At 36.9% G+C, this 121,312-nt stretch overlaps 5 protein-coding genes across 5 annotated transcripts; 3 read left to right on the forward strand and 2 right to left on the reverse strand.

Moving 5' to 3' along the window:
• Positions 1 to 12,427: 12,427 nt before the first annotated feature.
• Positions 12,428 to 38,072, reverse strand: LOC140147799 (protein mono-ADP-ribosyltransferase PARP14-like). Its single transcript, XM_072169546.1, has 13 exons — positions 37,335 to 38,072; positions 35,822 to 36,307; positions 34,937 to 35,097; positions 33,610 to 33,849; positions 32,721 to 32,942; positions 30,388 to 30,508; positions 21,442 to 21,594; positions 19,707 to 19,781; positions 18,740 to 18,901; positions 17,929 to 18,135; positions 13,624 to 13,838; positions 12,838 to 12,921; positions 12,428 to 12,697 (listed from the first exon to the last, which is right to left on the reverse strand). The coding sequence occupies exons 2-13, from the start codon at positions 35,856 to 35,858 to the stop codon at positions 12,428 to 12,430; spliced, it is 1,947 nt and encodes a 648-aa protein (XP_072025647.1). The 5' UTR covers positions 35,859 to 36,307; positions 37,335 to 38,072.
• Positions 38,073 to 39,319: 1,247 nt separating this feature from the next.
• On the reverse strand, positions 39,320 to 48,216 carry LOC140147987 (uncharacterized). Its single transcript, XM_072169807.1, has 6 exons — positions 48,053 to 48,216; positions 43,350 to 43,438; positions 41,762 to 42,695; positions 41,093 to 41,350; positions 40,527 to 40,763; positions 39,320 to 40,119 (listed from the first exon to the last, which is right to left on the reverse strand). The coding sequence occupies exons 2-6, from the start codon at positions 43,371 to 43,373 to the stop codon at positions 39,632 to 39,634; spliced, it is 1,941 nt and encodes a 646-aa protein (XP_072025908.1). The 5' UTR covers positions 43,374 to 43,438; positions 48,053 to 48,216; the 3' UTR covers positions 39,320 to 39,631.
• Positions 48,217 to 52,572: 4,356 nt separating this feature from the next.
• LOC140147988 (uncharacterized) lies at positions 52,573 to 60,533 on the forward strand. Its single transcript, XM_072169808.1, has 5 exons — positions 52,573 to 52,738; positions 53,428 to 53,559; positions 54,785 to 55,150; positions 56,850 to 56,977; positions 57,908 to 60,533. Exons 1-5 carry the CDS (start codon positions 52,633 to 52,635, stop codon positions 58,913 to 58,915), a joined length of 1,740 nt encoding a protein of 579 aa, XP_072025909.1. The 5' UTR covers positions 52,573 to 52,632; the 3' UTR covers positions 58,916 to 60,533.
• Positions 60,534 to 63,309: 2,776 nt separating this feature from the next.
• On the forward strand, positions 63,310 to 84,870 carry LOC140147984 (ATP-dependent RNA helicase DHX58-like). Its single transcript, XM_072169803.1, is given in 17 exon segments — positions 63,310 to 63,934; positions 66,613 to 66,744; positions 67,720 to 68,085; positions 68,528 to 68,689; positions 68,841 to 69,151; positions 69,976 to 70,200; positions 71,326 to 71,400; positions 71,883 to 72,051; positions 74,087 to 74,182; positions 74,456 to 74,631; positions 75,107 to 75,293; positions 76,871 to 77,110; positions 77,557 to 77,724; positions 78,265 to 78,440; positions 78,702 to 78,964; positions 78,966 to 79,192; positions 80,044 to 84,870. Coding segments are annotated over 17 exon segments (3,528 nt in total). The 5' UTR covers positions 63,310 to 63,828; the 3' UTR covers positions 80,493 to 84,870.
• A 702-nt stretch (positions 84,871 to 85,572) lies between these two features.
• LOC140147800 (ATP-dependent RNA helicase DHX58-like) lies at positions 85,573 to 117,322 on the forward strand. Its single transcript, XM_072169547.1, has 17 exons — positions 85,573 to 86,279; positions 86,856 to 87,014; positions 88,130 to 88,415; positions 100,561 to 100,692; positions 101,451 to 101,813; positions 102,336 to 102,506; positions 102,669 to 102,979; positions 103,720 to 103,947; positions 104,464 to 104,538; positions 105,325 to 105,490; positions 106,679 to 106,774; positions 109,209 to 109,384; positions 110,528 to 110,714; positions 111,383 to 111,622; positions 112,636 to 112,803; positions 113,888 to 114,051; positions 114,641 to 117,322. Exons 2-17 carry the CDS (start codon positions 86,901 to 86,903, stop codon positions 115,154 to 115,156), a joined length of 3,393 nt encoding a protein of 1,130 aa, XP_072025648.1. The 5' UTR covers positions 85,573 to 86,279; positions 86,856 to 86,900; the 3' UTR covers positions 115,157 to 117,322.
• The last annotated feature ends 3,990 nt before the right edge of the window (positions 117,323 to 121,312 follow it).

Here is a 121,312-nt window from a genome sequence, read left to right on the forward strand (position 1 = left end):
AAGGCATCCAATTCCTAAACATGTGTAGAGGAAAATATCAATAGGCTCTATTTGACATAGCATGAAACTGTAAGTAACTAGTGTTTAAAGGGGCTTCAAAGGGGCCCCGTTGATTCTAAAGGGGAAATTCATCTGCCCAGGGAATAGTGGTATTGGAGGTTAATATCGTGGGTCACGTTGGCAAAATTGGCAGACATTCAAAGGGTACGCAACGGGTCCCCTTTAAATTTAAAGGGGGATCTATAGCTGCCCAGGGAATAACGGTATTAGGAGGTTAGCTAAGGTGACTGGTTAATTGCAAATCCATTCCCCCGCAAACAATATCGCCCTGTTGAACAATTAAGACTCAATCTATGTTCCCCGATGAAATTTTATAGAGTCCCCTTTGCCTCCCCTTTAAAATTATATCATGCACCCTTTAAAATGCTCAAAGGGGACTCAAAGGGGCCATGGATTTCAAAGGGACAATTTGGAGAGGGCCCCTGAGGACAATCATGTGATAGGCTTGGACGAAGCTAAAATAATAGACATTGACAACAGGAAAAGGAGACACATAAAGGCATATCTATGATCAGTTATTGACAGCGCCATCTACGTCACCTACCAATAGGCAGCAGCCGACGTCAAAGGTCAAAGCTGGTCATTCAATTTGAGAAAGTGCTCTGACACAGCACGAAACGTCATTGAGGTATTTAAACTAATTCCTACCTCGGAATTTTCAGATGGTACTCCATCTTTCATCAGCGAGTGAGTGACTGTATCAAGTCGCGATATTCTTCACCTTTGACCTGATAACAGACTCGTAAACTCCTATTATTTCTTTGTATTTGGATCAAAATTTTAAATCAAAATTATGATTTATACCAACACAGATGAACTTTCGTGAACGTCATTGAGGTATTTAAAAATTTATTTGGATTTGTTTAAGAACATTTTCATATAATTCCAATGGACAACATGATGAATCTATTGGCGGATTGTCATTTCCCCCATTGAATTCTGGGTAAAACCGCAAGAAGTGGAAAAACACACAGTGCATGACGGGTAAAATCTCTAGAATTAGGGATCCTCCAGAAAAAGAAATCATACCGAACTGTGCATGCTGTACAATTATTGCGTCTCCGGGAGTTGATTGCACAACCCCTCTTTTCACTGTGTTCCTGTGGGCCGGGGGGCACATAAAAATAAAGCACTGTTGTGGCCACTTTCAAAACATGAGAGAATGGGAATCGGATCATGGTTTATTTACACCTGGGAATGTTGAAAGTTACTCATAATAGCCTGGCAATTACCCGATGTAAATAAGAGTGGCGATACCGTATTGCTAGTAGGAGTGGCGATATCGTGACGTAAATGGTTGGACTCAGCTGTGCTGATAAAGGGAATTCCCCGATATCATTAATTTAAAGGCGTAAATGAATCAATGACTCGTCAAAAGTATAACAAATCATATATTTCACGTAGGACAGCCACTTTGAACGAACCATTTATAGAACTGTCCTTTACATTTGAATCTGCTTGTGTTCATATTTATACAAACATTCTGAAGCACGAGTTTCAGATCTATCGGCGTGTTAAAAACGCTTTACTAATTTTTAAAATTATTGTAAAATCATAAAAAGTGACACTCCACTTCACACTTTACATTCACCTATTTATAAAACAACATTTGTTTATTATATCAAAGTTAATTGGAATAATATAAAAAACCGACAATCCTCCATTAATATCCATTGTAATTGAGCTCTTTATTTTGATTGGCCACTAAAATTAACACTGTTTCTACATGCTGGATATTGCGCAAACTGAACTGGAAAAACCCAGATAATTATGATTGCACAGTCATGTATACAATTTAAATTATGATCAAAGACCAAGGTATTTATCATGATGATTAAACAATAATTATTGTGAATCTACCACGAACCAAGTATAAAGTCCCTAGTGCAGAGATATGGACCAGTAAATACTATTTTGTATGGGCGTTAGCCATAGGCTAGAGCCATACTTTAATTTTGTTCTGCAATATTTGTTCGCACGTTTAACGGGTTATCTAGCCACTGTGTAGATTGAAAGTTGCAAGGTATATAGTATATATGTATGCGAATGAAGAAGTAGATAGATTTTCTATAATAATATGTCTTCAGGAGAGGAGAAATGTAACAAAAACAAAAACACCTAAGTCCGTCAAATGCACGAATAAAAATACGTGGATAGTATAGGCCTATGCACCATTGGGGAATTGCCGCAGCTGACTAGAGTAGTTCATTTCGTGCGGTACATGATTAGAGTCGTTCATTTCGTGCGGTAAATAGCGGGCAATGGGTGTATTTTTTGTTTGCTTTTGTGTTGCTTTTTGGAAACGCTCGCGCTCGCTATAAAGTCGTTCATTTGTTTGCACCTACACAGCCAATTTGTGTCGGGCGATCCGAACAAACATCGTGATAGCCACATACAGTCTGGCCCGAGGCACAGACTATCAAGTGTTTGTTTACCAGTGACCTTCAATAAAATCAATACTGTAGTACAAACATGCTATATACAGGGTGTCCCTGAACTGTATCGTCGGAAACTTAATTGTTTGGGTATTTTAACGCCACAACTAAACAGAACTAAATACTTGGTGCGGTTGAGCAATAAATCAGCTATCACATAGCTTGACAAAAAGACGAAATATTAAGATTAGAAATTTAATAACATGGCATAATTGACTCATTATGACACCAGATTTTTGTTCTTCTTTGAGAAACAAAAATCCTTCCAAACTTTACATAGAGCCAAAAATTTACAAGATTAAATTTTTTATTTTGGCATATAACAATTCAGGGGAATTTGTTAACGTTTGTTAACGTTTGTAAAGAGATTCATTTGGTAGGATTGTTGAAATCATAAACTGGTATTTTTGTTAGCCAAATCCAAATAGAAATTACTCACGAATCTGAGCTTTCGCCATCTTGGCTGATGGCTTGATCACAGATGAACTGGTCCACTGCTTTTCCCGCGAAACTTGGTTGCTAAGGACGCATCCTCCCCAGCAAACACAAAAACGTTTTAAAAACGTTTTAAATAAGTTATATTTTGGCTTTTGGTTAAGGTAAAAATGTTTTAATAACATTAAAATGTCGGGTTATATAAAGGTCATGATAACGTTTTAAAACGTTTTGTATGAAAACACACTACAACAATATTTTTAAATGTTTTCAAAAAATGTTATTGTAAACTATTTTTGCAAACATTTTTGCCAAATATTGTGTCAATACTTAAATAACATTATGTTAAAATATTTGAACCCAGCAAACACAGAAATGTTCTTAAAATGTTTTTTCAAAACCTTTTAATAACATTTAAATGTCGGGTTATATAAAGGTCATGAAAACGTTTTTAAAACGTTATTGAAAATATTTTGGGCAAACATTTTTGTCAAAATATTTTTTTAACCCCAAAATAACATTCTGTTTAGAATGTTTTGTATCAAGTTTTCAAGAATGTTTTTGGAATGTTATTAAAACGTTTTTATACCTTTTTTTATACCCGACATTTAAACGTTTTCTGTAAAACATTTTTGTTTGCTGAGCAGTAGATTATCAAAAAATGTTTTTTAAGGTTATGAAAACGTTTTATACTCTTAATATACCCTTTATATAACCCGACATTTTAGCAGTGGGTCATATACATGATCTAGAAAGTGTGCAGGAAAGGAAGGAAATCCCATCAGGCCCATTGTGGATTATACGGGGTCGTTGGGCTACCAAACCTCTAAAGCTCTCGCTGAAATTCTGGGCCCCTTAGTCGGTAACACTGAGCATCATGTTGTTAATTCTAAGCAGCTGGCTGAAGAGATGACAGGTGTACTGATTGAAGATAATGACATCTTCAATTCCCATGATGTGGTGTCATTATTTACGAACACGCCCATTGAAAAGTCGCTCAACGTTATCAAAGACAGGCTAGAAAAAGACACTACGCTCAATTCAAGAACAAATATCACTCCCGACGACATCATACAGCTTCTCCAATTTGTTTTAACTACGACATACTTCAGCTTCCGTGGATCTATATATCGCCAGGTTTTCGGGGCAGCGATGGGCAATCCCGTCAGTCCAATTGTAGCAAACATCTTCATGGAATGGTTGGAGCAGGAGGCTATAACAACAGCGCCCCTAGACTGCAAGCCTAAGCTATGGAGAAGATATGTCGATGACATTTTGGAAATTATCAATAAAGACTCTACACAAAAGCTCACTGACCACCTCAACACCACCGATCAATCAGGAAATATAAAGTTTACCTACGAAGAGGAGAAGGAGGGCCAAATACCATTCCTGGACACTTTGCTCATTCGTAAACAAGATGGTACGGTCAAACTGCTGGTGTATCGCAAAAAAAACCACACCGACCAATATTTAAGCTTCAAATCTCAGCACCCACTTCACCAGAAACTGGGTGTAATCAGGATGTTGATGGATAGAAAAGACAAGATTGTGACAGAGGAAGAAGACAAAAAAGAGGAGGAGCAAAGAATCATTAAGGCGCTGGCGGTCTGTGAATACCCCCGATGGGCAGTAGACAGGGTGAAACAACAGATGAAGGACAAAGCAACAGCATCAAAACCACAGAAAAAGACAAACGAGAACCCAATTAAAGGCATGGTTGTAATACCCTATGTGGAGGGTACATCTGAGAACCTCCAAAGAGTCTTTCGTAAACATGAGTTTACAACGGCCATGAAACCAACCAACACGCTCAAAAGTATTCTTGTCCACCCCAAGGACAAAAAGGACATTGACCAAACCAGCGAAGTCGTGTACGACATCCCATGCAAAGGTTGCAACAAATCCTATATAGGAGAGACTGGAAGGCCATTTGGGGTAAGAAAGAAAGAACATCAGAAAGACGCCGACAAGATTGCGACTAAGAACTTTACAAGAGCCAACAAAAAGCTATCCACCACAGAGCAGCACAAATCGGCAATAACAGACCACATAGCGCAAGATAACCATGTCATCGACTGGGAGGGGCCAAATTACTCGACAGAGACTCTAATGCGTTCACGAGGAGAGTCAGGAGGCCATCCAAATCAGAAGGAGGGGCAAAAACCTCACTCAATCGTGACGAAGGTGCACACTTTCTAGATCGCGGGAAAAGCAGTGGACCAGTTCATCTGTGATCAAGCCATCAGCCAAGATGGCGAAAGCTCAGATTCGTGAGTAGTTTCTATATAGATTTGGCTAACAAAAATACCAGTTTATTTGTTAACGTTTGTTTTAATACGCAATCACTCGGGCACACCCTTTCCAACGAAAAATGAAAACTTTAATCTCAACATTTAATTTTGAGCATGGAGAAAGGAAATTATAACTTCCCTCCCGTTCCTCCCCATTTCCCCCTTCTGTTTTTCTTCTCTTTTTTTCATTTGGCTTTTCACCTTTCCACATTTTTTTCTTCTCAGACAACCCTTGTTTACCAAAAGTAATAAATTTTATTTAATTTATGACAGGAGTATCAGCTCCATGCAACCAGATTTCAAACGTATCGATGTTTGTCAAGTTTTACATCAGTGACGTCCCCGTGCCTAATGCGGCCCTTGTACAAGACTACAAAAACCGGCAGCTAATAGCAATGTACAGAGACCCTAGAGTAGTCTGCCAAGAAGGACCATGCAATCGTTAGCACAATAATCGACGCCGTGGTCTTTATTGACGGACTATCCCAGAGTGCAGTGGTTTCTAATACCATATTTGTTAGATTCACCAGTAATTAGACATCTGAAACACATGCTCCCTATCCTCCTTTTCAGCAACACTATACCATTGTCACCTTGACGTGGCAGTGACGTCAGTGCAAATTTCATTGGCGCTCAAAGTGCTGTCATACACATGCACGCGCTTAAAGACGCCGCATATATTCTCGCACGAAACAGCTCAACGTTGACGTCACTGCCACATCAAGACGAAAAATTGCATAGATAGAAATAAAACCGCTCTATAGAGGCACATTTTTGCTTGTCTTATATATTTAAAAGTCCCCTTATTTTCCTTAATTGACGCTTGAATATGACAGTTTTAATAGCATTAATTAGTAGTGATTTCTGACTTAATTTTAATATCGTTTTTGGTGAGACTGTTTCTAAAGAATACCAATTTTGTCTTTTATCTCTTCTTTTTAAAGAGCAGGCAAAATAAGCATCTGATCATTTCATGCTAACCATGAAATACAGTTTACTGTACTCTTTGCATATCGAAATAGCTATGTTTTGAAACTATGACAATATACATGTACTTGATGTTAATGATGTTTGTAATTGGTGTACCTTATCAGATACTATAGCTGAAATAATAATTTCTCGATCATGAGAGTATGAATGTACTGCGTGCACTGCGTAATGTCGCAAGTTTAGTGGAATGACACGATAGCGCGATCGATTGTGCACGCACAGGAAATGCAGCGCTACCCAAAGCGTGTGTGGTAGGCGTTGTACGCCGACGCAATTGTCATTGCGTGCCTATTGAGCTCTCATGATCAAGAAACTATTATTTTAGCTATATCAACTGCCTTAAAACAATGATCAAAGTATTTACATCAAATCATCACAATTGGTCAAATTGTATGTCCCATACTTCCTTTTGCGGTGTTGTTTCCTCAGATGCCTTATATTTTGTGTGTTCAAAATCTAAGGAAGTAAGTATCTTCAAGCAATTTACTTACATATTTAAGCGGAACTTTTATTAAACAAGAAGATTTGGAATAAACAGTTAATTTAAGGAAAAAAGGCATTTTGAAAAAAATGTCCCATACGTCCCTTTGTCGTGGTGGGGAAGTATAGCAAACATGTATATCCACCTAAGATACCTTTGTCATATATTTTAATTAATAAATAAATGTATTCGCAGGTAACTATGCTACCGAGCTATGCTAATGTAAAATTATACAATCTGACAGAAAATCACATCAACCATCAGCAAATTTGTCTGGGTATAAAATAATATATAGAAAACGATGTCAAGTTACTATATGAAATTATTGTTAAGTATATATCACACTTTTGTAAAGGGGTTTATACTCAAAAACTATTTTGATTCTTCGTTTAAAATGGCTCAAAATAGCAGTTTTCACTTATTTTATATTTTACAATGCAAATCAAAGTTAGAATTAAAGATTAATTTAAAACGGCTGGATCTGAACAAATGCCGTGTATCTTATAATGTGATCTGTCCCACAAAGAATTAATTTTGAGATAAATGCCTTCAAAGATAACAACTGTAAAATTGGTAAAATTCTTCATGGTTGTAACATCCTTAACATTTATCAAAGAACATAAGTACTACATGTAATATTAATGAGGAAGAGAAAATATGCCGTATCCCGTTAATACAGTTATTCCAATTTTTTCCCCGTGACTTAAACTTCATAAGAAATTGATGGTGCAACCCACAGCATAACACAATTTATCAGTGGAATACCGCTGCACAATCAGCAGGAGCCAAAATGGCAAAAGACACATCTACGGTTTAGAGCCAATACTCGTGCCACATATAGTTTTAGAGCTACCCTTGATACTCTGGTACCCCTTATTTTAACATTTGGGGTCCTTATTTATTATACTTTACAGCTATATAAATGTGCCTTGTTTTACTCATGGTTATAACACCCTTAACACTTATCAAAGAACATGAGTACTACACGTAATATTGATAAGAAAGATAAAACATGCCGAAGTATCCCGTTAATACAGAGCTTCCAATTTTTTTTCCCCGTGACTTAAATCTAATAAGAAATTTATGGTGCAACCCACAGCATAACACAATTTATCAGTGGAATACCGGTCAACATTTCCAAAAGGGTGCATAATTTTTTTATAAATTTTTTATAAGATGCTAGAGTGAACAATAGCCCATGAGGAGTGACACAAGTCAAGAACTTATATAGGCACCTAGGCACTATAAAAGACAACCACATGGGCCAATCAGTGGTTCACAGCAGCTTATGAACAACAAGAGTGAAGGGGTACATCAACATAAGCAACAGACACATGAAATGAGATGCTTATGCACTCTGCTCTTGAAGGATGGTGCGCCGTTGTCAGTTACGTCTCCGACTACTCCATATGGTAGGCTCTTCCAAACGTGCACTGCAGTGTGGCTCAAGGTCCTGCCAGTAGACATGGTTCTAGAAGTTGGTACTGTGAGATCATGGCAAGGCATGGACAAGCTGCTAGCTGGTGCGGGTAGCTCTTCTGACTACAAATGGCTTTGGTAGCAGTGCCTTCAGATCTGGTGGGCACAAGCTGGTGTGCATTTTGTAGAGGACTGTTGCTGCAGCAAATTGACGTCTTTGATAGAGAGATGTGATGTTCAGCTCTGTAATTGCTTCCTCTTCGCTCACACCTATGATTCGAAGGGCCTTCCTCTGGATAGAGTCTAAAAATCCTAGAGTGGTGGCACTGGCACTCATCCAAGACAGTGAGGCGTATTCCATCACACTGCGAACTTAGCCCTTGTAAACGGCTGCTCTGTCTCTCACATCAAGTTTGTTTGCAACTCTCCTCAGAGCGCCCAACTCCTGTCCTGCTCTGGATGAGACGTTGAAGATGTGCTTTGTCCAGGTCAGCTTGCTATCAACTGTGACTCACAGGATCTCCAGCTCCTCCTTCTCAGCCAGTTTGATGGTACCAAACAAAAATATAGCTTGGTTGGATTCCCCTTTCTTGATATTGTCACTGCCTTACATTTTGATGGTTCGAAGGTCACCTTCTATCTGTCCGCAGGAGCCAAAATGGGCAAAAGGCACATATACGGTGTAGAACCAATACTCGTGCCACATATGAGCCATATCGCTGATGCAGTTTTAGAGCTACCTTTGATACTCTGGTACCCCTTATTTTAACATTTGGGGCCCTTATTTGTTATTCTTTACAGCTATATAAATGTGCCTTGTTCTGTGGGAACGGATCTTATAATTATATTATTATGATGAGATTACTGAAAAATGATAAGGTATTCTGGATATGCCTGACTGTCATGAAAGATGACAAATACACTTGGATTCTGAACTTGATTTACCACACAATCATACAGGTCCGTTGGGTTGTTGGGTTTAGCTGGAGGAGCAATCATTGTGCCATTACCCGCCGTATAGTCTCCACTAAGAATTTTACAGTAGAACATGTGCTGATATCCGGTTGTGGGAGATGGTTTAGCGTATCCGTTCGAGTAGCTGGCGTCGCGTGCAAAGTATGTCCCTTTTCCCAATGCAGTTCCTACAAAGGAGAGAATTTCAGAATAATAGAAAAATATAATATAAATATACTGTATTAAAGGAGGATTTCGTGATCTAAACAGCCTCTTTTTATGACATTTTTCAGTAGATATCCACGAAAAAAGCTCATTCCCAAAATTTCAGTTGATTCCGATTTTGCGTTTGCGAGTTATGCATGATTAACACGGTTGTTTGATGAGATCATTTTACAAACAAAACATCATGTACAACCAAATTTTAGGCTTAAACAGCCAAACGTGATATTATGCTAATGTATACAAATGCTTTTGAGTCATTCTCAACTTTAATTTCTACCCTATTACAAAATTATTCACTTTTTAAAGCTTTTTCGGATATAAAATGTATCTATTAATGACAAAATTGGTGGCGCTATTTAGTTACTGGAAATTACTCTTTCAAGCTTTTAATACAAATAATTCCTTTTATTTTTTGATAAAATATGTTTATACAATTTCCTTGTTGCTTGTTTCACCCATTCCAGCTGTTTTAATGGCACTATCAATCACCTATCCCTTTTTTGGCAGTTAAAAATAGAAACATTAAATATTTTGCTTTGTCTTCGTAAGGTGCCCCTGGAAATATTTTTGTGTAAAGTGTTACCGTTAACTCCATGAAAACTGCGATTGAACCCATTCGTGCTTATTGCAGCACAACTTGTTTCGGCTGTTCCGTGGTAAGCATTTCGTTCAACTGGATTCCCGGCTGTAGCCGACGCAACCATTTTCTCCTTTTTGGCTGTATACATCTTGTATAAGTCTTCAATTTGGATACGTTGGATCTATATTGGGTGAAATAAATGACAAAGTATGGTCGTACAGGGTGTTCCAAAAAGATATTTACATTAGGATGGCGAATAGAAAAACGTTTGAAACCAATGGGGTATTTTAAAACTTTTTCGTAGATAGGAAATGTTTGATATAAACTTGATTCCAGTCGAATATGTTGTTTAGCACAAAGTATGCTTACTCCAAAGCTCTCCAAAAGGGGTCCAATATCGGACAGGGGTGATTAAGCCAAAAAATGATATCTTTAGCCTGATTTGTTCCATTATTCAAAGAATTTGATATTCCTTTCTTTTGGCAAATGTTTGCATTTTTTTTGTGTATGAAATTCTGAAATATCGTTGTTTTACCACAAGTCTCTGTTTATATTTAGATTCGTTGATTTATTTCCTTTCCAAAATGTATACTCTTTCTCAATTCTAGTAGTGCACAATTCCCATGCATGGTGAATGCGAAATCTCGAATTTTGAGGCATATCTTTGTTCTAAACCACCGACTGAAAGTGAAAAATAGTTTATATTAACATACACCATAATAGGTTTCTAAAAATATTTACAATCCGAGCGTTATGATCTTTTTGGGACAACCTGTATGGTGGGTCCGTTTATGTTTTCAGTTCACTTGAACTTAATGTATCTCTATAACTATACATCTCAGGCCAACGAAACAATACATTTTCTGAAAGATTATCTTTGAAGATATTCATCTGTGTGCTAAACAAGTTGGTATACAGGGAGAATAAGAAACTATATAATGTACGAAAATGTTCAAACTTTCCTGTGACGCATGACAGTAAATTGATAATTTAATATACTGACGAAGACTTAGATTGTATGTCTAGTAAGTCAACAAGATTAAAGTTACGCTTCATACCTTTATGATTCTAACTTGACGTCCAATTGACGCTGTGAAGGTCCTCTCGATATCAGCATATTCCTTTGTTGTCTGCAGTAACGGTACAACCTGTGCGTTCTGGCCTAGATTCATTGGTGTCCAATTTGGTGGTAAAGTGATTCCTGACTTAACAACACGATCATCTGAAATAATATCATAACTCCTTTTAACTTCCGTTAAACAATAATACTCACATATATCACATGTATACAGTTGGCATTTGTTTGTTTAGATCATTCATGCCAAAAAATGGATATTTATATAATTGGGAACGATACATTACTTAAGGGGTATAATCCATGCGTGCAGTACGCACTCGTTTCTAACCGGAATTAATGGAACTGACTTTATAACTTAATAATAAAACAAGAACCCAGTTACATGCCTAAAATGTGATATTTGATTAATATTATTCTAAACATGATAACGGGATCCGCTAACTATTCAGTGATCTCATAAATTTCTTAAGAGAGAAGGAAAAGTCATTACAATTGTCAAAGGTACAAAGGTAAGCCTACAAGTATTTTTGCTATGCAAAACAATGAGAAAAACGGCAGTATCGTCAAATTTCAAATTCAATTCAATTTGAAATTACAGATTCCTGTAAAATGTCTCATTTTGTTTGTTGGCTTAACCACTTATAGGTTTCCGATTTTTGAAGAACATCATATTTAATTATAGCCTAATGGATACTTTGGAATCAAGAGGGTTAAAAAAACCGAAGAAAATCACCTCCACGGTCATGTTGCAGGTGCTTGCGATATCACCTGCATACGCGGACAATTTAGCGCGTATGAGCTGCGACAAGTTTTCGCGAGTGACGCGATATGATATCGCACTGGTATTTTGAACCAAACAATATGCCATTTTTGCTCAAATTGTGAAAAAAGTAACTCGGTGACCGCCATTTTTTATTAGCTTAAATGAAGCATCCTATCAGTGCGCATTATATCAAAAAATCAGCAAAATTGTTGGAGTAGATTTTTTGCTATAATCGAAAATATGTCTAAAATTTCCATTTCCCCATAGACGCCTTGTATTAATTTTTCCCAAAAACAGACTTTTTAAAATGGTTATTTCTCAAAAACGAGCTCGGTGACCCCTCTTTTTTATTTTAGATATTCGAAGTATATCGATGAAAGTTAATTGGTACGAAGTTTAAGTAAAATTGTTGGACGGGATCTTGTGTGGACTATACCCCTTAAACTGGAATCTTAAAAAATTTCAACAGATTTGACCTTGAAAAGTTCTTTATTCTTTGGTCATGTTTATTCTGTCTAATATCAACATAATATTTTCATCATTTTTCATTCATTTACTGATGATTTCTACCTTCCAATCTAATATACATACTAATATGAATCATACCTTTTGTTAGATCAACGCGTTCAACATCTGTCTTAAGTCCAGCCCCGTTGTCTTCTTTCATGGTCTTGAAATCAATGCGAATTGTTCCATCTTCCAGTTCTAACTTTTTATAATCTTTGCCCTCTTGGTATGCGTGCTCTATGAGAGGGTTGATGAGAGGGTTGATTCCCGTACTTTGTGTATTGGCCAGTACCAGCGTCTATAAAACGCCATTCAACTTCTTTATTTATCAGACGGTCTTCGAGTTCCCTCTTTTTCCCCATTTGTATTTCAGTGAAGTACTTATGCATATCAGCTTTCGTTTTGTTGACATCAACTTTTCTCCCCTCTATCGTAATTCGCTTAGCCTTTCCATCTAAGATAGGTTCCATTTTGACCTGTTGAAGAGAAGTAGCAATACAGACTTTATTGAAGTTACTACAATCAGTTGAAAGTAATTGTCATAAATTAATATTATCAATGTTTTGAATCTAAATTTAATTCTATAATTTTGTTAATAACTTTTAATAACTCTTACCGAGTTTTTTCTTGCAATACCAGATATCTTTTGAATTTTCCTCTCGTCTAGCTCTCCCCACACTTCATTCTCGTACGTTATTTCCTTATAAAGTAAAAAGAACAACAACAATGATAATCATAACGAATAAAACAATGATAATCATAACGAATAAAATGATAGATGACGAAAACAATAACAATACTGGATGTCACTTCAGTGTGCTATGTATACTTTGCGATAAATTTTTTGTTATTGTTTATTTATAAGGAGGATGTCATTTTCTTCGCGGGGTGGGGTGGGTCATGAATATGTCGGTCGGTAACTGAAGTTTTGATAATTTTTGACCCCCCCCCCCCCTTAGACAAAAAAAAAGTGCGAAGAAAGTGCGCGGAGCGAATTAAAATTTTGATCGTAAGTGTAAAGAAGGCGCAAAAAATTAGCGTTTTATAATTTAAGATTGCGAGCACATTTTGATTGCAAGTTAAAAGAATGCGCGGGCAACGCAAAGTTTTGAGTCACCTACTCTTAGTCTATTGGTGTAAAAAATTATATCCCCCAGTTTTGATCTAAAAATTCTATGACAACCCCCTCAAGACTGGAAATGATGCCTACGTGGGCTGTGACCCTAATTCCTTTAACATTCCATATGGAATAACATAGCAAGACGAAGACTATACGTGTGGATATTTTTGTCATATTGACCCAAAACAAACCGCCAGCGGTACTTGGACTTGACGTGTTAGACTAAGATAAAACTGGTCAAGTAACATGTGATATCACTTTTTGTCACTGAATGATACGTACATCTCTGGCAAACTCCTCATCTATATATTCGTCAATTTTCGTTTTAGCATCCTGTAAGTCACGTTTTTGTCCAGCATATATGTGTAGAATCAGTGTATCACTTGATGTATTGACATCTGTCCCGTCCCTGGATCCTATGGACAATCTTTCGAAGTTTGAGGCTAATTGTTGCTCATCTTGGAATGATGCTTTTGAAACTACCCACTTGACAAGGTCTAAAACGGCAAAATAAATCGAAATCAAACATTATTTCCCAATAGTTGATCAAACGAAAACGTAACAACTTTTAAGCATATAAGGGTCGGTCTGTATGTAATGGAAGTTGACCACATATTATGGAGTATTTTGATGAAATTTCTTTATGATCACATAAAGACTGTACCTTTGTCTTTCAAAACATACATGTACATGTATAAAATGATACCACATACTTTTAATTAAAATTACATAACACCATTACACCATATACACTGCAAAAGTACAGCACGCAAACATGCATCTGAGAACAGAACAGAGAAACTAAATATAAATATATGCATAGTTTTTAGCATTAAGAAATAATTTCTGGCTTTGACAGAATCAGAAAAATTTACTCTCAAGCTTAATGGGATGTCAATGAACTTCAACAACTTTAGGACTTGAAGGGAGGCAACATAATTCTAAAAAATTTGGAAAATGAAAAGAAAATCTACAAAGGAAAATATAATGATTGGTCAAGTATAATATCTGACAATCAGGACAGTGATAATTCACTCAGCACGCCACTCACCAGCTTCTATTGTTATGCACAGTCGCGCTAAATGTCGATCGATACATGTTGAAATTCATTTTCTCGGTCAAATATAAAGCAATAATTTTTTTCTTCAGTAATGTCAGTTAAAAATATAGTGTTTGGATATACTTTTTGAAATTGTGTCTGTCAATGTAAGATTTTGATTTTTACACGAGCTTTTTTCGGAATTAATTAACAGAATATCCGTTTTGATTTCAACTTTTTTCACTTGCAACTGCAAAATTGTCCAACCAGTATTTCATTTCAAATATAACAGCAGAAATAATCGATATTTCTATTGTGGCTTGCAAAATCATTCATCTATGGGTACATTCGCGAGTTGATTTTGACAAAATTGGTAATCGGTATTAAAAAATGGTGCAATCAAAACCGAAATTCTGACAAAAGTATGATATATAGCCCTATTCGATGTGCTTTTAAAGATGGGAAACATCTTTCGTTAGCGAATTATGATACTTTGAAAAGCAAAAACGTTGACCAAAAAAGCTCACGGGGGAGGTTGTAGCCTGTGAAAATCTTACACTAGAAGCCTAAATTTCACACCTTAGTTTAACACCAGGGTTTGCAAAAAAATAAACAGTACCAAGCATTATTAATTATGAAGTGAAAGGTGTAACTAAATTTGTTTGATAATTTCAACACCGAATTCGATCGTTTACAGTGCCTAATTAAGTGACTGAGTGGGTCTTCTAATAGCTATCGACTGACTAACGTTCTGCGTGAATTGCAAATGATGGAAAATGAAAATGAAACACCAATTTGCGTATGCGTAGGTAAGACGCTTGATAAAAAATGCTGGAAATATCTGAAAATCATACGATCATTAAAATAGGTAGCAACAACAAATCCTCACTGCAATTATATCCGCCGAAGACCCGGTGACAGGGCCCCGGTGAGTCTACCAAATGTGGGTAGCGTAGAAGTTTAATTACAAGCCGACGACAAAGTCGGCTTGTTCTGTTTTGCACTAATTCTTTCTTTCTTTCTTTCTTTCTGGCAATCTGCCTCTTCTTCTACAAACAAAATGCGCCGAAGCTCTAATTAATACATGTTGGTCACTAGTGGCATGGGTATTCAGGGTGTTCACAGCTTGACCATTGCTTGACCTTTGACCCCGTATGCAATACAAACTAAATTTGAACAACAAGATATGTCAAGTTATAGTGCTGCATATGATAGACCTTAGTGAGACAAAACAAAAAGTCAATGGTGACCTCCTTGTACAATGTTTACTTTGGGGTCAAAAGGTCAAAATGTGTAAAATTTCAAACAACGAGGTATAGCAAATCTGAGTGCTGTATATGATAGACCTTAGTGAGACAAAATAAAAAGTCAATGGTGACATCTTTGTACAATGTTTACTTTGGGGTAAAAAGGTCAAAATGTGTATAATTTGAAACAACAAGGTATGGCAAATCTGAGTGCTGCATATGATAGACCTTAAGCTGAATTTATACTCAATCGCTTTTGCAGAAAAGCGATTTTCACGCATGCTCAATGTTTACTTACATTTCCAGAGCGTCAAGCCGATCAATCGATTCAAATCGCGGAGGCAAAAACGACGTCGCTTTTGCAAGTTGAAGAAATCTCAACTTCCCAGCGATATCGCTTGACACGTGAATGCATCAACCAATCATATACAACCAACTGGATCTATTATTTTGCTAATTAATTTACCTTTCTCGATTTTAAACTTTTGGTGATAAATTAATTCAAAGCAATAATTATTGACAGCAACTCTTGTTTTAAAAATGTATTTTGTGGCATTTAGAATATTTTAATTGTCGTCTGCAATCGCTATCGCCGTGATAAGTATAAATGCAAAAGCGACGGGCGATGCATCGCAAAATTCGGCGATTGCAAATTGCTTTTTCAAAAGCGATTAATCGCATCGCTCGGCGATCGAGTATAAATTCAGCTTTAGTGAGACAAAACAAAAAGTCAATGGTGACCTCTTTGTACAATGCTTACTTTGGGGTCAAAAGGTCAAAATGTGTAAAATTTGAAACAACGAGGTATGGCAAGTCTGAGTGCTGCATATGATAGACCTTAGTGAGACAAAACAAAAGTCAATGGTGACCTCTTTGTACTTGGGGTCAAAAGGTCAAAATATGTAAAATTTCAAACAGCGAGGTATGGCAAATCTGAATGCTGCATATGATAGACCTTAGTGAGACAAAACAAAAAGTCAATGGTGACCTCTTTGTACAATGCTTACTTTGGGGTCAAAAGGTCAAAATGTGTAAAATTTGAAACAACGAGGTATGGCAAATCTGAGTGCTGCATAGACCTTAGTGAGACAAAACAAAAAGTCAATGGTGACCTCTTTGTACTTGGGGTCAAAAGGTCAAAATGTGTAAAATTTCAAACAGCGAGGTATGGCAAATCTGAATGCTGCATATGATAGACCTTAGTGAGACAAAACAAAAAGTCAATGGTGACGGTCAAAGTTTAGGGGTCGAAGGTCAAATTTTGAAATTGATCAAAATTGACCCATTAATGTTATATTTACTGCCGGCGGCTTGTACTCAGAATCTATTGACTCTAGTTTTGCTTTCTATTTTACGTTAATCGCTACGTATAAATATACATCATTACATTAAAATAGGGTTTAAAATATTAAAAATGCTATGTAAATATAATTTAATCATCTATGTAAGTTGCTATATGATAATTTCAATCCTAAATGAACGGAAAATAAATAAAATACTTTTTCGAAAAACATGTAACATATCCTAGAATATCGGTCATATTCTAATCACGGTCTTAAATAGTTTCTACTGATACCTTTTGATTTGGGTGGGGGGGGGGTTAGTCGACATAAATAGCATAAAGATATCAAGATTCCACTTGTGTTTTTTTGTCAATTTCATAGCAGAGAAAAAAAGCCTTGTTTTCTTGATAAATACACAATAATATGAGAAATGACCAACACCGCGATTTCTTAAGACAGAGTAATGCAATCACTGTGTGGTGTTAGCTAACTCTTCGGTGAAGTCCATGAAATCACACATCACATTTCAAATGGAAAGGTCTTCTTGTTTACTCCTGGGAAGCTCAACATCTCCATAACGAAGGAAAATAAAAAATTTTGTTCTGCTGTTATGTAATATATAAGTATTAATTCTTTCATGATGCGTCAATAATGGATAACATTATGGTTCTGTTTGAAAAAAGAGTGGGACGAAATATTTGTACTACATTGGGGTAATGACGAGCGGTCACCGTTTCCATGGTTATCTTCTATTAAGCATGTTGAGCTCGTCATTATATTCCATACTATTACGTAACACATATTCCAATTTTCTGTGTGGTATATGGATGCCATTTGGGATAGGACGAACGGTCACCATTTGGCCAGTCGATGTTCGCCCACGGTCGCCATAATTATATATTTTTGGCTATTACGTTACACCGAGTGCTGTTGTGCTTAACAAATATTGTTAGGTCGCTTGAGAAAGTTCCATTACGATAATATAGAATGAAATTAAATTTCTTTGTCGGCACTATACCTGCACCACGTTGAAGTAATGACTTCTGTGCAGTGTATGAATCTCCTTCTTTAGATCGCATTTGATCTTGAAACACTTTCATCAATGCTGGTTGGAAGATGGACAACCTGATTAGTAGCAGGTGTTTTGCCTTCCCGCTTGCTGCGAATTCTCCAATGGCATCAAGAAGATCTCCAGCTACCTGACCAGGGTCTCCTCTAATGTTTCCTAGAGGTACAGAGCAGAAAAAGAATATTATTGATATCTTTTGATGTTACCGCGACTGCATCTTTGCGTCCACCCGCACGCCAGTGGCAGCAGATTTTGGTACACGTATCAAGAGAGTTCAAGCTCATAAATATCGGCATTTATTCAAATGAATGATGAACCCGTGTGTAATAATTCTAAATAAAACATCACTTGAATTGATTATGATTCCATGGACTACTCACTAATGTTTTACATAATAGGTCAATTTTGGGTTGGACATATAGCTTTTACTTTTTGATGTTCATTAAGAATGAAATTTGCGTCCAGTCTCACACACATAGGAGGTTTGACAGTTTATGCATCATGGTATTTAGACGCAGTCAGTTGTGCTAAGAGAATCTATATTATCCAGCGAATGAACAAGCATTTTTCGAGATCAATCTGAATTTGAAGAAGACGACCTAACGTCATGATTAGAGATTAGAAGTCCACATTCTTGGTCATGTTTATTATCCTCTTGACTCGACTGAAAATCACCCCGATTGGCTAGCATAATTATGTTCGTGAGAGGGTAGCGACAATGTTGTTCCACTCGTGAATTTGGATTAATAAACAGCCTCACCTGTTCCAAGTGCGGGGATTGCGATCGATTTACACCGTTCATTTTCAGCAAGATGAAGGGCCTTTCCCACAACTTCCTTCAGTTTATTCAAATTGTGAGGTGTGACAACATGAATAATGCATTTGAAGTTCAGAGTTCCGGCGCCTGTTTTGACGACATCACCTTATACAAAAAGAAAATAAATGATATGCATCATATTCAAGTGGCGGTTCTGATATCTGTAATAAATCCTAGGTTCCAAGATCGAGCATAGGTAAACTGTGCACGTAAAGCCCGTGCGATAATACTAAAAATGAGGTACAACACGTACATAGGAAGATTTATGTTTGGCTCTGGAGCCCTTAGTCTTTAAAATGAGCAAATGACATATCTACTGGGTTAGCTGGCTAGGCCCTTTAGTGTGACATACTATACATGGACCTTTGTAGTCTTAGAGTTAGCCTTGATACTTGATTTGCTATTTTTGATAAAGAAGAAGAAGGGGGTGATGAAGAAGAACAATTCAAAACACAGTTGATTTTGTGATTTTTTAAACTGGAGAGAATACACGTTATTTATCTTTCTAGGACACATTGTACTATAAGCGACCTAAGACTGTTGAATATCTTATCTAACTCGAGGCTCGAGCAGTGCCGTTGATTTCATTTTGACATTAAAGGATTGTGTTGGTGCATGGAGCGTCCGTCGCTCCCAGAAAACATTTAACTAATGCACGCTTATCGCACTAATAATATCTGAAGCTAAAATGGTCAAATATGACGGAATAATGCACTATTTACAACTGCAAACTACAACTACAACTGGTCAAATTTGGTCAAAAACATACGCATTTACGTAAAATTGGGGACAATTGCGTGGAACATCCCTTCCTTAAATATTGGGTGGATTTATCTACTCCATTACCTGTGATCTACGGCTGTGTGGAGAAAAGACGATCGGAAAAAGTGGCCATGTTAGCCAGTCTTACCTTTGTCGCCAAGCTGCTGACATTCCTGTGCAATGGAACTTCCACCCGCTCGAATAATAGCTTTGGAAACTGGACCTAAAAAGTACAGAGATCACAAATCTCTTTTAACCCTAACCCGCCAGGGGCTTTTTGGCGATGGGAAGGGAAAGAAGGAAGGAATAAATAGAGAAAACAAAGAAGGAAGTTGTTTGCTCCGGGTGGATTCGAACCCGAGACCCCTGGCTCGGCGACACTTTGCCACGGGTCTTGGGCTTCGCTGGCCAGCGAAACCTTGCCTATATATCACTTAGGGCGATTACGTCATCACACCACGTGGGATGCACGCACGAACAGCGTATATATCAAGTAGTATTTTGTAGTACTCAGGCGTGTTAGGGTTAAGACGTGTAAGGTCTTGAAATGTAATGAAATTCTTCGTATCCACTCGATCATCGTGCATACTCTAGCTATTATGTGTATTCACAAACCCTAATTTGTGCGCAATTGATATATTTTCCTCATCTGGCTCTTAAGTTCCCTAAGTGATACTTTACTCAGGGTTTCGCATTCAATAACCCAATAGATCTCTAAATCAGAATTATTCACGTTGCGTAACGTCATAGGGGCACGGGGGGACGTGCCCCCAATTGATTGCAAAATTTAGAAAATCAAATGGGAAAATTGCATACAAACAGCTTGCTCCCTCCTAATAAGACCCGATGCCCCAATCATGGTCGGTGCCCCCAATATGATGACCCACGCTACGCCACTGATTGTTCAATAAGTGAACCCTCATTATAAATATGCCGATATACAGTAAGCCAAAGAATTAAGGTACCGGTTATGTTCACCCCTGTATATCCTAAATAAAGACAAATAAAGTCAACATTAAAACAATCAGTCAATACCTGTACTCTTCAGCTCTGATTTAAGACCTTATTTGTTGAAATTGGTTGAGAAACGGTGATCTAAAACCTAATGAAGAAACGAAATCAAAAGTTGCACTTTTATGTTCCAATCAATGAAAGCACGACGCTAGTTTTAACGTGCTAATCAATGGAAGCCAAGCGCTAGTTCTCTTGTTCACGAACGCTTTGTGTACAAATCAATAGGGCATTTAATGCAGCAAACTGCAACTTTTGGTATCGTCCTTGGGTTTGGAATCGCTGTGTCTTTATTTCTTGAACAATTTCAACGAATGAGGTCTTAAATTCGAGCTGAAAGATGCAGCTATTGGCTGTTGGTTCCAATTATGACATATCTGTCTTTGTTTAGGATATTCAGGAGGTGAACATAACTGGTACCTAAAGTTTTTGGCTTACTGTATGTTGCACTTTCATAGCAACTATTAACACCCAGCAAACACAAAACGATTGGTAGAAAAACGTTTAAATGTCGGGTTATATTATAAATGTTATATCAAGGGCATTTAACATTTACTGCAAAACATTTTTTACATAATTGCCACAAAATAACAACGTATACCACGTTTTAAATACGCGTCCGTAACCTTTATATAACCCGACAAATAAATGTTATTAAAATGTTGTGTCCAAAACCAAAATCCGCTGTTCATTCAGTTTTAAGCACCGACCGACACGATACCGACCTTACTTGAAAGGTCCGTCCGCACTGCTCGTAATAGAATAGGGTATTTTTTGTATTTTGTCCCCTTATCACCGGGCCTTATGAAAGCCATTAGTGCCTTTTGGAATTTGAATCTTATAAACAATCTAAATCTAAATTCCATGCTTACCGTTTAAAGCAAGACCTTGCCCAACGCTGTTGACAATAGCTTCAGTATTCTCTTTCGTCAGGTCTCCGGAACATACTTGAACACATATTTGCCCAATCTTCATTTCTAATGCACCGCTCTGGGATTGACGAAATCCTTTGAATGATTGTTGACCTGATGTAAAAAGGATATGCACTATCAATTGGTCACTAGTAATAAATTGAAACTTGTTGAAATCAGGATTGAAGCGCAATTAAAAGTTAGCAAGCACAGATCTCTCTGTTCCTCCAATCTCGTTTTACTCTCGTCATCAATCAATCTCTATGACATTTTCTAAATAGTCAGGGGGCACACGTATTCTACTTCATAAAGTTATGCCAAGTCTGACTTTTTATATGGACCTTGTTATTGAACCCATAAGAAGTTGATTCCAACTTGGTTTGAAATTCTCAGTGACAATTTTCATGACTTGAGGGCGCTTTTTCAAAATGGCTGCCAAAATGATAAAAAAAGGCTATAAAAAATCAAAAGGTTATGTATAAACTGCCTCAGAAATGTTGCTAAGTCTGATTTAGTATGCAGACCTTGTTAATGAACCCATTAGCGGTTGTTCAAGTTGATGTCAAATACTGAGGGCGCTTTTTTTTTCAAAATGGCCGCCGGAATGATAAAGTTTTACCAGAATTGAAAAAGTAGTGTATAACATGCTAAATTTTAAATGAGATTACTGTGGATATAAATGATACAGATCATGTAAGATGTACTAGTTTATCTATATCTCAGTGTTTAATACTTTTATATACTAACTAGCATCAAAAAGGAACTGAACACCTCATTATTTGAAGCCAAATATGCACCGCATAATTCTTACAGCAAATTCAGTATGCAGATCGCAGTACAATAAACTGCTCTAAATGGTTAAATGATCTGTTAATTTAAAAACATTGCTAAATCTCTTGGAACACTTCTCCTATTGCAATTTGGCTTGATCTAGTGTACTTTAAAGCCAACAAAAGCTGTGGAAGTAAAGTGACATTATACTTTTGGATATCATGTCACAGAAGTTATCATGTTCTGTTTTTCAGTTAACATCAAGCAAGTTATTAAAATGTTGAGCGCTAAAATGCTTATACATTTGCAGTTTACCGCTGTAGACAAACTTGCGGTCATTGGCAAAAGTGTTGGCATGGGTATTAAATTGGGTTGACAATATTATTCCACTCACTTGGTAGACATTGGCATTGTTCGTCACAGTTGGCAGACATAATTGGCATTGTTTGTCACAATTGGCAGACATATATCGGCATTGTTTGTCACAATCGGCAGACACAATTGGCATTGTTTGTTACATCGGTATACATAATTGGCATTGTTTGTCACAATTGGCAGACATAATTGGCATTGCTTGTCACAATCGGCAGACATAATTGGCATTGTTTGTCACAATTGGCAGACATAATGGGCATTTTTGACACAGTTGGTGGACAAAATTTCCACTTTTGTAAAAAAAAAAAGGCAGGATGTGATCATCTTATACATGGTTGGATGTGATATACTAACTGGTATGTCATTTTAGAAGTACCATGTCAAAGAGGTAACTCTGCATCCTCTGATTCCGGAACATTCTCTGGTGAGTTTTCAAATGCATCACCACATTCACAGGCATCCGTGCACAGGAAGTTGTTTTTCTTGCATCCGCAGTGATTTGTCTTACAAGAGCCATTGCCTGTACATCGACGAAGTTCAAGTAGAGCTTCTGGTGCAGGAGAAAACAGGAACTAAATGGCCATCTTCTAGTTTCCAGGAGTAGTCTGATGCTGGTGGAATAATTGGACATGACTTAAAGGATGACTTCCAGACCAGTGACATAAAGTATGCCCTTTCCACATGATGCTTGAGAGTTCCCAGAGTTGGAGGTAATCAGTGTCCTTCTTTTCCTTTCTGTGCAAACAGCAACCATCGCAATTCGGCAACATTGTCTGCTCTGATGTATACAGTGTACATACACATCTTTCCATTTGTCTACGAACCCCATCTGGTAGTTCTTGGGCTAATCCAAACAAAGAGAATGCGTCAAGCATCTTTTCATCACATTTTTAAAAATGCTTTGAACTGTGTTGTTACTGCCATGCCAGCAAACGATCCTGTGTTGTCTGTGCCTTTGAATAAGTACCAGCCTATGAGTGCTTCTGCTCTCTGTCCTCCAAGATTATGAAAACTTTCCCATATGTATTCTCTCCCCCCCTTTTCCCTCAGAAGTGAAGTTATGGCAGGCAGTATAGAGGGTAACTACCTGTAAGTAGAACAAAGACATCTGTGTCAACAGAGAACACATCCAATTTAGCATCTGGATACTTTGGCTTCACATCGCAGGCATTAAGAAGAACAAGTTCCTTCCTCTAATGTATGACGGCCACCACTCAATTCTGGCATAGCAATGATGTCAGACAGTGGGTAGTTGGCTTGCATGGTTGCAGGATGCATTACAAGAACCTTCTTTGCTTGGCTCTGGTAGTGTGCAAGTACCTTTGCTGCCAGATACTCTGCCAGCTCTGCTTTGGTTTCTATGTGAGACAAGAATGACTTCAGACTCTTTATTTCGGTGTCATCATTGACATGGTAATGGATGGGGTGCTTTTCTTTGTTCTCTTATCTCGTGTTACTTCCTTGAGTGATCCTGACAAGTATTGGTCGAAGACGATACGAACTTCATTATATGACGCACTCATAGTGTCAATCATGCTGATGAATTGGTTGGCAAAGTCCGAACCATTAAATGTGTCATGTTTCTTTTCTGCCATGTTAGCAACACACATTGCGTCTGACATTGTGATCGCTGTACTGCCTTCCTCATGTGTAGCTGCAGTAGTATTCTCTGGTAGAGGCAGATCCATGACAAACTTCAGCACCTGGGATTTGCCAGTGAGCATTATCATTGAACCATCTGGATGGAAATTGGATTGAGGAGCGTTGTTGACCTCATACTCGCCAATGGCACCCCTGACAGCGAATTCTGGTCTGCTCTTGGCCACAACTAACAGCCTGGATAACAGCTTTCTTTCCTGTTTGATGATGACTAGTTTACCCTTAACCGGGGTTTTCACCACAGCTCCAACATCTTTGAAATAGAGGAAGTTGTTTCTCTTCTGTGGATCCCAGAATTTCACTGACTTGGCAATCATCCTGGTTGAAACAAACTGCTCCAATGCTGAAGTTGAACATATCCGTCTGAACTGAACTGACTTGCTTCTGGAATTTCGGCGCATCTTTTGTCTTGGATTTGGTGCCTAAGTATGAATCAAAGGATATGATAACTTGCTCAACTTGCTGTGCAATTCCTTCTCTCTCTGTCTCATTAAAACTACCTCCAACAGTAGAAGATGCAGAGCTACAAGTGTATGAGCCTCAATGCACCTATACACATACCGTCCTTCCAAAATCTGTCTCACTGTTGCCGAACTATACAAGATTCCTCCCATGCAGTATCTATACCACTACCTTCAACATGCTTGCCTAAGCATTTTAGTGCTGCCATTATAGTGTGCAAAGCCCCGAGTCTAATACACCAGCGTATTTTATAGTCTTTGAGCTTAACGGCACGGTCATATAGATCCCCATCCAAGGTGATCATTGGCCTGCAGCCTTCCCCAGCGGTTACACAGTTAATCTTCTGTGCTTGCATCAGTATAGTTGCAAGAACGGACCACTCTGTTGGGCTTTTTCTATAAAGCGGAGCCGCTACGCCAACATTCCATAAAAGTGCCTTCTTTGCAATCAGGGAATTAAATGCTGACCATGTAGGGCAACTCTTGCTTGTCTTGTTCCCTGATCTAGTGTCTTTGTACTCCTGTTCTGTCAATGCTTGGACAAATGCCACCACTTGCATGTCTTTCCTTTGACTTAGCTAAACCAAATTTAACCGGTTTATGACCCCTTAAGGTGGTACTACACCCCTGGCCAATTTTGTGCCTATTGTTGCATTTTTCTCAAAAATTATAGCGCATTTGGTGACAAGTAAGATATGTATATTATAGGGGCAAGGACTACAACTACTGCACTGAAAATTTTATTTCCCCACAGACAACAGTTGTGGAGTTACAGTCCCAAAAATGAGGGAAAACCAATATTTGATCAACAAATCAATAACTACTTGTCTTGAGTCACTGAAATTCCAATGTAGTAACTGGATTCCTTGCCCCTATAATATACATAACTTTTGTTACCAGTGTTTTATTAGTTTTTGAGAAAAATGCAAAAATAGTCAAAAATTTATCAAGGGGTGTAGTACCACCTTAAACGCATCAAATTGGCCCTTAAACTCCTTAAATTGGTTGACAAACATACACATTAGGTATTCCTAGTGTAAAATATAATTTATACGACTGAATTTGGCCAAAACAAAGTTCACTACAACATGATATCGGCATTTTCTTAAATAGATTCCTTGAAAAATGCATCATTTTATAAAGCGCCCTCATTAGTTGAAAAAAGGAAGTGAGATTTTCAAACCAAGTTGGAAGTTATTCCTTATGATGTTATTGAACACATGAAAGTTAAAAATCAAACTTGGCACAACTTCTGAAGTAATGCTAGTTTGGAGACGTGTGCCCCCTGACTAAAACCCAACAAGAACAATGCAATAAAGGAATACATTATGTCATATTCTATAGGGTGCCCAAATATCTCCATTACAATCCCGGGATAATTCTAATTGTCGATGTGGTTAGTTAGTTAGTCTCCAAATAACAGCCACAAAGAGCGCTAAGTTAGCCGAACTGGCTCAGCCTTGACGATCGCTGTCTAGTCCAAGGACATACGAGAGTTTAAGCATGACAATCCACGCGCGGACTATGGAAGATCGTAGGGTCCATAAGGCCCTAAATCCAATAGCTGTCTTGTGAACCATTTTTCTGGTATATTTTAAACTTATTTAGTTTAAGGTGTTGGATAGCAACGCTTGCACAGCATTTTGGTAGGACCTGAGAGCACATCAGATACACAAAATTGCTTTCTGAATACAAGGAATGTCCTTTTGATATCAAATAATTTTGATTTTGTGAAATTTGCGATATAATATCAATTTTATGGCAAATTATTACAAATTGGTATTTTTTATATTTTTGAAGTGTATCTTCAATACGAAAGGTCCAAATTTTCAAGTGGGTGCATTCTCAAAATGACCTACTAAAAATCGCTAGGTCAATATCAACGTGTAAACAAATATTGCCCCTCCCCGTTAACACATGCCAGAATTTAGTGACCCCATGACTAATCATATGATGTATGCGTAGCAAGAAGAACATATTTGCATATTTGAACGTATACACATTTTTACGGCGTAATATCGAAAAGTTGTCAAAAATCGTTTTCCCCTTCCATCTCTGCAAAAAACAATCAAAACAAAACAAAAAAACAACAAAACAAAACATACTTTATTGTACCACCTATACTTACTTACTCTAGATCATGTTTTGGTGGGATTTTTTATCATATTCAGTAGTGATCGAAACGGGGAGAGAAAAGACAAAAGGGGGAAAGAGAAGAGGAACACAGAAGTGGGAGAAGAGGGAAAAGAATGGCGAAAAAGAGGACAAGGAAGAACTACTCAATACGAGATCTCACTCATCCCGAGCAACGAGGCAGACTTTCCCCATAATCTCACTCATCATGATGCAGTCATGTCTACAGTAGAATTCATCTCGACCTTTGCAGGACTTAAACCCCATTAAAAGCTATTAAACCAAGATAACACTCATTGAAGCAGCTCAACTGATTAAATCAGATCTTCTCTGGTTGTGCACAAGTGTCTGTTTTCATGTGCGACATCGCAATAAAGCTGGTATTATAGCTTCAGTTGGGTAACCGATTATAAAGGAACCGAAAGGAAACAATGGTATGTGTACCTTTGTTCACGAAATGAGACAAAGACCTGCTTTTTGTAAACCAGCATTCTTCAAAATGAGCAACATAATGATTGTTGACTTAACACGGTTTGGAAATAATTTCTTCATATTTTTGGTGTTATCTGTCGTTTACATATCCTTCCTAAAACACAAAAGTGCGACCCTCTCTAAACATCTAAATTAGCTAAAATTTAGGACATGTTACAAAACAATATTTTCTAGAACCTATTTAGAATAGTTTAAATGTAGCTTGTACCGTTTTTTGTGGCATCCTTCAGAACGGAGCGGTCCGATATAGCCAATATTTTCGGTCAAATCTCCATTCAATTAACATGGGGAGTTGGCTAGCTATGCCTTGCCCTCACTCATATTTTACAAAAGTGCGACCATTTCTGAACATCTAACCTAGCTGTAATTTTAGGTCATGTTAGAGAAACATATTTGCTAGAAGTTTGGAGAATAAATTAAATATTGGCTGGTTATTTTTCACACAGTGATGTTAACTAGGCAAGTGTCCATTCTTCCAACATACATCATTTGTAGAGGTCACGCGTCAATGGTGAGAGCACTGTGTATTGTGTATAGGAAAACGGACAGTAACTGCAGTATGTCCCGAGCAATGAGGCAGACTTTCCCCATAATCTCACTCATCCCGAGCAATGAGGCAGACTTTCCCCATAATCTCACTCATCCCGAGCAATGAGGCAGACTTTCCCCATAATCTCACTCATCCCGAGCAATGAGGCAGACTTTCCCCATAATCTAGTAATTGACAGTTCTCTTTTTTGAAATTGTAATTGTACTGTTTCCGATTGCAGTGATATCAACACACTATAGAGGTTATACATGCCCTCGTTTCATCTTTTCTGTTTCGGGAGCTCTATTGTTCAGAAACGAAAACGGAAGGGATTAAGTAGGATGGTGTGTAAGTTGACTTCATTGTTACGTTTGGGGCATCATGCTTCTCACTTGAAGAGGTAATAATAGGTGCTGTCAATCACACTTATGTCTGTCAATAAAGGCTGGATACGTCAATTATATGCAACACTGGCGTCTCAAGTGGGCAATCTTACTCATGTCAGTCATTTGATAGGCCTACATCAGGTCCGAACGCAAATTTGGTGTCATTATGATCCATATTACTGAGACATTTAAAAAAGGACCCCTGCCTCTTCTCCTCTCGCTTTCTTCTCTTTCTAGTCTGTTTGTCTCTCCCCCTCCACAACTCTCACCTGTGCCATCTTTTAAATTATGTTGATATCTGAATTATATTGGATGTTGTATTTCGTTTACCCTTCTCCCCCTCTCACTGTTTTAGCAGTAGGCCTATGATCAACGTGGAAAAATCAAAATAAACGGAATAAACTCCTCCCTGCTCTGCTCGTCCCCTCTCTTCTCTCGATCTCCTCTCCACTCCTCTCCTCTCCTCTCCTCTCCCCTCTCTTCTCTCGATCTCCTCTCCTCTCCTCCACCAGATCATCCCCACTCAAATATTATATATTTAAAATAGATTTGAGTCTGGCAATTTTGCCTGAAGCAATTATCAGATTACCAATGAAAGAAATCCTATTAGTTTCACTTCAACGCACTTCTCTGGTGTTGCATATTACCAAGTTTTAAGGTGTATTTGGGACGAAAATAGTTCCCCGTTTAATCGCTACATAATCATACTATGACCGATTTTTGCGCGATTGCACGCCGAACAAGTATACGTAATTCTTGGCAACACTGATTATTATTGATTAATGTATATCAATCATGTTAATGTATATTTCTACGCTGGGCTATTTTCACAATCTACTCCCGCTTACGCTGGAGTACCTATACACCCAACGCAAGTCAATTGAAGCCGTACACTTTATCGCGAATTTACGACCGTAAAATTTAGACACTTCTTTTGTCTAGATTAGCATCAACCCTCTCATCTCACTTTTTTCATGTCAGAAATTAACATAACTCCCGAAACCGAAACAGAAGTTATCTTCGTTCAACTTTTCTGTAGTCAACAAAAGACTAGAATAAAAGGATTGTTCACACGTACCATGCTAACACTTCAAAATAACAATGAGATCCGAAACCGAAACCGGAAACCGAAACAGAAACAGAAAAGATGAAAGGACCCATGCTCTATAAGCTGCATATCCTATCAACGACTGCTATACCTTGTTTAGGACATTCTAAAGAAGTACCTGCATGTGCAACCATAACTGTTTCAAAATTCAGCATCGAAGTGGTTACGTAATTCTCTTGGTTACCGGATCACGCTACTTTGGTATGCCTTCGAGTGCCATATACTTTATGTGGTGATCATTTCGATCGTGGTTCATTACTCTAGCGCGTGATCCCGTTGACATAGTAACATTACGTAACTTCGATACTGAATAGCCCGCCAAAGTCATGCAGGTAACTCCGAGGTCGTGCATTGAATTAGTTTGAATGAGGAATACTACGGGAACCAGTGCCTTTTGTTAGAAGTCACACATGAGTGAAGTGGATAACCTCTATACGCCGTAGAAGTGACGTAGTTAATCGGATTTACTACCATAGCAATAGATGAATACAATTTTGGCAATATCGCCCCGCACTACAACGTTCATGCGGTACCGATGCATTGAACCATAGATGTCAAAGAAATGCCAATCACTTGCACCTGTAAGATTAGTCTCATTGAAAAGAGCAGTATTGTATTCAATCTATTATACATGTATGATTGAAGACAGGTGATGAGTGCAACCTGCTGCAGTGCAGCGCGGTAAATTCAAAAATTGTATTCATCTATCGCTATGGTAGTTAATCCGATTATGACGTCACTTCTACAGCGTATAGTGGTCTGAACAACAAATTGCAAATTAAAATTTGTAGGTTTTAGGTTTTGACATTAGGTTTCTGCTGATGATTTATTGCTAGTGCGATGTTGATGCCGAGTGACACTTCTTCTGACGAATTTTGCTGCTGCATGTTCAAAAGGTACTTTCAAAAAGATCTTTCATTTCCGACTTACACGGCGTCTACAATAAAAGTTCAATTTTATTTTAAGTAGGATAACCTGTTTTATACAAACTACCTGACGTGGCCGATTCTGAGGATTTTTTCAATTTTCTTCCAGGTGATGTCTCTGCCCCACCTGTCGCGACTCCCATTTGCATTCCTTGTTGTGTCAGATGTTGCATTTCTGCTTCAAATGCCTTGATGAAGAGGGAAAATGATGCAAATACAGATTAGTTTATGTACCAATATATTTATGAATATTATCAATCATCCAGGTAGATCAAATAGTTGACTAAATTATAATTCTATTCAACTGGACTTACTATTTATGATGGCTACGGTATCACGTCATATCCATGACGCATCATCAGGCCGAGTGATCTTGAATTGGCTCTGTATTCTTGAAATCTAGTCACCATGTTGTCAACTCTACCGATCTTGTGGACAAATTGAAGGACATTAAGGTTGAATCAGACGAAACTATCACCTCATACGACGTTTCGGCCTTGTTCACTAGTGTCCCACCGGAGGGCGCTGTAAACGCAGTCAAGGAAGCTTTACACGCTGATAATACCCTAGGTCAACGAACCAACTTGAACGTGGACCAAATTTGTTCACTTTTGGAATTGTGCCTCAATTCAACTTATTTTGTGTTTGAAGGGAAATTTTACAAACAAAATCATGGATGTGCGATGGGATCCCCCGTTTCCCCAATTGTCGCGAACCTTTACATGGAACGCTTTGAACAGACTGCACTAGACTCTTACAGTGGTATTTCACCGTCGCATTGGTTCCGATATGTCGATGACACTCTCGTTAAGATCAAAAAGAGCGAACTAGATCCGTTTTTTGACCACATTAACTCTGTTGACAGCAACATCAAGTTCACCCAAGAAGGTGCGGACAATAACCAGTTACCCTTTTTGGATTGTTTGGTCAAAATTCAGTCAGACGGCACTCTCACAACATCAGTATATAGGAAAGCCACACATACGGACCAATACTTACAGTTTGATTCCCATCATCCACTTATCCACAAACTCGGTGTGATCAAAACGCTCTTTCACCGCGCGGAGACCATCCCGTCAACGGACGAAGCTAAAGCTGGTGAACGCGAACATCTGAAGTCGGCCTTAGGTACCTGTGGGTACAAGGACTGGACGTTCCAAAAAGCTTTGAAACCGCAAAAGGACCAAACATCGTCCAAACAATCTTCCACCACCGCTTCGAGCACCCGCAAGTTCGGGATTACTATCCCTTATGTCTCAGATGTTTCTGAGAAGCTAAAGAGGATCTTCGGACAGCACCAGATCCCGGTCTCATTAAAACCTTGTAACACTCTGAGACAAAAGTTAGTCCATCCGAAGGATAAGATCCCGCAACGCAAACAAAGCAATATTGTTTATGCGATTAACTGCCAGGATTCGGACTGTGAGAACTACTACATAGGGGAGACAAAACAACCTCTCCACAAGCGCATGTATCAACATCGTCGCCCTAGTTCAACAGGACTTAACGACTCTGCGGTATACACGCACCTCAAAGCAGCCAAACACAACTTTGAGGACAAGGACGTGATTGTGCTTGATAAAGAACACAGGTGGTATGAAAGAGGGGTGAAAGAAGCGATATATGTTCGCAGGGAGGAGCCAACCTTGAATCGCGGAGGGGGACTACGCCACAACTTGTCCAAGAGTTACGAACCGACCATCAGGAAGATCCTCGACGACTCTCGTGTGACGTCACTTCTACCATCGTGACGTCACAGGTCAAGAATACAGAGCCAATTCAAGATCACTCGGCCTGATGATGCGTCATGGATATGACGTGATACCGTAGCCATCATAAATAGTAAGTCCAGTTGAATAGAATTATAATTTAGTCAACTATTTATGTACCAATAGCTATATTTATTAACTAATTTGTACTCTTAAAGAACTTGAGAGTTAAACTCATCCATTGTAAAATAAGGTTTAGCCGTCTACTTAAAACATGCAATGTACTTCTAAAATATTAATACATTGATCTTACTGCAGGAAATTAGTCAAGGAAGACAATAATCGCATTTATATTTCCATAAAATTTGCGGTTCTTGTGCTAATGTCAATAATATATCTAAACGAAAATGGGCGTTTCCCCCTTCCCTGGAAAATCATACGAATGGGGCGGAAAAGCACCCCTTGGAATCTCCTTTATAGAAACCATACATTTCCTCTTGTTTGTCAGCTGTATAGGCCTTAGATGCAAATGCCGCTAGGTGCCCCCTCCGAACTTGTTACGAATCATGAGTAGGTGCATGTTGCCACATGTTTATTGGCGCGTTTGACTCAATATACTCACTCAATGATTAACGGTACACTATAACCATGATATACAATAAAATACACAATGTCGGAAGATATTACATACCTGTATCGTAGGTGTGTCCTTATGATACAACACAAAACGGATGTCTACAAGAGATCCCGTTGGGTTTTGTTGACTGAACTTGACTACTTGTTCGTACATCAGTTTTGCGGCAACGTTGCGCGGAAACCCTAAGTTGCCTGTCCCGATTGCTGGAAAAGCGATAGACCGCATGCTTGCTTGGGTTGCTTGCTTTAGAATGGTCATCATTAACTTACACAAAACCTGTATAAAGGAGGAAATACTTAAGGTTTAAAGAAGTAGTACATGTATAGTCATATTTGTTCATGGTGGCCCCAGCAGGGGGGTGGGAAAGGGAATTGGTACAAATTGGTACAGATGTGCCGCCAGTGGGTAAATATTCGCAAAAAAAAGATCTATTTTTAGTAACTTCCAAATAGATGGCCCATTTATATGACCCATATAGTATCCTACACCCAAAAAAACCGACACATCCATATAAAACAACATCATAAAAATAAGCTCCATTGTTAAGTAAGAGATGAAAAGCGACCATACCGGCGGCACATAATGTACCTAAAATTTTCCACAAATACCCCATACTTGTTTTTATTTCTTTGATAGGCAATAGTCATCGAGGGGAGGGGAGTTTGACAAAATAATGGTTATCAAATGATTACATCTCAAGAGGTCTACAGAAGAGTCTATGGTTCGAGCGAAAGTGTCTTATTTATGCTAGCAATGAGTATTTCTACACGAAACAGCAAATCCGCATTGCACATTGTTAACAGTCGCAGGCTCACACAGGCATGGCAAAACCAAAACTCCAGAGAAGTGTATGTAGATCGTACATTGATCTAGACTCTGGATGTACATTACTCCCATGTAGAAACCCACATTTGTATCATATCTGGGACCTGCAAAAGCTCACCGATTCGGACTTGGCACCATCGTATGAACAGCAAACAGTATGATAAACAGTTTTGCACCCCAATGCTGCAGAACCTGTCTGCAAAATACCTCCCGCTCCCTTTCCTGACAGTCCCTGTTGAGCGAGTGCGTCATCACATTCTTTTTGAAGTTGAGGCCCAGCTGCCTTTAGCATTGCAGCTGAAACCCCTCCAGCGTTGAGTTGAAAATTTCCACTTGTTGTATTGACAATGACATCGACCTGTTGACATATCATTGACAAGAATACGGAATTTAGAAACACTTAAGGTTCGATCAACAACCACATCCTAATATACCTAATTTTGTAGGTTTTCTTAATAGCTATATTTTTGAAAGAAACAAAGAGAAAGAAATTTGGAAAAGGAAGGGAAAAGTGATGGGAAGGAGAGGGAGAGTGACAATGAGAACGAAAGGAGAAGAACAGAGAAAGGAAACATAGAAAACACGACAAGAACTTGGAACAACGAACATGAACGCCTCAACCAAAGCTTGAAAAGTTTGTCCAAATATCTATATCTCAGATTACTTGTGACATGTTCCTATCGTGCTTGACTTTATTCCCCTTTACAATGACACCACATTTGAAACAACCGTCCTTTTCACTCCTGTGTGTACACGTCTTGTAGATGTAGTGGGATCTCAAACAGAATGTGCCAAATTGACCATTATTCTGTGCAGAAAGCTGCAATCCCATATCTTCATAATCTGGGACCTAATGCAATCCTCCAAGATGACAACGCTCGCCACCACAGAGCCAGGGTTATCAACGACAACCTAGAGACTACGGGGGTAGAGAGAATGGACTGTGCCATCAGCCCATAGCCCAACCCGATTGAATACTTGTGGAACCAGCTTGGTCGTGTCGACGAATCCTGGTTGAAGAATGATAACATGTCACAAATAATTTGAGATATAGATGCTTGAAAAAACTTTCCAAACTTTTGTTCAGGAGTTTATAGACTAATCACATAACATCAAAATGCATCCCTTTGATGAAGCTAAAGCCTTAATGCGTTACGTAGTTAAAACGTACAGTCAGGTATATTTCACACCTACCTAACACAAGGCACCCAATTTCGGAAACTGGGCGTAGATTATACAATCTAATGAATAGTCTGTTGTTTGAATACGCATGGCTCTACATCAGAGGTAAATAAAGTACCTCAAATACAATTCACATGGTAGGGACTGGGGAGTGAGGCCAAGGCCATCAAATTTGAAATATCATGTGATGGAAAAGGATCATACTTTAACAATAAGCACCTAAACTCTAATTTTGGGCCTATTGTTTGCTTCTCTTAACTTACTTTTTCGGCTGAGAGATCAGCTTTCTTCAGAGAGATCGTTTTGTTTTCTTTTGTGGTGAGGGTATATCTTCCAGTTTGGTTCAGCGGCGTGGGGGTAACTCGACGTGTTCTCGGAAAGCTCTCCGTGTAGCCATATGCTCCGTCAAGTTTAACAAAGTCATCTATATTGTGTGAATTATTGTGCAAATTAACACATTACTTAATTGGATTAAACACTAACTATATAGATAAACGATATGCGTTGCGCTGCCGGCCGGGAGATACGATCGACGAGGGTTCGAGCCTTGGGCTTGGCTTAGGTGAAAATTCTCTTCCCTCCCAAAAAGTTCCTGTATGGTCCGGAATCCTTCAATTAAGTTCAGTTACATCACTGAATGTAATTGTATACTTTCTTCTCACCCCCATATACTGCTTAGCACGTGTAGTTAGTGTATATGCGTGATTCAGAAGTCACGTTGGCCCCGTGTTCAGGAGGATTCATCCCTATCTTTTTGCAACTCCACATCTTCTCTTAAACCACCACAACCCCACCATGTCCTACCCAGCAACATCTATATCCCAGTACCCACCTATTTTCAGCATCAGCACTACCCATACCCGAACTCATACCTCTGCCTGTCTGCTACGATTAACCTACTTTACTTCTATTAACTACACCATATCCATCCTTACACCCACCTCAATTTTACCTCGCCCTTTCATAAAATTGTAATGTCCAAGTGTACAATACAGTGTTAAATACAAGATTATAGTACATCAAAATATCCTATATAATATTATACGACGTGATAGTATTGGAAATATATAAAGGTTACTATGTCCACCATCAGGACGTGTTACAAAAATGTTCAGGGCAATCGAACAAAAATATATGATATATATTACCTTCACTTTCGCTGTCAGTAGGTCGAATCGAATTCATTCTGTCATCGTCACCAAATTGTTGTTGGAAATACGTCAGAAATGCATTACAGGCACGGTCATCGATGTTGGTGAATCGTATTTCTTTCAGACTGCATGATTTGTTTTTCTTGCAGAACTCCTTCGATGCTTCAACCAACGTCTTAGCGCAGAGATGAATTGGAAAACCATAAATCCCTGAACTAATCGCCGGTATCGATATGGTCTACATTCTCGTACGTTTGGCTTCCCTCAACACATTTGTTACGGCATCCCATAGTAAATTTTCTTCGTTTGTAGGGTCATCACCAGGTTTAGGTATGGGTGTGCCTTCCCATTTAGGACCCGCAACATGAAGTACGTGCTTGCATGGAAGTCGGCCGGGAGATGTTCTCACCACCTCACCTGTATTCAATGGTCTTCCTCTTGCACGAATGATTTGGTTACTCTCTGTTTGAATGCTTTCACCACCTTGAAAATAAAAAGTACATCAGTCGAAGAACATGCATTATTCAAACTCTGTATATTGTAGCCAAACGTAGTGTGTTATTGAATAGATTTATTAGGACTGTTCCATAAAACTGTATACTTTTTCATATACTAGTTCAAGTTAAACACACTACCAGTTATCTTTCTCAATAGTTGATGTGATGATCGTCGAACAGCTGTTGTCAGACGGCAGAGTTGCCAAACGATTTATTCATCAACAGGTCGTCAAACAGCCCTTAAGCATTATATTGTTATATCATATGAGCCCCATATGAAACATACTATGGGCTCCAGGGCCCCAAACGATCAAACATATGGATGGCTGTTACTCAGTAAATAAAGCAGCTACAGCGCCTTGTGTTGGTGTACAAATAGCACTTAAGCGTTATACCTTAACGTATGTATAATATGCATGGGTAATTGCAAGACTTAATTGTATACACTGACAACATGCGGTATAGCCGTATTTTGTGGTGTGCAAATGTAATCTTAATCTAACCCATTCCAAGTATATTCACAACATCCATCATCCTTCACACAAAAAACATGGTATCTTTTTGTAAACAAAGCCTCTTAAATTTTAAAATCCAAATAACAAAATAATTTAAAGTGACACATTTATATATCCACATTCTAAAACAAACTGGAGCATATTAAAAATCATGTTTGCTGGTCCTGCACTTAAATGCTTTTCTACTTGCCATACAACTTCAGAAATTTTTACAAATTTCCCATTTTGAGAGCAGCAATACAATTACCACATTGTGTTAAATAATTGTTTGAAAGTTTCATTAAAATCGGTATATTAATTTTAAGAACAGGTAATATATTTTTCAACATTCATCAATCACGCCATGCATTTTAAATGGCAAACTGGGACAAACAGCACAATTGTTACATCATAGTCCTTGTTTTCTATATTTTACACTAGGTAGAACAATAAACGGGCTTTGATTTAAAAAAGATTTTGAGACAGCGGGACAGCCTGTATGTTTCTGTTTCAACTAACCTGCAACTAAAATAGCCTTGGCCAATCCTCCGACGTGTTGCAAATCCGTATTCGCTGCATTTATGATGCCATCTACATGTTCTACTGTCAAATCCCCTTTGCAGGCCATCAACAGACAGCCTCCTGGTAGGGTATGTCGACGAAGTACCTGCACTTTCTTGTTAGAGACACCACGAACGACATCATCTTGATTATCTCCAAATGAATCAAACTCTTTATCAGTCTCAACGATGCATTTGTATTCCTTCTCAACCGTCTTTAAAACCCCTTGTCCTTTGTTTTCTCGTAGCAATTGTGGAATACCATGTTTTGCAACTGGATATTTCTGATACAAAATGTTTTCCACTAGCCCTTTAAGACGTGGTATGGCTGCCAACATACCTTGTTGCGTTGCGCGAACATGGAATCTGCTTGGACGGCTATCTAGCTGAGGCTGAATGGTCACGGAATGCTGACGGTTGGAAAGAGCACGTAGGTCTTCTCCTTTATGTTCTACTATGAAACGAACCTTTCCCTTCTCTGCTTTGACTACCCCTTCAAGAATAACATTCTCTTCAATGAATTCTTCAACAGCGCGTACTGTAGTATCAACGTCTGTGATGAATCCTGTGATGTCAACATGCGTGTTGTTAGAGTTCAAAGCAACAAGGACCGCTTTCCGACAGTTTATTTCTCTGATTTGATCTTGTCCTTCCGCTGATTGGAGAAAGACAACTGTCGATTCATTCTCAATGTTCACCTTTTCTCCACAATCTCGGTCTCGATGTACTTAATAGCGCGATCTCTGTCGGTGTCTGTTTTTCCAGTGACTGTGATTTTACATCCGTCCGATCTCAAAGCAGCGTGTATGTTCCTTGTGTAGAAGATTTCGTGTATTTTGTCTTCAACAAGGTTCACAAAACGGCCTTTGCACGCACTTACGTCGATTGGACGTTTGCTGAGATTATTCAGTTTATTGGATATTTCAAACTGTGCCTTCAAGACTTCACTTTGCATACCTTCACATCCTATTACATTGGAGCTTGGGTTTAAAGTAAACTTCACATTTGCCCAGCGTTGTTCAATCTCTTCTTTAATTCGACACAGAAGAAGCAGTTTGAAATTTTCCGAATTGAATGCTATTTGCTCAGTAACGGTTTGTCGTTCTCTTTCAGCTGCTTCTTCTAAGGACTCTATGTGATTCATGATATCGGCCTCTGCGCTTTTCACGTCTACTGATTTTCCTTGCAAGACAATTACGCCCTCATTTGATCTCAATATAGGACGGACAAATTGAAAACTTCTTTTGGTAAGATTTTTACAGATCTCATTCCAGAATGATCGATTAACACGTATTGTGCGTGTTTTGTACTGATCGAAGAAATCCTTTAACCGTGTAATGGCGTTCTCTTTCCACGATTTCCACAAGACTGGATCCTTGTTGAAAGTAGTGTCAGGCAATAACTGCATTTTGTCCGTATTGAGCTCGTGTGGCCATTCGATTTTAGTAACTACATTTCGCATTTCCTGTTGAAGGTGTGATTGGATCTGGCTTTCTTGGAAGATGTATTCAGCAATGAACGGGTCCACATCAACGACCTCGGGCTTCGGAACTCTCGGCGTTGGTCCGTCGGTTGATACTTCAGAACCCAGAAAGTCGTAGAAAGGTGTGACTTTCAATCTGAAACCCTCCAGTGTGTGCTTTCTTCCTGTGACTCGTTTGACAACTATAGAGAAATAAATATTTGTTATCAATTAATTAATCAAAAACACAATGTTGACTCAGGGTATCGTTTATTTACATTATCATTTCTATTCGTTCTGAATACGTATGTGCACATTATTTTTGAGGTGAACACATAAGCTGATCATTGATTTAATATAAAATTACCTTTCCAATTTTCAAAGAAAACGACAGCTTGGTTCTTGTCCTCAAAAAGTCGAACTTCCCTAACACAATCCCCACCACTATTCTTTGTGCTTTCAAAGTACAGCTCAATTGATTCTTGTGATGATCCTGGTTTCAAATTTTGCACAAGAATACTGTCGGAGACCTGTACACGTGACGCTTTGACGAAGGAATCTTTTAGCTTTCGTTTACAAAAATTCTGAATGGCGTGGTTAATATCTGAAAGGAAACATGTTGCAGTAACGTTGTACAACGAGACAGAACCTCTTACTTGGTTAAGGTTTACCATTTTATATTGTACTGAATTTTGCCCCGTTGGCAGGTTGACGTACGAATGCCTAAGAGCATCAATAGAAAAAAAAAAAAAAATCGACTTAAAATTATGTAAATTGACATAACTATATTATTATTAACTCATTGTAATCGAGACATGACGATGTAAGAATATAAAAGGAAGAGAATAGAAGAATGCGTAAATTTTCCTCTGAATATGGACCCAGGGTAAAGAAGAAATATAAACAAACAAAAAGAGCAAACCGTCAATCTTTGTGGGGTAAGTCAGCAAAGCTGTTCCGGGTTCTTCTCCGTATGATATATCTGGGTCCTCCTGCTTTTGAGTGCGGCCATCAATGAAATAAGTCAGAACCTCGTCAGTCATTCCGTCCGGTATTCCCGTAAGGCAAAGACAGTATGGATCATACGGGCGATTTGAGCGAGGTTTTTCCCTTTCTCCTGGGTTTGCAGCAATGAAAGGGTCCACATCAACGACCTCGGGATTCGGAATCCTCGGCATTGGTCCGTCGGCTGATACCTTCGCACCCAGAAAGTCGTAGAAATGTGTGACTTTCAAGCTGAAACCCTCAAGTGTGTGCTTTCTTCCTGTGACTCGTTTGACAACTATAGAGAAATTTTTTTTTCAAACAATTAATCAAAACCATAATGGTGACTCAGGGTATCGTTTATTTGCATGAGCATTTCCGTTCTAAAATATGTCCACAATATTTTTGAGCTGAAAAACATAAGCTGATCATTGATTTAATATAGAATTACCTTTCCAGTTTTCAAACAAGAGGACAGCTTGGTTCTTGTCCTCAAAAAGACGAACTTCCCGCACACAATCCCCAAAACTTTTCTCTGTGCTTTCAAAATACAGCACATTGATTGTTGGGATGATCCTGGTTTTAACCATAATGGTAACTCAGGGTATCGTTTATTTGCATGAGCATTCTGTTCTAAAATATGTCCACGATATTTTTGAGCTGAAAAGCATTTATAAGCTGATCATTGATTTAATATATAATTACCTTTCCAGTTTTCAAAGAAAACGACAGCTTGGTTCTTGTCCTCAAAAAGACGAACTTCCCGAACACAATCCCCACCACTATTTTTTGTGCTTTCAAAGTACAGCTCAATTGATTGTTGGGATGATCCTGGTTTTAAATTTTGCACAAGAATACTGTCAGTGACCTGTACACGTGACGCTTTGACGAAGGAGTCTTTTAGCTTTCGTGTTTTGAAATTCTGAATGACGTGGTCAATATCTGAAAGGAAACATATTACAGTAACGTTGCAGGAAAACTACATATAGTCGTAATGTGTAGAAACGCTTACTTTGTTAAGGTTTACCATGTTATATTGTACGGATTTTTTCCCCGTTGGCAGGCTGGAGTTTAAGTGCCTAAGCGAGCAACAAGAGCATCAATAGATGAAACTAAAAATAGGCTTACAATCATATAAATTGATCTTTACTATTAACTCAGTGTAATCGAGACATGACGATGTAAGAATACAAATGGAAGAACAGAAGGATACGTAAATTGCCCTCTGAATATGGACCCAGGGTAAAGAAGAAATAAACAAAGAAGCAAACCGTCAATCTTCGTGGGGTAAGTCAGCAAAGCTGTTCCAGGTTCTTCTCCGTACGAAATATCTGGGTCCTCCTGCTTTTGAGTGCGGCCATCAATGAAATAAGTCAGGACTTCATCAGTCACTCCGTGAGGTATCCTCATGAGGCAAAGACGATATGGATCGTACGGGCGATTTGAGCGAGTTTTTTTCCTTTCTCCCGGGATAACAGAAAGAGTAGAACCTTCCAATTTGTGTGATCTTTGGGTGACTTCTCTTGCAACTAAAAAGATCATTAAACAATGTTGGTGATTATTGTTCGTGCTTTCGGTGGTACATAATATATGATATATTCGTCGGACAAGCAATAAGGAACGCCAGTGGCGTAGCGTGGGTCATCATATTGGGGGCATCGGCCATGATTGGGGGAACAAGCCGTTTTTTGGCAATCGATTAGGGCAGGGGGGCACTAAGGAACGCAAGTAGCAACAGTAGTGCAATACGTGAAAATCGTTAAAGAGATGCGATGGACTATAAATTCAGCCTTTTGTCAGCATTGTTATCTCTCACTCGCCTATTAGTTGATGCAATAAAAAGAATGAGGCAATAATTCACCTTTCAAAATGATATTATTCTGATAGTAATCGAATATATAATGATACTACTATGTAATTCAAAATTATTATTATCATACCTGCTGGGTCGAGGAATGTGATATTCGCCACGTCTTGGTCTAAGCTATATTGAGTTATCACACCGCCTCCCGATCTCTGATTATTTTCGAAATACATTCGTACCAAGTCGGCTGATGTCTTCGGACTAATCTTGGACACCACAACAGTAGCATTTCCATTTTCCTTCGTATACATACTTGATCGCTGCCCATAGTTGCTTTGAGGTCTACGACTCGTAGGTCTCATTGCACTATCAAATACCTCCTGACTGGGTTTATAGGACACATTTGTGTTGTCATCAAGGTATGAGTAGTGATGATACACTGGATGTTTGGGTCGGTTTGGTCTGTACATGTTATCATCAGGTGAACCTTCTTGAGGATTAAAGGAGTTCTCGCTGTTATGTGTATGAGGTCTGTTGTACTGATTTCCACGTGGGTGTTGTTCGTACCTAATTCTACGTCGGTCTTCATTTTGTGAATTGAATAATACACCTTCGTCGTGGTATGGACCCCTATTGTGTTGCGGCAGTTGGCGACTGTTCTTAGGTGGAGTTCGAACATCCATTCTAACATTAGTTTGTGAATTCCTTACATTTTTTCTAGGAGCCGGTACCGGCCGTTGGTTTGGCTTCTTTGACGGATGGTGCTTGGTATTGTCACTAGTATGGATTTGTTCTCGTGAATATTTATTTGGTTGGGACTGTCCAAGATTGGGGTTGAGATTACTTGCTCCTGCGTGGTGTGTAAACTGTTCATCTTGTTGTTGTCCATAACCATCAAACAAATTTTCTTCATCAGAAGCTGCCAATGCATACGGAGGACTGGAAATGTGCCGTTTGGTGTCTAACGAATTAGTCATGTAAAACTCCTCTTCATCTGAACTTGAATTTGGTTCTGGAATATAAACTACTTCTTCAATTATGGCGTCATCATCATTTTGGTCAACTTCACGCTACAAGATAATAGAGTTTTAAAAGATAGTTAGCATTTCAAAACTATACCTAAAGCAAACAGCTGAAGTTGTTCAAGTTCTACAACCATTGGTTTCTATAGGGCGCTTGCACCCGGGGCTTGCACGAGGCTGACGAGAGGTCAGAAGGTTAACTGCCGCCTCCAGAACAGTGCTGAGAACAAAGCATTATACAAATACGAATTCCGTAGCCATCCCCGGTAGCCATCCAAGATGTAGCAGGTGAATTGTATTGTACTTCTGCGTTCTGGATGATGATCCCAGTCTATAGCCTCCATTGGTGACCTGATGTGGATATCGTGAATACTCCCTACGACATGATGACTTTGGTCACTGTCCATGTCAGCTATTATAAGAATATATCTGTTCATTTAGAATTATTAATTTACTGGACCGGGTTGCTCTTTTATTATTAATAGTTTACAATTTCTGACATTGTTTTTTTTTCAGAATGAATCACTTGTCATGGCCAGGTTTCCAACAAAATCTGGAGAGTTCGATTGGTTATATTTAGGTGTTACACAGCGCAAATATGAAACAAAACTGGCTATGTGAACTTTAAAGGCAAATTCTCAAAAAGATTGGATTATGCTATACATGAATCCAACGTACGATGATTAAATATTAATGTCTTACCATGTTTACTGTTCGTTCTGCCATTGATGAAATTAACGTCTACTCTTACATGTATATACCAGAAATGGAAGCTAATAGAAGACAATGACCTAAAGAAAAATCACAAGTGCAAAAAATGTTAAATGGAAATACTATCGCGCGAGTCAACTTACTCTGGACGTGAAGCGACGGTACAACGGGCGGCCATTTTCCTCATAAGGAGGCGGGTGTTAGGGATATTATACGGTCATTATTTTATGACCCCCTGATCAGTTAGATGCGCATTTTGTGACCCCCTGCTGATATTAGTTTATTTTTATATGAAGACCACCCCCCTTCAATACACAGACACAAATACCCGAACTATGTAGGTCTATATTTAAGTACCGCTATATAGTACTTTCTTCAAGGGATTGAAGTATTTTTAATAGGTGTAGATTTATTGAAGAAGGGGGAGGGGGTGAAAGTTGAAGCGCAAACCCCAAAGCGTGAGGGTCCTTAAACTCCAAACTCTTTTACACACAATAAATTTAACAGTTACATTTATTTTATAACGATATGGTTATATCCACCGACTGTTCAAACATTTTCTGCTTGGTTCGCTCGCCGAAATAAGTAACCCACAAATTCACCTCCGACTGAGTTCATTTCACCCGACAGACAGACAATGTGTGTGTGTGTGGGGTACTGTCAGGTGCAGTAATTGTGATCCGTGAAGTGAATTTAATCATAAACGTAATCCCACAAAGACACGCCAAGCATCATTTACATATTTAAGTATTAGATAAATGGTGAGAAACAAACCATTATCAGAAACAATGAGCATGTTAGTCATTAGTCTCTCGGAAACCGATGCCCCACACAGTGTCATCGCCCCGATATCTTCATGGCAGAAATCCCCATGATGATAGGTCGAATCCACTAGTTCTTCAACAGCCACGCATGGCCGATTTGTTCCGACTATGGGCCGAGGGACCTCCGACTAAGGCTATTGACAATAGCCTGGTGAGTGAGTCTTCCCCACTAAGCATGCGCGGCAACCCCTCATCTGCTTGAATAGTCTGTGCTACAGACCGTGTACCTATATTACCCATATGGAGATAAACTACTAGGAATCACACACTCTTGGAAACCATATAAAATCCGATTGTTTTTGTCACTTTTTGATTTCAAACCAGGTGGGGGGCATGGAGGCATACCCCCAGTCAGAACTCCTGCACCCCTGTTGCCCCCCAGAAAAACCCACAATTCCGAAAATTTTCAATTTTTGCAGGATTTTACCCCCCCCCCCCTAAAATTAACTTTTCCCCCAATACCCCCCCCCCCCAAAAGAAAAAAATTCCTGGCGCAGCCACTGCAAAACGCAAGCTTGGTTTTCGATACGCACACTTAAGATTATCATGTTCTTTCAACACATATATTCAAGTGCAAGCCTTCCAATTGGTTTGTATGGAAACCAAAAATAACGGTCATATTCATCATTTAAATAAAAAAGAATAAAAAATTTAGGAAAATAGTTTTATTTTAATTGTTTGATGTATAATAGTAGCCTTGAATGTTCAACTATTAAAATCAAAAGGAACTATTTTGGGTCACTATGTTCGGGAAAAAAATAGTTAACAAAAGTTGTAGTTTCGGAAATACGCAAAAGTAGCCGAAAATGGCATTTTGCCAAGAAATCCATAATTAAAAAAGTAAATGAGATATTTTGATTTTGAATTTTGATTTTCAAAGCATTAGTCAAGTTACATAGAGTAGTGCAAAAAATGGGCTCAAATTTGATTGCAAAGGTTGTTTTCTAGAAATGGGGCAAATTTATTTTGCTGCAAAAGGCCTGTCATGCGCAAAGACGCGATATAAAAGAAATAACAAAATAAATAGGAATGCTTTAAACTTGTACCAAACCTATTCTTTTAGTTTCTATTCATCAACACTTTATCTAAAACCAAAATGAATCCAATCGATAATAACAGTACATTAATAAAAACCTGTTTTTCTCAAAAAGTGGATGTAAAGCCTTTTGTAACAAAGCTCTTCATTCCCCGGCATGCTCAGTAGGCACATCCGTTTCAACATGCACTGGAATATATTTAATAAACATTTGGTCAAATCGGTTATACCAAGTAACTGCTTCCTGAATAGTCATACTCATACTATGGTACAAGTCACGGGGGTGGCCTTTTGCTTCCGCAAATGGCCGTGGTAGTATACATGGTGTCTCTGAAAGAACCGTGTCGTCGGAAACTTAATTATTTGGGTATTTCAATTCCACAACTATACATTACTAAATAACTGGCGTGATTGAGGAAAAAATCAGCTATCATAAACTTTTTGAATTTTTACAATGGACAAGACCGTTCTTGAAATAAAAGAATTTTACGAAATATTGGCCGGTTATTTTTTACACAGTGACGTTAATTAGGCAATGCCCAATACCTCTCACATACACTGCTTGTAGAGGTCACACGTCAATGGTGAGAGCACTGTGTATTATGTACAGGAAAATGAACACTAACTGCAGTATGTATTTTAAGACATAAACAAAACATAACTAAATAACCGTTGGGTTGAGTATTATCAGCTATCAATTGACCACTCTGTTTTTAAAATAAACGAAGTTTACGAAACTACCTCATTTTCAATCCTTTCCACGGAGTCAAATATCTATCAATGACAATAGACGCCTCGTGCGCTGATGATTCGCAGTGATTAACACTCCCAATACAGATCATCGATTGATATTTGAATCCGTGGAAAGGTTTGAATATTCTCACCATTGACGTGTGACCTCTACAAGCAGTGTATGTGAGAGGTATAGGGCATTGCCTAATTATCGTCACTGTGTAAAAATAACCGGCCAATATTTTTTGTACTCTCTGAAATTCTAGAAAATATAGTTTTGTAACATGTCCTTAATGTTTAGCTAATTTAGATGTTTGGAAATATTCGCACTTTGGTGTTTTAGTAAGGAAGGGAAAAATTCCCTGTGTAAATCGAATGCAACATTTAGTGACTATCACTCACTTGTGGACAGCTCTCTTCCGAAGGGCATTTAAAGCTAAACCACTTGACGGATATTTTAAGAATAATTTGAAGAATAATGTATACATTACATGTAGGCTAAAAACTGAGTAGGTGGGGCATCTGCAAATCTTCGTACCTCCCTGATATGTAAATGACAGATTACAGCAAAAACAACTCCCATATCTGTCCAGTGGAGCGAGTGGGGGATTTCAAGTAGGTGATTATTGATTGCCAAGTAACATATTTGGGCATAAGTGCAGTCCAATTCAATGTGGAGGATGGGGTAGACTTTATCAATTGATTTTGCTGGAGTAATATCCTGTTAGTGTTAACCAGGTTTAAGTACTGGGAAGGTCGAATCATGTTTGCTGTGCAGCATAACTGCACTATGACCCAACAAATTCAGTTCCCGACGATACAGTTCTTTCAGGGACACCCTGTATCATATCTTCTCGTACTGTGACCTGGGTCCCGACGTTTAATCCTGTGCAGTTTCATCCTCCTGCTGCAATTCACTGTATGTTAGGTATGCAAACGTCCTTGATCGAATGTAAGACCAAATGGCTCTCGTTTTGGAACCTAATTTGTCGGCATTGCGTTTTGTTGGGAGAGGGTGACAATCCCTCGTCCTATGTTTTAAGCAAGTGTGTCTAATTATTCAATTATGCAGGCTTATTTTTAAGAGACATATATTGCATTAGATGCATTTAAATATAGCGCATATGACACAAACTAAAAAAGAAATGGCAAACGAGTAAACCAGACAAATTAAATACAAAGAACATTACAAATTATGACCACAGAGGAACAAGCTATTCGTGAGCAGTAAGGAAATAAGTTTTTAGACCCTTGTTGAAACCAAAAAATGTATTGTAAGTAAGGCCCACTTTTCAGCAATTTATCACTGTTGATCTTATTTATATTTATTTATTTATTCCATTCGGCCGAAGCCAGGCTAAAGCCAATTGTGCTCAGAAGCTACTAAATTCAAGGGATGTCATCATGATATGACGGGACAGGGATATGGGAAGAGGTCCGATTTTAGATGCAGGAGGAAAACCGGAGTACCCGGAGAAAACCCTGTGAGGACGAGCATGGATCGGCAACAAAACTCACATCTGGCACCGCGGGAAATTGAACCCCGGCCACAGTGGTGAGAAGCAAGTGAGAAGACCACTATACTAACCCGCCCTTAAATTCAGACCATTTTCATCAAAATCCGAAGAAATTTTGTGCTTTAACCATGTGGGGCTCAAATGTTGACCATCAACAATTTAATAATATTTAAGCAACTTTGAAATTTGACCTATGTATAAATTTTTACCTTTAGAATTATAGGATTCTGCAAATGGCTAACGTACCTTTCCTAATAAGTGACCAACAAGGAGAGTATAATTATGCTAATTCTGTTGCTTGTATCACATGGGCTCTATTGCGACTCGCGAAATTGATAGGTCAAACTATACATTTTCTGTATCCTAATGACTATAGGAATACATTGGTATGGTTTTCGCAGCTTTGCCATCCCCCAACTGGTACCATCTCTTCCCATCTGAGGGGTTCGGGCTAATATAGCACATATTCCATAGACAACCACCCCACCCACCCCCGCCTGCAACGATTTGGTTACAATAACCACAAACACACCCCAGACATAAGCCCATACCCACCACAGACACAGCAATAGTTATTCTACTTACGCTTAAAATCCGTGTAACTGGAAATCTGGCAGCTGATTTATGCTATAGTCAATTATTCCATCGTAAGCTCTTTTAATTTTGGTAGCTGAATATTGACTAACTAATGATAAAGATGTTTAGCTTGAAACAAAACCTTCAAGAAGAAAGTACGGAGAACAGCAAACTAACATAATTTTATGCAGATTAATATACTTCTCAGTTTTGTAATCGTGGGTTTTTCCTGGCTGTATGTAACGTCCGGTGTAATATCAGGGTATTGCCATACTTGATGATGATGGGTACTAAATGTTCGCACATAATCATGATCCACGTAGTGTTAGGAGGTAATAAAAGCATGACTTGTTTGTGATAAACATTTTTTTATTTCGGCAACATTCATTTATCAAAATAAGAGTAATTATTATCTGATTTTGAATACTTTCAAATACCCGATGATAATTTAGAGTGGCGACACCGTAGCTAGTGTCACAGCTATTTAGTCGCAATACATTTTAAAGCTTTTGTCTATGTATTGCGTGAATGCTTTGTCAGTGAACTGACAAAGGGAATTCCTCAATAATAATCATTTAAAGGAGCAACTAAAGAATTATTAAATTAAAGAAGTAGGTAGGTAGCCCGGGGTAGGTACGTATCAAAACGTATACCAATTCAATTATGTGAAACAGCTTCACTTATTATTAGATAAATACGGCTCTCATTAGGCTCACTGTGTATTTTTGTCAGTATTTTCTAATTTGAACCCATTTATTACTATTTAATATTTTAAATATTGTGTTCTGGTTGAATTGGAATTCCTTATTATCACTTTACATCTCAGAAGGACAGCTGTGTTCAGAAGGGTAGCAATAAAGGGGATAGGGGTTGCTGTGGGAGCAATTGGAGAAAAAATTATAAAATGTAAAAAATGGCCGCGACGTGCCCCCTTCCTCCGAAATGAGAAACCGTTGCAAAATTAAGTTTTAATTATTTAATTGGAGCCATTTGGTGGACTATTTTGGCACTATTATTGTGTACAATTTTAGTTTGAAAAAAAGCAATTCGTGCAATAGTTTTCACTGTTAGTGTATAAATTATTGCTTTAAACATAAAGTGCTGGGTGTCCTAGCAGAAAAAGGGTAACTTCTTTATAAATACACAAGGGGTGTCTGAGGAGGGATGTTCCGACCTGAGAAAAATATAACTTTGCAAAATGAGAGCCCAATTTAAGCCATTTGGTGGACGAGTTTAGTTAGAAACAATTAGATAATGTGTGAAAATGAAGGCAAAATTAAACCATTTGTAGATTATTATTACTGTATGCTTAATTATTATGTTACTGCTTAAGGTGGTATTGGAGGCATTGTAAAAGTGCACTAAGCATGTTTCAAACAGATTAATTAAGTAGAGCAAAGCACACTTGTTAATGTGCCTTTTGTTTGAAGCAAATCGGACATACGGTTTTCAAAATATATCAATTTACATTTTCTTTGTATCTTATTGTTTTTATCAATAATAAATAAAGTTTATGAGCTAAAATGACTGGAGAAGCTCATTAACATATAATTTTATGTTCCTAAAAATCCATGCATAAATGTTCAGGGTACTTTTATTTTGCATACTTTTGCCTTGAAACTTGGTCAAAGTGTTTGTAATATGTTCTAATGTATTATATAGTGAAGCCGCCTCTAATTTGCATATTTGCCTAATTAATTAGCATTTATGCAAATTAGCTCATTAATTATGCAAATATGCAAGAGGCGGCTTCACTATATAATACATTAGCATTTATGCAAATAAGCTCATTAATTATGGCCGAGAACCCACCTTCAAGCAATGCCTAAAATAATCACCGGCCTATCTTACCATGACCCGACTGTGCGGTTTTTGTTTTTGTTTTTGTTTTTGTTTTTGTTTTTGTTTTTGTTTTTGTTTTTGTTTTTGTTTTTGTTTTTGTTTTCGTTTGTTTTGTTTTTTGTTTTTTTTGGTATAGGCCTACTCAATTACGTGTATTTAAACCTTTTCTCTTCTCTTTTTCTCCATTTCTCCCTTTTTTTTCTATGCGCAGCCCCCTAATTCACGCCAGATTATATACTGCACAGTTGTGTTCACAATGGTAGCAATATAATCAATGTGCACAGTGGAGAGCCAGAGGATGATTTAAGCACTTCCCAGCAAGTCTTGCGGTTAGCACAGCTGTGTGAGTGAACATGACACCACTGCCCACCCACTGCATACACACGTGCATGGTTAAATTTGAATTTGGACAGATATATTTACAATAAAAACACCTTCAAAAAGTTGGTCGATTTCACATTTTATGTTATCTACAGAAGGTGTGAATTATCCTTCATGCATACATCACTTTAAATCTGAAATCGACCAAGTAATAATGACACACGGGCAATTCTAAAACAACATCTTTTGCACAGAGTTCAATGGGATTTGAAAAGTAAAGTGGCAGTTGAAACTCTAGTGATAACACTTTTACAGTGCATGATGGGGCTTCCTTAAATCATCCTCTGGTGGAGAGCAGTAAGTTGGAACAACAAACAACCGGAATATCCTCCTTTAATATCCATTGTAACTGAACTCTCTATTTGATTGGCCACTAAATTTAACACTGTTTCCATAGAACATACTTTTGGAGATTGCGCCAATGGAAATTGGAAAATACCATTGTACAGCTCAACTTGTGATTTGAAGCAAGCAGCCATAGGCCTATCATAATCAACACGTGTAATTATGAGGTAAATTAAGGGTGAAAAACAGACCATTACCAGAACTTATCGGTGTTTTGTTGAATTTCTCTATACTTATAGTCTACTGTAGTAGACCATTTAAATTTATCATCCCTCTAATCCCAAAATGGAAAATCCACCAATCCTGTTCTGATCCAACAGCTATCTATATCCATGAGAAAAATGGTCTACTGTATTTAGACTATACAATGAACTATGCACTCTAATACTGGGTATGATGCTATCTCATTAAAAATGCAACCTTTGTTGTTTATGTACAGATTCTGTGGTTTATGTTACTTGACCCAGATATAGAGCTACCCACCTGGACCACGTGTTTAGTGGGTTGGGTTAATAGGGACATGCATAAACATGTATGCTTGCCTGTCTGTTATTGGTTAAGATTACCACCCACATTGATTTTTACTTCATTAACATTCATCTCAGATTGGAGATGAAAGAGGTTGAGTCTATATGTTAAGATATAGTGGGTCACACAGGTCGTATTCAACTAGTGCAGTCCTTTTTTCTCTGGGCAGGGCAGTCACTGGGGATGTGGATGTGTTGTGTTTTATGCATGGAATGGTATGAATTGTTTAAAAAAGGAATGCAATGCAGTCTACTATACTTACTGTTTTTGGTTTGGACCCCATCAGTATATAAATTTTTCAAAAAAAAAAGCACCAAAATTGGTGCTTTTAAGGTGGTACTATATACACACTGGTAACAAATAAGTTTAATAATATAGGGCCATGGAATTCAATTACTGCAATTTCAGTGAAACAAGTGGTTCATTATATCATAAATAACGTACCGCTTGTCTTGAGTCACTGAAATTCCAGTGTAGTAACTGGATATAACTTTGGTTATCAGTGTGTTATTATTTTTTGAGAAAAATGCAAAAAAAAATCAATAGTCGCAAATTTATCAAGGGGTGTAGTACCATCTTAAGGGCACTTTTACCTAAATGCGCATTGGTCTCCGCTGAAAACCCACCCATCGATATGCCAAAATTTCTGAAAAGGTACCCCGGGGGGCGGGGAGTCTTCGAAAAAAAATTTACGGGGATGTGCCACGCAGACTTTCCGATGCTGACTTTCTCTATACCTACTTTTTGCTGTTTTTGCCACCCATCAGTATACCAATTTTTCACAAAAAACACCCAAAAAGCACAAAAATTTGCCCTAATTGGGTGATTTTAGGGTCACTTTTGCCCAAATACGTCCAATAGGGCGCATATGTCTCCACTGAAAACCCGCCCATCGATATACCAAAATTGCTGAAAAGGTACCCCAAAACCGTGGCACATCCCCGTATACCTTTAATCAGGGAGAACCCCCTCCGGGAAAGGTACCCCAAAACCGTGGCACATCCCCGTGATCGTGACACCGTACACCTTCAACCAGGAAGTAACCGCCTCCAGTCTTGTTGAGGTATGGTGAGGGATCAAGCCTTCCGAGCGCGAGCGACTAACCTAACAGTAACATGTTATGGTAATGGTCTGTTTTGAGCTAAAAAAAATTATATTTATTATAAAGGTGTATCCATTTTCCAAAGACAAAAATTAATGGAGGAGCTAATGTATTATATTGTTTAAGTTTTATTCCCAAATAAAAACGCCTCGAGACAGTGTAGTGACAATTGCGAAATATACACAAAAAAAAAAAAAAGATTCAGTGAATTCACAGCAGTAAATTCAACCATTTTATAGCTATGCACAGGAAATTCCCTGTTCATGCAATATCTATTATAACCTTATAAACTTATAAGTCGCGTTCGTGTACCTTCAACCTAGTATGATACTCAATATCGGCATATCAAGTTTGCGATGACAGTGCAGTACCGACATGAAAATCGGGAACAATGGCAGCTAACAACGTGAATTGGGTGGAATTCTACCGCCAGATATTTATAAATCACCTGAATAATTCTGCAACCTTCGTGGCACATCTGGAATTCATGTCATTTGGTAAGCTTTCCTATAATAATTAAAAATAAAGAAACTCTTTTGGACTTATCAACATGCAGGATGTACGTTGCAGTAAGTGTTAAACAACAAAAACAATTATAATTATGGAAGATATGTTGCATTCGATAACTTTTATTGTCACTAATCATATAATCAAAGTATTCTTTGACCATTTTACTATTGAACGTCAGTGATTGTAACCTGTCCTGCATGATAAGAAAATAAATAAACCCTTTTAAACAAAGGTTTTGTATGTTTAGTGCTGATGGACGTTGTCTTGCTACTGTTTCACTGTATCGTATTCGTAAAGCTCCATATTTTGGAACACATACCATGCATACAGTGTGCATGTACGTTTATACTACTATAAAATCTAATATACTGCAGTATACTGCATTATTCTTTATACCATTGTATACGGCTATTAAATATATGCTGTTACTGCCATAAATGAATAATACTTTCTTACTGATAAAATTTAGCTACCCATCTGGTTAGGGCCCGGGTTAGGGAAGTATCACAAAATCTGTTGGACTTTTACTTCACGTTAACATACCAAAATAGAATTTGACCCAAATTGCACAATAATATTCTGATGTTTTTCCAGCCCATGCAGCGACATCAGCGACATTTAATATGAAACCAAAAATGTTGTTTATTTTTCTTAACCCATTATTTGGTACTCGCAGATGAAAAACGGTATTTCACAGACCAATCGAGGACAAGGGAGTTTGCAGTGAAAGAATGGCTGGACTACCTAAAAACAAAACAACACGACCATGGTGTTTACGAACAAGTCCTTAAAGCTTTGAGAGATTCAGGTAGGATTCTCATATATATCATTTTATCATTTGATCCACGCCCTTCCATCCACTTGTAAACCTTTTTTTTTTTGTAACTATTGCGTCTTTACCCCAATACAGTGAAAACTAGTTCAAAACCGTGCAATATTGTGTTACAAACTATGTGTAACTTTTTTTCTTGTCAGTTTTGGGGTCTCAATTTGTTCCCAACCCTAAACTTGGACTCGCCAAGTGGCGTAGCCAGCACTTTTTCCGAGGGTGGGCAATGATGGGCAATCCAACTTTTAAGGGGGGAGGACTTTGACGACAACGGTCCAAAATGGGTAATAAAGTACAAAAAAGGGCGGTCAGCATCCCACAGGGAGGGGAAAGAAGGGGCAGTCGCGTAACTAGACATTTTCATTAGGGGGGGCAAGCGTGGCAAACATAATAAATGAAGGGGCAGGCATAGTTCATGCTGTTTCGGTTTGTAAGCGCGTCAACATCCACCCTCATCGCACTGGGCGACAAGGGGGGCAGGGGATCCGAGGAGTCTTGGGATCTGCTTGGTATGTGACCCCGGAACAGTGGCGTAGATTTCTTTTTGACTTGGGGGGCGTGGGGTTGGAAACAATTTGGCATATTGAAGCTAAACTGGTGACATATGGTACAAAAGTTGAATAAATGCGGGCGAAGCGCGCACAAATTGGTTTTTTAGCCGATGACCAATGATATGAGGTTAATTAATAACTCTCAGAAGTAGGCTACGCCTACTTTACCTTTTCATTTGGGGGAGGGGGAAAGACTTCTCACGGGGGCCCAGCTGTCACACCCCTTTTCCCCTGGCTACGCCATTGGACTCGCCCTTGTCACTGACAAAATATCCCAGCTACGCATTTGGATCCACGACTAGGCGGGTGTAGCCTTAGAACCATTTGGTGTTGGCCGGTATGCTTATAGAAAATAACAATCTTTGAGCTAGCAAAAGTTACATAGGAACTCATTGGATGGCTTTAAAAGTAGTGAGAATAATGATTCTATACCCTCCCAAATGAAAACAAAATGTATTATCTGAAACATTGTAAAACATAAAGGCACTGCCTCTTAACTTGGGGAAACAGCCCTTTCCATAGACACCTTTGCCTGTATATACGTCATCTAATTCTAATTTGTTGTTTGTATAATAATACATAAATCTTATTAACAGTAATTAAATACAAATTATATTGATAATTGATGATATCTATTATAATTGATGTTTCAGGGCAGAAACACATTTCCGAAAAGTTGGAGGATGGTAAAGCCGTACCCTGTGAAATCGTTCAACAAAGGAAGGATCTTGTCCACATATTCTTTCCAAAACTGGTTACTGAAACACGGATTAACGATGTAATACCTTACTTGAAGTGTTTGAGTGCGGAAGAACGTAATGAAATCATGGCTTGTAAAGATCAGCACGGCAATGAACAGGCTGCTATGAAAATGGTGTTTTACCTAGTACTGAAAGGAGAAGAGATGTATGGTCAACTTATAAATGCTTTGGTTAAAGCAGGACAACACGATTTGGCTACAGATTTACAAGAAATGATAGAACCGGATTATGGTCCAACTTCAGACAAAGACTTTCCAGGTGGGTGGTTTAAATACGTTCACATTTTTTTTCTATATATTTGTGTTCTTCATAGATGTTTTAACATTTTCATCATTGGTGCTAATAAGTAGATCTATTCTCTTAAAGCGAAAGTGAATACTCTTTTTGTTGTACTATATTATTATTAATTTTAAGATTACTTCTCCCTCACCTTTCCAACCTGCAAAATGATATAGAATAATTGATCCCTTAACCGTGTTAACTAAACTGTTATAAATTCAACGATATTTTATGCTTTTGAATATTGATTATCTTAAAATTAACATTGATGCTTATGAAAAAAAAATTAAGGGTCACACCACCACGACGGGCCAAACGGCGGATAGCTGGTTTGGTGATACAAATTAAGGGTCATCCGGCAATGCGGCTTAATTTGTAATCAGGAAGTCGAATGAAGATGCTGACTTCTGGTGTTGCTGATTTGCCAGTTTGAATATACTACATCTCAAAATTAACTTTTTGATTTACATTTTAACAATTACTTAAAAAACTCAATTTCGGCAAATATGCAGGTACGAACTTCTGGCATTCACACGATCTCAGGAAACCTGCTCAATTTTCACGGCGTCAGTATTTATTTTGCAAACCCACAGCCTTTTTTTATCACGACTTTTAAAAAGTCAGGAACGAAGGAATGAAGGATCTCGTAATCACGAGTTCCTGACTTAAAGTCACAACTGGGGTGCTCCCAATATCCTGTCTTAGAGCTTGTGTTACGAGCCCCATCACTTGATCACTATTATACGAATGAAGCACATCTCTCAGCTGGTAGGCGACACTGAATTGAACTGGTTTTGTACACTCTGTACAAGTATATTTTACCCAAAAAAACCCGATCAGATTCACTCTCGCAATACCTGTTGAAGGTTGATAAGTCAGTTGATAAGTGGCTGGACAGTTAACCAATTCTTTAACAATTTTACGGTTGATTGGAATGCTTTTACCCGTGCATCAGATCAAGAATAAACCTGTTTTCAAAACCAATGTCAATGCTTTCTTTACCGAGTCTCTCATGACTAGAAATTTGGCTGAATATTTGTAACGACATGCTCTGCGTGCTGGCCTTAGGCTTCAACGTATAAAAGTTTGAGATATTTTCTCAAAATATCAAAATTAGTTATCGCAAGAACCACGGAACCAATACGGGGATTGTTTGTACTAATTTTAGTGCAATTTTCACGCTGATTACTACTACTATGCCATAGTCGATTTTTGATAAATAAAACATGTTATTAATCATGATGAAAGCATTCAGTTGAACTCGAAATTATACTGATATTTATTACATTAAAATACTAGTATAAAATTGTTATGAAAACGTTTATATAATTATATTAGTGACAGTAAAAGTAAAGTATACGTAGGCTTATATTATTGAATGCAACATCATTATGTCATTATATAAGCACTTCAATACTGAACAATTCTGATTTTAGAATCTACCAGTTTATTAATCGCATAAGTCCCAGTTAAAAAAACTTGGGAAGCTAACAAACAGAGGGAGTACGGTGACTGAAAAGATGATCAGTTGTGAAAATCTATCAATTGTGCACAAATTAATTAAATCGGAGTTTTAAGCTTAAATTCAATATCCAGAGTATGCACAATGGGCAAGTGGACTACGGGGTAGTCTAGTTGATTACAAATGTAAAAAAATATTTTGTTTATTTTTATTCAGGTTCATCCCTGGGTCCAGATGACGAAGGTTCATTTAATATAGGTTATACGTCATTGTCCTGTAATGACAACCTCGACTACTATGACGATGGGGAGGAGGAAGATGATCAAGTATCAGAGTTTCTTGAGGTAGGTATTCATCTCAAAATTATTTTTGTCATCATGATATTGTTGCCAACAGAGTTGTTATTCAATTTACAATGTGCTTCATTCAACTTTTTGCGCTTCCCGTGTATCTTTGGATATTTCTTTACTAATACAAGTACATAAACTCCTCAATGTTGCAAACGGCTCTTAATATAATTGGTCACAGATTTAGCATAGCTCATGAAAAATGAGGACAGGTATAAAAGAAACATTCAGAAACATTTCTATGAATGTTTTGTTGTTGTTACAATTTCTTTCAAACCTTTTTCAATGTGTTGAAGGTCAACTTGATCTACATTTTCTATACTTTCTATACAAAATTGAAAAGTATTTGAACACTTGAAAAAATCTTAATTTTGAAACCAAAGCATATTACACAAGGCAAAAAATTCCAACAAGCGCAACAAAGAGATTTATTTAAAGCAGTAAGTTTTTAATTTAAGTTTTTCTTCTCTGTACTTTTCACAACTTTTACTTTATTTTCCATATGTTTTGTTTCAGTTTCCTTTTGTTTCTTTTGTTTTAAATATAAATAAAAAAAGGCGCGGATAAATTAGCCATCCACTACTCTCGCCAAACCAGAAGTCTAGTCTTTGGATTTTTAAATAGGCCAGTTTGTCACTTTCAAAACTGGACCTTCGTCTAATCAAATGCTTGTAACTTTAACTTCTTTGGGTCATATTGGAATTAAATAATATGATGTCATAAAGTGCAGATATGTCTCTATTTAAAAAACAAAATAGATTTATCCAAATATGGTTTAGTTTAAAATTAGGATTTTTGGCACAGTATAAGAACCAAACCTTTGTCTCTGAGGTGTTTTAATTCATCTACTGCTGCAGTCTTCAACTGTAAATATAATACGAAACATTTCACAAATCTCATAATTGCATTGTCTATTTTGTACAACAGAGTTTTTACAAACTTCAAATCAGTGAAAACCTTGAACATGTTGAAAGCCAATGCTCGAACAAAGCAACCAGACCAAGCACACCCCAATTAGTAACCAGTACCGATGTGAATAAAGGGGGAGCGAAACCTAAAATAGGAAGACCCGATCCAGGTAGGATGATGAAAACCAAATCTACCACTACTAGCAGAAAGCCTAGAGAGATACCTAAACAGTCACGTTCTTTGTCTGACAATTTTGAAATTGACGCCAAAGTAGGACCGTACACTGATCGAAAGAATACCAGCATCAGCTTTAATATTCCAAAAATACGACATCACCCTGAACAATTGCAAAATCCTTCTGAATTTAAAAAGTCTCGTGATACCTGTTCACCTATTCAACTTGTTCAAAAGGACGACTCTGCTGGAAAAGAAACACGAAAAAAGCAGGCTCCAAAAAACAAAGCATCTCAAAAACCAACAACAAGGAGACAAGATAGCCGTAATTCACCACAAGAACTTGCGAAAAAAATGTCTACTAAATGCAAAGTATCAATATCCACTGCTGGTAAGACCCCTAAGCCCAAACCAGATCAAAGAGTGAAGAACTTTGAAATAACCCCACCTAAACAACATACTAAAGCATCTTTAAAGTCGTCTACAAACAAGTCGATTGTTGGGAAAGTTGTAAGTGCTAAAGCGTGGTGGGCAAGTAATTGCTGCAAAAAGTGTTTCAAAATCGTCGAAAACAAAGATAAATTAGTTTGCAAAAAGTGCAAAACGCGTCTTTTCAACGTATCTGATGTGGTTAAGCGATTAGTAGCGGAAGTAACTTTGAGAACAGATGACAGAAAAATGATCACGAAAATTTGTCATTGTCCAGAGCTACAGAAATTCTTCAAAGAGAATGGGGATGCATTGAGTAACCATCAATTGGTAGATGAACTTAGTACATATCTAAAGAGTCTCAAGTTTTTGGAATTGTGGTTAGATGGCAAAGGCGATGTTTCCAAGATTTCAAAGCACTAGTGTCAGGAGTTACCACAAGCGTGACAAAATACGTCTGCGAGCTGAAATATTGCTGTAATTTTGACATAGATCTATAATATTACAAGGCAAAACTAATCGGCTTTTACCTGAGACAACAGGAAACTGACGACCAGAAACAGAAGAACAAATTATACTAACATAACATAAAAGTCTTGTTTATAGTTGTAATTATTGTGATGCTATGTATCATCGTCTGTATAGAAAAGACATACAGTAAGCCAAAAAACTAAGGTAGGCCTACCAGTTATGTTCACCTCCTGTATATCCTTAACAAAGACAGCTATGTCATAACTGGAACCAACAGCCGATAGCTGCATCTTTTAGGTCGAATTTAAGACCTCATTCGTTGAAATTGTTCAAGAAATAAAGACACGACGATCCCAAAACCCAAGGAAGATACCAATTTAAAAGTTAGGTTCAGTTTTGCTGCATTACATGCCCTATTGATTTGTACACAAAGCGTTCGTGGACAAGAGAACTAGCGCTGTACGCTTCCATTGATTAGCACGTTAAAACTAGGGTCGTGCTTTCATTGATTACAATACAAAAGTGCAACTTTTGATTTCGTTTCTTAATAGTTTTTAGATCACCGTTTCTTTCATTCTCAACCAATTTCAAGAAATCAGGTCTTAAATCAGAGCTACAGAGTACAGGTATAGACTGCTTGTTTTAATTTTGACAAATTTGTCTTTACTTAGGATATACAGGGGTGAACATAACTGGTACCTTAATTCTTTGGCTTACTGTATTTAAATCAAAAAGTAGGTTTGATTTGCGAATGTGCACCATAATAGTAACCAATGAAAACCACATTACTGTTTAACATCATCATCATCATCATCAGTCGGCTGCGGAGCAGGCGACTACAAGCTTTTTCCAACTGTTGCGATCTTGGGCAAGCGAAACAATTTTGTTTGGCTGCAGCATCCCTTCAGTATCTCCCAGGAGGTGCTGTACATACTGTAAGTACAGTGTCCGCGGCCGTCCCGGTTTCCTCTTCCCATGTGGTGTATTAAAGGCCCATCCAGTGATTTGCTCATCCGGACAATTGTAAAAATTATCAAAATTCAGATTTTGGTACCTTTTTTATTATCATATATAGATGCTAACATAGCCTGCTAGTGGTTCAGCCAAAGACGTGTATTTTAGACAAAATAAGGCATTTTATATACTGACAGTATATAAGTTAGCAGTTGAATGGGGCTTTAATTCATTAATACTGCTGTTTCGTCGTTTTTGCCAATTTTTTCATTTCAAAAATATCAAATGACAATTTGAATAACTTCACTTTTAAGCATTTATAAACATTTTTTATTTTTTTCAAACTTGCGCTGGGATCACTGAATGGGATTTTAAGCGATTCGCCGAGAACGGATAGCGACCATGACAAATGTAAATACAGGCTTTGCATTGCCAAAAAGTTGAAATCGCGATGCGCCTTTTGCACCGATCAACGGCGGCGCATATCTATGCAAACATTTTATGACATCGCCCTCTATAGTTGGTATAATATAAAGTACGGTTTAAAGTTATATTGGGTTCGTCAGTATGAGAAAACATCAACGGATATAATCCTAATATGCAAATGGTCGCACTCAGGGACTAAAAAAAAGTATTATTATGTTGTAGTTTAAATCAGTATTTTGATTGTGATCAGCATAATTATGAAATGTTAAATAATTATTTTTATTGATCACAGTGTGATTTACTTGCTGTACATGCGCGTATTTTGGGGGGGGGGCTTTGGGGGCGCCAGCCCCCCGGGGTAAAAGTAGGGGGCGGCAAAAACGAAGGGGCGGCGGAAGAAGAAGGGGCGGCAAAAACAGGGGCGGCAAAAACGAAGGGGCGGCAAAACGCTTTAGCAAATAAAAAAGGGCGCAAAAAATTGAAAAAGCATAAAAAATTTTGAAAATAGATTGCTTTTAGGGCGCTAGCGCCTAAAACCGTTTTTTTTTTTTTTTTTTTTTTTTTGCTCTTCACTTTTCAAACGACCGTGAAAAAAATTGGGTCAACCTTTTCGGGCTGTTAAGGAAGGGGCGGCAAAATTGTTTCTTCTTCAGCCCCCCGGGGTTGGGGCGGCCACGGTACGCCACTGCTGTATTATACCATATGTGAGTATTCCAACAAATGCCTTGGGTTTTCTGTACATTCCGTGTGTATTTATTAATAAATAGGTAAAATAAATAGTGAAAAGTAGTAAAAAATAAGAGGGGAACAAAAAGGAACATCAAGACAAATATTAAAGATATTCTGTCGAAGAATGACATCTAATCTGGCTAAAGTAGTGCATTGTAAATAATGATTTACTACCATCAACAACGTATTCAATCTCAGCACACGTAAAACGTTTTTAAAACATTCTAAACAGGTTATATTTTGGATTTTTGGTTTTATAAAAACGTTTTGATAACATTAAATGTCGGGTTATACAGCCTGTCTCAAAAAAAATTGTGCAAGTGAAAAGCGCCTTCTTTGGCAATTAGAAAATACCGCTGTGACATGATGCTTATTTCAACATCAAGGGCACAGTATTAGCTCTCAAATACTGTTTGTTCTGTTCAATTTGCTCTTTTTTAATCTCGAAATATGTTTAGTTAACAACGAAAGGGTAAAATCACAATTGTGCCACTTTTACTAGGAAATAGGGGTCTACATGTAAATCAATGATAGCTGATGTTGATGCGTCTAATGCATGCACTTCCCCCTTCGGGGCTCGTGCATTAGACGCATCAACACAGCGTGCGTGCATTATTTTGTCTACTTTCATTAATTTGTCAAATTTCATGAACTTGTCAAAGTTCATTAACCTATAAGTGTGCAATATTTGTTTGTCTTTTAAAGCTTTTTAACATGTCTTGAATGACAAAGAGAACAGTATTTACCATGGTAAAATCATTGACATGCACATGTATTTAATTTTACAGCAGAATGTGAAATGTTTATTTATCGTTTAATTTGTCGTAAGTGGAAAAAGAGAATCATTATACCTTTATCATGATAAAACACTAAAAACAATTTTGCATTGTTGTGTAATTGATGCATTCTTTTGATTTCACGAAGAACTCTTGATAAACGTGATGCTATCATTGATTTACATGTACACCCCTCTTCCCTAGTAAAAGTGGCACAATTGTGATTTTACCCATTCGTTGTTAAGTAAATACATCTCGAGATTAAAACAAGCAAATTGAACAGACTAAACGGCATTTGCGAGCTAAGACTATGCCCTTGACGTTGATGTAAGCATTATGTCACAACGGTATTTTCTAATTGCCACAGAGGGCGCTTTTCACTTGCACATTTTTTTTAGACAGGCTGTAAGGTCATAATAACGTTTTAAAACACACTACAAAAATATTTTCAAAATGTTATTGTTAAATATTTTTGCCAACATTTGTTGCCAAATATTTTGTCAACACATAAATAACATTATGTTATCATATTTACAGGAAGTTATCAAACACTGTTTTTAAATGTTATGAAAACATTTTATACCCTTTATATACCCTTTCATATGACCCGACATTTAAACGTTTTCTTGCAACCTCTTCTATATATAACCTTTGGCGAATGTGTCTCTAAACACAATTGATTAAATAATTAATAAATTAATAAATAAATAAATAAATAAATAAATAAATTAATTAATTAATTAATTAATTAATTAATAAATAAATAAATAAATAAATAAATAAATAAATAAATTAATAAATTAATTAATTAATTAATTAATTAATTAATTAATTAATTAATTAATTAATTTTGTTTTTTATTTAGTTATTTAGGCCTATTTATTATTTATAAATATCTTCCCTATAACTATAAATATGATGAGGCTCAAATATAGAAAAAAAGTTACATAAAAGCACATATGGACAAAACTGGTAAAATATTCACGGTATTATTCACAATCAAACAAATAGCTATAGACCTATCGATCACTTTTTGAAGCTTGTGCTGTAATATTAAGGTATTAATTAATCACTTAGTTTGGTTATGTTACTTTATTGATTTAAAAAATAATTAATTCAAATTATATAGTTGTTTTAAATAGGGCCTATGTATTTCCTGAATTTTTCTTTTAAATAATTATTTCCCTTTATATTTTTTTCAATATTTTAAAAATATTTTTATGGAAACATTGGATAAACATGCAATAAATTTTTCTAAATTAATTTCTTAAAACTTGTTTCCTTTTTTAAATTTATTGTTCTTAATGTGAGATTTAGTGCTTTAAATGTAAAAAAGCAATTGTAACAAAATAACACAAACATTGAAAAGATTAGTAATAAATGGCAAAATATACACAGATTTGAGAATAGTTTTAAACATGCAGTTAATTCAGTTGTCCGTCGCATCATGTACCATTAATTGAACATGTAAAATGTGCATGTATTACAATGCATAGCTGTACACGGGGAATCCCCAAGCAAGCACACGTACAGTTCACGCACTGGTGACGTCATCGTGAATTAGTCTCCACAGCAGCCAGTTTGGTTCCGCTCCTTTTTGTGTGGAGAGGCAGCGTAACCAAACTGGCTGTGCATGAGACTAATCGTGAATCAGCGTGCAGTGACGTATTATATGCTTGGGACTTCCCCAACAAATTCATGCAATATCTATAAATCGCTGTCGTCGTTGGAAAACCCTATGAGTAAAACCAGGCACATCAATATTTTATCGTTGTATGCACTGCGTACGGACTTTGCACTGATATCGGCATTTTATCAGCCAATTCTGCACCACTAGTGCTTTCATTTTGTTAATTAAAATTGTACCTGCAACTTGACAAGACTTAATGAACCTATGAAACTCAATTATCTCCAATACCCCGGTATCGGAATCGGCATTTTCAATCGACAGTGCAGTACCGGCATTGAAAATCGGGAATAATGGCATCTCACAATGTGAATTGGGTGGAATTCTACCGCCAGATATTTATAAATCACCTGAATATTTCTGCAACATTTGTGGCACATCTGGAATTCATGTCATTTGGTAAGCTTTCCTATATTTTTATTTCTATATTTTTTGAAATATTTTTATTAGGCCCTATATTCTTTACACTTTTCACTTTCATTCGGCACCACTCGGGGGAGGGTTCATACCTTATTGGCTTTTCGAGATATGAAAAGGACCCAAAATATGAATATTGACCGGGTCTTATGATGAATAACGCGGTGACCCCCTGTGGGGAAACTTTATCTGTAATTGTATCATATTCATTAGGGACCGTTCACAATCACTTGTTGGGGGGGGGGCTTGATGCAAAAAAAATATCGCTAAAAAATTTTTGGGCCCCCTTTACAGACCTCAAAAATTTCAGGCCCCCCTTTTTGACAAAATTATGGGTCAACCCAATAGAAAATCATATAAATTCAATTTTCCCAGGAAAATTCGTGGTCATTTTTTTCAGCCCCACCCCCCTTAGGAGGGTCAAAATGTCCAGCCCCCCACACCCCTTTTTTGCATCAGGCTCCCCTAACAAGTGTTTGTGAACGGTCCCTTACTTTTTCTCTTTCATTTGACACTACTCGAGGTCATACCTTTGACTCAGGTCTTATGAGGAGTGTCACTCCCGGTTGTAAAATTATTTTTGCTGAACCATGAAATGGTATCAGCCTACATTTAGTGTTTCATTAGGCCGTATAAAATTAATGTTTTGGTTCTCGTCCAGAGGATTTTCATGAATTGATGAGGGAGGGAGGTGTTTTTTTGTTTTTTGTTTTTTCCAATGTAAAATTAGCATTGTCAGTAGTTTTCGGTTTTCTCCAACAGTGCTCGAGGAAACGATGAGGCCCTTTTTTTTTTTTTTTCAAATGTGAGATTCTGAGGATAAACCCCTAGAGTACCACAAAAGACTTGGAAGTGATGCTTGTTCTCTAATAAACTTATTTATATGTATGAAGATTTCATAAATCATTCCAAAGTCTAAAAAATTGAAAAATCTAAAAAAAAAAAAAAAAATCTGACAAATCCCAGAAATTGAGGAGGAGGGGACGAGAACCAAAATATTAATTTTACACGGCCTTATCTAAATCAATATGCCTATATTATTGAAACATAACAGTTTAATGTTCTGCAAAAGTTCATTCTTCAAATCATATACTTTAAGAACCTGCTTGTTGTTGTTAATGAGTTATGTACGTTTCACAAAAGTGTTGTTGTTGTTTCAGTTCTCTTTACAACATAACTAAAGAACCGCGACCTACAAAAGCATTTCTGCATTTGAATTCTACACGCTTGCTATGCAATGATCAATGCAATTTTTTCTCAAGCTCACTCCCATCCGCAAGATGCTGTGAACTACCAAATCGCAACAATTAAAAATAGTTGCTGACTAGAATGTTACTTGCTTACTAACTTTAATTACTTCCAAATGAGCAACCTTTTGGTCTGAAATGGACATATCTCAAAATATAGTCGGGTATCTACCAGGTTTTAATGTATATCCCCCAGGACTCTACCAAACCAACCTTTTTAGCTTCCTTTTATGGTCCTATAACACATTCAAGATGTTAACAAAAAATATTTCCCGGCACTCCGGCCATATTCAAGGTTAAAGGTCAACACAGTGGTCAAATATCAAAGTTGCTCAAATCTGGTTATCAAGCACACCAAATTATTTCTCTCATTGCAAGGATTCAGAAAAAGTATAGTTTGACCTATTTGCGACTTACCGTTCTTGAGTTATAAGCAAAAAGGTCAAATTTTGAGTGGTGGTCAGTTTTTTTGGCCACACAGGGGCCAAAAATTACAAATGCCCCGAGTGGTGTCAAATGGAAGAGAAAAAAGGAAAGAATGTATGAAACAAAATTCCCTACTTTTTCATATCTCAAAATCCCAAGGGTATGACCCACCGAGTGGTGTCACATGAAAGAGACATTTAAGTAAACATTATAATAAGATACAATTTCCCCACAGGCGGTAACACTCCTCATAAGACTAGTCCTAGGTGAATATTCATATTGTGGGTCTTTTAATATCTTGAAATGCCAAAAAAGTATGTGGGCTATATGCCCCCACCCCGAGTGATGTCAAATGAAAGGGAAAAAAGTAAAGAAAATGCTATGCTACATAATAATTTCGGGGGTGACACTCCTCATGTCAAAATTCCTATTTTAGGCCAAAAGACCAAAAGAAAAGATTAATCATAGGCAAGTAATGCAAACTACTACAATGAGTAACACATATTTTGTACCCACATTTTATCGGGCTACATAACAAATTAAAAATCTTCAGTCAATACAAATATTTTTGAAAAATATCCTTTTTTTAAATTAAACTTCACCAAACATTGTTGAATTTTGGGCGAAAATTAGGCTTTTTTAATGATTTGTTGGCAAAAACTTTTAAAGATTTTCAAAGAACTTCACGCACATTTCGACTATTTGAAAGAGTTATTAAAAACAGAAAAAGGAGACACTTGGCTACCCATCAAAATTTGTTTTTTTTAACCCGCATTTTCCAAAAATGATGTTTTCAGGAAAACCTTTTTGTTAAGGGGTATGGGCATGGTAACTCGACATACAAAATAAAAATTTGACCAAAATTGTACATAAGGTTTTATGTAACCTGTAGAGCCCTAGATCCCACTTTGAGGTTGTATGAGGATTTTCCCACCCAAGCAGCGACGTTATGAAATATTTTTAACTTTTGAAATTTTGCACTTGCAGAAGAAAAACAGCCTTTTACTGTCCAACCGAGGTCAAGAGAACTGGTGGTGAAAGAATGGCTGGAATACCTAGAAACAAAACAACACGACGTTGGTGTTTATAAACAAGTCCTACAAGCATTAAGAGCTTCAGGTAGGATAAAAACCTTTCACATGTTATCATCATTAATTTGCTTTAGGCCCATTTGTTAGCAGTTTTTGGGTCCAATTTGGGCACCGTCCTTGGACCCCCGAACCATAATCCCAGCTACGCAACTGGATCCACGACGATACGGGTGGAGTCTATGCTTTGAATGTCCGAACAGAGGCATTCGTTGACAATGATGTGGGCAACATGGTCAAAGATAGGGGGTACGGTAAGATAAGAGATGGTATAGTCTTTTCATGCAAATTTGCAAATTGGTGTCTGTATTAAGTGGTCCTTTTCAAACTTCATGTATATGAGAACAATGCCCAGCTGCACGCTTTTAGAAAATAAGAGCATTGAACAAAATCGGATCAGTTTTATACTTTTGAACCACATAGAGTCAACAATTTGACCAGAAAATCTTTATGACTAGTGGAGTACATTATTTGGTATGCTTTTAAAGATATTTTGAGCAAATTTGAAGTTTGACTGAAAAATTTTAAACTTTGGTCCTATTTTTTCCGACACCAAATTTATCTAAGACAGTCTATGCCTTCATACTCTTTAAACGAAAAAGAGAGAAATTGTCTACAGTGATCCAATGGCATGATTGGAGTGATATTTCGCTCTTTTTAGAGTGAATTGCACTCCTTGTTAACTCCTTTTAGAGTGACTATCACTTTTTATCACTCTTGTTAAAGTGACTTTCAATTTCCACTCTTTTACTAACACTGTAGGCAGCTGGCACACTTTAGAGTGATAAAGTCTCAAATTTTCACTCTTCACGCAGGCATTCCTCGGAAATAACAGGCACTGCCGCCTTACTCGGGAAACAGGTGTTTCAGATAAATTCAGTTTATCTACACTTGCCCATTTCTTGGACACCTATGCCTGTCTATATGTCATCTAATGTCTAATAATTATTTTATATTTGTATAATATAACAAACTCATAAATCTGGTTCAATTGATACTGTTTCAGGGCAGAAACACATTTCCGAAATGTTGGAGGATAATAAAGCCGTACCCTGTGAAATTATTCAACAAAGGAAGGATCTTGTCCACATATTCTTTCCGAAACTGGTTACTGAAACACGGATTAACGATGTACTACCTTACCTTATGTGCCTGAGTGAGGAAGAACATAATGAAATCATTGCTTGTAATAATCAACATGGCAATGAACAGGCTGCTATGAAAATGGTGTTTTACCTAGTACTCAAAGGAAAAGAGATGTACGGTCAACTTATAAATGCTTTGGATAAAACAAAACATAACCGATTGGCTAAAGATTTACAGGACATGATAGAACTGGAGTATGATCCAACGTCAGACAAAGACTTTCCAGGTGGGTGCTTTAAATACTAATAACTGCAAAATGTATGATTTCTACTTATTTATTTATTTGGGTACTTCATATACAGATTTCAAAATTTCCACTGTTCATGCCAATATGTTGGTCTATCATCTTATAATGAAAGTGTATACTCTCTTTTGTGTTGTATTATACTATGAGAACATTATTGAGAACAAGATTAAATCATCACCTAACCTCTTTACATTAAATTTTGGCTCTTTATAATTAGCAATCTAAAATAATTACTCAACAAATATCATCTTTTAATTTCCTTAAAATGGTTGTTTAATTATTGTGACTTTAAGATAACCCCCTCCTCACCTTTCCAACCTGCAAGATGATTATTGTAGAATAATATTTTCTTGAATAACCTGGTATATTTTTGCAATGTATCCTTAACCACATAAGTTTTTGAACATTGATTATCTTATAGACATACCTGATGATGATGATAAAAGTAACCCAGCTGATGAAGGTGATCAGCAACAGCAAAGCAACTCGACAATAGGAGGTGAAATAAATAACATGGCGTCAGAATCACCATCTAATGGTCGAACATTGCAGCCATTAAATGTTGAAATGCAACAAGAAAATGGTAAGTATGTTTTTATTATGATAAAATTAACCGTTAACTAACCCCTTTTGTTCGTATGATTAGTTATTACGAATAGAGTCAACGAGTAATTTGAAAGATATAATATAAAGATTATAATGTAAGAAATTACATACACATTTTCCCAAAATAGAAACAGCCGATCAGCAAGACCAGGAAGAGTCAAATCAACAAGGACCGCAACATGAAAATGATAGCGACGCATCAAACTTGTCTCCTCCGTCAACGAAGGAGCTGGAACTGCGAAGTTACCAACTGGAGCTCGCAAAACCAGCGCTACCAGGACCCAATGGTAGCAAAAATACCATTATCGTGGCACCTACCGGCTCTGGTAAGACTATTGTAGCGCTCAAAATCGCTATGGATTTCCTGGATTCAACTAGGAACCCTGGAGGAGCAAGTATTGACGCTTTACCGAGTAAAGTGATCTTTCTGGTGAACCAGGTAAGTATGTTACCTTAAGAATTATGTAAATAAAGTATTAAGGGGGTACTACACCCCTGCCCAATTGTGTGCATATGTTTGTATTTTTCTCAAAAATTATAGCACATTGGGGACAAGTAAGATATGTATTTTATAGGGGCAAGGACTACAACTACTGCACTGGAAATTTTATTTCAGCACAGACAACAGTTGTGGAGTTACAGTCAAAAATGAGGGAAAACCAATATTTGATCAATAAATCAATAACTAATTGCTTTGAGTTGCTGAATGTTCAGTACAGTTGTTTTAGTCCTTGCCCCTATAATATACACATCTTACTTGTCAACAATGTGCTATAATTTTTGAGAAAAATGCAAAAATAGGCACAAAATTGGCCAGGGTTGTACAAAAGTAGTACCCCCTTAAGTAAAGAATCCAGGATGGTGGTTGTTTGGATAGACCACCATACAATCATGACAATCGTGAAGTATATATCATTGTAGGCCTCTATCAATCCATTGATACCGAAAACGGTTTTTGGTCTGTATAGATTACGTATATGCTTAGCTTTGTCCGAATTATGGGAATCTTGATTAAGTTTGAGTTCAATGGTGTAATTAAAAATTTGCACTTTACTTTAATAAAAACCATATAATATTGTATTGCAATCAAAGGTGGGAAATGCAGTTGTAGTCTTGATATGATCACAAACATGACAAATAGTTCTTTTAGTGGCCGAAGAAAGAAACATCGTTGACCAAATTCTATAGTTCCATGTTCTTGTTTGTTGCCCAAATATGCTCGTTTTCATACTTAATTTAATTTTTCTCCGTTTCCTTTCTAAGGTTGCTCTGGTGGAACAACAAAGTAAACTGTTCATTAACTACCTGGGTAGCGATGCCGTAATGGGCTTGAGTGGTGAATCAGCACACGGTCCTTTGAAACCAATATTAGAAGCCAAATCTGTGTTGGTTATGACGGCACAGATCTTAGTCAATGGATTACAGGACCATTCCGTGGAGCTATCTCATATTGGACTGCTTATACTTGACGAATGTCATAATTGTCAGGTAATAGAGCTAAAGCAGCTTTATAGAATTTTAATAGCTTATCTCATAATAACTTAATTTCAAGAATGAAATATTACTTGATATCAGCAGGAAAGTGGCATTTTGCAACAAAATGTCATATTTATTGTATTAGTTTATTCACCTAAAAAGTCATATTAATTAACTTGGTAATTTTTATCCCTAAGATTGGTCATTTGGCTTACAATGTGCTGAATCAAGCTGTCAATAACCTGGCCAATAAAGTTTTATATTAATGTTAATTTTATTTAGTATTAACACACCCCCTCCCGCTGAAGGGGAGACACCGATTCTGTCGGGTTTTGAATGGTTTCAGTGTTGTAAGTGTTAATAAAGTAATATTGCCGATTACTCGATGTACACACTAAAATTTGTCGCTTCGCTACGAGCTTGGCATAATACGTTACAGCTTTTTCTTATATCTATAATGATTTAATATGATACATTACGAATTCTTAAAAGGATGAAGATGAAATCCCCGATGAAATCCTGATATGTTTCAGGGTATGTAGAAAACGTAGAAGCAGCTACAACGTAAACAAATACGTGACACTCGGTTAATAATTATTTAGATACATTTATAGATATTGCGAAACAACATATTTTGTCATGGATTATGTGGGCGTAGATTGCAACATGTTCGGGTTATATCCAGGGTGGCTCCTTCATAGCAATGCAAATCGGAAGTATGCATTCAATTGAATTGTTTTTAGGTACATTCGTTTTGTGACATGGTATTGGTATTTCCCTTGTCTTGTAACTCAAACAAATTGCACCTAATAATGTCGTCAATACATAGTGCTTGGCGCTTGAAATTACCTCTTTCTTTATTTACTCATACTTTCTATTCAATAACTGAACAACCCCAGCAACAGGAAAAAAATATTAACACGATCAGTGCTTCAGTTAAAGATGATATAAAGATAGGCTTTACACGAGTTATATAGCTATGCTGAACCTCAATGTTTTAAATCTACAGATTATCTTTTCGTCTCTAGAATTTGCGAAATAACGTAAGGTACATTGTGTTTAGGACGCTGATTGACAATTTGTAATTTGGTTAGAATTAATGGTTGATATTAATCATATAATGTTTATCACACGCAGAAAAATACTCCCTATAACAAGATTATGGCTGGCTACCGAGATATGAAGCTGAGTTCAAAATATCCCAGACCACAGGTAATAAGTTCAATTCATTAAGTTCAATAAGTTCATTGTTCACCTATTGTTTTGCAAAACACCAAAATACCAAACACTTATTATCCACTTTATATTGCTTCAAATTTTCAACATTTTCAATTCAATTTAAATTTATTTCCATAAATGGAAAACAGAGAGAAAAAAATGCTTTTTTAAATACATTACCAAGAAAGAGCATGAATCGAATCGATTATAGAGGGACTAGTCGAATGGCAAATATGGCCAGCATTGAACACCCCTTTTATAAGACTGAACAAAAGGTGGGGGGTAACACGCTCACTATGCTCACTGACATTTTCAACAACTTGGACGACATCATAAAATTGAAAATAATGCTTAGGCTATTACAGTTCTTTCAGTGTCAGTACACCACATCCAAAAACTTTATTGCAGAGATGAAAATGACGATTGAATGGCTTTTGTCAAAATATATTTGTAATTCATTTCACTCATTTTTATAGATTCTTGGTATGACAGCCTCCTTAGACGTTGGCCAAGCAAAGTCGGAGTATCAAGCAGAAAGCAAAATCCTACAACTATGCGCCAATCTTGATGCAGAGGTCCTGTCAACCGTCCAGAGTAAAGAGTGCCTTGAAGAGCTTGCTCAGCATCAGAACATACCAACGGAAAGTAAGTGTTATTGCTGCTATTTTTGAGCATCAAAACTTGCAGTTATACTATTACAGGGACCGTATTGGGCTCGCTAGCACTAGACATGCTAGAAGTAACATTTCTTTATAAAATTAATTGTGTACCTAGCTAAGAAATCAAAGTCTACCATGTCTACTATGGTGTTGAAATCAAATTCTATTGTATTGCTCTTAACAAGTGTGACTGGTAATTTTTGAAAAGTCCAGATGATACAAGGGTCATTCAATAAGTTTACCTCCGCTTTGGCTTTGTAAACTTTGTAACAGGACGCTTCTTCAAACTCAGCATGATTATATATTCGCATGTCACCTACAAATGAATGGGGGAAAATGCATATTGATACCTTTTCCACATTTTTGTAAATGACTTCAGAGCCAAAAAAACAAGATTTGATACACCGGAAACTGTTACAATAAAAAATCGTAAAACATTTACATGAAACTATGTGTGTAGCAGTCAAGTTAGCTCAATCGCTAAGGCGTTCGACTTTGGTGCGAGAGGTTGCGGGTTCGAACCCTGGCGGTGCCTAGTACGCTCTTGTGGAAAAATTGAGTTAGCTTGAAATTCCCCTGGATAAGGAACTTACTGCTAATTCGTCTCCTTGTAACCCGTACGAAACTCGGGGAGCTGATCCTGGTTGCGAAGGTTATTTGTGGAATGTCTAGGGTGTGCGCTCTTGAAGCAGCTAAGTCCCCGAATTGTTGTTTAATGGTTTATGGAATGATGTGGGCCGTAGTGGTCAGCGACAACCTGTAAAGTGTGCTGAGGCTTGTGGATCATCGTCTAGGCGTTGTGCCTGTGCGTAGCGCACTTTTAATCACTGCGCTTTTTTCCCTTTTTTTGTATCCCTCATTTGAGTTCAGCTCGATATACAAGTCTATAAGTTCTGTTTCAGAGCTGAGAGTTAACAATAAATACACCCAATCACTTCTTGTCACTTGCTATTTTCATTTCAAATTAGTTTCTTTGATGTTCACTTTTCAAATGCCATTTCCATAGCAGGTGTTAAAAGCTTCCAGTTAACCCATTTTTCTAATACAAGCAATTTCTCCATTAATGTCTTTTGGGCATTTTAAAGAAAAAAAAATCTTATCTGCTGTTCACTTTTCTTTGATCTTAAGCCATGTTTTTTTTTGTAGTGATCCAGCTTTTTTCTATTTATATAAATTTCAATATTTTTTTATGTTAGCTTCAATTTTAGCCGACTGAAGTGACTAAATGGTATTTTATGGTCACTTAAATTTGGTCTTTTATATCTTCTTTGTAGATATATACATGTACATATTTACACCATTTCCGCAACTCCTAATCCTGATTTCAATTTACTTCACCTACAACAAATGGAAAAATATATTAAAACAAAAGTTTCTCACAAGCTATGTAGGACCCTCGGTTATAGTCATGGAAAATATGTCAGAGCTTCTAAATGCAAAAGCGGAGATGTGGAGTTGGAGGTAGAACGTTTTGAATGACCCTCGTAGGTACTTTTGCTCACCATTTTACTTACATTTTTCGATAACGGTGATTGAATATGAATGTTAATAAGAGTATAAAGGAAATGAGCATATTTGGCCACTAGAGAATCATGGATAATATAGAACAATAGAGACAAAGGTCATTTAAAGGGTCATTCAGTGATCCCGAGGTAAGTTTGAAAAAAAAAATTGTTTATAAATTTGACTAAAAGCAAAGGATAAGTTATTCAAATTGTCATTAATGTGGCACAAACTGAAAGAAAAAACAAATAAAAAAACAAACAAACAAAACAGCAGTATTGACAAAGTTGAAGCCCCATTCAAATACATGTAGCTAATTTATGTACTTACAGATTCGTGTAAAATTGTCTTATTTTGTAAATACACATGCAGCTTTCAGATTATAACCATGTTAGTATATCTATGACACTAAAAACCATAACCTGAATTTTGATGATCCTCCCGATGAACAAATCACTGAATATGCCTTTATCTGATAAAGTAATTACTTGGAAACACAATCCTTTTTTTGTTTCCAGAAATCATTGAAGTTAAGGGACGTCCTAATGATCGATTTGCCGAGGAGATCAACATCATCATGGACAAAATTGAAAAAGTAGTAGATTGCACAGCAGGTAGGTATACAAACATTGTGACCAGGTATTTTGATTTGGTAAAAATAATGTTCTGGATTCCATTTATTTTGAGAATCACCTGAATATTAACTAAAGTGTTCATTTGAAAGTTATCAGTAGTTCGAGTACATGTGGCACGGAAGATTTATCTGATTTTTTTCTGTTGTGAATTATTATCTAATAGAGAATAGGTACCAAATTTTGCATTAAATTACAAAATGTATATTCTATGTATTGCTGATTTCAACATTTTACCATGTGTTTTCATTACAGATTGGGATAAGCTTCTAGCGCACAACCCACAGAATAAGATACCTTCATCACGTGGTAACCAGACATACGAGCAGTGGGTTGTACAGATGCAAGACGGTATAGCTGTGACAGTGAAAGCTACAGATGATAAAAATACAAAGAGACGCAAACTGATGGCATGTACCGATCATCTCAAGGTCTGTATCCAAAGAAGATGTTTAAGGCATCCCAGCATACACTACTGTAACCCTTATATATTTATGATTCAGTACCAACCGAATCGAGATAGGGAGACATGAAAATACAAATGTATTTTGGGATTCTGTAACTAATTTGTCTAATACCTTTAAAATCATACCGAAGTCTTCAAATGTTGAAAATATTTATTCGAATGCTTTTGCTTATTTTGTCAACGACAGACATCTGAGAATGTTGTATGTATATATCCAAGCATTCCATCCTGTTTCTTTTGTTGATACCGTTGCTGACGATGTTTTATATTTTAAAAGATTGATATTAAAGTTTAAGCCTTTTAAATGTAAAATAAAGGAGACTTTATTACCTTATGTTGTACTTCAGATAAAATTTGAAGTTATGCAGATGGTGATAGTAATGATTATTATTATTATGATGATGATGATAATGAAATATGTTATTTTTTATGTAATGCAGGTTTACAACGATAGTCTGTACATAAACCGTGATATCCGAACTGTAGATGCTCTTTCGCACCTTGATGAGTTCATGGCGGAAATAATTAAGCACAAAGATGATTGGAACCAAAAGACGGACGAAGAAAAGCAAACAATAGTGAAACCCTTGGATGAAACTGATGAATTCTTGCTGAAACTTTTCAATGGTATGTAAGTTTACATTCCATAGGTTAATAAATGCGTATCACTTGCTAGGAGTGAAATTGTACAAAATAATTCACGCGTTTATGCGTCTAATGCACGAGCTCTGCAAGGGGAGTGCATTACATGTATCAACAATCTAGTGCAAGAGATGAGAAAACATGAGAAAAAATTCCATAATTTTTCCTATTTTTGCTGAACCATGAAATGGTATCAGCCTATATGAGTGATGTTACTAGCTTACTAAGTTACTAGCTTACAAACTCACTAACCATTTGGTCTGAAATGGACATATCTCTAAATGCCACGAAGGTATGACCCCATGAGTGGTGTCATATGAAAGAGAAAAACATAAAGAATATAATAAAAATATTTTCAAACGTCAGAGGTCATCCAGGGGTCACAGGGGTCAAAAAAGGTCATTTTAACCAAAAATGCTCCTATTGAGCTTAAATTTAAATGCAATGATCCTTATGACATTCTCAACATGTTTAAAACATTTCAAAATTTATTTAAGGGGTCATAAAGGGCCAAAGGTCAAAGTTTTCAAAATGCTCCAATTGAGCTGAAATTTAAATGCAATGATCCTTATGACATTCTAAACAGTTAAAAATATTTTAAAATTCATTTAAGGTCATTAAGGGTCATAAAGGGGTCAAAGGTCAAGTTTTTCAAAATACTCCAATTGAGCTGAAATTTATATGCAATGATCCTTATGACATTCTAAACATTTTAAAACCATTTTACGATTCATTTAAGGTCATTAAGGGGTCATAAGGGGTCAAAGGTTAAGTTTTCCAAAATGCTCCGATTGAGCTGAAATTTAAACGCAATGATCCTTAAGACATTCTAAACATGTTGAAAATATTTTAAAATTCATTTAAGGTCATTAAGGGGCAATAAAGGGGTCAAAGGTCAAGTTTTCAAAATGCTTCAATTGAGCTAAAATTTAAATGCAATGATCCTTATGACATTCTTAACATGTTTTAAATATTTTAAAATTCATTTAAGGTCATTAAGGGGTCATACAGAGGTCAAAAGTCAAGTTTTCAAAATGCCAGCTTTCCACGATCAAGGTATATTAAAACGGCAATTAATGAAACAGTCTTATTAAAATTTACCTAACTTACCTCGTGCCCTTGCAAAGGGCACAGTTGCTCTAGTTTATTTTATTTTCGTAGCATTTCGAGATTATGTCCATTACAGACTCCGGGTGACAGTGGTATAGGCCTACCACAATATACTGCCGAAGCCACATGGTTCAGCTATGGTGCGGTTATCGCTCTAGTTATAACAAAATTGTCATTAAAATTGAAAAATACAAGCAAAATGTAAATGCATAAACCGTAAAGAAAAATTAATGCGTCCGAGAGCACTGCGCGTAGTATGCGGAGTGCGAGCCTGTGTAATTATTACATGGGTCACATTTTTCTAACGTTTGCTCTGATTGGTTCTTGCTATCTAAGAGTGAAAAAGTCTTGGTACACGAAAGAAAGAGTCACTCTAACCAGTAGAATCTTGTTTCCCTCATCGCTGCCATCATTTGTTTTTCAAACTACTGCCTTGAAATATTTATTTACAGACCGCAAAGCAGAGCTGAAAGCTATCAGTGTACATCCAAACAGCCGTAATCCAGTTCTTGAGAAGCTTGGTGATGTGTTATTGAAAGCGTTTGAAACTACCGAAGAAGTTCCTGAGAAACGTGGCATATTGTTTGCAAAGACAAGAGCTTCAACGGAGGCTTTGAGAAAATGGATTGAAGAAACGGAAAAGCTGAAGTGGTTAAAACCAGGGAAGCTGATTGGTGGTGGCGGGTCTGGAGGTAAGTTTGCTTTATTCTATGTAGAGAATTAGAAATTGGAAAAGCAAATTACTTAACTTTAGGAATAAAATGATTACATTGGAAGACTATAGTAATCGGTCATTACACCATTTGGGGTTGCGTGCTCAAAACGTTGGGTCGCCAGACATCACGTCCCCGGATCACGTCCCAATATTAAAATGAGATGGGGCATATGACACAATAATGACATGAAGTCGCGGGGCTGTGAATTTCAAAAATTTTAAGAAATGGGAAACTCTGAACTATTGATTAAAACGGGTTTTTAGCGCTGGTCGGAAAAAAAATTTACCATGGCAAAATATCGTGAGCGAGTCTTTTTCCAGTTCGTTGGGTTCATCAGCTTGTTTAATTTTCTCTGCGTCCTGGGGTGTAATTATAAGTATTACATGGTTGAAATAAGTTGATTTGCTTTGTTAATACATTAGGTATGACCCAACACCAGCAGATTGATATCCTTGAGTTATTTCGTGATGGCGGCCACAAGCTGATAGTTGCTACATCAGTAGCCCAAGAAGGGCTTGATATCCAACAGTGTAATGTGGTAGTTCGGTATAACTACATTAGCAGTGTGGTTGCACATGTGCAAGCAAGAGGTAAGTCATTTCCACAGAGTGATCTCCCGGGGTGATCTCAACGCTATACTTTTTCCCGAACATTTGTTAGTCGTGACGCAAAAAAACCCACTCCTGATCACTAATTTGTAGTCAATTTAGATTAATGTTCATTCGGTCATTTCAAATATTGAGATTTAGTTTTGGTTTTGGGCACGTGGTTTCATCGACTACCACCCGTGGTGATAGATATCCGATAATAAATATGCTTAGCACAATAGACCATTATATCCTTATGGTTATATACCCGGCTGTGTCCTTATAGCACAAAAATGTTATGATTGCAAACCAGTTCTGCTCCACTTTTTAATCCCCTGATTTTTGGTTTCTGAACAATAGAGAAACTAAAACTCAATATTTGAAACGGCCGAATGTCACCATTGGCAAGATGTAAGTAAACAATGGCGAAACAAAGTAAATTTTGTAAACTCTGAAACCCTTTATGATTAAAACCTCAGAAGGCTAAATATGAAATAGCTTCGGTCAACAAAATCACTATTCTTGACATACTTAATTTTTCAGGAAGAAACAGGGCCAAGGGTGGCCAATTCTTCTTGGTGGTAGATGAGCAGTTGAAACTTAAGGACAAAGATTTGATGAATCGTATTCGAGAACAAATGATGCTGCGAGCTACCAATACAATCCAGAAAAAGCTGACTCAAGTGGGGACACAAGAAAAGGAATTTTTTCTGGGAAAGGTAAGAGGAGGCAAATAAATTTATTTCTTTATATAAACTAAATTTATATCCAACCCGGCAGGTATCAGACACACGAATGCATCATTGCGTTATCACATACAGTTACCCTGTTTTACGTTTTCATTACGTCTTCATTACCCACCCGAATGATTTGCTTACTTTCGCCTATTATACATGTTATAGGTTAAAGTAAGACATTCAAACTTTTGTAATTTGTGTATGTTATATGGTACAGTTGCATTTTGACACTTCTTGTTACAGATCAAAGATCTACAAAAAGAAGACCAAGTCGACCGAAGGTTAAAAAACTCGCAGGATGCCACTAAAAGTAAAAGTAAAGTGAAGAAGCGCGTAAAGCTTACTTGCCGAAAATGCGGTGTATTGGCCTGCCACAGCTATGACATTCGATCTGTTAAAGACGCTCATCATATCGTCATAACCGACGACTTCCACCAGCTATATGACACCAAGGAGAATCCACGATTCCCAATGAAAGTCGATGATTTTGACTTTCAAAAGAACATCGTGTAAAGATTGCAAGACCGAATGGGGCACAATCGGCAAGCATAAGGGTATCACAATGCCATTGTTGAAGATAGCAGGATTTGTTGTGGAGTATCCTAACGGGAAGCAGCAGAGAACCAAGAAGTGGAAGGATGTGCTGTTCAAGGTGGACCCTATCACCGCGGAAGATTTGGAGAAGATTGTCAATACTGATGAGAATGAGACAGATGATGAAGATGATGAAGAAGGTATTTATTCAAATAAAGAGTAGTCGGAAGTATGCATGCGGTAATGTTTCATGTTTATTTTTTAAGTGTCAATTTTTGTAGCGGAGCATTGGTGATTGCCTTTAGTGGTTGTCTCATAATTTATGATTTTTTTACCGATAACTCGATAATTTTGACTTTCTTCTTTGTCAAAACATTCATGCAAAAAGAGCACGTGAATGTTTTTTGTAAGTGTGGCTAATTCCTTATGGAATTACTGAAATTTATACAGTGTGATAATCATAATACTATAGTCTATTGATGATATCCATGTAATAAATTGATATCAAATGAAAGGTCGTACTTTTCTCATTAACATATTGAAATTAGGAATTCCAAATCGGCGTATTTCCGAAGATATCATCAAAAAACTGTCAATTAGTCTCAAACGTGGTATAGCACAATTAAGACTAATTCGACATTTTGTTGATGATTTCTTGGGAAATATACCTATGTGGAACGCCTAATTTCATTATGTTAATAAGAAAAATATGAGCTTTCGTACGTCTGATATCAAAATTTGCATTTTGATGGGGTATAGTGGGTGGATGAGGCTGTCAATCAGGTTACCCACCTTTAATAAGAAATTCAACTTGATACCCTCAATATGACCTTTCATAATATTGTTTCTGATAATGTAAGGTTGTCTCCATTGTCAATTCCTTTAATTGACGGGCCAGGACTGGTGTACAATATTATAAATCCTTGAGTAGCACTTTTAAATAAAATTCAAAATAAAGCTTGATCTAGTGTTTATCTAACAAAAAATAGACTTTAGCAACATAAAATTAATTAGATGTCTTGCTACCCTTTCTCTTGCTCACATCTTTCAGGATCAGGTCCTAGTGTTTCGTCAGAGGAGCAAATAGCGAAGGTGCAAACTCCGCAATCCAAACCAGCTCAATCGACTCCTGTAGATACACGCTCCACTAACAACGTTGGCAATAACGTCGTTAAAAACGAGGAATCAACAAATATAAAAAATGACGTTGTTAATAATTCAAGCAAGGAGAATAAGTACAATACCGCTAGTTCACCTAAGGTGACTGAAAAGGTACCAGGTAATGTAAAAGATAACTATGCACAGTACGCAAGTGAAGTACACTATTCAATAAGAAATCAGAGTGCAAATGAACATTTACTAACTGGGCCATCTGATGGACCAAGTCCTCTGCGTTCCGCCATCCCATGGGATGGAGGTCATGAAGAAGGTAATGTAGATGACAGCCCACGAGAACAGCAACTTGTACCCCAGAAGTCTGATGTCCAGTCAACCTGGTGAGAGCCATCTAGGGAAACTCTGCCTCCCCTTGCAAGTTCAGTCAACTTGGTCAGGAGGTGCAAACGATGGTCAGAATTATGACATAATATCATCTATACTTTGAATTGTTAGGCTTTTACAGCTTTTTACCACTACGCTGAAAAGTAGACCCACGTTTAGAGTGATATTGTGTGACCAGACAGGTTTTTTATATTAGTTAAATATAGTATACAAAGTATAGAGCTTGAATTGATAATGTGTGCTCCTTTTGATGAGATGTCACAAGACAATTCTCGAAATAAAATATATTGATATTAATCCTCGATGTTATACGGCCCGCTGATTACGAGCTGATCAAAGTATAGCTAGCTTAACTCTTGAAGTGAAGTGTCAGCTACCAGGGTTAGAAATTTATGACATTTGACTACATTGTATAGCTGTATATGCTTGCGCTAATAATTTAAATTTTTTATTTATATTTTAATAATTTATATTAACAGTTTTCAGTTGTGTTATTCCAGGCTTTAAAACCGGTAGACGTTTAATGAACCCAATGAATCAATTTAGAAATGAAATAACATTCAAAGAGCATGATACTAGAAATATAAATGTTGTTCAAATTTCCAGCAATACATAGTATAAAAATACGGGTTACATCTCAATGTGTAGTGAACTTACTGTAATATTTGTGCATTGTTAACGGTTTCAAAAGTTGCTCTTAATATGATTATTATGTTTCCAGAATCTTGCATCGGTCATATTCCTTTGAACAGATAGCTGTCCAACTATTTGTCCACGAGAGTGATAGATTATATACCACTAATATGCCTCGGCGCTGCATGAACTATTTGTTTGTATCTAACTTTATAAACTTCAGAAACTTGACCAGATCAAAGGTGCACTTTGGGAAAAGTCTGGCATGGTTGTGTTCAATATTTAATTTAATTCTGATTCGGCATAGGTCATAACAAAACACATTACCGGGCAAACTTATTAAAAGGGCATTTCGTGATCCACAGCCTCATCCCCCCACTTTTCTCAAAAAAAGTTGAGATTTTTATATCACTGGAAACCTCAGGCTACATAATGTTTATGTACAAAATATTTCTTGCAGATTAATTAATATTGTGAAATTTGAATTTCGTTCTGGTATACCAGAACGGAATTGCAACACATTGTCTATGGAGCAGTGTAATACACAAAATCATGCATAACTCGCAAACGCAAAATCGGAATTAACTGAAATTTTGAGAATAAGTTTTCTTCGTGGATATCTACTGAAAAATGTCATAAAAAGAGGATGTTATGATCACGAAATACTCCTTTAATTATAAAAGCCGAAATAAACAAGAATTTGTCTTTAAAAAAGACAAGTTCACGGATCAGGTGTATAGTACATGTACTTTGAGCTACTTTGGTCTAACATTTAATATTCATATCTAACCTACTCTGCACTTATTCGACAATAAATAAGTGATATGAGGCTTAATAATGATACCTGCATCTTGACTCTGGAAAACAATATTTTTTAAAAACCTCATTTTGCATTTAGTTTTTGAGCCCCCTCGGGGGCCACCTACAGGATCTCATTTTGCATTTAGGTTTTTATTGTGTTGCAAAGTAGCAAAACTTTCTTTATATATGGCCCAATTTGTGCCTGGAAAAGGCTATCCCCTCTTACAACCTATCGACAGGTCTGATTTCTATAATGAATCTAAACACCATGAAATTCACCACATCACGACCAAGCTCACATTGGGCGCCCCATTCCTTTTTTAAAGTAATTTTTATTAAGCCACCTATACATGAAACAAATTTGGCTATAACTACGAAGAAAATTGCAAGATGCCTTTATCACTAAAGTAAACAAATTACACAGCCATTTGCTCTTGCTAGCTTTTGTCAGGGTCATGGTCCTGCTTTTATGAACTGAACACCAATATTATACAGGTTTATACATATTATGGGTTATTACAAGAGTCAATAAACATTCAATTAACTATAGATAATGGACTTAGTTTTGTGCAATGTAGTAATTTTCTGAAGTAAATCGCCTGCTGCATAGTTTTCGATACAGATGATATGTTTATTTTGTGATCAAGCCTGGCCATGACCTGCTAGTTTTGATTAACCAATCAGTTCTGTGTATTGTCAGCATGTGATGGCCAGAAGCCAATTGCAAACATGTTTATAAAAAAGGCTAAAAATTCCTACATTTAACAGACTCTTTGCCGGCCAATGGCTAAATAGTAAGTTGTCATGTTAGATAAAGGCATACAAACTAGGGTATGAGATATTAGGAATTATTTCCTATTCTCTTAACCACAGGGTTGGTGGGATATATAGCTATTCAAGACACGGGATATGTAAGGGATAAACTGTGCATATGAGATGTGGGTGCAAGTGGCATCATTTCACTGCCGTGAAAAAATGATAAGTACGCTTCTGACGATCCTGTCAATCAAATTCTACACGGCCTGTGATTTGTTAGTTTCACGTAACTAACAAAGGCACCGCCCTTGTTACGCGATACTTACCAATTACGGGCTGTTCTGTTCGATTGCCAGAATCGTCAGACGCGAACCGTTTTCTTATATTCTTCCGTCTGTTTTGCAAGACGTCACATGTCACATCACTACCATAAATTGAAGTAATATTATTAGTCTTTGTTCACTTTTCTATCATTATAGTTTGCAATATGATTTTATTATGTGTTAAGATTTTTTAAGTATATATGTATATTCTAAAGTGATGATTTATGCCGGGTGATTTAAAAGATGAAATATAAAGTGTATTAAATTATAAAATCTTATATGTTTATCAAATATATCTTCGAATTGGAGTTGTGATTATGTTTGCCATGTGCAACCATTATATATAAATATTATAGATAACTGATGTTTTCAAAGATATGAAAATGTTGTAAATGGTTGTTTAATTATACATATGTATGCAATGGGTTTCATGGCTTGCACCTGTTAACACCTGTTTATTAGCCCAACTTACGACTTCTATTGTTACTGCTTTTTGTGTAATGAAAGACTCCTTGTTAACGCTATGTTATGAATTTAGTGTGTAGCTTCTTTACCTTCTCAAGCAAATTTATACTCTATCGCTTTGGCAGAAAAGCGATTCTCACCATCGGCGGCGGGGCAGGGGGCTAGTGTACCTCCACCTTTTCGACCAGAGGGGACTGCCCCCCACACACACTTTTAATCAAAACCATAGTGTGCTGCGTGTCGCATGTCTGGGTGAACATAAATAATCATTTTTCTACTCTATATCCTGAACAAATGTAAAAATGATGCACCAAATGGCTTCAATTGTACCTTCATTTTGCAAAATTTTCCAAACCGCCTGTGTATTGATGAACAAATCCCCCTTTCGCTTCTGCTTTGGACACCCAAAACTATGTTCAAAGCAATAATTTATACTGGATCAATAAGAGTGAAAACTCGTCCACGAATGGCTATAACTTATGTCTATTTTTAACCCATTTTCGGATTTTTCAAACTAAATTGTACAAAAGAGATGTATGAAAGAGAACATCATTAAAAACATATGTGCCAATTTTCAAAAAAAAGAACAAAAATCACTATAGCCACTATGGAATACAGCCGACGGATTAGCATTTCGGGGACTTCGTGGGTGGTCATTTTGTATGCCGGACTTGGAGGCCACAAACCGCAAATGTTCGCCTAATGGCGCTGTGGGCTCCCTTGACATAACTGGAATTTTAGACACAAACTCAAAATGCCCTCCCATAAAAATCCCACCACCAAATAAGAGTAATTCTTATTGGGATTTTTAGAGGAGGGAACTCTCTATTTGTACATGCAAAGGAGTCCAGGTGCGCCATTAGGCGAACGTTTCCGGTAGTCTACTCTTTACCCTTTGCTCTCAGTCTTTTTTCTTGTTCTGTGCCCATTAAGCTTCATTCCCGCGTTTTTTACCAGAAATATTTCGTCATCACTGTTGCTATCACCTCAATTTAGCACGTCAGCCATCTTGCCCTGTTTGCGAGGGCACTATATTGTGTGCAAAAAGTCCTTGGTAGTTTTGGAATTTCACATGCTCAATAGACACACGCAGAGGGTGGATTTCCTATGCTTAACTCAATTTGGTCAAAGTATGCACTTGGGTGGGTTTTGCATTCAGCTATTCATTTGTTAATTAGCGTTTGTGCAATGTTCTTGCAATATTACAGAGCCATTGTCAAAACACCCATGCGTGTCTGCAATATTCTATGCAAATGCTGTTCCTGTTGTTTATATTAAAGTTCCTAAAATAGAGGTACTAAGTTTATTAATTGCAATCATCGGATAATATGTATTTGTCGTTTTACAGGCAGTTTGATTGAATAAAATAATAGTTTTACGAATTCGAAAGGTTATTTAAACGTTGTTGTCTTTCGCCATTCTTTGAAAAGTTTATATAAAGGTTAATCAGTAATCAAATTATTCAATCGAAATAAAATATATAGCACTTATTCACCATATCCACTGTTATTGTTCAATTATTAAGTCAAGCTGTTGATACATATACACATTTATGATTATATTATTGACAATTATTTCACAATTTTAACATTTACCATGTTAGGTAAGAATGATATGTAAATGATGGTGTAATATTGTACTGAAAAAAGTGGGATTATTTTACCATAGCTGTTCTCTCGATCGCCTCTCTTCCTCAAAAGACAGATATTCAACGTTTACGCTGACAAAAGTGTCTTAGGTATTTAAGATGCATTTAAGTCCAACAAATTTAAATGCTTGAGTTGATTCAAAATGTTTTAGTCTGTCTAGCGGAGTCATTTGAATATCGTCGTACATGATGACATTGCAGTTTGACAGACCTGATCACTGGACACGCAGGCGCGGGTTTATGTCTCGCGTGTCAATTGTACACGCCAGTACACGCGACATTGACTACATGTCAAGTGTCTAGCATTTGTACTCGAACATCGTTTGATATCTGTCACCCAAAGGTTTCTCAGATATAAAGCGATATTTAAGATACATGTCGGCCTAACAAATTTAAATGCTTGAGTTGATTAAAAATGTCATATTTAAAATTATTTGTCAAACCCACGCGTTTGAATATCGTTGTACAGGATGACAGTACAGTTTGCATTGTACAGCTTGAACTGATCACCGACACGCGGGAAGTTATCTCGCGTGTCAATTGTACACGCCAGTAAACGCAAAGTTAAAAGGTGACTCATGCAAGCCTTGCAAGGTTTGCGTGATCATAATGACCACATTGTATTCATACGTGGTTATAAGGCTTCTCCGATGATAAAATGTGGGTAAACATATGTGTTTATACATCAATTGCCATGGAAACGAAGACAATCTCGGATTTATAGGTACAAGTTTGTACAATGAAGCTGCTTTTTACACGCCCTGTAGTCCAAATCCCATGAAATTTGAAAGGTGTCAAGCGACCAGACTAATTAAAGTTTAGTGTCTTATTGCACAGCGTGGATCCAAATATCTTCAGGATTACCTAGTAATATGATCATGCAATAGGATATTGCATGATCATGCAGTTGCTTTTATAAGAAAACAATAACACAGCAATATCAACATATTAAAATGTGAACAACTAAAGAGTTCACTCAGTTCGCTCTTTTAGCATTTGTACCATTTCTTATTTTCTCACGAGCGGCAACTTTCAATTAAGGAAAGGATCTGCACGACCAGTCAGTCCGGGAGATTTGAACTTGGTTGATTTCAAGTTGATAATTTGTATTAACTTCTTTGAACCCAACTGTTTACGCGTTAGTCTTCACCATGTTCACTGGTAAGATATTAATTTATTTACGATTTGAAATTGTATAACTTTGTTTCGCTGATGTAAACATTTAATAAAAGGACGCTGAGAGAATGACATTGTTAGGGTATAATACAGTTGTTCTGAAATTGATACCTGTAGTGTATGTCGCTTTAAATATTTATTTTTAGAGCCTGTGCAATAATAATGAGGGTAAAATGGGGAAGGGGGTATGGAATTTATATTTTAGCACATATTTACAGGGCAACTTTAAATAACATTTAAAAGTTTAGGAAAACAGTACAGAAACGTTAAATATGCTAAATTTCCTGTTGGCTATGCTCGCATTATAAAATCTAGACCATTAAAGCTTGCAAATTGGCAAGCCAACCATTTGGCATGTGTAAAGCGGGAGGGGGTAAAAGATATTTTGGGAAGCCGTGAGGGAGAATCAATTTTGGCAGGCCGTGAGGAGGCGCAAGCAACTTTGGGCACGCCATTTAGATATTTTACCCGGGGGGGTCAAAATGATTGCACAGTCCATTGAAGAAAAATAGGTGCAAAATATTAATTGGCTTACAACTGTGTGATATTTACCCATTTCAGGACTGTAAGTTATATTATACCTAAACATCAACCTGATTCCTTGAAATGGAGGAGGAGATAAGGAAGAAACGATTTTTGGATTGCCGTGTCCGCTTCATGGAGGAAGTAAATCCAAAAGAGTTTATTGAACAACTGACTTGTTTGACCAAATCATTGGAGGTATATACCGCATTTGCGTGTTTTTTGTTTGTTTGTTTTTGTTATTTAAGGCACGGTTGCTTGATGTATATAGAATTGGCTTCATTATTAACTAAATGCAAACTATAGAAGGCGCTATTTATCCTAAATCATATTTCTTTATTTACAAGGGGCAGATGATTAATACTGCCATTTAAACAGCTGGAACAGGTGAAACAAGCAACAAGGAAATTTTATAAACATATCTTATCAAACAATGAAAGGAGTTATTTGTATTAAAAGCTTGAAAGAGTAATTTCCAATAACTAAATAGCGCCACCAATTTTGTCATTAATAGATACATTTTATATCCGAAAAGGCTATAAAAATGCTATAAAAGTGAATAATTTTGTAAAAGAGGGAAAATTTAAGTTGAGAATGACTCAAAAGCATCTATACATTAGCAAGATATCACATTTAGCTGTTCAGGCCTAAAATTTAGTTGTACATAATGTTTTGTTTGAAAAACTAGTAAATGATCCCATCAAACAACCGTGAAGCACTGCCACACTATATTAAACCAGCTTTATGAGACACGGGGCTATGCATCTGTTGCAGACCATGTTTTAGAAGGAAGCTCAAAAGCTGAGAAGCAAAAAAAAAAGTTTAATGCTCTATTTTTTTTTTTTTTTTTTAATATTTAATATTGAAACTCTTAAACTTTAAAGAAATGCGAGGACAATAAGCTTAGGCAATTAAAGCATCATTTAAGGTTTGTTCAAGTGAAACGATTCAAGGTTATTGGCATTTATCTCAAAGTTACATTAATGTACCTCAGAGTGAACAAAATCTACCTAATCTAATGCTTTGTGTAAGATAATGGGTGTTCCTTGGCGCCCGGTATCTTTGCGGCAGAAATGAAAAAAATACTTAACAGTTATTAGATAAACATTTTAGAGTAGTTTTTGAGCAGTTGACGCAAAAAGGGTACATTTTAGAGGCTGTTGGACGCGAGTGAGTAGGACTTGTGTGTGAAAGTGATTCCCAGGTCCTGAACTTCGAACTGAAGTACGTCATTTCACTGAGCTACCATACTCTCACAGGCATTATGTTGACTAAACCTGATAGTATTAAAAATTTTTACATATAAAATTCAGGAAGAAGTGCATTGTTGGCAAGACAGAGAAGGTGCCCGCCATGCTGCATTTCGTTTGGCAATGGAATTAGTGAAAAAGGATAACTGGTATGCAGACGTGATACGTGCTTTACGAAAAGCGAACAAAAATGGTTTAGCAGATGCAATAGAAGGGAAGCAAGATAAACCAATTGGTGGAGCATCTAGATCAGGCCCACGACCGGATGGAGGTAGAGATGATGGAATGGATGGTGCCTGGAATGCTGAAGAAAGTGGTATTTCAGATGGCACTGTGTCAAGCATTACAGGTATATGATGGTACAAAAATTATGTGTACCCCGGGGTGATTTATCAGTGTTTTAGGTCTCGAGACCGGCCTCGGTCTCGAGAACGGTCTCGAGACCAGCTAAGCCTGGTCTTGGTCTCGGTCTCGGTCTCGGACCTGCTGGTCTCGGTCTTGGTCTCGGTCTCGGCCCTCCTGGTCTCGAGGTCTCGGTCCGAGACCGGGTTCGAGGCCTGCAAAATAGCACTATTCTTGTTACATAGCAGCAATTCTGCTCAGACAGTTTTCATCAATTGAATCATTAAATAATATTAACTCAATACCCAATTAACATTCTCAATCATACATCAGGACCTCATTTATTTTCAGTTATGTCCAATAAGTAGTTGTTCATAATATTGTATGTATTCATTGTAAAACAATCTTTCCTAAAGTTCACATTAAAGGCCAAGTTATTGAAGCGTTATACAACTTTTGGGAAAATGTTCTCTAACGTTTCAAACACGTTGTGTTTGCTGAGAAATTATTCCGAAATATTACATGTATATGAACAACTTAAAGCCTTAATGTACGATCTTTTTAAATTTTTAGATTTTTCTTTTTTTTCTTCTAAATTGATAATATGCAATCATTATGAAAGTTCCCAATACATTTGGACGCGAAAAACATTGGGAATATGCAAAGAAACAAACTCATAAACTTCACCTCTATCACTCGAAACATCTCGCACTATTTGGATTAGGACAGCGAGTGCGGCCTCAGAGTTAGTCTCCTACGCGGCCAGTTTGGTTACGCTCCCTCCACCAAGCTAGTTTTGTACGAGACTACGGTTTGCGATCGTGGCCGACATAAAGTCATAATCTAATCGTCCCGTTCTACTACAAATAGGACGAATTTGACAGTTTGCTCATGTGTAGTTAGAGCATGTGTAGGTATTACAAATATGCCAAAAAATCGGTTTTGAAAAAAATAAAGGTAAATTCTGAAAAAAGATCGTACATTATGGCTTTAAGTGCATTTATTGTTTCTTTAAAAAGGGACATTTTTGGGAAGGAGGGTTTTTTTTTCAAATTCCACACTTAGACATATATGGCAGGGATAGCAGATAACGCTACATGCAACTTTTAAGTTGCACCATGATGAAAGTCCCACTGCATCATGAAGAGCCTTATGAGTGCATTATTTAATAGCTTTTGGGCCCAATATTATCATTTCAATGTAACCAACGGGTCATTTGAACCGTTATTTCTCTTGTTTTGGATCCAAATGTATTAACAAATAATTGAATTTTGGTGTCCTTGCTTAAAAAAACTAGCACTAAATTTTGGATCGTGTGGCCCATCATATAGCAGTCACTGAGTTATCATTCATTAATGATATTATTTCAAGCCCGGTCTCGGTCTCGGTCTCGGACCTGTCGGTCTTGGTCTCGGTCTCGGACCATCCGGTCTCGGTCTTGGTCTCAGTCTCGGACTGCCTGGTCTCGGTCTCGGTGTTGGTCTCGGATAGGCCGGTCTCGACTACAACACTGTGATTTATATAGGGGAGGGGAACATGTTTTTTAAACAAGAGTGGGCCAAACATTTTTTGGCACGTGGAGGGAAAGCGGTACAGATTTTTTCGAACCGCCTTTTCGATGCCTGAAAAAGGCGCGAAAAAACAGCATAGAAAAACGTTAAAAGTGCACATGAAGTAGACAACTTCTAAATAAATAATTTTATATATATACACATAATTAATTATGCTCTGAAGTTCATGAATGCATGCCGCATAAAAACAAATGAAATATCTTTAGGTTCAGGTAAGATATTTGTAAGAGTTTTCAAATCAGACAGAATAAAAAGCAGACAGATAATCACAGATGAGGTAAAAGAGTCCAGATATTCAGCGTGGATGACTAGCACAGAGTATGATGTCAAAACACGCTTGCTTGGACCATGACACCCAAATTAGCTGGATGGCTGTTACTCCCAGATGTGCAGCATAAAACAGTTCTAACAAAGAAGTTCTGTGGAGAAGTTTCATGAATCTCAGAAAGAAGAACGCATTTCGCTAGCGCTGGACACTGCTTCAGGAGTAGGAGCGACATTGTTGCAAATCTGATCAATCTTTATTAGGTATGATAATTTATTTAAATGTATTTATTTATTTATTTATTTATTTATTTATTTATTTATTTATTTATTTATTTATTTCAAAGTATAAACTTCTGGAACTTCTATATCGGGACCCAATGATTGAAAGTGAGGATTTGCCGTGAAACTCAGAGTAACGTTTGCCTTTTCAGAGGTCTGTACTTTGATATTTGTATCGGGAACCCAATGATCCAAAGTGAGAGTGTGCCGTAAAACTCAGAGCAACGGTTGCCGTTCTAGAGGTCTATACTTTGAAATTTGTAAATAAATATATAGATGAAAAAACTGATTTATTGCATTAAGTTTATTTCTTTATTTCCATACTTTTAAACTTATTTATTTATTTAATATTTATTTATTTATTTATTTATTTATTTATTTATTTATTATTTATTTATTTATTTATTTATTTATTTATTTATTTATTTATTTATTTATTTTTTTATTTATTTATTTATTTTTTTATTTATTTACTTCGAAAGTGAGGGTATGTCGTAAAACTCAGAGCAACGGTTGCCGTTTTAGAGGTCTATATTTATATATTTAGTTGTTTGTTTATTTCTTTATTAAGTTTATTTATTTATTTATTTATTGTTGCTTATTTATATATTTATTTATTTAATTGTTTATTTATTTATTTATTTATTTATTTTTAAACTTATTTATATATTTATATATTTATTTATTTATTTATTTATTTATTTATTTATTTATTTATTTATTTATTTATTTATTTATTTATTTACTTCGAAGGTGAGGGTATGCCGTATAACTCAGAGTAACGGTTGCCGTTCTAGAGGTCTATACTTTGAAATTTGTAAATATATAAATGAATAAATTGGTATATTGCATTAAGTTAATAAGATAATAGCTTATTAAGATAATAGCTTAAAATAGGTCTGCATCGGAAAGGATATCATGACAATATGTTTGTACTGTCCCCTTGATGCAACTTGATTTAGTTTACAGTTAGTTAGTAATTAATTAATTTATGGAAAATCTAAATCAGTCTCTGTGTTATTTTATTTTGTTTTATATGAAAAATTAAAGCATCGGCTTGTTGATGATCATGATATCATGAACAGCTGTACACGGGGAATTCTCAAGCACACACACATCTTCATGCATTGGTGACGTCATCATTAACCAGCTTGCAGTGACGCGAACTATGCTTGGGATTTCCCTAACTCAATTCCTGTTCAGGCAATATCACACAACAAATTATTATTATTACGGAAGCATGATATTAAAAAGCACCGTCGTTGGGAAAAAACCTGTGTGAAAAACACAGGTGTAGAAATAGTTTACACGCACTTTGCACTCTTGCTCATACCGTCATTTTTATATATCGCCACTATACCTTTCCCGGCAACATTTATTGTACCTGCAAATCATGATGCACTTATGGTCCATGGCAAGCCCGATTCGACCTTTGTGGCATTAAACCCAGTTAACAGGAAATTAATCCAGTAAATCGATTCAATAAAGCAAATAAGCTCATGCATTCGATCACTAACGGCAACCAGCTTCGGTCGATTACCCCAGCTGCAGCGTGTGTAAACTCTAATTTGCATAGAGGCTGTACGTGAAATTATTGATTGGCTCCAAACAAAGGATTTGAACCGGTGCACGTAATCATGGCGCAGTGCAGTCCATTCAATCAAATGTTGTCATCAACCTATTTGATCGCAGTGCATTGTTATGTGTGTGAGACGAACTGTCGCGGTTGATTGCAATCAAACAAACGATGTCTTATGTATTACTTTGTTCCGTGATGAAAATCGTGATGTTTTATTTAATCACTCTCGAAAAATGTATTTCTTTTGTAGGTCTATTACTTTGTTTTGTGATGAAAATCGTGATGTTTTATTTCATCACGCTTTAAGGGCTGGGGTATGAACGTTTGGACAGTATTTATTGTGGGACATTAGAGCACATCAGACATATCGAATTGCATTCTGAATACGAAGAATGTCCTTCTGATATCAAATAATTTTGATTTTTGAAATTCGCAATGTAATACATTTTATGACAAATGATTAAAATTGATATTTTTGATATTTAACAGTACTCGAAGTAAACTTTGTAAATCTGATGATTTATACTTAAAGCGTATGTAGGTGGGATGAAAAGCCGACGATCAATTGAAAATTTTAACCTTTCGTATTGAAGATATGGATTTTTTTCCCCAAAACACCCAAAAAAATAGGTCTTTTGGGAAAAAAATCCATATCTTCAATATGAAAGGTCAAAATTTTCAATTGATCGTCGGCTTTTTCCTCCCAGCTACATACACTTTAAGAATATGTCATTAGATTTATAAAATTTACTTCGAGGACTGTTATATATCAAAATGTGAAAATATCAAATTTTATTAATTTGTCATAAAATTTGTATTATATCGTGAATTTTAAAAAATGAAAATTATTTGATATCAGAAAGACATTCTTCGTATTCAGAATGCAATTCGATATGTCTGATGTGCTCTCATGTCCCACAAAAATACTGTCGAAACGCTCATTCCAGATCCCTTAAAACAAACGATTTCTTATGTATTACTTTGTTTCGTGATGAAAACCGTGATGTTTTATTTCATCATCACGCTCTAAAACACACTATTTCTTATGCATTATATTTGTTTTGTGATGAAAATCGTGATGTTTTATTTCATCACGCTCTAAACAATAATTATAGTTACATGCATTTCAAGAAAAAAATCTTATTAAAACGGTAGGCCCTATGTTATTAATATTAAACTATAATCTAGTCAACTGGACTTACTATTTTTGAGTGGGAAATTTTCACGTCCAATCCTGAACGCATCATCAGCCCTACTGATGTTGTGGCGGCAAAAGTTCATTGACCTGTGAAACGGATGTTGTAGTATCACAGGTCACCACCTTTGAGTTCAACCTGAGAGGTATCTTCCTGATCGCTGAACTGTAGGATCAAGTTTGTGAAGTTCTTGAATTATGTCTGAACACGACCTACTTTGTCTACGATGGCAAGTTCTACAGACAACGCCATGGTTGCGCAATGGGATCGCCAGTATCACCGATTGTCGTAAACTTGTTTATGGAACAGTTTGAACAGTTGGCCCTTACATCGTATGCTGGTACCCCCCCTTCGCACTGGTATCGTTATGTTGATGACACTTGGGTGAAGCTACGTAAAGATCAACTAGCCCCTCTATACAATCATATCAACAATGTCAATGAACATATCAAGTTCACGCAGGAAGAACTGAAAGACAACAAACTTGCATTTCTAGACTGTTTGGTTACAGTGCAAAGCGACGGCAGCCTAGAAACATCGGTCTACCGCAAGGACACGCACACAGATCAGTATCTTTTGTTTGAATCACACCACCCATTGGTGCACAAACTGGGTGTAATACGCACTTTATTTCATAGAGCGAACACTATTCCCTCTAGTGAGGACGCAAAGGAACAGGAACGGGAACATCTACAAAAAGCACTGAACCTTTGCGGTTATCGTAATTGGACCTTTCACAAAGCACTCGCTCAGACCAAATCTACCGACGAAACCGCTCCCGCACGTAAGACTCAGGATGACGGTGAGGTGACTCGCGGTAGGAACATCACTATCCCCTACATCTCCGGACTTTCAGAGAAACTCCGTCGGATTTTTCGCGACAAAGGGGTACCGGTATCTTTCAAACCCAAGAACACTTTACGACAAGCGCTAGTCCACCCCAAGGATAAACAACCTAAAGACAAGCAAAGCAACATCGTTTACGCGATTCAGTGTCAAGACAGTGGATGCGAAGAGCTGTACATAGGGGAGACTAAACAAACGCTTGCTAAACGTATGTACCAGCATAGACGAGCCAGCACTGGTTGCGGTGACTCCGCCGTCTATACGCATTTGGACATTACAAAGCATTCTTTTGATAACAAGGATGTGAAAATCTTGGACAGAGAAAGCAGATGGTTTGAGAGAGGGGTCAAAGAAGCGATTTACGTGAAACGGGAGGAGCCTTCACTTAACAGGGGAGGCGGCCTACGTCACAACTTGGCCGGGGCCTACAGTTCAGCGATCAGGAAGATACCTCTCAGGTTGAACTCAAAGGTGGTGACCTGTGATACTACAACATCCGTTTCACAGGTCAATGAACTTTTGCCGCCACAACATCAGTAGGGCTGATGATGCGTTCAGGATTGGACGTGAAAATTTCCCACTCAAAAATAGTAAGTCCAGTTGACTAGATTATAGTTTAATATTAATACTGTTTACTACCTGGATGAATGATAATCTTCACAAACGTAGGCCCTATGTTGTTTAGAAAAAATGTAGAAAGTGATGATGATGATGATGTCGATGATGATGATGATGATGATGATGATGATGATGATGATGATGATGATGATGTCTCCAAAAGTGTCCCGGTTTTTTTCTTGCCCTAAATCGTGCGTATCTATTAATAAGGCACTTCAATAATCAATAATCAGTCCCGTGACGGCCTCCACTAACTAGCTACTAACTTGGGTTATGGGCCCTGATTTTCATGTTCACTGTCACTTACTCATCAGCGAAGTACGACCCTTTGTCAATTACCTACAGTACCAAATTTCGGCATACTATTTAAAAAACTCATCATGATGATCGAACAGAGAGTACTTTAAATGTAGCTTGTACCGTTTTCGTGTGGCATTCTTCAGAAGTGAGCGGTCCGTTTACCAAAATTTTCGGTCAAATCTCCATTCAATTAACACGGATTTGGCTAGCTATGCCTTGCCCTCACTCACTGTTTTACCAAAGTACGAATATTTCTGAACATCTAACCTAGCTGTAATTTTAGGTCATGTTAGAGAAATCTATTTGCTCGACGTTTTTGAGAGTACTTTTAATATGGGCCGGCTATTTTTCACACATTGACGTTAACTAGGCAAATGCCTATCCTTTTAACGTGGCACGATTTGTAGAGGTCACAGCTCAATGGTGAGAGCACTGTGTATTGTGTATAGGAAAACGGACAGTAACTGCAGTATGTTACAGCCTTATGCGATGGCAGCAATATGAATATCAGGAATCATGGGAGCTAGTAAAGCAAATTGGGTGGACTTCTATCGTCAAATATTTCTAAATCATCTGAATAATTCTGCAATCTTCGTTGGACATTTGGAATTTATGTCATTTGGTAAGCATACTATCACCTGCATACATTTTCAATATTGCTGGTTTTTTTTTTAAATATTACTGTAAAATGAAACTATTAATAAATATCAATAAACCATAAAACATGCACATGGTCATTCAAAATACTCTGATATCTTTATTTTTACAAACGCAACGAATTTGGCTGATTCCAATTAAGCGTGTATTAAAGTTGGGACACGTATTTTAACATTTTTTGCAATCTACAAATGTATACTAATAAAATAATGACCTCTGTCTGTCTGTCTGTCTGTCTGTCTGTCTTTCTGTTTGTCTGTGTGTTTGTCCGGCTATGCGTTTCTCTACGCTTCGACGCACTGCTGAGCCAATACTTCGATTGGTACCCGGCGTGCGCTGTTGTAAAATTAATTCTAAGGTCATCGGAGGATGCCGTGGAGTATTCAAATTTTAAACTTTGTCCGTTTGGGCTCAAAGTTAATGGGTACAAGGGGAATATATGCGTCAAATAAAATTTAGGTCAACCAAGGTCAAAGGTCATGTAGGGGCTAAATTTCAAACTTTGCCCGATTGGACTTAAACTTGATGGGCGGAATCCTCCATTTGAGGGGAGCATGAAAAAATTTAATCGAGGTCAAAGGTCATCCAAGGGCTAAATTTTAAACTTTGTCCGATTTGGCTTAAACTTGGTAAAAGTAATTCTCCATATCAGTTCGGGGGCACTGCTAATTCAAAGACGTCTCTGATATCAAAGACTCTTCAGTGCCGAGTCACCTGACAGTATCATAATTCAAAGACGTCTCATAAATCACATACTCCCTAGTCTCAAAACCCAGCCGCAAACGATATTGTGAACGTGAACTGGCGCAACGGGAATAATTTTGCGAGTAGGCCTAATCAGCATGATCACAGGGTTGTAGCTAGCCCAAGTGCCTGCTAGCTCCTGCTAATTTTACTATCCAAGTTATTAACTAAATCGCGGGCTCGGGATACACTCTTTCTAGTGAACGTGAGAAATCGGAGAATGCTAAAAAAATGTTGCTCTTTTTCATAATTGAGCTTAAATGCTGCAGAATTATAACTTTGCTCCCTCGACGACATTTTGCAGACTTTCAATTCTCCGGACACATCAAAAGTGTTTATTGGTTATTTTCGGAGCATATATTTTTTTACAGATCGAATTTTAGTTTTAGGCTTAGGGGAAACTGGGGTAATTATGGCCCCCTTTTGCATTTTTACCATGTAATTCTTTAAGTATGAACTGGAGAAGTAAAATTTCTGCATGAGTGGATAGAGGCAATGGGTATCTATAAGATGTGATAAATATAATTGGAAAATATATTGCAATTTGCATAATAATTAACATGTTTTAGGGGCCACAATTACCCCAAACGGGGTAATTGTGGCCCCTGAACAAAATGAAGAATTTAAAGAGTATTGTGAATCCAGTTCTTCCTGATAACTATTAATAACATGTTTTACAGTCATTGCGATAATTCTAGGCCATTTGGACTGGTTTATTTACCAGAAAAGGGCATTTTAAGGCATTTTGTAAAATACTTGTTATTATGCTAATTTTTGCATGCCGAAACTGCGGCCGGATCTGACTGTTCATTATACTTCCTTGTTTTGACTTGAAAACATACTAAATATGTCTTTTTTGTTTCAATAATGACCCCAAATGGCTCATTTGATTAACATATAACAGATAAATGACCAAAATAGCTTTTTAGGGGGTCAGATGCAAGTAATTTGCTTAAGACATGAACAGGGGCCACATTTATCCCAAGCCGGGTATTACATAATATGCAAATTTAGCTCATTAAATAAACAATTTTTTTTTTTTTTTTTGTTATATCAATGGGAACTGTTATGATTACCTTTCATGTCAAACACATACAAAATAGTCAGTGATACAACCAATAAGTACCACCCCTATGAATAAAAAGTGGACATGCCACTTTTTAGAGCCATTTGCGATGTCGCTCCGCTAATTAGACCCCCCTCATAAAAATGTTAATGCTATTTGAATATTTTTTCACCAAACAGTAACATAAAGACCACTCTTTCATACAATACAAAGTTAAGTCACCTAGACCAATGCTTAGTATAAAGACACCCTGATAAAGACAAAGGGGCCACAATTACCCCGGGGCCGGGGCCACCTATATTTAACACTCGTGCTCAATAATTCCTTCAATTCAGCCTAAGTTTAGGCTTTTCTGTTTTGCTTGAGGGGGATGTGCTATAATAGGCCTATAGTCATTATATCTATGAAAGATGGGCCTAAAATTCCTAACAAATTTCCTGCGGACCTGACTTCTGCATGGGTATGAACCTGCTCAATTAGGCCATGGATAAATGCAAGTTAGCCTTTTCTTTTTTGACGGAGAAGGGTGCCTGAGGGGAATGTGCTCCCTCAGAAGTTGGAGAATTATTTTCAAAAAGTTATGAAAGGCACAATAAAGTCATTTGGTGTAAAAGTTTACTCTTATTATTCGTATTATTTTGGGCATAACAGATTTCAACGGACCCGACTTGTGAGGGGAATATTATCCTCAAACTAAAAGCCAATTGGTGCATCATTTTGCATTAGGCCCCTATTATTAACTTATTTTTCCGACCATCATGATTAAGCATAGCCTATAGGCCATATAACCATGTCATGATAATGCATAATATGTATTTTAGAATGGATTTCCAGTGGATGCGACTTCCCGTCACAAATTTCAAGCATGAACATAATTATGATGCGCAATGACTCAGAACGTAGGCCTACTCTTCCTCGTTTCTTCTTGTTTTCTTCCTTGTTTTCTTTCCACTTTTCCCCTTTCGTTTGCCTAAAATCCCCGGATATTGAAATGAGCCTGGGTGGCTGTGGCAAAACAAAATTTTCAACCCAGTTTTGCTAATATTTTGTCCTGATTTTTGTAACATTTTCGTTCCGGTATTATTGGCAGTTATTTTGTATATGTTTTCAGTTATCGGGTTATTTCTTTCAATTTTTTGGGAAATCAGACCGAAAAAGTAGACCTTTTTCTTTTCCCTCCCTTTTCCGCCCTTCAATTTTTGTAGGGGGCACTATACTGCCCCACTGGCTATGCCCAGGCCCGTACGCAGAGTGGGGCGCTTGCCGTGCGGTGAGGCAAAAGTCCTCAAAAAAATCCTAATTTATGACCGTAGTGAGCAAAAAATATGTTTTTATGCTTTTTAGTCAAAAAAGGTCCAAAGTTTGTGAAGAAGGTCCACTTTTTACAATCGCCCCTTACCTGGAAAAAAAAAAAAAGAAACACTTTTTCAAAATCAGCACCCCGCAAAAAAAACGGGCCTGGCTATGCCACTGCTCTATCACTCGGACACTCCCCTTCCTCTCCCTCCCTTTCCCTTCTCTCTTTCTCCCTCTGTCTCCCTCATGTTTTTTTAAGACCCGGGGCTGCAGGCCCCAAAGCCCTACTCCCTGGGCAATGGGCACGCGCCTGGTTTACCGTAATTTACCGTAATTTGTTGATCTATTTTGATAGGGGTAGGGTTATGTTATGATTACATAACATAACCCTACCCCTATCAATAAAATAAGTGTCCATATTTCTCCGAATTCATCCCATGCACGTGTGCAAGAGTCAGGCCACGAGGTTAGGCCTGAACGTGTCCGTAGGGGCCTACCATTGTTCAAGTCATTTTTGAATATATTTTTGAAAAGTTGCCGCCACAATGCGTGCCAAAAATCGCTCCCCTCCCCCCTCGTTGACTGGCCAAAATTCATTGTTCCCTCCTTTTTTGCCTTGCCAAAATATTCACTCCCCATGACTTGGGATTTTTGTTACTTCAAAACGTTGGATATGGCTCGATTTTGCCAATCTAAGTGTTTCTGGGACCATTTGTCAGAATTTGCACAGATAGATATGATGTTTGCACAGGCAGATATTTGCTAAACATAGGAAAGCATATTCCAATACAGTCACCTTCTTTCCGATATGCTGCATCTAGCCCCAAACTGTAAAAAAAGCACGACGTATGTGATATCACAGACCCCCGTATGTGAAATCACTGACCCGTCTTTGATATCAGAGACGTCTTTGAATTAGCAGTGCCCCCGAACTGATATCACGGGAGCATGAACAAAATCAAATCGAGATCAAAGGTCATATGGGGTCAAACGTGAGAGTATGCCCAATCGGGCTTGAACGTGGTAAAAAGAATCCTCAATATGACGGGGACATGTCAAAAGGGTCATCAGGGGTCAAACAGTATAGCTATCATGCTGCCGGTACTCTCACAGCTACAGTACCCTCGCAGCTACAGATGCAGTATGGCAAATAATTATCAGGTTTAAAAAATACCAAATTTATTTGGTATTTGGTAAAAAAGGGATATGCCACGGTTTTTGAGATACCTGAAAAAAACACCTTTTCAACGATTTTTGTATATCGATGGGTGAGTTTTATGTGAAGACTAATGCGCATTGGCGCATTTTGGCAAAGGTGCCCATATAAGCGCCCAATTAGGGTAAATTTTGGTGATTTGGGGTGATTTGTGTTGAAAATTGGTATACTGATGGTAGCAAAAACAGCAAAAAGTATAGGAATAGAGAAAGTCAGCAATAAATATCGAAATATTCGCCTAATGGCGCACTTTGCCTTGAGGTAAATTTCACATGCAAAAATGGGGAGCTGCCTCCTCTGAAATCCCAACAAAAATTCAGGCTTCGTGCACTTATTTGCTGGTGAGCGTTTTAAAGGAGGGCACTTTTAAGTTGTGCCAAAAATTTCATAAAAAATGTCAAGAGAACCCATAGCACCACAAGTCGAATATTTACGGTATTCTAAAAGTGCAAAATCAATGACATGTCTGGGCGGATGAGGAATATTGCAGTTCTCTGAATGTCCCCTTTAATTGCAGAAGAAAGAGAGCATTTTACAGAAACATCTAGAACAAGAGAGCAAGCAGTGAAAGAATGGCTGGAATACCTAGAAACAAAACAACACGACGATGGCATTTACCAACAAGTACTACAGGCATTGATTGCTTCAGGTATGATAACATATAATTATGGTACGTTACACCATTATAGTCAGGCTCGTATGGAATCCACGGCGATCCGGAATTAAATGGTATTGCTGTGAGGGATGATCATAGTTTTTCCACCTGGTTTGAACGGTGATCCCAAAGTTGTTAAATAATGATTCTACCTAAATTCCAAAATAAATAATTATGTATGTGGTAGCTGAAAATCAATTACAAAACAGGTATCGGGTACTATCTTTTTAATTGGGAAACAGCCTGATGCTGGTTTCATAATTTCGGGCCACTTGCCGCTTTGCCGCTCTGACAACGATTTTGCTTCACTGTGCAATCGCACCAGAAACGCTAGCGGTGACAAGCAGCAAGCCGATATATCGATCACTCCACCGATTTGCCCCAAAACGGCATGTTGCTAGGAGTTGAATTCAAGTCAACTCGGGAGCGGTGCCGCTCTGACGTATATTAACAAGAACGGGATACTATTTTTCGCCAATGAGCACAGAGCGGTGCTGAGCGGTAACATTTGCTTTCATAGTCATGGCGCTCAGCGGCTCCGCTTGCAGAAAAGTGCAAGCGGTATGATGAAACGTCACACGGCTCAGTGGCAAGCGGCAAAAAGTATGGAACCAGCATTAGAGGTACAAGTAAATACTATAGCATTGATGATGCCACATTTCTCTTGTGCAACTCTAGATCCACCCGTTTCATTTAATTTGATGTTTGTAATGTATAACATCACAATTCCATTAAATATAATAATGTTTCAGGGCAACAACATATTGCCGAAATGTTAGAGGACGGCAAAGTAGTACCTGATGAAATCATTCAACAAAGGAGGGATCTCGTCCGAATATTCTTTCCAAGATTGGTCACTGTTTCACCGATTGAAATGCTTCCTTGGCTGATGTGCCTGAGTGACGAGGAACAGAATGCAATCCAGGCTTGCAAAGATCAACATGGTGATCATCCGGCCGCAATGAAAATGGTGTTTTACCTAGTACTAAAGGGAAAAGAGATGTACGGTCAACTTATAAATGCTTTGAGTAAAGCAAAACACGAACTATTGGCTAAAGATTTGCAAGATATGATAAATCAAGATTATGATCCGACTTCAGACAAAGACTTTCCTGGTGAGAAGATTTAATTCCCATTTTTAGTACTTTATAAAATACATGTCTTGTGCAGCTAGAAACATTTTCAGTGAATTGTTCTGACTTATCAATATATGAAATAACAATATTGTAATACTATCCAATATCATGATAATGACTTGTTCTTTATTTGTGCTATTTCATCACTTGGAACAAATCACTCTTAATTTTAAGAAGGATTTCACTGTTTTTACATTCAATTTTATCCTTTAATGCCATGCTTATTGTTGACAAGATACTATACATTTTTTTACATATTCATTGAAGAAGTGATGATAATTACGCAACAAACAGCATATGTCCCCTTAATATATTCAAATATATAGAAACTTTGACATAATTGTTAAATTCTTGTGACTTTAAGACTTATATCTCTCCTTTCAACCAGTAAGATGATTTATAATGCAGCTTAATCTAATCCTGATTAATCTTGTTTATTCTTACCATGTCTCCTCAACCACATTTAATTTTACATACTTTTTAAACATTGTTTCACACTAGACATATCTGCTGATGATGATAACAGTAAACCAGCTGATGCAGGTGATCAGCAACAGCAAAACGACTCGACAGCAGGAGGCGACCTAAACAACTTGGCGTCAGAATCGCTATCTAATGAGCGAACATCGCAGCCAACTGGACCGTTAAATGTTGAAATACATAAAGACAGTGGTACGTGTTGTTTATATGTTTATTTTGATACAATTTATACCACGCTTTTGATCATGTTATCATAGTTTGTTATGAAATGAGAACACGATTTAGTACGATTGATGTCTAGCTTATACTTATTATAAGACAGTACATTTGTATACATCATTTTCTACAAAACAGAAACAGTCGATCATCAAGACCAGGAAGAGTCAAATAGACAAGGACCACAACATGAAAATGATAGCGACGCATCAAACGTGTCTCCTCCGTCAACGAAGGAGCTGAAACTGCGTAGCTACCAAATGGAGCTTGCCAAACCAGCGCTATCCGGACCCAATGGTAGCAAGAATACCATTATCGTGGCACCTACAGGATCCGGTAAGACCATCGTAGCCCTCAAAGTCGCTATGGATTTCCTGGATTCTACTAGGAGCCCTGGAGGAGCAAGTGGTAACGCTTTGCCAAGTAAAGTTGTATTCCTGGTGAATCAGGTAAGAGCTCGGTGCCTTTTGCCGAAACTACGTTTCATATTACATGTATACAAAAGATGCATTACAGATTAAATGCCAATTGGTTGCCTGGTTGGAACCATAAGTTATACATGTATATCACCCGGTTAATAATCACCTGTGTATCATTAGGAAGAATTTAGAGTCAGGTATTATCAATATAAGCATGTACTCTTTTATTATGTCACAATTAATAGTCTTGATTATTTTGCTTTTCAATATTTGTGTAATAATGTTTTCATGAAACAATACTAGTGGTAACCATTATATGTTTTATAATCTTAAAATCTTAAAGGCAAAGTCCCCATTACCAAACACACAAAATGGTAATTTTAAAATTGCAGCCAACGAGCTAATAGTTGAGACTTATCAAATTAAATTAAATTTTCTTATAGAAAACATTTTTAATGTTCCACTGCATTAATTTTATTCATAAGTCTCAATGTTTTGAATGTTAAATAAAAGGATGAAAACACCACATTTTCACACAATCCCAATGCAAGGTATGGTCAACTGTGCCACATGTGTACAAAAGCCAGACATACCAAGGTCAGAAACCCCATTGGGTTATGGGAATGTCTTTATACATCCTCTGATAGTAATCATAGGTGGCATAATTTTATCACAAACATTATTGTGATGGTATCGTTTGTTGGCAACAAATGCTCTTTGTTGTTCTTGATTTTTTATAATATTGTTTATACTCGCGTTTCTTTTTTAAGACTGCTCTGGTGGAACAACAAAGTAAACTGTTCACTAACTACTTGGGTAGCGATGGCGTGATTGGCTTAAGCGGTGGGGAAACATCTCACGGTCCTTTGAAATCAATATTAGAAGCCAAATCTGTCTTGGTTATGACGGCACAGATCTTAGTCAATGGATTACAGGACCATTCCGTGGAGCTATCTCATATTGGACTGCTCATACTTGATGAATGTCATAACTGCCAGGTAGGACCGTTAGCTTTACCAGTTACACTGTAGCTTTGAATTAAATAAAATTTCACAAATCACATTTTAAAGATAACGCTGGGTATTAAAGTTAATGTAGATGACATGTTGCAACAAGTCCTTATGATTATGCACTCAAACATTACATATTAATGAATACTTGACATTCTGCATAGAAGGTGCAATTAAGGTTCGAATAAAGTTGTTCTTATATAAATGTATTTTGTAATAAAATTTGGCATATTTTGAATCAAGGTGCCAATGGTTACTTTAAATACCAAGATGGTGTGAAGACAAAATGTTCCCTTTATGTAGAAAATCACAGAAGCGGTACTGTATAACATACCGTGTCACTCGTTTTTACTCGTGTTTTTAAAACACTGCTTCCAAACAAAACCCATTACATTTCTAAAAAAACACCCACATATCTATTATTCAAGGCACTGATGGGCAATTTGTAAGTTGTTGTAATCAATGATATGATATAGTGGTGTTCCCTTTGTATCACATATGCAGAAAAACGCACCGTATAACAAGATTATGGCTGCTTACCGAGATATGAAGCTGGATTCCAAACATCCCAGACCTCAGGTATTGATTGTTCATTGTTCTTCTCAAATATAAACCAAAACTTTCTTTTAAGAATAAAATATCTTATCACATGTTTGAAATGCTCATTGTTAGATCATTTGAGCGTATATTCGCTTTTTGATTTCTTTTTTTCTTCAACAATTTACCTAATTTAGACAGACGTCAGAAAGACATTTAATACTGTGCCTTGGTACATCACTCACAACACGAACTTTAAAATGAAAATCTTTCCTCGACCATTGTAAATGATAACATGACTTTCGTTATATTCGTGTAATAAAACCATAATGAAAATCTTTCCTCAACCATTGTAAATGATTACATGACTTTCGTTATATTCGTGTAATAAAACCATAATGTAACTTTTTCTCACGCGCAGTAAAATTTTCACTAAGAAATCTGGAGTTTTATACTGCTGTCATGTACTTAAATTAACTAAGATACCCTACAAAAATTTGCGGTATTTCTGATAAATCTGAGATTTAATAATAAACCATATTTTCAAACATTTTATCACTGTAATCGAAATATTAGTCGAACGCAAATGTGATACCCACAAAAGATAATAACCGAATCCAGTCACGACAGACAGAATGACGAGCATGGACGACATTATGTGCTGGTATTAAATTTCTTTGCTGGCCTGCAGTTCTGTTCGGGTCAAAATTGAAAATGGATATCTTGGCGGTGAAAATTAACCTTTTGTGGAAAAGAAAACTGGAAATCTCGACCATTTTTAATGATTGCGTGACTTTCAGTATATTCTTGTAATACTTATTTTTCTAGATTCTTGGTATGACAGCATCCTTAGACATTGGCCAAGCAAAGTCGGAGTATCAAGCAGAGAGCAAGATCCTACAACAATGCGCCAATCTTGACGCAGAGCTTTCAACGGTCCAGAGTCAAGAATGCCTAGAAGAACTTGCTCAGTATCAAAATATACCAACAGAAGGTTCGTATTGTATAGCTTCCCTTGATATGATTGTCGTCTGAGCTGCTCGTACATACCAAATATGTGCATGTATACTCTATGGGTAAACCTGGCAAAAAATTGATATCTTGTTCGTATCAAATGTGGCTTGGTAATTTTAAATAATTATTTACTGGTTATACACGTCCAGATGTAGGTGCATATTCTCGTCACAGACTTGCATCAAGGTGATTTTGTTTGAACAAATTTGGGTTTAAGGATATAAATCAATTTTGATTGGGTTTAAGGATATATTTCACTGCTGCCAATCCAGGCCCCGAGGTATTTGAAATCATCGACTACCTCCAGCTCACTTCCATCAAGTGTTTGGATTGGGGATGCGGCTATATTGCAAACCATTGCCTTGGTTTTTTTAGCATTCATGCTGAGACCGACTGTTAGTGCTGCAGTCTCAACAAGATGGAGTAGCTCTTCGGCATCACTGAGACTGTCGGCCAATAGTGCTATGTCGTCAGCGAAGTCGAGGTCTGTGATTGTTTGCGGTCCTATCCTCCGACTTTTCCTTGTTTTTAGTGTGAGCCCTAGACGATCTTCGTTCCCATAGAGTGCTTTCCTGAGAGCATAGTCGAGGACTGTTACAAATAGAAATGGTGCAAGTGTGTCCCCCTGCAGTACTCCTGCCTGAATTACGAAGTCGTCGGTGATTCCATCTGGTATGGTAACATGGGCAACAGTGTTCTCATAGGTGTTTCCAATAGCCGCCACAAGTTTCTCTGGTACTCCATAATGCTCTTAGGATGTCTAGCATTTTCCTTCGATGGATGGTGTCAAATGCCTTTTTAAAATCGATGAAGACCAGTGCTGCTTGCAGATTGTTGTTTTTTATCTCTTCAATAATTCTTCTCAAGGCCAGTATTTGTGACACTGTAGACCTTCCAGGGCGGAAGCCATTTTGATTCATTCGTAGTACAGGATCCAGGAAGGGGCGAATTCTGTTGAGTAGTAGTCTGTTGTAGTTCTTTGCCACTATGGATGATAAGCAGATGCCTCTGTAATTCCTGCTCTCTCTGAGATCACCGCTCTTTGGAATTGGGATGAGATTGAGAATTGACCATATAAAAAAAGGAGAAGAAAACGTCCATAATAATTCACGATGTAGACACGTAGCCGTGAAAATAGTTACGCAAGTCATCCTCTTTTTTTCTACAGATATCATTGAAGTTAAGGGACGTCCCACGGATCGGTTTGCTAAGGTGATTAACACTATTATGGAGAAAATAGAAGAAGTAATAGAGTGCACAGAAGGTAGGTTTGCGAGCATTACGAACATATATTTTACAATTTTGTAAAAATAATATACTGAATTATTTTTTTTTATTAACATTAACATTTCTCGTAAGCTAGTGTGCATTTGAAACTAGTGCCAATTATTAAATAGTCAATAACCCATTTATTAACACTTTTAAACAATTAGAATAATGTGACACAAGGAAAGTGTCATCTTGGGCCATCGATATTCTTCTTTGCTGTTGTCATAAAAGTGCACAAGAGACAAAAATGTTCCACTCTGAAAGGAGGTATTAATAAATTTTAAGGTTATTTGATTAATTGGAGTTTTTTCATCGAAATACAATGACCCTTTAATTTTTGTAGATTAAATAAAAGGGTAATTATTAAAATAGAAAATTGGGAAGAATTTTGTTTAATAACCGTGTATGATCAAGACATTTTGTGTGGTACCTTGGAAACACAGGCAAAGATCAGTTGTATTAAATTGGGCATATGTTATGAAAGTTACTATTAGTATTATAAGGTACCGTGGAGCTTCCCGTTAATAATAAAGGTCAGTGAGAGTGGTTCCTGGTTTTGAATTGGGTAGGGATGTGCGGCGGGGATTCCGAAAGCATACCCCAAAAAACTTTGCATTCATTATGAAAGTTCTATGTATTCAAATCAGTAATGTACTAATTTCAACTGTCGATATTAACTTTACCATGTGTTTTTGGGGCGCCCGCTACGGCGGCGGCCCAATTATTAGGCTTGACTTTGTAAAAAGCTTCTAATTTCGGTCTTGCTAGATTTACTTCGTAACTGTTTTGCTTAAAACTTGCCCAGCTTAGAAATAAAACCACAATATGCTTGGATTTTATTTTATTATTGTTTTCTGATATGCACGGGATAAAATGTTGTGCGTATATTCTTTGTTTAAAATACAAAATTAATGGGCTTATAAAAACACCGTGACCTTTGTATGGTCAGGTATGGTTTAAACCAGATTACCGCCTCTTAGAACCCGATAGACGGTGACATTTGACCATTCTAATTATGTATGTTTTGAACATGTTTGCACATGAACTAGTTGTTTACAGTGTGAAGAATCTACAACATGCTCATCTATCAGGGCACAGTTCTTTAACCCAATACATTTGTGCATTCATTGAATGACCTTTGCAAATGTGAGTACAAAAATTCATACTTAAGGTCAAATTTTGCACTATGATTGTATAATTGAGGCTATTGATAATACGCCACTGGAATGAGGCCATTGTGGTCGATAGTGATTGCAGTAGCAACAGGGCCGTGACCTTTGCACACCTAATCCTTAAACCAAACAAAACAACCATTGACCAATCATGAAATCACTAATTGGTTTATGCGCTTGACTGCTAACTGATTGTTACCAAAGATATTAGAACACAGCTCAGTATCTTTGTGGTGACTATCTCTGATACAAAACATTAATTAACGAATTTCAATTCTTGTCAGCAGAGAAAGGAATAAATTCGAAAGACATGATGGTGTTGAAGGTTAGAAGTGTATTGCAACTAGAGTTGACAACCCCGCGATATGGTAGCCCAATTAGGCGGCTTTTGACTCGTGGTTCACCGTTGTTGGGCAGTTTAAAGCAATAATGTACGACTTAGGCCTACGTCATTTTGTTAGTGTTTACCCAAAATGTTGAATGAAATAATATTTATTGTAATATGCCTAACTGCTGGGAAGGGTTCCTAGCAAGGTAAAGTGAAAGAAACCCCAGTGGCTATTTTGTCCGTTTAAAATAGAGTTCTATGGCCGATTTAGAGTCATAATTATGACGTAATTTTGTTATTTATTAATTAATTTTTAGCAGAATTAATAACATAAAAATGGGCTGTGCCCGTTTCATGAAGAATAACGATCGATCTTACCCTTGATATAACAGGCCTGTCAATTTCTTGGAATTGTTTGATATGAAAAGAGGGTATGATTTTTTTGTATTAGTTTTTAAGTTTAAGTATTTCCTAGCCTCTCTTAGCCACAGGGTTGGCTACAAAAGACACAGAGTATATCTTAGGATAAACTGGCATGAGTGCGCTGACCCCAGGTTTTTAACATTTCAGGATTGTTTCTGGACGGAGGTCGGGTGAAAAACGAAATTACGTTTACATGACTTTGTCGAAATTCGTCGTGTGACAAGAATGAGTGTATAGATGACTAGGGAGAAGCTTACTTATTTGTGTCTTCTATACTATCCATCATATACCTTAGGCCCTGCATAACGAAATTTAACAATAATCAATATCCAAAGCAATATCCTCACTACAATAGGCCCCCTAAACAGAACTCCCACCCCACATAATCGCAAATTGACACGAAAGCTTCATTCCATGAAGCATCTCTCTCATATTTGATCATCATATCCCGTCCAGCTCACATTGGGCGCCCCATTCCTTTTTTAAAGGAATTTTTATTATCATAGAGTGGGATACGCTTCAAGCGCACAACCCACAGCTTAAGATACCTTCATCACGTGGTAACCAGCCATACGAGCAGTGGGTTGTACAGATGCAAGACGGTATAGCTGTGACAGTGAAAGCTCCAGATGATAAAGATACAAGGAGACGCAAACTGATGGCATGCACTGATCATCTCAAGGTCTGTAAGAACTCTACAGCTTTGATTCAGCACGAAGCAACACAATAATCAGAGGAAGAACCTAATGTAATGTGGGACTTATGAGTGGGTGACTAATTTCTGTGGGTTGTACATTCTTGAAAATTACACGAATTTCAAACAATATCATCCTTATTAAAGATGGGTGACCTAATTGACATCCTCGTCCCCTCAGCTTTTCCCAGAGGATGATTTAAGCACTTCCCAGCAAGTCTTGCGGTTAGCACAGCTGTGTGAGTGAACATGACACCACTGCCCGCCCACTGCATACACACGTGCATGGTTAAATTTGAATTTGGACAGATATATTTACAATAAAAATACCTTCAAAAAGTTGGTCGATTTCACATTTTATGTTATCTACAGAAGGTGTGAATTATCCTTCATGCATACATCACTTTAGATCTGAAATCGACCAAGTAATGACGACACACGGGCAATTCTAAAACAACATCTTTTGCACAGAGTTCAATGGGATTTGAAAAGTAAAGTGGCAGTTGAAACTCTAGTGATAAGACTTTTACAGTGCATGATGGAGCTTCCTTAAATCATCCTCTGAGCTTTTCCTATCAAAATAGAGATTTTTGTATCAGACGGAAGCTCATATATTTCTCATAATCCCAGTGAAATTTTAGGACTAAAAATATTCCGTTTATGTTATGAACACAAAAGTGATATACCACACATACTTACCGTTTTTTAGCCATTGTGAAACACGTTTTTTCTTCTAAAACGGCTTGTGCATTACCTCAAAAGTTGGCAATAATGGATTGTTTTCGTACAGGTCTTAATGTGAGGTACAAAACACAATATGAAAAAATATGAAGATGTAGTTTTTACTTTAGGGGTAGCCGTTCTTTAAAATTATACCGAAGTCTTTAAATGTTTATTTTGTCAAAGATATATATCCAATAATGTGATGATGTGTATTAAGAACATACACTAATCTATTTAAAGCGATGTACAGTATTCGTATTCAAAATACTTTTTAAATATAAGCAAATGAGACTTCATTCTTTTTTGTTGTGCTTCAAATGGAACAATGAATTTATTTAACACAAGTAATGATGATGATGATGATGATGATGACAATGATGATGGAATTATTAATTGATTTTGATGCAGGTTTACAACAATAGTCTGTACATAAATCGTGATATCCGAACTGTAGATGCTCTTTCCCAACTTGATGAGTTCATGGCGGAAATAATTAAGCACAAAGATGATTGGAATAAACTGACGGATGAAGAACAGCAAACAAAAGAAAATCCACTCGATGAAACCGACGAGTTCTTGCTGAAAATATTCAATGGTACGTAATTTAAAAATGGCACCTGCTTTAATAAGTTGCACCCCGGGGGGGGGGGGGGCACTCATGTATAACAGTTGTAAGCATCTGCGTGAATCGACTTTCAAAAATGACACCATAAGCGAGGAATTTGGTTTGAAATTTACCCTAAACAAGGATAGACAATATAAAAATACCATAAGTGAGGAATTGGTTTGAAATCTTGCACCTAAACAAGGATAGACATATTGCGTGTGTCGGTAGAGTGTCATTCTGTGACACTGAGTGATGATATCGGTAAGCTTAAAATTGGCGCTGGTTAGTAAAATCTGGTTAGTAAAATTGCTCAGAAACCACTCTTTTGTTCAACTATTAAAATCAAAAGAGTGGTTTAGGGCAATTTAACAAACTAAATTCTTCAAACTTCTATGGTGTCAAAAAATTCACCCTTCTTTTTTAATCAAATGAGTGTTTTGAGACCCTAATCGCGGATCCGCGCGGATTATCGTTTTGCTTTTCAAAACCACCCTAAATCCGCGTTTTTTTCACACGGATGCTTACAACTTTCATATATGAGTGTCCCCCCACGGGGTTGCACCTTTAATTCCTACGGCTCTCACCATTTAAAAACTAGGAAATAATATATATCTATTTTATTCGCTGTTCAAATTGTTATGAATTTCCATGTACAGATCGCAGAACAGAACTGGAGGCTATTAGCGTGCATCCAAACAGCCGTAACCCAGTTCTTGAGAAGCTTGGCGACGTTTTGTTGAAAGCTTTCGAAACTAAAGAGGGCGTTCCAGAGAAACGGGGCATCTTGTTTACCAAGACAAGGGCTTCAACAGAGGCTTTGAGAAAGTGGATTGAAGAAACGGAGCACTTGAAGTGGTTAAAACCAGGGACGTTGATTGGCGGTGGCGGGACTGGAGGTAAGATGAATATGCTGAAATGGAAATGCAAATTAATAAGAATTTTAGAAAGGAAATCAATGATTCCATTGGAAGACCTAAATTGTAAACGTAGCCACACTGTAGCATATCTGCCCGTTTGTCTTGAATCGATATTGGCTATCATTTTAAATTGTCAAAATTACATATCTTTTTTCTTCATTCTATCTTCCTCGCCCTTTGCCTCTTTGCCACATTTCTCCAATTCCTTATTTTCTTGTTCCATGTAATCAATTCTTTTGAACAATGCTAATTCAGTTGTAGTAGTATTACTACAAGGTAATATGATCCAATGATTCTCAACCAATGGGATCGTGACAACAGTTAGGTGCTCAAAATGTAAGGTCTCGAGCCTGCCTAATATTAAAGCCATATTATAACATTTGCTGAGGAGAACGCCCTCAAAATAAAATTTAAATTCTGGTTTTTACACGATTGTAATGTACTGTAGTCAATAAAGATACTCTGCAAAAATCAAGAGTTTAGGTGCTGTAGTTTTGTCAAAATCCGAGATTTTGAATAAAACGATGGAATCGGCGTTTTATTATTACGATGGAAATATTAGTCGAACACGTATGCACAGTACGTGTACACGGCGTGCGAGATACACACAAACCCCGAGGATCGTATCGTATTACAACCGCGGGAGTAACATGTATGGGCGCTAATAGTAAATTCAATTTTCTATGCTTTACCTCACTTGTTCGGCTCAAAATTAAAGGGATATATCTGACAGTAAAGCTAACATTTTATGGAAAATAAATACTAATCTATTTTTACAGAAATGTTATAATATGGCTTTAAATCGGATGTGGCATCACAATTTTAACATGTGGTCGCAAGTTCTATATGAATTAATATATTCATCAACAAGTCCTTTAAGCGCTACATGTAATCGGGGTAATTTATCACTGCATATATATATAGGCCTATATGCTTATTATCATTTTCTGTTTGGAGAGTCTATTATTACAATAAATTGATTTATTCACTAGGAATGACCCAGCGTCAGCAGATTAATCTTCTGGAGTTATTTCGTGAAGGAGATCATAAGCTGATAGTTGCTACATCAGTAGCCCAGGAAGGTCTCGATATTGCACAATGTAATGTGGTCGTGAGGTACAACTACGTCAGCAGTGTTGTTGCACATGTTCAAGCAAAAGGTATGTCGTTTCTATATAATGACTATTTCACCCGTAGCTGTGAGAGCAACTGGTTCAATATATTGAGGATTTTTAAAACCACGTTTAAGCTTGATTAGGCATACTCTACCATTTGACCCCATATGACCTTTGACCTCAAGTGACCTCGGCTTGATTTTGTTCATGCTCCCCTAATATGGAGAATTACTTTCACTAAGTTTCAGTCTAATTGGGCGAAGTTTAAAATTTAGCCCCATAGCCGGACAGACAGACAGACAGACTTCGCTCATTATTTTAGTAGTATAGATTTCCACTCTTAACATTGTGCCATGTCTATGGTAGAGATGCCTCTTTCAAATGCAACAGTGGATACTCCTAAAATATCCAGAATGTATAGTTTTTGACTTTTTATTCAATATACAAAAATTCTTTGGATCTTATGTTGAATTTTGATGTGCCAGACACATCCATTACCAATGCATATACTTCTTGTGCCCGTTTGTATTCATCATTATGTATTCTTCTCCCGTGCATTATTTTTGCGAACTACCCTTCATAGCCCAAATTATATAAATCTGCACGCTAAACAATGCATTATCTGAAACCCGCACGCTAAACAATAGATTTTAGATAATACGTGCACGCTCAAATTCTAGAAATACTACTTTCACATAACTAATAACGATATATATACCATCAAAAAAGTACGAATATACATTTTGTGGTGTTAAAATAATTATAGGTTATTGGTTATGGTATTTTTTTCATGCGCATGATGTAAATGCTTTGTGACATGCGTTGCACAATCATTCATTTCTTTAAAAAAAAAAACTCTAAACTATTTTTCCACAAAAAAAGAAACCATAAACACATCGACATTGTAATCAAATCAGACGAAGAAGGTGCAACTGGAATCAAACCGTTTGGGCTAACAAATTTGCACTGATTATGTAGAAAACAAATTGTGCTTAGTACATGTTCCTTTTCCATTTCAGTGCGTACTTTAAGGAATACATTATCGCAATATGTCCCTATAAAACCAGACGAATATAGATAAACTTATTATGAACGAAAGCACCAATTTGTGACGTACTTTATTTCACAGGAAGAAACAGGGCCATGGGTGGCCAATTCTTCTTGGTGGTAGATGAGCAGTTGAAGCTTAAGGACAAAGATTTAATGAATCGCATTCGAGAGCCAATGATGCTACGAGCTACCAAGACAATTCAGAAAAGGCTGACACAAGAAAAGGAACTTTTCCTAGAACAAGTAAGAAGACCCAAGCAATAAAAAAATATTTCAGAAACGTTATTTGTTTTTGGTCAAAACATTTGATTAATAAAATTTAAATGTCGGGGTTCTTTTTAGAACATTTTATATGAACAGACAGACACTACAACAACATTTAAAATGTGTTGTTAAAATGTTTAAAAGTTTTGCTGTGTTACTGTTATTTTTTTTGCAAACATTTTTGTCAACATTAATTGTTTTAAAATTTCAATGTTTTGAATGTAATTGAAACGCTTTGTAGCCTTTATACACCCAGCTTAATCCAACAGCGTCAGGCGTCAAGCATATAATTTATATATAATTATGTTAACGTTGCATGCTTACATTTTTACCGTGTTTAATCTACGTCGTCATTGCTCACCTGAAACTGTTATAGTTTTAGTCATGCTTAAGAAATATTCAAACTTTACATTGTTATTTGATTATGCTATTTCGCAGTTTTCCTCATCAATTGCAGTGCCACATTGCTTGATAACGTCCTTGGATTATTTCTTTGATTTAATTGTTTTAATAGGTTACAGTTGCTTAGCGTACATTTTTACCCCGGATTTTTACACTTCTGTTACAGATCAAAGAGCTACAAAGAATAGACCAAGTTGAGCGAAAGTTGAAAAACGAACAAGATGCCAATAAAAGTAAAAGCAAAGTGAAGACGGGCGTAAAGCTTACCTGTCGCAAATGCGGTGTATTAGCCTGCTACAATGATGACATTCGATGTGCCAACGGTGCTCATCATGTCGTCATTATCGACAAATTCCGCCAGTTGTATGACACCAAGGACGACCCAAAATTGCCAGTGGAAGTCGACGATTTTTACTTCCAAAAGATATGTGTGTGTAAAAAATGTAAGACCGAATGGGGTAAAATCGGCAAGCATAAGGGCATCACAATGCCATTTTTAACGCCGAAGGGATTTATACTGGAGTATCCTAATGGTAAACAACAGAAAGTTAGTCAGTGGAAGGATGTGATGTTCGAGGTGGCCCCCTTCACCGCGGAAGATCTGAAGAAGATCGTCAATACTGATGAGAATGAGATGGAGGACGAAGGTGATGAAGCCAGAAATGATGCAGATAAAGAGTAGTCGGAGTCAGCCAACTATTATTCGTCTTTCATTTTTTCGTAGCGAGCCAATTGGGATATTGCATTGGGATGCGAATGACTAAGTACACATAATGAACATGTCCAGATTCAAACACACTCATTATATCTATATAATACAACATACTCATAGGTGCATCAAAGGAACTTTTCGAACATTTTCACTACAAATTGACCCGCTAATCCCTTCAACTGACTCGTTAGTCATATAGTGCATGCCCATGTCAAAGACATACATCTCAAAGACATGCACTCTACTCTTGACATTTGTGGTAGTATTTTTCAATTAATAATTAGAAAAAAATGCAACGTTTATACGAGGTCATTCAAAAGTTATACCTTCATCGTCGCATCTCTGTTATCATACTTGCCAGGATATTGAAATCACCAATACGTGCCTGTGACACGTTTACGTCCAATCAGCCCGAACCAGACAGGCAATACCACAAAAAGGAATTGTGTTGCATAGTTTATAGGATGTTTTTACAATAACATTGGAATATATGAATTTTAATCCGTTGTTTAAATATCACTTACAAACACGTGCGTTTCTGGCAAATCGCAACGTAATATAATAGTTAAGACAATGGACTATGGATCATTAGGTTACGGGTTCGAACCCCAGTTGATGGGTTGTCTTTCATGGTTGCAATATATTATTAAAGTAACTGAAACGCAAATAATCAAGTGCTATGTCGGCGTGAAGGGTGTGTGTAATTGGTCACAGTTCACATCATGCCTATGTTCATTGATATGCTAAGTATCGATGTGTGCGCATCATGATGCAGCAATGTGACCTTTAAAGCCATAATATACGATCTTATAATATGGAATTGATTCATTTTTTTTCAAACCTGATTTTTTTTTTGCATATTTGTAATGTTTACACATGTCCCAACTTGCACCTATTAAAATGGAAGCAGCCAAATTTGTTGTCTTTGTAGGTCAACAGAGCAAAGTTCGACATATTACCATAATCTAAAAATTATGATAATATGTCTTCCCATAGAACTGCGTGTTAAATTGCCAAAATAACCAGTGTTTTTTCTTTTCAGTTTACCTTGTTATTTCAAACTAAAATGGACAGCAACCCTTCCCGTCAGTTATTACTAATATTATTTCAACATTTTGAATAAAGAATAACAAAATCAAAATTTGACGGAAATCGTACATTAAGGCTTTGACACATAAACACCTCAACCTATTTGCTGCCCAATGAATGAGGAAAGTATCGGTGTACTTATTTATTCTTTTCAGTTGATTTCCTATCATTTACCCGGGTCATTACTGTTGCAATACGATATTAATTAATAATGTAGACATTTATATAGAGATGATACTGTTGAGTTACGATTTCAATATGCTGATGAAAAACTGTCTGTTTATAATTAAAGACAGAGATAAAAAGAAATTATCGCGTCTGACGTCATCTGTCAATCAAATTCGAGCACGGTTTGTTTACAAGTGTCGTGATGATGACTTGCTGAACGCGGCGGTACAACCGGCGCCTTATTGTTAATTTTGCACCTTCAAACATACAAACCATCTCAAAAGTTAGGTCTTGATAGTATATAGGAAACTTTCTTTGGCGAAGGCACCATGTCAACAATGCCTATAAAAGCTGCTTTTTGCCTTGTAAAAGTACGTAATTTTTCGCCATTTGCTGCTATTCCTTTTCTCCGATCAGCACCAGATAGATCGGTCTTCCTTTTACGCGATATTAACCTGTGTAAACCAATCAAAGGTCGTAATTGACAGTGATATCAGACGCGATAAATTCTTTTTATCCCTGTCTTTAATTATAGTTTAAATGTATATTGAGTTGTTAAATTAAGCACCACAATAGCGTAAAATTGCAAGTTACACATTATTTATGCAACTACATATATTTAACCAGTTAGAGATTTTACTTCATGATGTAAAAAAGACAGGAAAAAAGTAATCGATCGACTGACCTTTTTTCATACCAAGTGCCTTTGTGCCTAATATATTGTTTATCAAATGTTTTATTTCAAAAAAGGCTGAAGTTTGTTATTATAGCCCTGTGCAATCAACTATGTACATAAAATAGAAAAATTTTAAGACATTTAAATGTGGTACTTTCATATTAATACTTAGAAATGTAAAGTTGTTCCAGTTATAAAGTCAATTAGTTCATGATATTACAACTACTCTTTGTTTCTATTTCTATTATATTTTTCTATATTTTTACAGTAGGTCTACTTTGCAAGTCAAGTTGTATACATACATGTAGAGTGCATAATATTCTTGCAAATTACGAGTGTATTTTTGTCGTATTATACCGGGCTATTGCCAATGAAATGGGTCATCATACTCTTACGAGCCGTGTTGACGCGCACATAATTGTCAGAAGGTATTGGTTGTCTGACTTAGCTTTTGGGTCTACACAATCAATAATAACCCTACTAAATGGTTCATCAAATTTTCACCATTCACACATTATCTTCAGGAAAACAGGCCTGCCTCCATATCCGCTCTGTTTCCACTATAATTATTATTAACAGATATGTTGTTTCTTAAACCAAACGACAACTTTTATGGAGCTTCATGCACTCAAAATTTCATGTGTTCAGATTACAGCCAGGCCCGTAGTCAGGGGGTGCGACTTAGCCCCCCCCCCCCAAAAAATGCCAAAGGCCCAAAAAGTCCCGTTTGTGAGCGTAGCGATCGAAAAAAATAGAAGGTTTTCATGCCTTTTTGGTCCAAAAATGTCCTAATTCGCCCCTCCAGTCCAAAAAGGCCCACTTTTTCAAAATCAGCACCCCTCAAAATAAATCCTGGCTACGGGCCTGATTACAGCACACACAACATAATATCCATGAATCTCCTGTTCTACATGACAGACTTATTGAATCAGTTATTGAATCAGCATGACGATGAAAACCATAACAAATTCTTCCTTTCGGGATGACTCCACATTATCTCTCCTCCGTTCAGCGGCTGAATACTTATATATAGCACCTTCGCTATAACTTCAATGCTGATCCAGCGTTCAACTTTGTGAACATTCAAATGTGTACTCCTCACACAGCTCACATGCTTCATAATAATCAAATATGTGTTCAGTAAATTTGTTGACATTTGGGTTTTTTTTACTACAGACCATTCTGTCACATTCAGCTTATTTTAGAAAGAGGAAGTTCCCTAAAACATGCCATAACACACAAACTCTTGGGGATTGCCCATTCATATATAGTCCTGACTTTGTTTACAGTGATTATATCATAAAGGGGTTTCCCAAAATTATTACATAACAAACAAACTTTTGCATGATTACTTCAAATGGCCTTTCTCCTTGTCTCATATCTCTCATGACATTATTAAATTACTCAAAGTACATCAAAATACTAAAATCTCTTGATTGGAAATATATGTACTCTGCAAGTCCTGGACTACGCAATTGCTAAAAGCGTGAAAAACTGTTCTTAAAATCCCGTGTTCCTGTGCGTACTGTTGTTTATATTCAAGTTATATTAAAATCTAATAATACAAAGTAACAAAAGTATAATTGCAATCATTAGAAATGTACTGTTTTATTTTCAGTTCGAGCAATTGGAATTAATGAATAGTAAACGAATTTAAAACGTTTTTGTTTTGTTTTTGCAGGTTGACATGTGTTTACATTTGATACGCCCTCTGTTGGTCTGATATCAAAACTGCCAGGCAAAAAACAATATAGTTTACATGGAAGAAGTTCATTTTTATTCATTAACTTTGGTTTCAAAGCAAATAATACTAAAAATGTTATCAAACTTGTTTACAAATGCATCAAGCTATATACACATACTCTCACACAAAATTTCAAAGGTTTTTAAAAGTCGAGTTTTGAAGAGATTTATGTGGTCTGCCATAGACACTCCTGTGTTATTTTGCCTGGCTTGAAACAACAGAGGGCGGTCTGAATGTAAACATGTGACATCATAGGTCAACTCATCTATAGGATAATCAATAACGAGTTTATTAAATAGAAATTGAGGAAAACTACCGTAACAATGGTTAATTTTGTAATGCAAGGATGACTTTGGAGGATTCTTGCAGGTTTTTTTTCAAACAACGAAACAAAAAAAGTGAGTAATTTTTTTAAATCAATTTTGAAAAACTATATATTAAAGGAGGATTTCGTGATCCTAACATCCTCTTTTTATGACATTTTTAGTAGATATCTATGAAAAAAGCTTATTCCCAAAATTTCAGTTGATTCCGATTTTGCGTTTGCGAGTTATGCATGATTATGTGTGTACACTGATTCATAGGCCAGTGTTGTAATTTCGTTCTGGTATACCAGAACGAAATTCAAATTTGACGATATTTTTGCAAAACGAATTAATCTGGAAGAAATTTTTGGTATAAACATTAGGTACCCAGCAAACACAAAAACGTTTTAAAAACATTTTAAATAAGTTATATTTTGGCTTTTGGTTTCGGTAAAAACGTTTTAATAACATTAAAATGTCGGGTTATATAAAGGTCATGATAACGTTTTAAAACGTTTTGTATGGAAACACACTACAATAATATTTTTAAATGTTTTCAAAAAATGTTATTGTAAACTATTTTCATTTTTGCGAAATATTGTGTCAATACTTAAATAACATTATGTTAAAATATTTGAACCTAGCGAACACAGAAATGTTCTTAAAATGTTTTTTTTCAAAACCTTAACATTTTTAAATGTCGGGTTATATAAAGGTCATTTTTAAAACGTTATTGAAAATATTTTGGGCAAACAATTTTCGCAAAATATTTTTTCAACCCCAAAATAAAATTTTGTTCAGAATTTTTTGTATCAAGTTTTCAAGAATGTTTTGGAATGTTATTAAAACGTTTTTATACCCTTTATATAACCCGGCATTTAAACGTTTTCTGTAAAACATTTTTGTTTGTTGAGCAGTAGATTATCAAAAATGTTTTTTAAGGTTATGAAAACGTTTTATACTCTTAATATACCCTTTATATAACCCGACATTTAAACGTTTTTTGACAACCTTTTATAACCTTTTGCGAATGATGTCGAAAACGTTTTGTGTTTGCTGGGATAGCCAGAGCTTTCCAGTGGTATAAAAATCTCAACTTTTTTTGAAAAAAGTAGGGAGATGAGGCTGTGGATCATGAAATGCCCTTTTAATATCTAGGACCTGTTTTTTTGGTTTTTTTTTATTTCTTTGAAGAATTTTGATCAACATCAGCATATAAAATATTTGAAATTTATATGATTTTTTTTGCCAAATTTTGCCAGTTGGTCAAAATTTAAAAGGAAATAATAAAACAAAAAGCGGATTCCATATATTCATATCTAGTTTTGAAAGATTAATAAAAACATTTCTCCAAAAATGAGTATTTTTGCCCAAATTTGACTTCATATATAGATTTATCAAGTTTGCCATTCTAAATACACTCTTATCGCTGATATTAAGAAAACGCTGTTTAGGAGAAAATTGTTTAACATTTTTGCCCTGATTACGATTTTTTGCTATAAACAGCATATATTACTCATATTTTCTTAGGGTTAATCAGAGGCTATTGATATTTGCGAAGTCAATGCTTAATCAGCATGTTTGATTAAAGAAATAACATGCGTTTAAGCAACATTTGTTTTGTTTCGGCAATAAAGTTCGCGTTATTTTAATTGAAGATTAATTCAAGAGTACAATAAAATGGTGGACGACATCGACAAGGCATTGCGTGGTGGCTATCGAGCAATGATCATAAAAATTTGCGGGAATATCTACTTCAATTTCCATCTATACATTATTCAGATATGTAGCCATGAAGCCCAGAATAATACTGTGAATTACCATGACAGAAGATTATAGAGAGATTTGGATGTTTTATAGATCGAACTTGATTCGAATCTGTCAGCTCTGTGCAGTGTATATTCAATCATACACGGTACACGGCATTCAATACGTGATCGGTGCACATACGTATATACTTTAGACCAACAATTTAGCAGTTATGAGGCCCAAAAGTTTCTACAATTCCAGGGTTAAGAGCAAACTTTAAACATTGTTATGATCATAATTTTTCTGATGAGGCATATGCAGAGCTAGTGAGTTGTGGCTTTTGTTTCAGTGAGGGGCTGTGCAATATTTATGGGGGTGGGGTACATTTTCAAACG

The sequence above is a fragment of the Amphiura filiformis genome, chromosome 3 (assembly GCF_039555335.1).
Source record: "Amphiura filiformis chromosome 3, Afil_fr2py, whole genome shotgun sequence".
Lineage (NCBI taxonomy): Eukaryota > Metazoa > Echinodermata > Ophiuroidea > Amphilepidida > Amphiuridae > Amphiura > Amphiura filiformis.

Bases quoted from the DNA above. Each gene is read 5' to 3' on its own strand.
- LOC140147987 (XM_072169807.1), bottom strand. From the start codon at position 43,373: ATGGCAGAACGAACAGTAAACATG. The intron at 41,351-41,761 runs GTATGATAATAA...TGATCTTTTTAG, and splicing joins CACATTCCTCGACCCAGCAG to TTGCAAGAGAAGTCACCCAA. The intron at 40,120-40,526 runs GTAATTATATAT...ATTTCTCTATAG, and splicing joins TTTCTTTGAAAACTGGAAAG to TTGTCAAACGAGTCACAGGA.
- LOC140147800 (XM_072169547.1), top strand. From the start codon at position 86,901: ATGGAGGAGGAGATAAGGAAGAAACGATTTTTGGATTGCCGTGTCCGC. The intron at 100,693-101,450 runs GTATGATAACAT...ATAATGTTTCAG, and splicing joins ACAGGCATTGATTGCTTCAG to GGCAACAACATATTGCCGAA. The intron at 103,948-104,463 runs GTAGGACCGTTA...TCACATATGCAG, and splicing joins ATGAATGTCATAACTGCCAG to AAAAACGCACCGTATAACAA.
- LOC140147988 (XM_072169808.1), top strand. From the start codon at position 52,633: ATGGCAGCTAACAACGTGAATTGGGTGGAATTCTACCGCCAGATATTT. The intron at 55,151-56,849 runs GTGGGTGGTTTA...ATTTTTATTCAG, and splicing joins TTCAGACAAAGACTTTCCAG to GTTCATCCCTGGGTCCAGAT. The intron at 56,978-57,907 runs GTAGGTATTCAT...TTTGTACAACAG, and splicing joins AAGTATCAGAGTTTCTTGAG to AGTTTTTACAAACTTCAAAT.
- LOC140147799 (XM_072169546.1), bottom strand. From the start codon at position 35,858: ATGAATTCGATTCGACCTACTGACAGCGAAAGTGAAG. The intron at 21,595-30,387 runs GTAGTTTGTATA...TTTTTACATCAG, and splicing joins CTCAGAATCGGCCACGTCAG to GTCAACAATCATTCAAAGGA. The intron at 19,782-21,441 runs GTAAGCATGGAA...TGTACTTTTTAG, and splicing joins GCAAGGTCTTGCTTTAAACG to GTCCAGTTTCCAAAGCTATT.